General features: G+C 44.2%; 1 protein-coding gene and 1 long non-coding RNA gene across 2 annotated transcripts in view; one reads left to right on the top strand and one right to left on the bottom strand.

The window, feature by feature from the left end:
* BLMH (bleomycin hydrolase) overlaps window positions 1–34,115 on the bottom strand; it is a 512,280-nt gene extending 478,165 nt beyond the window's left edge. The window contains exons 1-4 of the mRNA XM_085649231.1: window positions 33,984–34,115; window positions 27,682–27,879; window positions 11,608–11,717; window positions 11,006–11,147 (exon numbers count right to left, since the gene is read on the bottom strand). Coding sequence (XP_085505357.1) covers window positions 11,006–11,147; window positions 11,608–11,717; window positions 27,682–27,879; window positions 33,984–33,993 — 460 coding nt within the window. The 5' untranslated portion in view covers window positions 33,994–34,115. The remainder of the gene's footprint in view (window positions 1–11,005; window positions 11,148–11,607; window positions 11,718–27,681; window positions 27,880–33,983) is intronic.
* Window positions 34,116–42,327: 8,212 nt separating this feature from the next.
* LOC146858349 (uncharacterized) lies at window positions 42,328–111,220 on the top strand. Its single transcript, XR_014979686.1, has 3 exons — window positions 42,328–42,419; window positions 47,908–47,999; window positions 110,828–111,220. It is a non-coding gene; the product is annotated as an uncharacterized LOC146858349 (long non-coding RNA).
* Window positions 111,221–144,179: the final 32,959 nt, after the last annotated feature.

Genomic DNA, 144,179 nt, shown 5'->3' with positions numbered 1-144,179 from the left:
TAAATTTAAAAGTAAGGGCGCCAGAATACAGTCTTGCCTCAGGCCTCCGTGTTGTGGCCTAATTTACTTACCGCTCTCTTTTCCCTTTCCTCTACATCTCTGCCTTGCCTTTTTTTCTTTTCTATCCCTGTTGTTGGGATGTGTCATTACATGACAACAGAATGTTCTTGTTTCTGGACTTGAGCTCTGGCAGTTGGAGCGGAGCTGCTGTCTGAGCTGGTGATATCTTTATGTACTCCTGAATACATCTGGTTGAGACTTCCAGATCGTGTCTTGGACTCTTTTACACTGGCGACGAGTTATACCTGCGTGGGGGAAGGACTTGATGACCACCAGTTTCCCCATCTAACCCATTTTTGCTACAGCAGTATTATTTCGCCTATAAATTGACACGTCCTTGGACTATGGAGATTCAGGTACCATTTAACCTTGGATGGATTTACTGAATTGAGCCTAGTGTACATTTTCGTTTTCTTTGGAGTCTTTAAACTTTAAACTAAACTTGGTCGTCGCCACCCGTACAAATTAGCCTTGCACTTAAGACTTTATTGTTGGCAAAACTTCTGCACTACCTGTGCAACTGTTCTAACATACAAGGATTTAGTTTTTGGCAAAACCTCCAAGTGGACATTGCATTTTGCACATTTTGTTTTAACTACGCATGGAGACTGTTTATTCTGTCAAGTAGCTCTGAAGTGCGTTTACTTGTTGGTGAAGGTTTGCCCTGCTTTCGTGTGACAGTGAGGAGTGGTTCTCTCGGGCGTGTGCCGCTACCATCTTTTGAGTGATAAACGGCCTGATCCTGAGATTTCCCTCTTCCAACTAACTGTCTTTGTATTTTTCAAATTTCGTTTGCACGCAGGGAAGATTCTTTACCTCCCTGTCTTCGTAGTGGAATAAGGTTCATCGAGGGATCTTCACGTTGCTGACAGCAGATCTCTATGACGTCCTGGTCAGGACCTGCTCATTGACACTCTACCGCACTTACGTGCTGTGAACCACCCGGTGTGACGCACGCAACGTGCTGCCATCTTTTGGCTGCTTATCTTAGTTGTTTTTGCCAACCACGTTTCCATTACGAAGCTCATAGCTCGCCAGTAAGATTTTTCCTTCCTTTGTGCGTCAGTGACACACACACTTTACCTTCACTACGGTTTCCATCTCTCGTTCAACTATATTGAAGTAACGATTTTCTACAGCGTGTCAGTGATGCGCTCACTTTTCTTGTAGTTACATGTATTATCAACAAGTTGGTGCGTGTTCGGTGACGCGCACACCATTTTCACTTCAGTTTATTTTTCTGTTTGTTTCTCCATTGGATTAAGCCTCAGGTACTGTCTTCTCTTTGTTACAGATATTTGCGCAAGTTGAAGTTCTTCATTTCAGACATTCATATTTGGCTTATCATTTTTCCTCCATCGTTAATTTAGAACTGTTTGCGGTAACTCAGTAATTGTGCATTTATATTTCCAACTGTCCTTATTTCTACATGTACACTTATTTGTTGTGTTTTCTCCAACATGGCTTTTTCTAGCATGTCTCAACCTCCACAATTTCTCTCAGATATAGGTGATCCCATCTTGCCCTGGAAGAGATGGAAGCCTTTATTGGATTCATATTTGTTAGCTATTGGGGGAGAAAAAAGTGTCAGCCTTAAGGAAGCAAGCTACATTATTACACAACATGGGGGTTGAAGGTAGACGTGTACAACAGTTTGGATGAGATTGTTCTGGGGCGTGGAGAGGGTGAGTCTGAAAATGTTTACGACATGTCGGTTATAATGCTTGAAAAACATTTTGAGTCTAAAATTAACGTGGTTTTAGAGCATCACAAATTCTTTTCTAGGGTCCATGGTAAGCAAGAGAAGATTGGAAGTTATGCAGCTACCTTGAAGACGTAGGCTCGCACTTGCGAGTTTGAACAACTCACTTATTCTCTTATTAATGACCAGATAGTGAGGTGCACCAATGACACAAAAGTTCAGCAGAAGCTCCTTCCTAAGGACCCAGATCTCAAAGACACTTTGGCTATTGTGGAAAGTATGGAGAATACTAATATGTGGGTGCGAGAGATGAAAGTAGAGAAAAACAGTGATATTTCAGTTGATAAAGCAATTCATGAGATTAAGAAAGATGATCCCAAGAGGGATGATCCCAAAGAGGCATTGAAGGGGACCCATGGTGAGAAGGATAAGAAACTTTCTGATCCAGAACAGGCCTGGTCTTGGAACAGCAGGCCTGGTTTTAAATGTTTCTTGTGTGTGAGTGAGAGGCATTTACCCAACAGCCCCAATTGTTTTGCAAGATCTGTCACTTGCAATAAATGTGGAAAAAAGGGTCATTACGCACGTGTGCACCAGAATAGCAGGAATCAAATGGTGCATTGTATTGAGGAGAAAAAGTTTGTGTGTAGCGTCAGAGGACGGAAATGTGAACGGTGATAAGTTGGACATTCCAGAGTGTGAGGTATTGATTGGTGGCGAACGATTTCCTGTCTTGGCTGATTCGGGTTCACCTTACACTATGGTGGATGATGCTAATTGGGACACTGTTTTTGGTCTTGACAAACTTGAGCTATCTCCTCCAGACATAAACCATGTTGGTTATGGTGGTGTCAGGATTGATGTTTTGGGATATGTAGTCAAAAAAATTCCATTCAAGGACAGAGAGACTGTTGGAAAGGTATATGTGGCAAAGAGGGGAGATAATCTTCTTGGGTGGAGACACCAGAGGGATATGGGGATCACTTTGGATCCTAATTCACCTGAGAAAGTGTTGCTTCTGTCTTCTGGTTCGTTATCTAATGATGTGTGTTCACAATTCTCTGAAGTTTTCAGGGATGGTTTGGGTTTGCTCAAGCATTTTGAGCATAAAATTATTCTGAAACAGGACGCACAACCATTTGTTAGCAAAGTTCCTCATAAGATGATGGGTCATTTAGATCAGGAGCTTATGAGACTGTTGGCTGCAGGTGTCATTGAAGAAATCGAATGTTCCGAGTGGTTGGCCCCCATTGTTTTGGCACCCAAATATGGGGGCACAGGGATTTGCATGTGTGTGGACTTTCGCGGTTTAAACAAACATATTTGGGTTGACAGACAACCTTTGCCAAACATCTCAGACTCTTGCCCTCATCATAGATGCTAAATGTTTCAGTGTTACAGACTTGTCTTCTGCTTACCACCAGGTTCTACTTCATCCGGACTCCAGACATTTGCCATCATTTGTGACACCTCTGGGGGCTTTCAGATTAATTCGTATGCCTTTTGGCCTGGCATTTGCTGCGGCCTGCTTCCAGAGGGTCATGAATAAAGTTCTGGAAGGGTTACCCAAGGTTCTCATTTTCCAGGATGACATTCTTGTTTATGGGAAGGATCAAGAAGAACATGACAGACAGTTGTGGGAGGTTCTACAGCGACTCCAAGATGCAGATCTGGTTATAAAAAAGGAAAAGTGCAAATATCGTGTCTTCTGTAAACTATTTAGGACATACTATCTCTGGTGAAGGGATCAGTCCTAAATCGGACCTTGCCGAAAGCTCCTGTACCTGTTAAAGATCAAGTTCGATCATTTTTACGGTTGGCAGAATTCTGCTCCAAGTTCGTTCTGAATTTTGCTTGCGTTTCTTCTCCCCTCAAGTTGCTGCTCAAGAAACAAGCTCAATTTTCATGGTCTGATGATTGCTCTTCTGCTTTTAACACCATTAAGAATGTAATTGGTCGTATGCCTACGTTAGGGCATTTTGATGCCTGCAAGAAAACTATTTTGTCCACAGATACCAGCATGCTCGGGTTGGGGGCGGTCCTGTCACAGGTTGTGGATGGAGAATCCAGGATTGTGGCCTTTGCTTCTCGCTCACTCAGAGGTGCTGAAGAGCGCTATTCAGTGATTGAGTGTGAGGCGTTGGCAGTTTTCTGGGCTATCCGTCATTTTAAATGTTATCTCTGGGGTTTACCTGTGGTTGTCAGAACTGACCCTCGCCCCCCGTGTCAAATTTTTACTTGCAGGGATGTTGACAATATTTCTCCCAGAATCAAACGTTGGATGGAAGGGTCATCTGAGTTTAATTTTGTGGTTAAGTATGTGCCAGGACCGAAGAATGCCATTGCAGACTGTCTTTCCAGGTTACCCTTGGTTCAATCTGTTGTGGAGGTGGAGAATTCTCTTGTGGCATGGGTGCATAAGTCCGCTGTCAATTCTGATGAGTGGTCTTTTACTTCTCGCGATGACAATGATTTGGAAATGGTCAAAGAATTTTCAGTTAAGGGTTGGCCTGCGGACAAGGATGTACCTGAATCCTTGAAATGCTTCCTTAATGTTAAAGGTTAACTGTGTGTTTGTGATGAGAAATTGTTGAGGGATAATCGGGTAATACCTCCTCGTGATCTTTAGGTCCAAGATTATCAATTTAGCCCATGAGGGACATCTAGGGAGGAATCTGACCAAGCCCAGGGTTCGTGAGTGGTACTGGTGGCTGACCATGGATCGGCAGGTGGAGGAGATTGTCAAAGACTGCTGGGAGTGTGCCAACAGCGACAAGAGCAAAAAGACTCGCACTGCAACTCTCTCGCCTGTGGAAGTTCTTACTGAGCCCTGGTCCAAGTTGGGTTTGGACATTGCTGGGCCTTTTGAGATGTTTGCTCATGACGAGCGCTATGTGCTGTTGTTGGTGGACTACACTTCAAAGTGGGTGGTTACCAAATGTGTGCCTGTCGTCAACTCTAGAACGGTTATTGAATTTCTCTCTGAGGAGTTTTCTAGAGAAGGTATTCCCAAGCACCTCATCACTGATAATGGGGTCCAATTTGTCTCCCATGAGATGAACACTTTCCTGAAAGAATTGTCCATCACTCACTTTAAGACGGCCTTGTACTTGCCGCAAGCTAATGGCCTGGCGGAAAGCATGAATAGGTTGGTCAAGAATTGCGCTCAGAGAGCATTGCAGACTAGATCTTCTCGCAAAAAGATGCTCAGAGAGACATAGTGTGCTTAGCGCAATACTCCCAATTGTTTGACGTCTGTTTCTCCTTTTTCAATTCTGAGAGGTAGGAAACCTCATGACAAGTTGAGTCCTGCTTGGTTGAAATTGGATGTGAATGACGTGGGGATGAATGAGCGAACTGGTTCTAGACGGAGACAATATCAAAAAAGATACAAAAGCTGGTTTGATCAGAAAAATTCCTCTTTGCTCAAACACTGGTGTGTTGGTGATGAAGTGTTTATCAGGAATCCTGTTTTTTTGAGGAAGGGTCGTTCCCGGTTTATGGGGCTCTTTATCATCAAGGAGGTCAGAAAGAGTGTTGTTGTTTTGGATTCTGATGAGGTATGGAGTATGTCTAGGTTAGTTAAATGGCAACCTGGTTCAAATGCTCATGGACGTGGTCGGGGTTTAGGCTCAAGTAGGTCTGAGTGTTCTCGATCTGCTTTTGATGACCCTGTTTCCGATGTTCTTGATTTGGGAAGTTACCGGAGATTGAGATGCAAGCCGACCTGGCACAAAGACTATCTAATGTCTTAGATTTATGTGTTTGCTGTACTGTGTTTTTTATTATGCTCACTTTACAGGTCAATAAGGACATTTTTCCACACATTTTATGACTAATATTGTGCATTTTTGGTTCTCTGAAGTTCAATTTAGTTAATTGTAATTTTGCAATATTTTTATTTTGTTGTATGGGAGGGAGATGTGCTGTGGCCTACTTTACTTACCTCTCTCTTTTCCCTTTCCTCTACATCTCTGCCTTGCCTTTCTTTCTTTTCTATTCCTGTTGTTGGGATGTGTCAATACATGACAACATAACGTTCTTGTTTCTGGACTTCAGCTCTGACAGTTGGAGCTGAGCTGCTGTCTGAGCTGGTGGTTTCTTTATGTACTACTGAATAAATCTAGTTGCGACTTCCAGATCGTATCTTGGACTCTTTTACACTCCGTTTGTGTGGAACTTCGTCAAAGTGGCCCAGTTTCTGCATACTCGCACCTTTACCCATGTGTTTGAGAGAAGCTTATGATGGCTATCAAAAGGCATGTGTGGATGCCCAGGCTACTAATTTTGCCCACAGCTGTCCTCTGTCCACCTTATCAAAGGCGGTTTCAATAAATGAACAAAATAAAGAGCCTGTTGTCTTTTTCGTAGCTCGATCCATTAATGCCCATATGCATAGCAGGTTAACCTCTGTCCCACTTCCCCTTCGAATACCTGTTTGTATAGAGGGGAAGATTTTTTTTGTTGGACGCTAATTCATAAATTTCCTTGTTCAAGCTTTTAGTAAAGCACTTGCCCTCCACAGATTAGGGCAATTAGACGTTAGTTCTAAGGTTTATCCTAAGCATCCTTTTTGTGTATTGGTACTAAAAGAGAGCCCCCTCCAACTCTCTGGGACTGAATTCCTGGTAATGCACTCATTGAAGAGCGGAGAAAGATAGGATGACCACTCTCTTCTTGCTGCCTTAAGAAGACGAGCTGGAAGGCCATTTGAACCTGGTGCACTGCCACTTGCATCTTGACACGTGTAGGCCCTATCACATCTGTAATCAACTCGAGTACAGGGGAGGGGCACCTATATTTTCTGTAGCTTAAATTGACACTAGGTCCACCTGTTGGATTGAAGTATCAACATATAGCATGGCAATATAAGACGTCTACCCTGATTCCGAGATAGTGGTCAGTTCATTTGGCGCATAACAAACAAAAATTTATAAACTATCCACCAAAATGTCTTGTGATTTTTTGAATGAATGGCTTCAAACCCGATAATCCATCGCTCCTCTTTTGTGGGCTGAATCTCTTTGTGGAGTCGATAACAATATCAATCTTTGTACTTTCTTCAATTCTTCTTTCAGAGCAGGGTTAGTTTTTGTCCTTTTTCACTGCCCTTAAAATCTTGTTTAATTGCTTTTTTAGTAATATGAGCTTGTTGTTTTTCACACTCAAACGAGGAAGAGATCGATGTTTCAGCAGCCCTAGTTCAGAGATGGCGAAAGCATTAAGAAGCCCACTGGTTAAGTCTGACCAGCCTTGAATAATAGATTTGACTCCTTTAGGTGGAGGGGACATGCAGGGTTTTCAGTTTTATTAGTTTATTGTTGTTGATCTCACTATCCCAGTGGAGCCTTCTGACCGGTTCAATTTCAGCTTCACAGCCTATTCTAATCTTCTTTTGCAGAGGAACTGCCACCGAAGGAAATGAGCATAATCTGTAATTAGCGTATGCTCAATTTTGAAGTTACAAAACCTCTGAAAATACTGACCTGAAACCCACAGACAGTCGTGCGTGGCCAGCTTCCGATGTGACGTACGTGTGTGTAGGAGGCGTCTTGGTCACGTACTTCTACCGGTCAGTGCTCAAAGTCCTAAATTGCTCATAGTCGGGGTTAGCCAAGAGCAATTCTTTGTACTTTTAGCTAATACAGTTACAGCTATCAATGAGATTCCCCATTGTTAATTCTCCATATCAACTTCATCGTCTGATGGAGCAAGCTTATTAGCTCTTAAAATTCCGCCAAGTTGATTTTATATTGGCGGGTCTTAATAAATACAGGGTATCAGTTAGGTGCCCTATTGCAGCTCTTTATTAATCTGATTTGGATTTATGTATACCTTGCTAACACCAGAGAGCCATTAAAAGATGTTTGATGTGAACCCCAGTTGGTTTTGTACACAGATTGATACACCACCCAGTGGACAACCGTCCCTTTCTGACTTTAGTGCTAGAGATTGATACTCTGTATAATCAGGCCAGGGATTTGAAAGAGTTTGACAAGTTTCCTGTAGGGATACTATATTGAAGATTGTACATATTGTAAATACTCAGATGAGCATGTCAAATTTTTATAACCCCTTATGTTCCAAGAATACATAGTCAACTGAGTAATATCCTGACTTAGGCCTACATCAGGGTTGATGGTGGATAGCATCAGATAGCGAGGCCCAGTTGTTCTCTGAAGTTTTAGGAAAAAATATTCCCTTCTACCCGACGCAAGGTCTTTACACATAGCTATATTGTTCTGTGGGGTTAAAATTGCACTTTCAAACTGACCAATTGTTTCATGAAGGATTTAAAGATCCCAAAGAGGCTGATTTCACACCATGTCTATGCTTTTTTTGGATTAGTGATTTCAAAAATTGACAGGTATTTAACCCTGACTCAATAGACAATTCTTATGCCCCCTTCTTCCAGCCTATATTTTTCTGCCACGATACACTAATTAGTGTTTACCTTCTGCAGCCCGCTTGTATCAATTCCAGTTTACTCTCTGTGGTATCCTGCTGCTCAGGCAGAGTGGTAGCTGTGAGAATGTTGGGATGTGTGATGTAATGTGGAATGTTGGTGTGCCTGAGGCAGTTGGTGTATGGGCTGAGCAGCAGGGAAGCTGCTCCTGGTGGGGTTCGTGTTATATCTACATTTGTTACATCAAATTGGAATAAACCTTCTTGGGAACTACTTGGACTCTGTCATCATTTTCAGTATACTACATTTGGTACCAGGAGTGGGGTAAAAATGAAATCCTCTTGATCTTGAATTTTGATAGTGGGTTATTTTTTCTTCAGCTTCTTTAATTTTCAAACCGAAGATACCCCACTTCTGGTACCAAATGTAGTAAGCAGAATGATGACAAAGTCCATAGTAGTCTCCAAGATGGTTTATTCCAAGTTGATGTTACAAAATGTAGATAAGATACGAACCCCACCAGGAGCAGCTTCCCTGCTGCTCAGCCCATACACCAACTGCCTCAGGCACACCAACATTCCACATTACATCACACATCCCAACATTCTCACAGCCACCACTCTGGCTGAGCAGCAGGATACCACAGAGAGTAAACTGGAATTGATACAAGCGGGCTGCAGAAGGTAAACACTAATTACTGATTGCAGTTAGAAATGGCATGACTGGGAGACAGATCAATCATTGCCAGTTCAAAGAGGTAGGTTGACTGGCCTGATCGAGGCAACAAGTCAACGTGAGACAGAGGGTACCAAACATTCCTGTTCTTCACACAGGAAAGTTACTCAGTTCATGTTTAAAAACTTACTTTTTAATAAATATATTACTAAAACATGTTGTGGTAGCTCACTGTCATTTACAGACAGTACATTTCCCATGGAACTGGCCATAAACGTTTCCATTAACTTGCAGCTTTACTGATAAAACTATATAGTGTATAAACAATAATCTGTGAAAATTGGGTTTCAGCAAACATATGTTTCATTTGCACATCACCAAGTGAAGTGTTCTGAATTGTTTCCATCATATTATAATATTTTTTTATCAGAATTACAAAAAAAGGGCTTTCATAACTAATGAAATATATTTTGAAATATTTGCACAGTTTACTCGCTAGCTATTTAAATGTGTTAGGGAAAAAAAACGACGCCATACATCCGTTCATTTCTCACACTTTGTACAGCATGTCAGACAGTTCACTTTACAAAATCCTGGAACTCTGCAGTCAGAAAAAAAAGTAATTGTAACAAGATATTAACCCCTTCAGTGCCCGCCCATTTCCCCGCCCTGTGCCGGCCGTTGTATTAGCGGGCGGGGTTTATGACGAGCTGGTCTCGTCATGGGCACAGCGCGACCGCGGCCCATGACGAGACCAGCTCGTCACGGGCATTGAAGAGGTTAACTGACTTCTAACCTCGGTCTCTATGTACAAACTAAATGGGACAAGATAAAATATTTTAAATGCATCTTTATTGCGCCTTCACTTTGAGTGAACACAACACCTGTTCTTTGTCAGCACGCTAGAACAGGTGAGTTGGCCCTCAATATAGCTTGCCATGATAAAATCTGACTCGCCATAGCAAGTGGGCGAGTAGATTTCTCAAAGCCTGACTGGCCAGACACAGAAATTAGTTTAAAAACATTTGTGTATCTGTGTAAGGTTTTTACTGGTATTGTCTGTATATGTATCTTAATTAACTACATTATTTGATTGATGTTTTAAAGGTGTAATGCAAGTCCGATTTGTGATATGTTCGATGCTTTTATGGATATATGCACTCTGAATAAAGATTTAGATGATGAGAAGTTCCATTGAAAAAACTGGGAATAAATCAGCTGACTAAATCTCTGATCCACAGGAATATACATTGTGTAGAGAAAAACTGCCTCAAAAAGGGAATTCATGTGAGTAAAATAATGGCGTAAACTAACAAGCTGGATTAAAAAAACAAAAAGAAAGAAAATAATCTTCCATCTTCTCAGGAGCCAGAACGCACACGAAAATAAGGAACCCATCCCACATCTCTGCCACCTTTCATACTTGCCTTTCAATTATTGGCACACAAATTTAACCATTAGGGAGATGCTGCATGACACATCTGCCTACAGTTAAAGTGAAGTCGGGAGGAAGAGGCAGTTTTCAGACTCCAAAGGGCTTTCTTTGGCCTGCCCTAGTTTCTCTCAAACAAGATACTCTAAATTCTATAACTATGATGCCCAAATTCTTTTCATTGTCAGACCTTTGCCCTTCCTACTATCGCCGGAGTTTAGTCTCCTTCACTTATCTGTATCTCCTAGTACCAGTCAGATGCCCAAGAACAAACTGTTCACTGTGTATCAATGCTTTGTTCAGCATGGCTTTAGCATTTTAGGGAAGACACTACATCAGCAAGGGTCCCTCATGTCTATTATCTTGTTCCCACCTTTGCATTTTCCTGGCCTCTTTTCCAAGTCTTCTATTTCACGCCACAGATCTCAACATTTGAGGATATGTTTTGGTGGAGTAAAACACTATAAAAAACACAACATGAAAGACTGCTATAGCACGACAAGCGAAAAAGCATACTGTTCCATGTCATATACCGTGGGACACAAAAAAACAGACACACATTACTCCGTAGACCACCTTACTCATAGAAAGGAATCCAATAGCAAGGCATGCCATATACCATTTTGCCCAAATCAATACTAGAAGCCAAAGATTGGTGAATAAGTCATATCCAAATCATGCATGTTGATCACTAGTCTCACTAAGTGTTTTGGAGCACCACAGCCCTTACCAATAAGGTTCACAAGCATGTCCCACTGTCCTCCGTCGTTACTGGGGTTGGAAAGCAGAAACTGCACCAGCCTCCCATCCACAGGCTCCTTCTGATGAGCAGTCTCAATGAAGGCATTAAGAAAATAGTGACATCGCTCCACCTAGCATATAGACAGCAGAGGGAGGATTAAATGGGGGCAAGGGGATTATATAGGTTATTTCTTCAATGAGACATTCCATACTTCTCTCTGTTCCCACTATAAGCTAAACCTGGGTACACTAGCAAAGATTCTCCTTTAAAGTGAAACAAGCATGGGTTTTTACTTGTTGCTAATACTGCATACTAGGAGGGAAGCATGAAAATAAAATCAAAGTTTGCATGTAATAACATATCAAATTGAGAGACCCTGCGCACAACTGCTTAATTAGGAGAGCCAACAAAAGGAACCCAGAGCAGTCAGCCTCCAACAGGGAAGTTGTCAACTTGAAGCAGTGCCCCTAATCAGGAGATGCACAACAGCATTTTTGACTAGTGATTTCAGGAGAGCTACAGCTTCTAGCAGCTGTAGTCACAGTCTGATACAGCTAGAATTCCAATACCCTTTTCCTGTTCATGCATACCTTGTCCCAGAAAAATAGGTAGGACTGGCTGAACTCAAATTCCTCAATGTTGAATTTCTTCATGAAAGGTAGCCTTATGACATTCAGACAGGAGAATATCCAGCATCTCCCTAGAAAAATAAATTAACATCAATTAGCACAGAGAAGTGGTGACTCCTTTCACAAGAGTCATGTCTAATACATCGCCTAGCATAATGAAATACAAATGAAGTACAGAAGTATACCTTGCAGCAGCTCAACGCTACCACCTTTCATAACTATCAAATAAAAACATTAAATGGCATTAAATAAGTGCTATGTAATAATATATAACAAAACCATAAACATCTATAGCTGTATAAACCCCTCTCAAATTCTACTTTGACACCCACCCCCTTACCTTTTCTCATGCAGTTCTCAGATCCTCAATGACCTGAAGATCCCCGTATAAAAAGCAGGTTTTGGAATATTGGCTTTGCTTCCCGATTACCCAGTAGTACAGGCTTGGAGCACATGAAGCACCCATGTAAGGACACGTTAGACTTTCTGGATAACTTGCATCTAACCCAATTAACCCAGCAGGTGGGGCTTCCTACCCACCTGGCAGGTCACATTTTGGACCCAATCTGCACCAACTTCCCAATCTCGATGAGGGACCCGTGTCAGGTCTCCTGGTCCGATCATTTTCTGATATATTTCTCTTGGGAGGTGCTTAATGCTAAGCCCCCAGTGTGCCCCGTTCGCAAACAGGCTTTTGGCAAAATTGACCCCGGTGCCTTTATGCATACCCTGGTATCATCTAGACCCACTCTCTCGGGTGACCCGGAGAGCCAACTAGATGTTTTCTCCAGATGGGTCTCAAAGGCTGTCAATTCTCTTGCTCCACTGAGTTCAATTAGGCCTGCCAGGAGTTCTCCCTCCAAATCCTGGTATAACCTAGTACTTAAGAGAATTGAAACATGAATGCAAGATTTTGGAGCGAGCATGGCGCCGCAGCGACTACTGTCCGGCTGCCAAGCTGAAGCTCAGAGTCAAGCAAAAAATCTATTATGAGGCCATAGCTCAGGCTAAGAGAGAATTCTTCACCACACGTATTGACTCTGCTAAAAAACAAAGATAATACAGAGCTTTACGTCGCCTCTAGCCCAGGCGAGTGCATCTCCATCTTCAGTCGCCTGGTGCGAGATTCTGTCTACTTTCTTTTTGGACAAAATCCGCTTGATTCAGGCGGCTTTCTTACCTGGTTCTAATGAGTCCGAGGAGATGCACTCTAACTCTTCTGGTGGACACCATACACAGCTTGAATGCCTTTACTCTGGTGAATTTGACAGATTCACTTAAAATCCTCAAGAGTCTAAAATCGGGCTCTCCTTCTGATCCCTACCCGGCCAGGTTGCTAGCAGCAGCCGCCGAGACTATTAATGGTGAGGTAAATAGCATTATCAATCTGTCCCTCCTCACAGCTAGCGTTCCTGCGTCTTGGAAACAGGCCAATATCTTACCACTCCTAAAAAACCATCATTAGACGCTCACAGTTCGGGTAACTACAGGCCTATCTCTCTTTTACCGGGGCTGGCCAAGGTGTGTGAGAAGGTTGTCACCAAGCAACTTACGGAGTTTGTTGAAAGAGAGGGTCTGTTGCATCCCGCTCAGTCAGGGTTCCATGCAGCTCATAGCACGGAATCTGTGCTGGTGGAGGTTGTGGAGGCCACTCAGGAGTATTTGGACGCCGGTGGGAGGGCTGCATTGATTTTGCTTGACCTCTCGGCAGCATTCGATATGGTCCCCCACTCTCTCCTTCTCCCACGTCTGACCAGGATAGGTGTGTTAGGCTCAGCCTGGGACTGGCTCAGGTCCCTTCTCGAGGGTCGGGCCCAGCAGATCTGGCTGCCTCCCTCTGCCTCTTTCCATCAGGCTGTGACAACGGGAGTCCCTCAGGGATCCTCTCTCAGTCCCCTTGTTTTTAATATCTATGTGACCCTCCTGGTCTACCTGGCTAAGAGTTTGGAGGCCAAGTTGATGGCTTACGCCGATGATACGCAGTTGCTCTTCACCTGGGACAGGGATGACAATTCGGTTGCCGTAGTTCATCACGGTCTCTCCTCTATTTTTAGGTGGCTCTCGGGAGCACAACTAAAATGTAACGAGGAGAAATCTGAGATTATGCTGTTTGGAAAGTTCCCCCTTAGGTTTAGGGAGACTCTGTGGCCACCGGACTTTCCCTTGCCATCATCTGATGGGAAGCCGGTGAAGAACTTGGGGGTCTGGTTTGACGAGAGTCTTTCCTTCTTTTATCACATCACGAAGCTTGCCGGTACTAGCTTTGGCCTTCTCAAGACTCTTAGAAAATTCTTTCCTCTCTTGCCTCTGGCAGCCAGAGAAACGGTCACTTGCGCACTCATCTTGTTTCGGCTGGACTATTTGTATACCTGGCTACCTGATTAAACAAGCATTGGCAAAGCCAAAAGGTCTAGGCACTCCGAGAGCACATAGTGTTGTGAATGTAACTGTTTTTTAACCATGTACATGAAAAGGAGGCATTAAACCTAAGCCATGGATGTTCAATAAAGTGAACAAAGGACTAGTGTGAGAAAAACGAAGTGTACATAAGGTGTGTAAGGGCCGCATGTTTTTGTTTTTTCACTTTCCCTTAAATAACAAAGGATGTATTTTGAATTTAGCAGGCGGTAGAGGCATGGAGAGACATCTGCCCAGATATACAAGAATACATTGCTCTTTTTTCCAGATGGGTAACATTTTTAGTTTGTCCTTTGGGAAAGAATACACTTCAATATCAGCCAGAAACATGATGGTAATTCAAGATGCTGGACAAGTTGAAAACCAGCTGACACCGATTCAGAGAAAGAGTTTTAGCTTGTGAAAACTAGATGAATCCACTGTCTGGAATAGAAGGGGTTTGGACGGCGATGCGAGGTTGTGTATTCCATTGTGCAGTTGCTTTGAATAAGGGCAACTAAGGATAAACGCAAGAAAAATCTCATCTTTTGGGAGTTGCGTGGGGCGTTGCAGAGGTGAAACCTTACATTGAGTGACCAGAAGTCCAGGATTTGCCTACAGAGTGCCTGCTTTCCAGTGCCCATCAGAGCAATCTCTTGTCAATGTCACAGATGCCCTGCCCTTTAAAGAGAACTGACTAAACCCAGAAGGGGGCATGTTTGTTTGTGTTCTTGCAGGAATAGATAGCAGTTTGTGTTACCCAGACGATACTGTGTGTAACACTGCAATTAATTTCCCCTCAGTGCCACACTGTTGCGTTTTCTATGCTGTTGAGAACAGTTAAATAGGTAATTTATGTCTCATTGTAGATGCAACATTATGATTGTGACTAAGATGCACAGAGGAACAACATATCCCAAGATACTATGCACGGAGATCAAGCAGGACTTCTGGTAATAAGGCACAAATGTGCAAAGCTTTCTGTGCACTGATCGTCGCAGGCTGGAGGGAGCGCATGACACTGCGCTGGATACTGTTGTTCCTCATTTTAAAGTATTAGCACACCTCTTCACCCCAAAACTTCAGCTACTGTCCTGGCCACTGCAAAAAAAATGTTCTCCTATCAATAAGTTGTGCCGGAGGCAAACAGGCCAGCTGGTGGCCAAAGTGCATGTTTAGCAAGGAGACGAGAAGCCCACATTTTAATCGTCAACAGCATTGCCCAATCACAAAATGCAAACTATTTCTAACCAATAGCATCATTTCATTGTTAGACCAGTCAGAACTTGCAGAGTCAGCATAGGTGGGAGTGGTAGACGTGTCTTATGTGTCCCTGTCCAAACTTGTTGTTATCTCAAGTACGAAGTTTATGTAAATCGCTCGTCCCCAATTTCCAAAGACTGCCTCACCACTGTAGCGCAATATTCAACAAGCATTGGCTGCGTGCGCGCGAGCGGCCGTGAGACGCGATATGTGGTGGGGGAGGAGGAGAAGCGGGAGTTGCGTGTGCGCGCTAAAAGGAGAAAAAAAAAATCGCGAGTGGTGCGCGCGCGATGGTGCCTCCGTTCGTGCATGTGCGCGTAACCGCACGCTCCATGCCAGGAAAAAGCATGTGGTAGGACTTTTCAAAGCCCAATACTAAATGTCTCGAAGCAACGCATGCGCTGGCTCAGGCGAGACCTAAAAACTGAGGGTTGTCCAGAACTCGGCTGCCAGACTTCTGCTGAGCATTTCCTCCAGACATAGCGTGCGGCACCACCTGCGCTCACTCCATTGGCATCCCATAGCTGAACGGGTCAAGTTCAAATCGCTGGTCCTAGCCCATCATGCCCTTCATGGCACTGGCCCATCCTATTTGCAGAAACGTTTCACATTCTACGTGCCCTCAAGATATATATATATATATATATAGTAGTGATGTAACAGGAGTGAATGGGATGAGCGGGTGGGGGCAAAGAGGGGAAAAGCAGCAGACGACAGAGAGCAAAACGAGGGAAGAAGCACACATGAAGAGAAGACAGATCACAGGGGCAAGAACACAGAGCTTAAGTAGCACATAAGAAGGGACATCAACCCAGAGTAGGGAGAAGCACATGAGGGCGAGTACAATGAGGAGTGCAAGTGGGAGAAGTACAAAAGACACAAACATGGATCAAACCTAGTGGGCATTTGGGGAGAGAAGGTGAGCACATCCCCTCTCTGATGAAGTGCTTAATCAAACAATGAAAAAGTTCCCCATATGTTTCCAGAGAAAAGATAGAAGACAGACAAATTACAGAAGTAGTAAAAAAAAAAAAAAGCAAAGCTATGCTCCAGGAGAGGGTCAGAAACCAGATGGGACAAGGGAAGATGTCAACCAATTGTGAGGCATGCTACTCACCCGTGAAGATCTCAAGTCGCTGGGGGGGGGGGTGCAGCTCGAGTCAGTGAAAAGCCAGGTCTTGAGGCTCTGCCTGAAGGCATGCAGAGTAGGGGAGCATCTAATGTTGAGCTGGAGCTCGTTCCGGGCCTTAGCCGCGATGTAAGAGAAGGCTCTTCCACCCGCTCTGTTTCTGCGGAAGCACGGGGTTTCTGCTAGGGCGAGGTGTGCGGAGCGGAGGTTTCTTTTGGGTATGTGGAAGGAGACTCTTTAGTGAAGGTATTTGGGTCCGGTGTGGAGATATTTGTAGGTGTGGGTGAGTAGCTTGAAGGTTACTCTCTTCTCGACGGGGAGCCAGCGGAGGTCTCGCAGGTGTTGGGTGATGTGCTCATGTCGTGGGATGAAGAGGACGAGTCTGGTCACAGTGTTCTGGATGGTCTGGAGTTTGCGTAGCAGGGATTTGTTGATTCCATCGTAGAAGGCATTTCCGTAGTCCAGTCTGCTTGTTATGAGTGCGTGGGTAACAGTCTTTCTGGATTCAGGGGGGGGGGGGATCCATTTGAAGGTCTTGTGAAGGATGCGGTGGGTGTTGAAGCAGGTGGAGGTGACTGCGTTGATCTGGCAGGTCATGGTGAGGGAAGAGTCAAGTATAATGCCGAGGTTCCAGGCGTGGTTTGTGAGGGGTTGCCGAGGGTGGTGGGTCCCCAGGTGTTGTCCCAAGCTGAGGGGGTGTGTCCAAGGACGAAGACTTCTGCCTTCTCCGAGTTGAGCTTCAGACAGCTGCTGCTCATCCACGATGCGAGGTCTTTCATTCCTTCCTGGAAGCTGAGTCTGGTGGCTTTGGGTTCCTGCGTGAGGGAGATGATGAGCTGGGAGTCTTCGGTGTAGGATACTATGCTGATTTCATGCTGTCTGACGATGGCGGCAAGGGGGGCCATGCAGATGTTGAAGAGCGTGGGACTTAGCGATGATCCTTGGGGTACTCCGCAGTTGATCTCTGTGGGTTCAGAGAGAAAAGGCAGGAGTCTGATCCTGTGGGTTCTGCCGGTGAGGAAGGAGCAGAGACAGTGTAGGGGGGAATCCTGAATGCCCACGTCGTGGAGTCTGGCTGTTAGAGTGTGGTGGGAGACAGTGTCGAAGGCTGCGTAGAGATCCAGTAGGATGAGGGCCGCGGTGTGGCCTTGGTCGAGGAGCGTGGGGATGTCGTCAGTGGCAGCGAGGAGGGAGGTTTAGGTGCAGTGGTTGCTGCGGAATCCGGATTGGGAGGAGTCGAGAATGGCGCTCTTGTCAATTAAGTTTGTCAGCTGGGCGTTGACGATCTTCTCTGTGACTTAAGCTGCGAAGCGAAGGAGAGAGATGGGTCAGTAGTTTTTCAGATCCGTCGGGTCTGCAGAGGGTTTCTTGAAGAGGGGCTTTACTTATGCGCATTTCCATTTGTTGGGGAAAGTGCCGGATTCGAAGGTGGCATTGACGGTGCGTCGTAGGTCGGGTGCTATAGTGGCGGCGGCTCTGTGGAAGATGTGCAGCGGGCAGGGTTCCGTGGGGGCTTCTGAGTAACTGCTCTTCATGGTCGTGATGGTATCTTCGGTGGTGACCGGGGTCCAGGCGATGATGGTGGACTGGCTGTTGTCGCTGGAGGAAAGGGTGGTTTCTGGAGTTTGTTCATTGAAGTTGTCATAGAGGGTCTTGATTTTCAGGTGGACGTAGGTGCCGAGCTTGTTGCAGAGGTCCTGGGAGGGTGTGACATCCGTGGCTACGGTGGGGGTTTGGTGAATTGCTGGATGATGCTGAGGAGCTCCTTCGAGTTGTTGGAGTTGGTGAGGATTTTGTTCCGGAGGAAGGTCCTTTTGGTGGATCTGATGAGTTGGTGGTATTCTGTCATGGCGTTCTTGTAGGTGGTCTGGTCTTCAGTGTTTTTGCTGTTCCTCCATTGTCTTTTGAGACGTCTGCAGGTGCGTCTGGATTCTTGGAGGTCGATGGTGAACCAGGTGGCCTTCAGGGTGCTTTGTCTGTCCGGGTTGCGGAGGGGTGCGAGCTTGTCTGCGCAGTTGGTGATCCACCGGTGTAGTTCCTTGGCTGCAGAGTTGGCATCGGTCGAGGCGGGGGCTGAGGGAGGTCGTGGATGAGGGTGGAGTTGAGGTGCTCCTCTGTGATCTGGCTCCAGCTTCTTCGGCGTGGTGTGGGTTTGTGAGCGGTGGCAGCGTTGAACGAGAAGTGTACACAGTGGTGGTCTGTCCAGAGGGCCTGCGTGATGTGGCAAAAGTGGATGTTGTTCCCTCCTGCGAAGATGAGGTCGAGGGCGTGTCCTGCCTTGTGGGTAGGGGAGGTGACGAGCTGTTTCAGTCCGAAGTTGGCTAGGTTGTCCAGGAGGGCGGTGGAGTTGGGGGGGTCGATGAGGCTGTCGAGGTGGAAGTTCAGGTTTCCGATGAGTATGTAGTCCATGGAGGCAATGGCGTGGGGCGCAATGAGGTTGGCGATGGTAGTGGTGAACGAAGTGCAAGGTCTGGGGGGGGGGGGGGGGGGTCTGTAGGTTAGGGTGCCGCGTAGCATTGTTCTGGGGCTGGTTTGAATCTAGAAGTGGAGGTGTTCGGTGGTGGAAGGGGAGTCGCTCGTGCTGGAGGTGGAGGGTCAGATGGAGCTCTTGTGTGCGATGGCGAGTCCTCCTCCTGGGTGGTTGGAGCGGTCCTTCCTTTGGATCTTGTATCTGTCAGAGATGGCGGTAGTGATGTCCAGGGCGGAGGAGGCATTTGTCAGGTTTCCATGAAGAAGGCGATGTCTGGCGAGAGGGTGTCGAGGAGGTCTCAGACCTCTACAGCATGTCTGTGCAGTGAGCGCACGTTGAGGAGGATGCACCTCAGGGCTTCGGTGGTGCTGGCATCTGGCGTGGGTGCGGTGGTCGAGGGGGTGTGGAGGATGGTGAAGGATCGTCGGCAGTGTTGGTAGGAAAACTGGCCGTGGGTGGTGTTCGGCGTAGACAGGTGGCAGTTGTTCCTTCCAGGGTTGAGTACGAGGAGGGCAGCGGAGTCGTAGCGCTGGGAGGTCGGAGAACCAGGGTCCATGGCGCTGGTCGGATCACGGACGGGCGCAGACGGGCTTACCTTTGGCGCGACTGCCATTAAATAGGGAAGGGGGAGAAAAGCGCAGCTGGGAGGCGGGAACCAGCAGGGGGGAGGGGCTGCAGGGGAAGCAGCGGTTGGAAAAGGGCAACAAAAACAGGCGCGGAGGACAAAGGGCACCAGTACAAAGAAAACGGTATAAAAAAAATAGACAGAAAATAACCAATACACAGGCACAATAACAATGACAGAAGGAAAACAGAACAAGCATTTGCAATGCAATAGGTCTCGCAATTGCGAGATTTTGAGTTATTGGCATTGTAAATGACAATGCCCTCTATTTATGTGCTTAAAAAACCAGCAGTAATAAAAGGCATTGTCATTTACAATACCAATAGGTCAAAGTTTCTCAAATGCGAGACCTATTGCATTGCAAATGCTTTTTACAAATGTTGTTAATTACACTTGTTGGCTTTGCAATTTCTGAGAAACATAAAAAAGGAGTAACGCGCACAGAAAGTAATGACAGCAGGGTGATTGGGTGTTCTTTTAAGATGAAAAATATTCCATCATGCATTCCGAAGTAAGCTTTTCCTGGAAGTCGTAATGACTTAATAAACAGGGATCAGTGAGGCCTAGCTATGCAGCCACACCGATAGAAAAAGGCATCCTCGTTCAAAGATACCACAGGGCCTAGCAGAAATGAGACATCTACTGCCGAGAATAAGTCACTGCATCTGCCTCAGGGGGAACGTTTCAGTCAAAAGGAAGCTGAACATTAGCCTGACTGGGTGGGTGGTGGGCACAAGTGTGTCTGGCAGAGAGGATTATCAGGATGGCAAGGGCTTAGCTAAACATGCATGCGTTTTTTTTAGTAATACGCGTACATCCCGTCATTAAGGTGCATCATATCATGTTCAAGCGCCAAATCATGAGCTCTGTATTCGCCTACCCTCCACCCACCACAGCTGCATTGTAGGGGCACCCCTTCACGGGGCCTGCATTCACTCTATTCCCACAGTTGCACTATGCTGTGACCCCTCCACGGGCCCTGCATTCACTCGAACCCTCGCAGCGCTCACACCCCTCTTCAAACCTGCATTCATACTTCACCCAGCTACACATTGCTTTTACTGCATCGATCCCCCACAGCTGCACCCCTTCCCCAGATGATGTATTTACATTATCCTCGGGACAGCACACACTGCTGACACTACTACATGTGCCTTACATCACACTATCACGGTAGTGGCACACTTTTCCTGGGCCCTAAAGGCAGCTGATCAATGAACTTTTGGCCCTCACAGACCGCCCCACGGCCTCTGTCCTCATTTATAAAGGGCTGCAGACGAACACAGGACAAGTAGGTGCAACCCCCACCGAGCCTCACAGTCCCCAGCAGGGACATGTTGTCCTCAATATTATACAGATAAAAAAAACACACCATTCAAGCGCAAAACTCGGGAACTTCGCACTGCCCCCTCGCTGTATCACACACACACACCATACACGGAGAGTAAGCCACCCTGAAACGACACTCCACTCCAACGTTACACGAAATTGACCTGCTACCCAGTTTGTTGTACACAAAGGTGTCCACTCACTGCACGCAATAACGGAAACCGCCATTCGCTGTGCACGATGATTCTTTAACTCAATCATTTGCAATGTAATAGGTCTCGCATTTACGCAAGTTTAAGCTTTTGGAATTCTAAATGACAATGCCAATAGCTTAGACTCACATAAATGTGAGACATATTGCATTGCAAATGCTTGCTTAACTTTAAAACTGATCGCGGCGCCACTTAAAGGACACCGCACTATTTTTTAACTTGAACACTGAGCGCCGTGTCCTTGAAGCAGGCTCTGCGCTTTGTGTTAATGTAAAGAAAAAACAGAAAAAGAAACCGAGCCCGGTGTTCTTGAAGCGGCGCCGTGTTCAGTTTTAAAATTATTTAAAAAGCAATAAGAGCGCGGTGACCCTGAAGCTGGCACTGCGCTCACTATAGAAGTAAAACGAGCATCACTGAGCAGCAACAGGGAGGGTGCTGCTCCGCCATTCACCAAGCTGGCGCCAAGCGAGTATTATTAAAATGAAAGCACATTGCGAATTCCATATACAAGTAGCACCCGCCATTTTCCCGCAAGTGCTGTGTTAGCGCGCTGCAAATTCAGGCGCCAGCAGTGTCCCACATTATTTACTAAAGAAAATAGTGCCCTGTTAGGAGCGAAGTAAAAGATCCAGTCCTGATGGGCAATTCCAAAAGGGGACAGGGCGGTAACAAGGAGGGACTAAGAAGTATCATTATCAATCGGAAGCCAGCATTTACCATGGATGATGACGCCAGCCAATGAAAAATATGGGCGGGGCTTCCACACCACTTCTAAAAAAAATACCGTAATACAGCATGCCTCGCAAAGCAAGCAGCGCATGCGTTGCAACACTAGGCGAGACCTAAAAACGGGCACAAACACAGAGACAGAAAAACAGCGGACCAGCAGAAGAGCAAGGCTCATCCACTGGACCACCAGGGATGAGGCGCAGGCAGGATCCTGCGGGTGGAGGAGGGCCTCAAACACCTACCTACACAAGGGCAGCAGCACAACAGTGGAGCTACTGGGGCAGAGAGCAGGAACTCTGGCCAGGAGATCAGTAGTCCTGTTCAGACACTCGAGCAGCGACCGCCATTAAATCGAAGCAAGCAAATTAGTGACAATAAAGCCAACTAATGGAAAGCAATGGGCACATTTAAGCTCTGCGAAGTTCTTGGTAAGCCCACAATACGTCTTTTACAACCAGATAGCTTGTGCTGCCAAGTAGGCTCGACTAAAAATGACTCACAGGAAAAGTCTCAAAAGTATCCCAAGCCTGTACACAGCCCAATTGACTATAACTGCAGCAGTCTCTCTCATTCACAGTGGCAGGTGCTTTATTTGCAACCCTCACAAAATTACAACTAACAAAGTTAGACTAAACAGCGATCAAGAAGGCACAGAAGTCTAGAATGCAGGCAGCAGAAAATCAGTACAGTATGTTTAAGGCACGCCTCTGAAGCATTTGGGCAGTACAAGGCATTATTTTTTCTCAAATGCAGAATTTCTGCTGCAAATAAAACAAGCAAACGTGATATCCACAGCTGATAACTTTACAGTGTGCAGCTCGTTGGCAGCCATTGAGGTATATGGTTTTCAAGAGTTGCCAGTTAATTGGCACTTCCTGCCCCCAACCACACAGATTCAGCTATGCAGTAATGAAAGATTCATACATATTGTACTTGACTAACACTGAAAAGTGTACAGTGCTGCCAGGCCCCAACTGCTCCTCCATTACAGCAGAGAACTGCTAGGTCTTCAATTAACAGTGCAAATCTTTCATGTATTGGAACTTTTTTCAGCATTAACTTGGACTGGTTCAAATTTTCAACTTTCTTTCGATTCCTGTGAAATGTTCACAGCACTATATTTCTCAACACTGCCACATTTCTTATTACTACTCAAGTGTGTTGCTTATCCATGAGCCAGGAAAATTAAACTTTCCGAAAGACCGGGTTTGATGATCTCATGTAATTCTTTCAAAATATTCATTTCTCTCCATGAGCAGCACATCGTAAACTAGATCTCCTCCCTCATTTAGAACCACCATTTCATGTCCTCGGTTGTACAAACAGACAATTAAGACCCCTTTGCTTCTCAAGATTACTTCCACCGAGTCACGCCAACAGTTTCTCTTCTCAGCTTTCTTTCTCATATCTTACTCCTCTAACTCCTTTCCTTTTATGAAACCTAATTTTATTGGAGCACTATGATTTCGCAGACAGTATCAAACAAACTTATGGCAGCTTCATTTACGAACACGATGCTTGAAAGCTTGCTTTTTTGCAGATTGGGATTAACCACAAATAAATGTTCACTCTGCTATTTAAGTTACAGCATTTGCTTTAATGCCACTGTGTTTTATGCAGTGCCACTGGAATGATGAGACTGTGCGGCCGCGCAGCGTTTTTAGCATAATTATAGATTTGCCACATAATCCATCAGCTGCTGCATAATCACAGATTTTAACAAAAAGAACATTTGTTTCTAGCTCAAACGGTTAAAAAATGCCGTGACGTGTCGCCGCACAATGGCAGGCCCTTTGCAAAGTTTGGCTGGTCACCTTTCTGTTGCTTATTGCTATATTGGTGTGTTAAACTGGTACGAAAGAGGTGCAACCAATGCCCAAGCAGTGTAAAAGTGACAAAATAATGAAGTAATTATATAGCAAAATGTGTTCCATTATGCAGCATAATTTGCCTATTCTTGCAGAATAATTAGTTTACTCAACCCTGCTGCATAACTTGGCTTTCGCCTGCCGCATAATTATACTGCCCCTAATTTATGGAATGCCAATTCAACTGTTTTGTACCTTAAGCATAAAAGCTCACAAAGTTGTCAAGCTTGTCTTTGCAGGTCGGATGTGATGCAGAGCGAAGATGCTGCAATCTTCCTATTTTTTATTTTTTTTGAGAACCAGGATATTTTTGTTTGACCATTTCAGTCAAATCCACTTTATTTGGTTAATAAAAACCATAAAAGTACACATCATATAACATATACAACACCAATTGATAAGAATCATATTAAGGTAATCTTAAGCACCATAAAATTAAATATGATTAATAAAAATCTAAGCTAAAGTGTCTATGAGAATACTCTAAAATAAAAAGAACACACACACACATCAAAGGCAATTCTTCTACACGCATTTCGTAAAAAGGTACACCTGAGTTAAAAGGAAAATCATTTAAATCATGTTTCATCATAATTATAAAAGAGCTGCAACATTACTGGGCATGATGAGTCTTCTTTTCCTTACCCTGTGACCATATCACTTTAATAAGACCAATTGTATTTATCACAACAAAACTACCTATCATCTTTGTGTTCCTCCCAGATCAAACCCTTTTCCCTTTGGGTTCTAAAAAAAAATCATAACGGTCACATAAATCAAACATTTGTATATGGCATCAACGGAAAAAACAAACTTTGTGGGCATTGTGACATATGTACAAGTTTTAGGCTCTGTCTAAACCAGACATTTCACAAATGCCAATCACACCTTAATTTCTGAGGAGAACCAAAACACAATCAAGTTTTTAATTATGTTTGCAGTGTGGCCTATACACAAAGCGTCATCCTTAAGTATTCATTTCTTTTTACCAGAACTGAAAAGATAGCCAATTCGGTCCCCTCTATTATGTATTTGTGAGTTAAAATACAAACTATCGCTCCAGTATAAGACTCACTTACAAAACAATCACTTACTGTTCAAAGAATATCATCATCAGAGCAGACCAAACCACTCTGGAGACAGGTACTCAAACCCACGAAGGTTAGGTGTCTTTGGCAGATGTGATGGAAGATTAGCCTAGGGAAGCATATTTAAAAAACGTAGATAGAGTATTCCTGCGTTTTATTTTTTTTCAAATCTACAAAGGTTAGAAGATGCACATGTATCATCGTACAGCAGATGTGATGGGAGCAGCAAAGCCTTCGTAAAGGTCATTTCAGCGGAATCTCAAAAATTAACTCAGACCTAACGGAATTACGTTAACATGCGTTTCCACCTTCAGGATGCCTTTTATGCTGCTTGGAGTAGTTAATTACTAACTAATCACTACACCAAGTGCAATTTTCCTTGCGCATTTGTTTCACACATTCCTACGAAATTATAAATTATGCAGCATGGAGCACCTACTCTGTAACCAGACTAGGACAAAAAATATTGTCAACCCACAATTTACCAACATGAAAGTGCAATAGCAGCAGTTTAATTATTAATTCAACACAACTATGCAGTTTGGAGTGTTCTTGGACTCTGTTCTTCCAGTTATCTATATACTCAAGGGTGAAGAAAACGTGCTTGCCCATGCTTGATCTATCATTAAGCAATGATGTGGCGTTTGCCATGTGACCCCCTTCAGCATGTACCCTTCATCAAGTCCTGGCAGCTTTATGCCATCTGCACACTAACCCTTTCAAATAAAAAACCTTCCATTTGCTTTAGTGCACTGTTTTTGGCCAATGGAGAGTCCACGCCATCTCTGATATACTCTGTTAGATCACCAATACTGGACTGTCTTAGCACAGTCCTATTGCTGAGTGTCTATGTGAGGTAATTCGACCAGACGAGTTTTTCTTAATAAAAATCACTCAAAGCCAATCAGATCCAGTTACAATAATTCAAAATGTCATCTCCACTGGTCATGTCTCGTTCTGAGACTTAAGTGTTCTTCAGGCATCATGGGTTTACTGTTACCAGTGGAAGCAAAACGGTACCCACGTTGCCTTGAGAAGATATTGCGCCTGTAAAACGAGTTGGCACCTGTTCAGTTTGTCTTCTTTTTACGAAAACGCATGAAAATGTATACGAAACCACATAAAAATGTATTAATAAAATGACGACCTAAAAAATTAACTGCTATTGTTCATTCAGTGGTTTGTGTTCAACCTGCACCATAAGCTGGATCTTTGCCAGTCCTGGAGAGGTGTGGTGCTCAGGACCAAAAGATGAGGAAACACACAATGCTAATTTTAAAGATAAACCAATGTAATATCAGAGGTCCTGCTCATTCAGCCACTTAACGTCATCAATCTCAGATCCTAAATTAAATTTACCTGCTTCCATATGATCTAGAAAAGAAAACTTAGATATTGTTTTCAGAAATGATGACAGTCATAACTCACTAAAGCATTCGAGACACTTTCCTGCATTATTTTAGGATTTCGATACTATATTTAATGAACTGCAAGCACATTTGTGGATTGTGTCGTGCAGCAACACGCACAGAAAGTATGAATACGGACCTGTTCATACCTTGGAAGAAGAATCTGATCCCAGCGAGAGCTCGGCTCTGTATATATTTATGTAATTAAACAATATAATACTCTGAACTCACTCCACTCTTAAAAAAAAAGAACTTTAATATTGAATATAGAAACGATCATGGATCTGTATTGTATTTTTTTTTTTACGGAGTTTTATATAGCGCAAACTTGACCCGAAGGTATGGGGTACCAGCGTGCTTTACACCAGCACCAGTTGCGTTACATGAGGACCAGTTGCGTTACATGAGGACACATTCATTTTTGTCAGGCACAGGGAGATTAAGTGATGTGGCCAGAATCACAGTATGTTGCGTGTCCTTGCCGAGGCTCGACCTCGGTTCCCCAGATTAGAGGTCGACCACCCTAAGCGTTAGGACAACTCCTCTCCCATTTAAATGGACATTTTCGGACCTGTGTAATTCTGTTTTTGAAGAATTGAGGTTTCATACTTTTCTCAATATCTAGTTCTTGATATTCAGATGCTGATAAATCCCATATACTATCTAAGATTTCCAGGATCTGGGTGTTGTCACAGTATGCATATAAGAGGCCAACACATTCATTATTATGACTGTCAGCTGCAGAGAAATGAAAAAGGTCAGGAATAAAGACCAGTGAATTGCATCTCATGACAGACAGAAGCATTCACAGTAGAAACGTGGAAGGAGCACTCACTGCCTGATGTCTTTCTGAGCAAAAGGAACATAGCCAACACAGTAACAGTCCCCTAAAACGAACTGGCTGTAGAGAAGCTAAAAGAAGTCCAGTGTACCTGCTTTGAGCAAACATTACCAGTATGAAATTATCATCGAAAAATACGTTTCTTCATACAGTACCAGAAGTAAAACACCTTCTATAACTATCTAGAGTATTTTAACAAACAGATTCAAAACCAATAACAGTCTTAGAAACCAAGATTTTTTCGGCTACGAATTTGTTCACTTATGTTCGACAGCCCACTCGGCTCTGCTGTAAGTGAATGGCCACGGTGAGATAAGCAGCCGAGGACAAGGCAAATATGTAGAAAGAGCTCTATGGTATGCATTAATAAGCTTTTCCGAGATGTTGTTGGTCTGCAAAGCAAATGTTTTAAGTTTTCGTGGTGCAATAAAGTCTACCCAATGCTAAATCATACAAACAACTTTCTTTGACCAAACTGCTACCAACAGCCATTTTGGTAAGGCCCAGCAAACAACGTAGGCAAGAATTATAAAGAGCTGAAACAAAATACTCTCTGCAAGTTCCAATGCTGTGTGACATTAGCACAATTCAATTACTTTTCTTCATATGGACAACACAGTGGTTATGCAAAGTATTTTAAAAGTATTTACCATTCAGCAGTTGGGGCTTTCTTACCAGAGTTTTTCTGATTGGTGACGGGCTTCCCTTCCGCGGGTATGGCGTGCTGGAACACATGCACTGTATCCTGGATTGTTTGCCTGTGGACACACATCTCGAGGGGATCATTGCTGGAGGCAACATTCTGGGCAAGCACGTACCGAGGTTCTGATTTTAAGTTTTTGGCAAATAAAGCGGTCTTTTCCAACGTTAAACCTGGTGATGAATACACTGTATTAGAAATAAGTTGTTGAAAAATAATCGTCCTCATTTAAGCCATGGAAATGTAACCGCATCTGTTGTCCAAAGCTGCAATGTATTTAAAATCACTGAAAATAAAAGGGGTTAAAAAGAACATGCCAGCAAGTGTTTGCTGGAAGGAATATCAAAAGCCTGTAGACGATGGCAGACATCACTGGGCGTTTTCCCCCCCTCCATCCCCCCCACCCATGAGCCACTACGTAATACATATATTCACTGTCGTTACTGCTATTTTATTTTCAGTTTTTTTATGAACACTGCTTGCGTGCATGTCAGCCCTCTCTGATTCTCCAAATGATAGAAGAAGTCTTGCACCACAACCCATCTGTAGTGTGCTGTTAAGAGCAAGGCGCTCGGAAGGTGGATGCTTGGATTGCACGTGTGAGGGCATACTTAGGGGGTGCACCTTCAGACAAGCACAATCCATATTATTTAGCAGGCATACTTAGAATGGCTCAGGCAGAGTCATACCTCTGCTAAAATGTGCCTACCAGGGTACTAATCAGTGCACCCTTTAGGCCAATGAAACAGGAGGGAGAGGGCTTCCCCTTGTTAATTCTGGCCTTGTGGCATTGTTACTCATCTGCAGCACAGAATTCCTGCCCTGCGGGTTCCTATATTCACGATTAAATTCCTGCCCTGCTGCGGACATGGAGTCACCAATAAAGGAAGCACAGTAAGTAAACAGAAAATCTAGCTTCTCTGTGCATGAGTGTGCATCTACGTGATTGGGAGTGGGTGAGACTGAATGAAGTTGAGAGAATGTATCACTAAGCGACAGAGTGCAAAGTTCTGAGTGAGTTAGAATGAATAAGGCTTGGGTTGGGTGGGTCAGAGACAGGAAGAAGGAGTGTTAATTGTCTTTGCTTATGGGGGCAACCATGCCAACATACTGGCATATTAGAGAACTCTTGGCATCAGAGGGCCCTCTTGGCAAAATGCTGAAAATGATATGTTGGAAGTAATTCTAGTCACATGGGGACACCCAATTCTTGGCCCCAGGAAAAACACCCAAGGTATGTTTGTTTTTTTACATGGGCCATGGCATAGAGGCAGCATCAATGGTATTGGCATACTGTATAAAATTCTCAGTATAAGGAGATAGACATCATAACATCCTGGTAAGGGAACACTTAATTCTTAACATACACAGGGGCGAATGAGAAATCTCTGAAAAACTAATGAGGTCAACTAGTGGTAAACGTCCTCATCCCATTATCAGGAGCATCGAAAGATTGAGATGGATAAACAGCAGTCAGGCAGTGTTCACAAAAACACAGTTTTGACATGAACATGGCTGAATGAAACAAATATCAGGTGTGGGCAGAGGCAATTTGCATTATGCGGCTGTTCACATTAGACAGGGTACCACTCAAGCTCCTCTGTTGATTAGCCACCCAAGCCTTTTTACATCCTATGGTTTTTAGAAAGTTTGTGTTAAAATTGTGCTTCATGATGCACTCGTTCCCCATATTTTTTTCAAAAAGTTTTCCAGTGGAGATCTCCAGAACCATCTTTGCAGAAATTGGGCTTAATTTACTCGCTCCCTGGAACCTGTGGCAAATAAGCTCCACCAACATTCAAAGATCACAAGTTGCCACAAGTCCACCTACAGGTACAGTGTGTAGTGTCGTGCGAGTTAGCAATGACAAAGCTCTTTGGGCTCTTAATGGACTCTGTTGAACTGACATAAGCGTTAAGAGTGTACTGCAGTAAATGCAGGTTCAGAATGTTGAGTTTGCCGTTACACACAGACTAATAAAGACATGCAACACCAAGCTCAGTGTGTGGCATAGTCATTGGCAGGAGCCCAGGCTGGGGAGGACGCTACACAATATATAAGGTATTACATATGCCAAACCTCACAAAAACGTGAGCCGGGTGGGGTGGAGGCACTCGCAAAGTCCCACCGTCCTGTGGCATGTGCCTTCATTAACATCCCCCCCCCCAGTCCATGGGTGGGGAGCCTCATAAATGCCCCTCTCTCAAAGAGAAGGAACACTCACAACCACCTCCCACCCCTCGGTCTAAAGGCGGTGGGCCCTCACAAACCCACCAGTCTAAGTAGTCTCCACCAAACCTCCCAGCTTAGGAGCAAGGGCCCAGTAATCGCATCAGCCTAAAAGGGTGTGCAGAGAACTCACAAGCATCGTCAGCCTAAGGAGGGGATTCTCACAAAAGCCATCAACCTAAAGCAGGATCACCGCTAACCCCATTAACCAATGGACACACTAGGGAATCACCACAAACCTCCTCAACCTAAGAAGGGGGCTGAAAAAGCCCATGCACCTAAATGGAATAATTCACCCACCTGAAACCTGCTCAGTTAGATGGCTAACACTCAAAGTCAAAAGAAATGGTGGGGGCTAACACGCACTTTCGGCCAAATGGGTATGCGAATCAACAAACCCCATTAGACTTATTGGAAACAGCACAATCCCTGAAAACCGTAGGCACGAGTGACATCACAACCCCCTTAAAATAGGGGGTTGGCGGACTTTACATAGTTCCTCAAACTAGGGGGTAAACCTAAGCCTTTTATAACTATGGGGTATCACAACCCTCTTAAAAATGTGGGGCACCACGAGCCCCCTCAAAGCCAGGAGACTACCAGTACCTCTCCAAAAAAATCATAGAGGACCCTCATTCAAAGAAAGCGGAGGGATTCTTTATCAAAAATTGGAACTTCGTCGTCTTCCTCTGCATGGGGAGGAGCACATACATGCTCCAGGATATGAACTTTGGAGTCCCTAGTTAGCCTGTCAGCACTGAAGCAACCATTAATTCCCCTAAGCCTAGCCCTGCCAAGTACCACGCATCAGGTGTTAGACTAATGCATTTTAGTGTGGTGGTCCGGTTCGCCGCACTAAAATGCATGTCACACATTTATAGCGCCTCCTGACACCATTGGCACTGCGTGGCATAAGCCGAGACAGATGTTGGAGCTGTGCTCCATTAAGTAAAGCAGCGCGAGCCTGGTGAGTGCTATGCACACACTGTGTGCTTCCTGCCCGCAGCCTGCTGCATACAGTTTGGGAAGCATTGCAACCAACTACTAAATTAGAGTTGGCACTGCAACGTTGCCCAGGGGCTGGTTGCATTCAATCAGCGAGGCGTACCTCAGCCCGAGCTACAGCGCAAACTCATGTGACGTGGCTGTCTCAGAGGACAACAACAAGTCTATATCCAGCAGTAATTTAATCACCTAGCACTGCGTCTGCACTGAATGATCCATGCCACTCGGGCTGCACTGCAGTCAGTTTCTGTTGGGATAGGATTATGCCCAATCAATATGTAGTGGGCAAATTAAACTTTTCTGTTTGTTCTGGTGCCTGACTGACAAGAGAAAGTGAGGCTGGCGTCCTCTGGTCCACATGGCACCTAACTGGCATGTGCACTCGCTGTGTGCTAAACAAGCGTCAACAGGGTCGTCGGCGCGCATAACTGGAGCCAGACAGAATGATTTTGATTTTACTCCAGCCTGCTTCACTGCCCCCCAGGAAGACATTGCTGCTGCTCACGGCAGCCTACTGCCTGCCAGAAAACAACATTTAGGGGTACTCTAGCCATTGAAAATACCTTAAGCCAGTGCAGGATGCTCCTAAGGAGAGCTGCCTGTGACTCATTGTGTGCTCTGAAACAGCTTTAAACTGCAGCACTAACCTATCGCTCCCTCCCCCAGCTAATGCCTCGAGACACATCGCAGCTGTGTGTAAATCAAGTTAGCTGGCAAAGCAGTCAGCTTTGAGACACACTCCCAGGTGGTGGAATGGCTGGTGTGTCAAGGACTCTGCCTAGTCTTGACAACTTTCCAAGAGAAGTTTACTTGTTCCTTCAAGCGTCTGCATGTGCCTGGACGTGATACTGAATTGAACGGAACACAAAATAGTGAAGGGTAGGGTATTTAGTGAAGTCAGGATAAATGGCGTTCAGACTAATGCGTGTGATGTCTTCTATTGACCTGTGTAGGAACGGTGCTGCCAGGTCGGGGAAATTACCCGATAACCCCCAGAGTTGTATGAATCAAATGATCCACACTGTAAAATGAGCACAGTCCCGGGCACACGTAATGGGGATATCACCAATTACAGTTGTAGTGGTCGACAACAGTATGAGGTTGAAAAGTTATTTAATGAAGCAACGACCGTATTGAAACAAACAACCAGCCGACACGTGTTACGTCACTAGGAAAGGTTCCGTGACTCTTCAGGGCTTTTACGTGTCTGAAGAAATGAGGAGAAACGGGCCCCAAAAAAACGGTGATAATTCCAACCCGGTCTGGGGTGTGTGGTAGAATCTATGGAATTGATGAGAAGACGTGAAGGTGCTCTTGGTCGTAGTACGCAGGGAGTTAGCGCTATGTCATGTAAAAGATGCTAGTGAGTAGTAGAGGCTGCGGTTGCGTCATGGGCCAGTGGCCATAGAAACGTTGAGAAGAGTCGAGGCAGGTGCACTGGACGGCATGTGGATGCGTGTGATCCCAGGAGCTGAGTAAGCGTACTTCCAGTGCCTTACAGTACTTTTTGCCTTGTGGATCACCACAACTATTCTCCTCTCAGGCTCCGCGCCACCCGCCGCCTATTGGCGCCCGAGTACCACCGTCCGCCAGACACTGGAAGTACGCTTACTCAGCTCCTGGGCTCACACACATCCACATGCCATCCGGTGCACCCGCCTCGGCTCTTCTCAACGTTTCTATGGCCACAGGCCCATGACACACCCGCGGCCTCTACTACCCACTAGCATCTTTTATATGAAGCAGCGCTAACTCACTGCATACTGCGACCAAGAGCACCTTCACGTCTTCTCATCAATTCCATAGATTCTACCAAACACCCCAGACTGGGTTGGAATTATCACCGTTTTTTGGGGCCCGTTTCTCCTCATTTCTTCAGACACGTGACAGCCCTGAAGAGTCACGGGACCTTTCCTAGTGACGAAAAACGTGTCGGCTGGTTGTTGGTTTCAATACGGTCATTGCTTCAATAAATAACTTTTCAACCTCATACCGGTGTCGACCACTACAACTGTAATTGAACAAGACTTGCACAACATTGTGATAGCCCCATTGCGTGTGCCCGGGACTGTGCTCGGAACACAAAATAGTATTTATTCACTTATAACATGACATTTCTGTATTAGCTTATTAGTCATGGATCAGCTCTAGAATACATTTAAAACTGCTTTCTATTTGTATTTGTTCTCTGAAGTATGTAAAGATAAAGGGGAAAATTATTTACCAGCCTCAAGTGATTTTGCTTATTTTTGTACACACTGGAACACTATCTGCCCAGTCTTCATTGGATCTGTGTAGCATGTGCTTACCTATTAGGGTGCTGTAAGGTACAATGGCCTGGAAGTGTGAGACGTTTTCTGATGTATTTACTTTTATATCTTCCGGGCACAAAATCATTTTTTATCAGTTTCTTAATCTTCCATTTGAAGGGATTTTTTAGTGCTTCTCGTTGATCAAAAGGGTGTAAGTTCTTATACTTATCTCTTTTCATGCACTTCACCCCTTGGTTTTACTTGCAATAAAATGTCACAGTAAGTGTCACACATTTGGCAGTTGAGTGTCACTCATAAGTGCACTGAAACCATGGAAATGTCACATAATCTGAAAATGTCGCAACTATGTGTATGAAGCTTTTTCACACCCCTTTGCTTCCCTTAAAACCCTGAAGCTGAGGCATGGCTGCAACGACTCACAGCCTCCAGGCAGCACCTCTAAGAGCACTACGTTAGAGGCATTCCATTTCTGGTGCTATGCAGCAGTTTTAAAAGCTGCTTAGAGTTTCTCATTGCTCAAATGGGTGTAATTTCTGATATTTTATATGCTTCCATCGTCTTTATTGCTTGATTTTGCGTGCGAGAAAGTGTCACTCATAATTACACTGAAATTATAAAAATGTCACACATAGGCAATCCGAAACCTTGACAGCTATGTAAACCTAAAACTCACGAACCCCCTACGTCTAAGGCCCCCTACTCGGTCAATCGATTGGTTCAATCTCCACCCCTGCTCCCCCTTTTCATCACTCCCGAACCACCTTCCTCACCGGACTCCATGGCTCTCTTCTCTACTCCTTTCTGTCCACAGCCGGCGATCAGTCTGCACTGGAGAATGATTGACCGGAAAAGGGAAGAAGCCTCTCTTCGCGCGCCGGTTCCGGGTTATGGACAGAAACGAGGGACTTGGGTGAATTGAACATCCTTGAATAAGCCATTGGGGACATTGCCCTCTTGTGGGCAAAGTTGAGCTTGCATACTGAAGTGCACAATCCATGCTCAACACAGATTTGGAACAAGCAGCATAGAGGCAGTTTCAATCTATTGAATAGCGGTGAAATTGTAATCTCAATCCTTGCGAAAATAAATAGGGTGGCTACTTTTCAGTTATCACTCAGAAGGACATTTTGCGCGCGTGGAGAAACTTTCCATGGGTGGCAACAGTAGTCGTTTGCCTGGTTGTGAGTGTTGTGTCGCAGAGCAAATTATTTGGGCTTTATTATCTATATAAATGTAAAGAACTCCCGGACTCGCTGCAACGGGTTGAAGAGTGTTCTTTATTTAAATCGCCAGCACTGGCTCCTACAGAGATCGGAGCGTATGTCAATGCAGTTCGGTGATCAGATGTCAACTGTCAAATATGACAGTTCACAGCTGGTGACCTCACAGGCTGTTTGATGTCCGCACAGGGACAGCAGAAAGCATTAACAAATGGGGCATTATTACATCAGGGTGATATACAGAGGTCGTTTTGTGCTTAAGAATATAATCTTTGAATATTTCAGATGTGAATTGGGCCCCATTGTCACTAACTATCTGTTTAGGAAGACCCTCCCTTGTAAAAGTGTCATCCATGATCTTGACTATACTTAACCCCTTCGGTGCTCATGACGGAATGGTTCCGTCATGACCCACGGTTGAGCTGTGCTCATGACGGAACCATTCCGTCATGAGCACACCCGCGCAAGATTCCGTCAGCACAGCGGCGGAATCTGCGCAGCATCGAAGGGGTTAATGCGTCTGGCTTGTTGACAATTTTCACTTTCGGCCACTTTGTGAAATGATCAATGATGACTATAACGTACCGTTGTTCCTGGCCAACTGATATAGGTCCCATTATGTCAATTCCTATTCTGTCCCACGACATGGATGGGCAGGGAATGGGGTGTAGAGGTGGTCTAAATGTCACCTTTGTTTTGTCTGAGTCCATGCAGAGGGTGCAATTCCTGACCGTTCTCTCTACATCTAAGCTAATGCCTGGCCACCAGTACATGTTTTTAACTCTGTTCTTGGCTTTGGCAACGCCTAAATGTCCTTTGTGACATAACTTAAGTATCTTTGTTCTAGTGTTTTTTGGTGGTACAAATCTTCCACTTCTCAATAGAAATTTGTTTTCGTGTGACAATTTGTTTTTCAGCTCCCAGAAGGGTTTCAGTGGTTCTGCAAGTTTACTTTTTCAAATCCATCCATCAGTCGGCATTTGTATTACTTGACATATGGTATCGTCCTTGTTTTGCTCCATGAGCCACTCTCCTATAGAGATTCCGCTGGATTCTTCAAGTACATATGCTATGCTCGATTCATCTGTTTCAGTGGTGTCATCGTTGCTAGTTGTTCCGACAGGCATTCTGCTTAAAAAATCTGCTACCATGTTCTTCACACCAGAAACATATTGAACGTTGTACATGTAGTCGAATAAACGCACCGATAACCTGGCTAACCTGGGCGAAGCTGTATACAGGCCCTTCGTGGTGAAAACCTTTGTTAAGGGTTTGTGGTCTGTGCACAAAGTGACTCTTCTGCCCCAAACAAATTGTCTGAAGTGTTCTAGAGCCAACTACTAAACGCAATAATTGCCTTGTATAGTGACACCTGAGCAAGAGTGAAATTAGGCGATGGATGCAGTACAACTCCGAGTATTGACACGCACCAAGATTTGAAGCAAGGTTGCGTGTTAACACCAAGCCTATTTAACTTGTTTCTCTCGGATATCAGCAAAAACATGGAAGCAGCCAACTGTCACCCGCCGAAAATGGCCAATAATCTGATCACCATGTTACAATATGCGGACAACATTGTTGTACTAAGTCAAACTCCAATAGGTCTACAAAGAGCGATAAATAATCTAGTATCCTACTTCGACCAGGAAAACTTGGAACTAAACAAAGCAAAAACAAAAGTCGTTCGCCTAGTGGATCCTAAAAAAAACAAATTCAAATGGTCGGTGAAAGGGGCAACGGTCGAAGAGCAAGGGTCATATAAATCTCTCGGTATAACAATAGGGCAGGGCATAACACATAAGGAGCATAAATTGGCTATAAAAGCCAAAGCACAATCACTAATTTTTGCATATAGACTGCTAAAAACAAAATTGGATTGCCTGAATTATACCCACCTTTTAAAAGTGATGGCTGCACAAATCTTGCCTACTTTGTCATACGGGTTAGTCACCTGGTGTGGCAAGGAGGCTGTCCTATTAAATAATCTCCGGATGAAGATTTATAACGCCGTTTTCAACCTGCCAAAGTCTGCCTCTCCGTCGCAAGTTCGGCTTGAATTCGGCCTTCAAAACCAGAAATTTCGGAGCATGAGCGGCTTTGTAAAGCTATGCCAAAAATTCCGTTCTGCAGAACCAGACAATATAGATAGCTTATGCTGGGAAGAAATTAAGTACCAGGTGGACCACGAAATATCGAGTTCATGGGGAAGTTATTTGAAAACATGTTTGGCCGACCTGGAAATACAAACAGGATGGGAAACTAGGGCAGACAAAGCAAGTTTTAGTAAAGCGGTCAACGATGCAGCAAAAAGGAAATCTTTTATGGAAGACAAAAATACAATTTCCAAACGTCGGCACGGGTGGACTGTCATCACTTCTTATAAACTATTAAAACCGCAAGCATATTTATTCTCGCATTTCAGCCGGTACGTAAAAAGGGGCTACACAGACTTTCGGATGGGCCAACACGACTCAAAAGATCTACAGCCATCCTGGAAATATACTAAACAAACTGCGCAGTGTCGACTGTGTGGATACACCAAGGAAATCTTTAACCCACCTATTATGTGTGTGTTCAGCAGTTATGTTCCTGAGAAAACGGTATTTAAAACCAATTTTTAACAAACTGAATATCCGCACGTGCAGGCAAGCCGTGATACGCTGGTTGGATGGTTCCTCCATAATTTTGGCCTGCCGGGGAGTAAAATACCTGGTTGAGGTAAGAAAACTATTACGACAAGCCGATCAGGAGGAAACAGAGAAGAATGACCGACCAGTCTTGAGCCCCACGGCGCCAACTGTGTATACGGATTGAATGTAAAGAAAGATTAAGAGTTTATTTAGTAAGTAGGGGCATAGAAGCTGGATAAGATTTAAATGTTACTACTGTATTTATAACACGTATGTGCTGGTTAAACACACGCTTTTAAACTATATGACCAATGAGATATTATAAAAGTTGATTTTAATGCCTGGTTTTAATTGCGATTGTAATTACATTAATTTTACTACCTTTTTGGAATAATTGTAAAGATTTTAATTAATCATACAATACATTTTTTTGAACTTTGAACTAGGGCCCACACACATGCTAGTGCCTCAAGTTCAATTACAAAGAAGTTTTCTTCTGCTGGAGTCAACGAACTTGAAGCAAAGGCTATGGTGTATTCCATACCTTTGGTATCTTTCTGGGTGGGTACTGCGTCCAACCTTTTATTGCTTGTGTCTACGGTTACAAAGTTTTGCAGTGAAGGGTCGAATGCTTGCAGGGGTAATGCGGTGCACATGTCCGTTTTTTAGGTTCTTGAAGGTGTGTTTACACTCCTCCATCCATTTGAATTTGTTCTTAAGTTTTAGCTGTTGCCTCAAAACATATGTTTTATGTGAGAAGTTGTTAATGAATTTGGCGTAGAACTCCACCAAACCCAGGAAGGATCGTAGTTCATCCCTGTTGTTGAGTACCGGTGAGTCCTTTATGGCCTGGATGAGTTCCTTTTTTGGGCTGATTCCATCGCCGGTTATTTGGTGGCCAAGATAGTTTACTGAGTTGCTTGCAAATTCACATTTGAGCTGCTCAGCAGTCAAACCTTTCTTGTCCAGAATTTCCAATACTTGTTTGACTTTGTTGTCATGCTCTTCCTTAGTTTTTCCCATCACCAGGATGTCGTCCTGGAAGAGTAGAATGCCTGCAACCCCTTCAAAGATGTTGTGCATAAGTCTTTGAAACATTGCGGCCGCCGAGCCCAAACCGAAAGGTACACGTGTGAACCTAAAACAACCGAATGGTGTGATAAAAGCTTCTTGCTATCACGATGTAGAGGCACCTGGTGATAGGCCAATTTTAAGTCAATGGTGGAGAACCACTTAATTCCCTTGGTGGTGGCTAGCATTTCATTTATCTTAGGGAGGGGATATTGCTCCACCACAATGTTCTGGTTGAGGTCTCGTAGGTCAACACAAAGTCTCAATTTGCCATTATGTCGTTTCGTGACGACAAGGGGGGCGACCCATTCCGATGCTTCCACTTTTTCTATAATTCCCTTATCAAGCAGTTTCTCCAACTGAGTCTTTACTTCGTCCCTTATGGCGAACGGCATGTTTCTTGCTTTATGTACCATAGGTGTGTTGATGGGCTTTAGTTTGATTCTGTGTTGGTATCCTTTTAGAACCCCTACGGCCCCACTGAATACTTTGGGGTATTTGTTGAGTAGTGACTGTGAATAGTCCATGTTATCAGATACACACAACACAGGGTCTTCTTTGCTAGGGTCTAGGATTATACCCAGACTTCCCTGGTCCATCCATCCTAGTACCGATGGTCCAACTCTGGACACGTAGAGTTTACCTGCAGACTCACTCCCTTTGTATACAAAGTTTAGTTTTCTGTAGCCGCATACATCAATGGGCTCTCCTGTGAATGATTTAATTTTTATGTCTGCTTTTTCAAGTTGTTCGCTGATGTTCGGTTTAAATTTTTCCTCCCAGACTTTCTTGTTGACTATCGTATGCGGCGATCCAGAGTCTGCAACGATGCTGATATCCACACCCCCTATTGTCATGTTGCATAAGGGTTTCCTTGTCTTTGTTGTGCTAGTATCATTGATTTCGTCGACTTGTTCATCATCAATGTTCAGCACGAACATATTAATGTCCTCTTCATCTGAAGTGTGTTGGTTGCATTCTTCAGTTTCATCAACCATTTTTACATGTAGTGGCTTTCTCTTATTGCAGGCTTTGAGGAAATGTCCCTTGACACCGCAATGTGAACACTTTACTTCACGTGCAGGACATTTCAAGTCATTTGTCATGTGTGATGTGCTTAAACACCTGTAACAACGCCCCCAGTTCTTTGTTTCGTATTTCTTTTACGCCAATCTAGAATTCTTTCTGTTCCAGCTCTGCTTGGGGGTGTGCTTCTAATCAGTTACTTTGCATATAGTGTCTCCCTCTTTCTTCTCCTTACTTTCTGATAGAACTGCTTTGGCACAACGCCCTGTGAGCTCAGCTTTACTCGCAATGTCGATTATATTTTGCAGTGGGTATTCGCCCTTGGCCCACAAATTGTCTCGGATGCTCGAGTTAGATCCTTGCATCACTATTTGGTCCCTTATAAATTCGACGTGGAGCCCACCAAAGCGACAATTGATTGCAAGATTTTTGAGTGCAGACACATAGTCATCAATAGATTCTTCTTTTCCTTGCTTCCTATGGAAGAATTTGTATCCATCTACTCCTACGCAAACCGTAGGTTTGTAATATGAGTTGAGGTCATCTATTGCGTTCGTAAAAACATCTCCCTCATTTTCTGCTCTAATTTTTTTGTTAATAGCATTGTATACTTTTATTCCTCCAGCGCCTAAGCAATGCATGAGCATTTTATATTTCTTCTCTGCTTTTACTTCTTCATCTTCTTCTAAAGTTGAAATGTAATTGAGAAAGTACTCCCTCCATTCCTCCCATTTGAGTGTGGGTTCACCACCAGCGCATAGGAACGCCTCAGGTGGGGAAAGGTTCCATATGTAGCCAGAAGCCATGTCAAGGGTGGTATATCTTATACTATTAAGAATTAAAGTTCTTTGTATTTGACAGTTAATGACTGATGGGGTGCTACAATTGGTTTATGGGTGTATTATTATTTTTCTTTGGCTCTAAAAGGCTAAAGGCATGGAGCGTTTTTAAGATCAGAAATAGAAGGTATGGATCCTGCAGTTTTCCTCCCTGCTTTGTCCTGTATGCACTTTGAAGATGTTTTTGTATTAATAAAATAGCCCTAATAGCTTTTATTTTAATCGTTTGCTAGTAACTTACTGTCTTGTCTCTTGAAGTCTTCTATGTGTGAGTGTCCGTCGCTTAAGCCAGTGCATAACGTTGCTATCGCTGCATTCTTGTTTGTAAACACTTGTCCTCAAGATGGCGTCGACGTACGTCGTTACGTAAACTAGACCGCTGATCAATATTCCTTCAAGATGGCCGCTATACGCTGACGTGTTGCTTGGACGTTCCTGACGTGGATGCGCATTAGGTAGTGACCAGGATGTCAGGTGTTGTTTGCGGCTTGTCATAGAAGTTCAGTTGACAGTTGGACCGTCATGGTTGGAATTCCGTTGAAAACAACAGTTGAATGTACTTAACTTTGTGAGGTGAAAAGTCCATTCTTTTTAGAATGTGCGTGTTCTTTCCTTTTTGCCGGAAATTTCTCGATGTGCATAACTTTCGTTTTCTCCACAAGACGATTAGGTTCTATTCATCAGGAGACCTCACATTAACTCAACGTAGACGCCAAACAGATTCTTTAAAAGCTGTGTTCCAATAACACCAACGCAGTTCTGTTTATTTTTTTTTTAAAATCAATCTCAGTACGCTTCAGTACCCACTTTATATTTTTCTTTGTAGGTTCAATTTATATGCGTAGTTCTGGATTCTGACTGACCTTGTTTATAATTTTCTTTAGTTCACTCAAATTCGTTTCCTAGGCTAACAGATCGTACTTCTCTTCTTTTCTTGCTTGAGCTAGTTTCTTGCCTTTCCCAAGGCAATTCATCAGGACCTACAAAGGAGAAATGAGACTTGACGGAGTGAGTAGGGCCATCCTGCCCATAATCAAGACATAAGCCGAACTTTCTGTAACAATTTTACCTGCTCACTCATTTTGTCGTTTTCCCTACTTTCAAAACGTATGCAACGTTTGACTACAGGCGTCCCTCCTTAATCTCCCGGATGGACTCAGGGGTCCCAATGATGGTCGCTTTCTAAGTATGTAACTACCTTACACGTTTTTATACGGGTGAAACTGTTTACAAAACCAGTGCCCCACATATTCGTAGGTAGCAACATGTCCTTGTCCGTAGAGGACAAGGATGGGCCCAATGATGAAGCATGCCACCCAGGGGAAACCCGGGTGGGTGAGGGTTTTATGAAAAGAAAAATCTTTTTCTTTTCTATTTTCTAAATTCCTGCAAATATAAGATATTTCCCTGTGTTGAGGGTACCTCTTTTGATTGCTTACTAAGTGCCGTGGAGGATAGGTCCCCTACTTGCAGACCTCTACACTCCCCCTTTTGGTTTTGACTGTTGACCACCTTAGAAATAAAAAAAATGCAGTCAACTGTTTGCAACTGTTTCCTAAAGTTTTCAGTAACTTTAGATAAGAATGCTGTTATGTTACCTTGAAAATGAGAGTGCCAATGGAAATGGTCACACGGGCTGTGCCAATGTTTTTGAGAACATCTTTGAAAAACAGGCATTGGCAAAGGCAATAGGCCTGGTGTTGTACAGTGTCTTTATGTTCTATTATGTTCTTCCGCTATCTGGCGCGAGAACAGAATTCCAAATATTGCTCCTTCTTATGCTTCGAACATGTGTGTGTGCGCAGATGCACCTCATCTGCGCGCAGATGCTTGTTTGCCTTTGAAACGTTTAAGTCGTAATATATGTCAGTCTGCCTGGCAGTTTGGTCAATTGAACTTTCTGCCGTGTGGGGTGTGCCACATTGTTGTGTAATCCGTTTCTTGAGTATGTAATTTCTAATAAAATACATACCAACATTACTTATCTCAAGTGATTTATTTGAGTATATGGATATGCAAATTGCTGTGAAATCACCCACCACATTTTGGTGACAATTGGAGATTTCGGGATCCTGCACAACAGAGTTCACAGCCTGATTTCAGTTTCCACGGATTTTCGTGTAGGAGGAGGAGTGGCTTCCGCAAGTTCCCTGCCTTGCTCTACACTTATTGGTCAGGCTGGTTTGGTGAAGTACAGCGTAGCGCATTGGTTGTTCTGACAGGATCTTTCTCACTGGCTACTCACTCTCGGGCAGCCTATCAGAGCATTTCGTTGCTGGTTTGCTATTAAACTGTGTTCTTCCGGTTTCCTGGGTAGCTTTTCCGACAGCTATTCATTGGAAGCACTGTTTGTTTTCTCTGCTTATCCCCAAAACAGCAATATTCTTCTTGGTCTACAATATTTGAAGATCTCATCGAAGGTGACAGGCACACATTTGGCTGTTTGCACAGCTTGTCAGTTGCTTTTCTGCACACATTATATGTGTTTTTTTTTTTAAAGTAAACGATGACAGGCGCACCTGGTTCATTGAAGGTACTATGTAACTTGAACAAATACTTTAATTATTATCTTCAGAAATGTAACATTATTTTTAATTTGTTTCGTTTTATGTTCTTTTCTTTTTTTTTTTACTTTATGGTGCAATCTTTAATCTAACATTTTAAATTTCATCTCTCTGGTTCCCCTTTTTTTGAAAAACTTTCTTTATTGGCATTTATAGATAGTGAAACACGCAGGCACATGCGATATCGCCATTATCACATAGATTTACATTTCAAGTGCGCCCAGTCACAGTTCTTATGATCTAGCAGCCTCTCGGCCCTTCAGGCCGTTCTTCGCTGTCCTGAGTGGGGCTGCAGATGTGTGCCCGGGTCCAGCCTCTGGGTGTGCCCTACTGGAGTGCGCCATGATCGCCTCGCCGCAGGGGTGCCGTGCAATGTGACTGAACCCCCTGTGAGGGGCGTCGCAGAGGCTATAGAAGTGCGGCCATTGAGTAACCACGAACTAACTGGGGTAGAAAACCAGGGAAAGGGGGGTGCACTGTGTCGCCCATCGGGAGTACTGGTAGTTTATGTTCTTTTCTTAATATGGATTGTTCTTCTTCAAACGCTTTGGCTCATTTAAGTTTATTTTTAGAGCGTCCAGGAAAACCACCTATTTAATGGGCAATCTGGGTTAGATCCTTTGAAAATTATTTGGTGGCTGTTGATGCAGATGAATACATTATCAAACGTAAAGCAGCCATTCTGTTTAGTCATCTAGGGCAAGAAGGGCAACACGTTTTTGATAACTTACCCAGAATACCAGCACCCACAGATGAGGAAAGTGACTGGGATGCATTACTTAAAGCCAAAGAACATTCTCAAAAAAAATCTATCTTTTGGAGATGTTCAATTTTGTGAAGAGGAAAAAAGCTGTAGACGAATCCATGGAAGAACATCTGTCAGCCCTTAGGTTTTTGGCAACCAATTGCAATTTTGGTGCTTCTTTAGACATTTATTTACGTGACCAGTTTGTTTATGGTTGTTGCTCCTGGAAAATTCAAGAGAAACTTTTATGCTACAGAGATCCTTCTTTAAATGAAGGGTTAATGGTTGCTAAAATCATTGAACGTTCTATGGAATCTTCCCTTGTCTTGGTCCAAGAAGTAGCTTCTTCTTCTGCTCCTCTGGCAGTGCATGCTGTAGAATATTCCATGCACATTAATGTTGTTAAAACTAAGGATAAGTTTGGTAAGGGTGTAGTGAAGTCTAATGTTTTTTGTAACAGATGTGGCTTAAAGTCACGCCTGTGAATTTTTCCTCAATATCTTGCAATTGGCAAACGGTGTGTCAAATGCAAAAAAGTGGCCATTTTCATAGTGTTTGTAAAATGGGGAAAAGTAATTCCAGGGTTAATAGCATTGAAGTTCCTTCCGATGTTGAAACTTTGGAATTGTCAAATCTACTTCTCAATCTTGATGTGTCCTAGGTATCTGAGGATACAATTAAGGATCCCATTTGTCAAGTTATTCTGGGAAGAAAACACACGTTAGACTTGATGTGTGACTCGGGGGCTCCTATCACTATTATATCTGATATATTGTTCAATTCAAACTGGAAAAGTGGCGCACAATTGCAACCTCCTGAGGTCCGGCCAAAAGCATATGGTGATCAAGACATTGACATGTGGGGATTTTTCAGTGATTGTGTTACTTGCTTAGGAAGATATATTGTGACAAAAATGTATGTCGCTAGAAAGGGCAGATCTATTGTGGGTTGGAAGGATTTAGCCAAGCTGGGTATAATGTTAGTACCTGGTGCTGATCCACCAGTCAGAATCGCTGATGTGCCTGTGACATGTGTTCAGTCTGTCAAACAAGAAAGTACGGCATTGTGGAGTATGACGTTTCCTGAAGTTTTCAGTAATTCTGTGGGTTGTGTGAAAAATTACTTTCATTCCATTGTTTTAAAGACTTCATACCTCTGTGTCACAAAGCCCATCCTGTTCCCCTGAACATCAGAGATGAACTTAAAGCTTTGCTTGATCAAATGAACTCTGAGGGCATAATTGAGAAAGCTGAATCATCTGAATGGGTTAGTCCCATTGTGATAGTGCGTAAAAAGGACAAAAGTATCTGGCTCTGTGCTGACTTGCGCAGCTTAAACAACTGTATTGTTGAAATTCATTGTTTATCTAAAATACGTGAATGATTAGCCAATATTGGGGATGCGTCTCTCTTTTTTCTACTTGATTTGAAGTGGGCGTATCACAAAATTCCTTTAGACTCTGATTCCCAATTACTTACCACATTTGTAACTCCCGTTGGAGCATTCAAGTTTGTAAGGTTACCTTTTGGGCTAGCGTCTGTGACCAGTGTTTTTCAAAGGTTGAAGGACAACATTCTGGAAGGTATTAGTGGTGTTCAGGCTTTCCAAGATGATATTCTGATCTTTGCTAGAACACTGGCAGAGCATGATGTGATTGTGGAGGAAGTTTTGCACAAATGTAGATATTATGGTATCACATTAAGATCTGATAAGTGTAAATTCAATGCTAAGAAATCTGACTACTTAGGTCATACTATTGGCCCAGAAGGTATTTCTCCTAAGCTATCCCTTCAGGATGCTCAGGTTCCAAGAGACAAAGATTCACTCAGATCATTTCTTGGTCTTAGTGAGTACTATTCAAGATTTGTGGATGGGTACGCTTATCTGGTACAACCTCTGAGGGATCTTCTTAAGAAAGGGGTAAAGTATATATTGAGCGATGATGTTCGATCTGCATTTGAATCTGTTAAAAACTTATTATTTTGGCACCAGCTGTTGCTGCTTTTCAAGCGGATAAAGAGTGTGTGGTAACAGTGTGGGTGCTGTGCTGGCTCAAATTATTCATGGCAAGGAGCGTACTGTGGCTTTTGCTTCACATGCTATTTCGTTAGCTGAAGCTCGGTATAGCACCATTGAACATGAGGCATTAGCATGTTCTTGGGCAGCGGAAACATTCAAAGCAATTTTGTGGGGCGCACGGTTTACAATACTCACTGATCACAAGCCTTTGATCATTTGCTGAATGGTAATGGCACTGGTAAAGCTTCATCACGTTTAGTGAGGCTGTTATCTAAGTTACAGGAATACAACTTTGTTTTAAAGTACATTCCAGGTGGTACGAACACCAGAGTGCACTGTTTATCAAGGCTTCCTATTCAATAAGATTCCAGTGAGAACTCAAGTAGAAATGAGTGTGTTATTGCTTTAGTGGATGATGCTGTTTCGAGTACTGGGCCTATTTCACATGAAGAGTGGTTACAAGCGAGTTCTACAGATCAGGTTTTGTAGAAAGTGTCAAGTTTTATGGAGAAGGGATGACCCAAGGAGAGGTTTGTTGAAGTTTCCCTGCATCCTTTCATTCAGATTTCTGATGAGTTAATGATGGTTGAAAGAGTTGTAGAGAGGGGTGACCGTTGTGGGCCTCCTTCATCCCTTCGGTCCCAACTTATTAGGGAGCATATGGAGGGCATTTGGGAATGACAAGTAAATGCAAAGCTCTAAAACAATTTTATTTGAGGCCGTCGTTGGAAGCTCAAGTTGAAAAGTTTGTTGAAGAGTGTTCTGCTTGTTTAGTTTCTCAGCATTGGTAAAAGCAGGAGACGCCTCTTATTCTGGTGTCATTGCCTGAGGAGGCCTGGTGTTAAGTACGTTTTGATTTTGCCTGGCCTTTTGAATTACAACATTTGGGGCAATGGTATTTCATGTTGTTGGCCAATTATTTCAGTAAATGGGTGTATTTTGAATTCATGTCACATTCTGACACTGAATCTGTGATTGCCTTTCTTAGAAGTATTTTTCTGGTTGAAGGTGCTCCAAAAGAGTTGGTTTCTGACAATGGAACTCATTTTGTCTCAAAAGGATGTGTGCGTTTTTGGAAGAACAACAAGGCAAACACATTACCGTAGCATTTTATTCTCCGTCTGTTAATGGTTTAGTGGAGCGCATGAATCGCTTTCTTAAAGAGGGTATTCAAACTTCTATAGCAATGGGGTATAATGCTACGGAGTTTTTGCTAAAAAAGGTCTGGTCATATCTCCTTACACCTCATAGCACCACAGGAGTGTCTCCCTTTCTTTTGATGAGAAAGAGATTGTCCTGATTGGGTCAGGAGGGTTACCAAGGAAAGATCATATATCTTGTTGGATGATGTTGGGGACTGGGTTGCTGCGAAGCAGTTGCATACCAAGCAGTTGTTTGATTTGAAGCATAAAGCTCGCCCATGAGAACTGTCTGTAGGTGATTGGGTTTTGGTAAGGATTCAAACGAGGGTAAAGAAGGGTGAATCTAGATGGGCTGTTCCTGTGTGTGTTTAGAAGGTGTCTAAAGGTTTGTCATTCTTAAAAGCAAAGAGTTGGTGGAGCAAAATGGATTTGGTACAGTTATCCAAAGAACAAGCAGAAAAAACTGCACGCATTAGTGTGTCGGTGGACTCTGATTCCTATGATGTGTCAGAGGGTAATATGTGTCCTTCAGGTTTCATTGTCACCTCAAAGATTCATGGGTACGCTGCTGAGGTTGAAAATGCTGTTCCCTCTGTTCCTACTGTTAGCAGCAATAGTACTTTCATGTGTTCCCAACCTCAACAAAGAGAAAATCATAATGTGCAAATGCCACCTAGGTAGAAAGACTTTTCTATGACCTGGCAACCTAATAGTTATATGTACTCATTAGTATTGCATCTTTCTTCTTTGTTTTGTTTTATAACAGGGAAGGTGTTGCACTGTGTCTTTATGTTCTATTATTTTCTTCCGCTCCCGTGCCTCAGAAGCTATCTGGCGCGAGCGCGGCATTCCAAATATTGCTCCTTGTTATGCTCCGAACATGTGTGCGCGCGCAGGTGGACCTCAACTGCGCACAGATGCATGTCTGCCTTTGAAACGTTTCGGTGGTATTATATGTCAGTCTGCATGGCAGTTTGGTCAGTTGATCTTTCTGCCGTGTGGTGTGTGCCACGCTGTCATGGACTCCGTTTCCTGAGCATGTAATTTCAAATAAAATAAATACCAATGTTACTGCTCTCAAGTGATTTATTCGAGTATATGGATATGCAAAATGCTGTGAAAACATCCACCATACCTCGCTTGCATCAAGACCTGACAAACCATTTAAAAACGCCTGCAGCAAGGCAATAACAAAATAAAAGTGATTATTTTCTTTATACAATGCATTTATGAAATAACAATTTTAATGTGTGAAGATTCAATGTACTTTTGAGATGTAAAATAACCCCTCTTGTATGGCAATGCAAGCACTCCATAGGAGTCAGAATTATTTACAAACTGCTAGTAATATGTGGTGAGAGAGTAATAATCCTCTGGGAGAACCCAAAGCTGACTCTATGTATATTTTAAATAATTGGTAATTGTTTTTTTCCAACAGTTTGCCTGCCAGCCCAAAAAAGAGAGTATGTTGTTTTCTCTAAACACCAGAGCATATTTTTCTTGAGTCATTCAAGTTCTTTGGCTATGACGGTAAGAAAGTGCCTAATAAATAACAAGTAACATATTTGAAAGTACAATATGATTTCATTTGAAAATAGCAATGATCAATATCAGTGGACAATAATATGAATAGATTTTTTTTAACAGTGGTCAAAAAGATCTCAAATATCCCTGATACATGCGTAAGTAGATCATCAGCCCAGATTCTTCCTTTGCTTTCTGGTATATAAATTGCTGATTTTATAAAGGACTATGTATGGGTACAAATGCCAGAATGCAAAAAAAGAAATCTGGACTGAATGAGCTATTCACGTATGCCCAGGACACTTGAAAACAGTGGCTATAATACATTAACACAGTGCTTCAAAACCACAACCCACATTTTGAACGACAAACTTTCACGACCCACCTAGTTTTAATGGACATGAGGCAGGCAATTTTTAAATATAGCTTAAGCATCGTATGGTAGCGCTCTGCCAATTACAGACAGCTCATTTTCAATTGAAATAAGTATAAATGTTGCACAGACTTACAGTTTAACTGATACAACTATATAACACACAAATGAAAATGTGTGGAAATTGGGTTTTAGTGAATAATTATTCTTTGTTCACCACCATGTAAAGTGTCTTGATTTGTTCTGATGCTATTAAAATCTTTGTTTGCATCACACTTCAGAATTGCAAAAAATGTGATTCATTTTTGCTTTCCTAACTGCTAAATGTGTACAGTTAATTTATAGGTATTTACATTTAGTTGTATGTTATGAAAAAATGACACCCTACATCTTTTCATTTCACACTCCATGTACTCCCTCAATATTGTCACATAATTTTTTTTTCTCTGACTGCAAAGTGAGAGGAGTTTGTAAACACTAGTCCCTAAGTTTATTCAACCAAGTGAAATGCTGAGTACACCTAATCAGTATTTTTTCTTTGGCACATACTCTTAGCTGATTAGAGCACACATGATGTGCTGGAAAATATTGCTCTTTGGTGTTAGGTTTTGGAATAATTAGAATATTTCACAAGTCTTTCTCACAGTCACTTATGGCTCTTTAGCCAGTATGTTTGGAATGTTGATCCAATTTATTGGCAAATTGTCGGGGGTGAAAAAAACCTCACCCCCAACCTTTTTCTTAGTTTGGCAGGTCTGATGTTTTATTTCATGTATTTATGGAATTTACACATCAGTCATTCAGTCGTCTCCTGACAAATGTCATCAACTTTGTGAGTAGAAGGCGAGGGACATAAAAGGACATGGTAGCTCTTGTGGCAAATATTTAGGGCATAATTACGAGCTTGGCTGTGTGCGAGCTGGGCTACTGCACAGCCAGATTATGACATTTTCAGTCACTGATGGGCAGTTCTCTGACGTTCCCTTGGCAGTGCCAGAGCGTCAAAGGCAGTACCTGAACTCATGGACTGGTGCAGTCTATAACGTGCAGGCACTGGGGTGCATGCACACAGGGGGGACAACATGTGCCCCCCTGCATGCATCGCATGGCCCAGAGGCACCAGGGAGCCATGTAGGCCCCCTTTTGTTTCCTCTATGCCACGGTTTTCATGGAGTAGGAACCAGCATGAAAACTGTGGCGGTCCCGCCAAGCATATTGCGGACCCAAGATATATGATACCTAGCGGTTGCAGCTGTGCAATGGTGGTCTGATCACCCTAGTTGTAATAGGGCAGTCGGAAGACTGCCACCGCTCCACCCCTGCAAGTATGGTAGTTTGAAATCGGGCCCTTAATATTTTCAAATGGTGAGCAAGGGCTACAGATAGACTGGGTCCTCATGCAATAAGAGATGGGTTGTAAGATGTGAATAATAGTACCTAATATATGCTTTATGTTTGATTCACTCCTAATATGATTTTTATTCTGGGTTATATGAAAGAACTCTTGATGGCAGCCTTGAAGACAGCACAACCACCATGATTATAGAGAGAAATAAATGGTGGTGGTGTAAAGGGAGAAAAGAAAGAGGACCCATTTCTGAGCTTTGTGAGACACTGGTAGGCAGGCATGTCAGAGTGGAGATCAAGGAATTCAGTGAAACTGAAAAGGAGCGATCAGAGAGGTAGAAATAGAGCCAGTGTGTGTTCACTAATGTGAAGGGTGGTAAGGGTCAATAGTGTAGTGGAGTGAAAAATTAAATGCTGTGAAGAAGCACCTGCTAAAAGGATGGCTACCAGGTCATTGCGAAGGGCAGAGGTAAAGAACTCTGCGCCCACTCAACACTGGTGCAAACAACTCACAGCTTTCAACTGCATCCCTCATATTGTTGACTCTGCGAGATGTTTAGGCATAGCTGTGGACAAATACCTGAATATGCAAGATCACATCAGTGCAACTACAAGGGGAGCCAATCATCAGCTCAGCATATTAAGAAAAATCAAGCAAATCTTGCCTTCTGAGGACATGCAGTCTGCAGTCCAATCCCTAGTTCTCTCACACTTGGAGTATGGAATGGTGACCCTGGCTGGGTTACCTAAAACTAGTTTGGCACCTCTGAGAGCCACTCTGAACTCTGAGGTCAGACTCATCACTGGGTCCAGAAAATATGACCATATCACACCTGCCCTAATTCAGCTACACAGGCTGTCTATCGAAGCAAGGATCCATTTCAAGATTGCGTGCCTGACACACAAAGCAATTCACTACAACACCCCCATCTACCTGGCTAAAACACTTGAACTATCAAGTTAGAATCAGACCCTAAGAAGCTCTAACTCCCTACTGTTGAAACCCACCAAATTCAAAATGAAAAGAACCTACAATCGTGCATTCTCTGGTCTTGCACCAAGAATATGGAATGCTTTTCCTCCCGAGATCAAATCAAACCCCTCTACCTCCTCATTCAAGAAACAAGTCAAATGGTTATTCATGAATGACCATCTACATCAATAGGCCTGAAGCTATCTTCACTAACTTTTATTTCCTGTTAACTCTCTTTTAAACCTCTGTTTATAAGTTTTAATTTTTGTCTCTACATGTGCCCTTTAAGACTTGCTGCTCTGCTGGTTCTTTACATGTCCCACAAGATGGGTTGTTACCTTTATTCAATGTTGTAATTTGTCTTCCAAGTGCCCCATAAGACCTGTTGGTTCTCCTCGTACCTCACATGTCCAACGAGATGGGTTGTTGCTTGTTCTTGTTTTAAGTTCCTTGGTGTTGTACTCATGTTTTTACCTCCCTTCACTTCTGTTCCTTTGTACAGTGCTCTGATACCCATACGGGTCATGTTCTCGCTTTATAAAACGTTTTTAAATAAATAAATAAAATAAAGAAATAAAGAACATATACATGGATGACAGGGCAGTTTCTGTGGAGTAAACAGCTAGTACTCCACACCAAGCGTATCGTCAATCAGACCCATTCTGTGCATATAGATAGGGAAGAGCGCACGCAACTGGGTGCAACAGTACCACCATTGATCATCAATGAGGGGAAGTGTTAGGTCTGAATTTCATGCGCTCGGGCTGGTAGGGATAGGGATGCCCACCGATGCGGTCTATTGCATTTCGGCATATAGCTGCATGATCAAATTGCGAGGGGAGGGAAGAGTGAGAGTTGCTTCAAGGACTTGAAAAATGGATGAGGTCTCCAGGAATTAGTTGTGGGTCGCATGGACAGAGGTTCGTAATTGATAATATGTGAAAGTGTCTAGGAGAGTGATGTCGGGACCATGCAGCGCCTGTTGCGGTGATATAAAGTTACCGTATGAGTATGTCGACCCCATGGATGTCAGCCACAGGTTATGTAATCTAGTACGAGGCCAGTGTTGAGGGTAATGGAAAACAAGAGGTACCCTGTAAGGGGCACCAATATAAGGGGCACCGATGGGGCAAATAGATGTTCCAGACAGGACCTTTGCTGGAGCTCCTTCCACGCCCATACTGTGCATTCCACTGTGTCTATTTGAGCCCTTGGGTGCTTGAGGGCCAGAAGGAGTGCCATCTGTAGGTGGCACGGCACAGCCTGATCGTGTTCAGGACCCGTGTGGGCCTGAAATTGTGTAGGGAAGAGCCAATGGTGTGCAAACTGCACCTGAGCACTATAATGGTATAGGTCCATATCTGGAGCTCCCAGTCCCCCCTGTTCGAAAGGAAGTGTCAGTATTTCCCAAGCAATCTGGAGGTGGCCACCGGACACCGAGCAGGAACAGAACTGTCGACGGAAGTAAAGCGGCAAGGGAAGAGGCAGGCTAATAAACTGGTATTGGAATTTTAGAAAGATCACCATTTCTGCAATGGCCAGTCTTCCTGTTAGAGACAGTGGGAGCCTCTGAAAGCTCTCCACATGCTCATACGTCCACGTCAACAAACGCCCTTAGTTACCCCTCCAGAGATTATCGATAGCTCTACTAAACCATATCCCTAGGTATTTTACAGGTCAGTCCGGCCATTCGAGTGGGTATTCGAGGGAAAACTTTGCCATCACGTCCGTCAAGGGTAATAGGATAGACTTCACCCAGTTGATGGTGACCCCTGAAAGACCTCGAAATCTGGTAAATTCCCTAATTAATGGGTCCAAATTTGTCTGTTGGTCTCTGACATAATGGGTGACATTCTGCATACATTTACACTACAGTCCTACAGGGTGTGAATGCTAGGCCTCGGTGTGCATGGTGTTGCCACAGCCAGGCTGCAAGCGGCTTCATAGCTATTGCAAATAATATAGGGGACAGAGGGAAGCCCTTCTGAGTCCCTCTTGTCACCGTAAAGGAGGGGTGATCCTCCCATTGACCCGCAGCCTGGTCACAGGTTGACCGTAGAGAAGCCCAATCAACCGTATAAACCGGGAACTCATTCTAGGGCGAGATAGCAGTGCAAAGAGATACACCAGCTCAAGCGAATCTAAAACCCCAGAGGAAAACACGTCACTGCGTTCAGGGTCGAGTCGATTGATTGGAGAAGGCGAAGAAGGTGCAAAGATTGTTTGATGTTGATCTGCCTGGAACAAAAGCTGACTAATTTGGATGCACTTCAGTCGTGAAGCGAACAGTTTAGCCAGGATTTTATTGTCCATGTTAATCATGGATGGGGGCGGTATGACTCCCATCGCTGGGTATTCTTACCAGGTTTAAGGATCATCACAATCAACTCCTATTATAAGGATAAAGGCAGAGAGCTGGCAGACAGCGATTCCCTATTAATGGCAAGGCATTAGGGGGCCAGTAAATGGGCTGATTCTTTATAAAATACAGCCGTGAGGCCATCCAGACCGGGTGCTTTGTCAGCTGGCATAGCATTAATAAGCTGTACAACCTCCTCAACTGAAAAGGGTTCATCTAGATATCTCCTGTGACCATCCTCTAGCCACAACAGCTGTACAGAGTCAAAATAGGTGGTAAGGTCTAGGTAGGGAGGAGTAGTCTACTTTGTTTTATATAGTGAGGAAAATAAGGCAATCATCGCCCCCTGGACAGCCTCAGTGCCAATGTGCTCATTGGAATATTCATCGAGTAATTCTACTATGTAGTTGCCCTCCCAGGGTTTGCGAGCATGTGGCTCAAGGTCTTGCCTGCTCTGTCCCCCTCCCCATATCTCCAGGTGCGGACCTCCATGTTAAGATAATGAGTCTCACTCTGCGCAGCCTCCTCATATTCCTCCAGTTTGTCCTGGGTGGATGTTAGAGTGGCAGCGCTACATTCTGCAAAATAATAGCTCAGTGATCTCCTCTGACTGCGCAAGCTGGCCGTGCAGCACTCGCAACACCCCAGCCTGCTGCGCGATGCATGTGCCTCCTAATCCAAACGTAAAAGCCTCCCAGAGGGATTTCAGATTTATCATTATGTTCAAAGTATTCCGCTATATCAGATCCAATTGCGGATCAAATTTCCTTTCTTGTTCAAGCAGAACTGAACCTTGGTTGGACTTTGTCCTAGGCAAGTAGGAAACTCATGTGGTCCATGCGTTGCTATCACATGACACCAGCCAATAATCGATGCCCGACTACATAGTGTGCACCGCCGCTATGCATGTACCTTCAGTGTCATTTTAGTGTTGGAAGCGCCATAAATCAACTAAGTCAAAGTCATCCATAAGCAGAGGCAGCTGAGCTACTCACCTTGGGTGCTGGCGTCAAGAATCTCTTGATCTGTCCGCCTCTGGGTCTCAAACAGCATTAAAATCTCTGCCCCACAGAATCGCGCTAGGGCCTACTGTGCTCGCCATTTGCCACACCTCCGCAAAGAGCTTGGGGTCATCAACATTGGTCCCATACACTGCGATAAGCTTGTTCTGGTGGCCCTTCAATATTCCAAAAAGCAAAACATAGTATCCGTGCGGGTCGGGCACCACATGGTGAATGCACCACGGCAGGCGCTTACGAAAAATTCTAGCCATGCCGCCGGCATTGTTTGAGTAGTATGCCTCGTGTCCCTCTCCTACCTAGCCCACCCACAGCCGCACCTGGGTACTCTCCATAAGCTGTAGCTCCTGCATGAAGCAAACATCCATAAAGTCTCTCTGCAGGTAAACAAGGACATGTCACGCCTTGCACTAATCATTTAGACCCCAAACATTCCAGGTTAAAACCTTAACTGACCGCATTGATAGCAAGGGAATGGTGGAGGGGGTTCCAGTTGCCTAATGACCAAACACCAGCCATGTAAGCATGCATCTGCGCACTGAGTGGTTCTAAGGAAAAGGACAGGAAAAACATTAGGCAGCCAAGGGGCTGCAAGCTACAGCATCAAACATACATTCACTTCACCTCCCACTTTAGCCCCCCTCAATTTGGCCACCATCCTTGTGAAAGCCAACAACAGACTAGGAGAACTCTCCAGGGCCTCAGCCCTTGAGGGCAATTTAAAGGTCTGACTCACTCCCAGCCAGTTCGTAGCCGGGTGGCGGGAGAGTACCATGTCATGGAGCCGGGCTCACCGGGCAGCTTCAACCGGACTGTCAAATGTCTATCACCACTAGCAACCCAGCCATCACAGTTTGGGACATAGTTGACAGAGCTCCCTCTTACTGGAATCAACAGGACAGTGCATGTGGTTCATCACTGTGTCCATCCAAGTTAGATCAGCCTGTGGTCAATAGCCCTGACATTATGGGGAGATACCATATCGGGAGAAAAGCTGTACTCCCACATGACCAGTAAGCAGCTGCACACAGAGTCTTAGGGCTAATCATTGTCGTTGAGGTGCTCCAAGCCCATCCTATGGGACATGGCAAACTTGGCTGCAGTCTTGGGGTCAGCATAGTAGTGAGTCTTCCCTAAGTGTAGTATCCACAGCATAGCGGGATAGAGCAGGGAGTACTTGGCGTTCATGCATTGGAGGATGCGTTTGACTGGCAGAAAATCTCTCTTGGTGGCTTGCACTGCCACTGTGAATTCTGGGAAGCTGGACACCTCTTTCCCCTGGTAATGAAGTGGATGTCTCTCACTCACCAGGTGCAAAGCCACATTGCGGTCTCCATAGTTCGGTGGGCGAGCTTTTATGGGCCGGGTTGGGGGATCACGGTGGGGGCCACTGCCCAAGGGACCTGTGGGCTCACTTCACTGAAAACAGAGCAGAGAGTGCCTCTCCAAAGAGCGCCTCTCCAAAGAGCACTCAAAGCATCTCTTCTACATTGTCCTCCATTCTGCCCATTGCTGTCGACTCAGGTACCCCAAGGATTCAAAGATTGTTCCACCTCGAGCGGGCCTCCAGGCCCTCATTTTTTGTGCAAATAACTTTTAGCACCTTCTCCATGCTCAGGAGCTTCTCTATGTCTGCGGAGTGCCCATCTTTGACATCCGACGTATGGCGTTCAAGCTGCTCTATACAGTGATCGTGTTTGTCCACTTTTTCAAGGAGGTCCATTTTAGTATCTACAGCAGTTTGGCTCTGATTTAAGCCTAGGAACATAGAGCAGTCGGTATATTGTTTGCATGTTTGTTTTGCATGTTCTACACTCTGTTGTGCAATCTTATGTGATTGAGACAATTCTTCATGTACGTCTTCAATAGCTGGGACTTTATTCAAAAGAGATTGAATTTCTCAATCTGTCATACAAGTGTGGAAACCATTTAAAAAGAAAAATAGTGAAAAACCAGTGGAAGAATGTGGTGCATTAAATGCAAATTCAGCCATCCAAATAAAATGCATCCAATTAATATTTCTACATTACATTGTTAAGTATTGCTCCAGACTTTGATTTACTCTCTCTGTGTGCTGTTCCTTTGAGGATGCGGACTGGATGAAAAACGTTCCTCAATCTTTAAAAAATGACAAAGAGATTTCCAAAAGTGAAAATAAATCAGGAACCTCAATCAGTTGTCAACACAGGGATTTCATGTACCACATATGGTGAAATTATAACAGCTAAGGTTTTAGCAAAAGATAACACGTTAATGGAAAGGAAATGTGCAATTCTAGTCAACCACCACTCGGATAGTATTATATTGCAATTGTTCTTCTTGCAATTCCACAATAAAACCAAGAGAAAGTGTATAGCAGGGCCATAGTGGCACAGGAACTGATTATAACAATGCTGAAGGAGCTAAAGGAGAATGTTTAGCCTGAATACGAACCCCACAAGCTGCTACAAATTATTTTAGATCTTGAGCAGTTGTTGGACAACCCAAAAATGTTGTTGCTCCAGGAGTTGATTTGTTTGGGAACCTAGATGACCATATAATGGTGAAGAGTGGCATCAGTCAATTGTCTGTTTTTAAAGATTGTTAGACCTGGCTCCATTTTTTGCTGTTGCCTGTTATGTTTTTGCTGGTTATAGATGCTTTGGGCACTGTGCCACTGCTATTCAGTGCCACAGTGCAAGTGCTCCCTATGGTAAATTGATGTATGGATTAGTGACTCCATGATTGGCTGGTTTGGTTTACATGTCAGACCCTAGTACAGTGCACTGAGTGTGTCCAGGGCTGGTGAATCAAATGCTGCCGGTGGGCCTGCAGCACTGGTTGAGCCACCCACAGAAGCATCCTGTAAATTGTGTCTCAGGCCTGCCACTGCAGAGCCTGTGTGCAGTCTGGTACTGCCATGTTGACTGGGCAAGTGCACCCACTTGCCAGTCCCTGAACCTTCCCTTTTCTGCATATTAGTCACCCCTATGGTAGGCCCAAGGGCAGGGTGCATTTTAGGTAAAATGTAGGACGTGCCCTGATATGTGTGGCATGTCGTGATAGTGAATAAGAGCCATTTTCGTTTTTCACTATTGCAAGGCTACCTGTTCCCCATAGGCCAGAATAGGTAGTTTGATTCTAACATCTTATAATCCTAACTGACTCAGGGAACTAGGTAGAAATTAGAGTTTAGTATGCCTGAACTCAGAATGATAAAATACATCTATCAGTGAAGTTGGTTTTAACATTCTGTGTTTGAAAATACCACTTTTAGAAAGTAGGTATTTTTTTGTCTAACCATCCAAGCCTGCCTCTGCTAGGTTGTGTATTCCTTGTCTGGAATTTTAGAGACGGGGCTGGGGGATTCCAGGAGACAGGGTGAGTCAGCACAGGGCTGAATAGAGAGATCTGCATGTAGATGGGTGGGAGGAGTTGCCCCTGGAACCTGAATAGGACTGTGCCTTCCCTCCACAATGCTGGCTCCACCTCCTGTGGTGTGACTGATGTCCCTGGCCTACACTGTGAAAGGAAAGAAGGAGTCTTGTCAACAAAGTGCTCCAGGACTGACCAGAACTGGTTTGGACTAGGCAAAGGCCTCTCTGCCTTCAGAGAACAAAGAGAAAATGAGTATAAAAGGGGGGACCCAGACCCCAGAACTTTAGATCACTTTTGGGAAACAAGAAGAACCTGTGCTGAGGAGAGGAACCAGAGAAACTGAGGAAGAGATTATCCCTAAGCTGAGTGCTGTTTGGGGGATTGACCTGCAGTGGTTGCCTGACTGCCAAAGAAAGGAGAAAAGGAACTTCGTGCTACTTTCATCAACTTGTAAAGGATCTCCAAGGGCTTGAGATAGAGCTTGCCTCCTGCCGAAGTCTCAGGGACAACAGTCTTCACCAACCAGCTCCCCTGCATTCCCTTGCTGGGAATTGAAGTGCCTGCTGTTGAGCTGGGCCTTCTAAGAGACCGCATGCCGCTGGGAGCTGGAAGCGCGACTCAAGACGAAGAAGCGTGTCACCGCCACAGCAGTTGTCCTCGCATCGCCGAGAAAGCGTGCCGCCGCTGCCACTGTCGCCATCGTATCGCCGAAGCGCCTCGCATCACTGGAGAAGAGTGTTGCAGCAGACTCCGTCCCATCACCGGAGAAGCGTGTCGCTGCCGCAGCAGCTGTCGTCACATCGCTGAGGAAGCGTGCCGCCGCTGTCGCATCGCATCACCGAAGCGCCCTGCATCACCGGAGAAGAGTGTCGCCGTTGCAGCAGACGCCGTCGCATCACCGGAGAAGCGTGTCGCAGGGCCTGTCACGCCTCAGAAGATTAGTTGAGGCACTGCACGGCCGTCAGGCATGCACGCATCGTTGTCGCATCAAGAAGAAGACGACATTTTGTTTCATTGCACCGGATCTTCATCGCATCACGGCGCTGCTGGTCGTATCACCACGGAAGCGCAGTAAGAAACCAACGCATCGCCTCCCCACGCCGAGAAGAACCGACGCATCATCGTCCCCTACGCAGCAGTAGGGAACCGACGCATCACTGTTCTTGCGTGTAAGGAACCTACTCATCACCTTCCCTGCAACACTTTTGTTGTATAGTGTTACGCATCCAAAGGTACATTGAACTTAAAGTGTTGCATTCACCATCTTAAGAGAACTAAGCTATTTCTACCATTTTTAAAATACAGTATTGTGGATTTTTGTCATTTGTGGTCTTGTGTTAAGTCTATGTAAAAATACTTATTTTTATACTACAACTTGTGTGGTGTCCATCTGTAGTGTTGTCACTGGGTTACTGTATGTGTTCACAAATGCTTTACACACTGCCTCTGAGATAAGCCTGTCTGCTTGTGCCAAGCTACCAAGGGGGTGAGCAGGGGTTATTTTAGGAGTGTACCCCCTTACCCTGACTAGAAGCAAAGGTCCCTATTTGGTTAAAGGTACCTACCTCTGCCAACTAGAGACCCCCAGTTCTAACAAAGATCTAATGTGGGAAGATAAAATTTCTCTGGCACATAGCATAACCCTTATATTAATGCACCTTCTTTGCTAATTGCTTATTGTTAAACTTTAGAATTCAAATTGATTTTACAAATCGCTCTGAAAAAACTAGCCGGCACAATGCCAAGAGGCCTCAGCTTGAGGTCATTGTGAATCCTTGAGCCTAAAAAGAGCTGAGCCTTTACAGGAAGTGATGTGGACTAGAGGCGAAAGCTGCGGACCATCTGCCAACAAGGAACCAGGCCTGAATCCCGGCATCAGCTTGGCATTCAGTGATTCCAGGCAAATTCCCCCTGTGTGGAAGACAAAAAAAATATCACATAGTCTGTGTCTCTTGAAAAGCACTGGTATGTCCTTGGTCAAGGTTAATTTATGTAAGCCTGACAAAAATAAAATGAGGATTATGCATGTCTCTCTCACTCTAACCTCCTCCTCTAAGAATAAAAGTCAAACTATTAATCTTTGATGTTAGAAAGGGTCCTTTTTTGTTCGTTTTCACATATGAGAGCACCTTTAAATAAATAAGTGGGTTACAGATGTGCACTGTACAGTAACCTCTCTTGTGTTTGATTTAATAGACTATAATAATTCTCCATCCTTTATAAGAATCTAGGTCACATATAGGATACCCAATGCAACTGACTTGCCTCTTAGTTCACTGTCATCAGGGCAGAGGTAGGCATATTTTCTCAGTTCATGTGTAAAACTCCCACCTTCAATAAATACTTATCAATGAAGAGATATAATCAGATGTACCTAGGTGAAACTTTTCATATGTTTAAGAAATACACTTTTTTGAAATTTGAAGACAGCTTATCATATTCTAAAATGAGGCCTATTGCATGATATGCATGCCAAATAATTTCAGCGCGCGGCTCGTCGATGAGCTCTGATTGATTATACTTCGGAATATCAACAATTATAAATTACGTGAGTATGCACCAAAAGCAAAATTCTACTTACATAAATTACACTCATTAGTACATTGGCTCTGAAGTAGGAGAGGCGGATTGTGATGATGAATGAAAATGCACATGTATGCCTCAATAAGTTTACCAGGAACAATACAAAATTAGCACATAATATTTCAATGAAAATGATGTGTTTATTATGGGAAAAGTCACATGATAAAATGTCGAAATACTGGATTCGAGGCTATACAAACGTGTTAGCTGCAATAAACACAGGTGTTATTAAATTCCTGGAATGCCGCCACATCTTTCTATAACTCCGAAAGGAGCTTAAGTGTGAGTCACGTTAAAAAAACTCATAAATTCACCGAAAAACCAAAGGTTAAAGTGGTGTTATGGTTAGGTGTAAATGTCAGTAAATACATTACATTTTAAGCCTTGCACAGTGATGCAATCAATAATTTTAATTTCTGAAGTGATAAGCGATGTTATCAGTGATGTTATAGAAAACTTTATGAGTGATGTGATATGTGAGGTCATAAGCAATGCATTGTAAGGGAGTGAGTTATAGTTACTTCAGTTAACTATAACTGGTGAATTTATGTTTAGGGAATATCTGAAACATCATCTGATATATCAAAATGACAAAAACATTCTACAACCGACAGCAAGTATTAAACAAAAGGAAATATAAGAGATGAAGACATATTTGTCATTAATTAGATTTTAAAACTTTTCAATTGTTGTTATATTTCAAGAAACCTAAATCATATTCTAACTAGCCCTTGTCCAAATTATATAAGTTAGTAATATTATCAATCTAAGGCAGAAAGTATTAAGAGACACATACATACACACAACTTTGGTCTTTCTTTACAGGTCCTTCTCATCTCATAAGAATGGCAGAAATACTCTACTGAGAGGTGCTACTAAGGGCTCAGCATCCAGGAACACTGACATCTGTTTGCTCTTTTGGCTTCTTTCAATCCTCAGCTTCATATCTCTCTCCTTGGCCTCTAAAAGCTTTATTGTAGACTTAACAATTTCTCTTAATTAGGATATATCATGGTTGTATCCAATTTCAATGATCTCACCTTATGATCTGAACAAATTAGAAATTATGTGAAGCCACCTCTGTCATGTACGTTGGTCTTTAAATGTATCTTTTCGTCTTGACTGATAGAGACCTCTCTAGTTCAAACTAAGGACATAGTCCAGTTCAAACCACAAAACATAACCAATGATTACCTTCTCTATTTTTATGGTTTGAACTATAATTGCACCTCACTACTGCATTATATCAACACTTGGAATATATCCCAGATTAATAAGATGTTCTTGATACTAAAGAATGCATTTTGCACATTCTCTTTAAATATTCTCAGTGTGCTCTTCTTTGAAAACATTAGCTGAAGTCCAATGACCTCCATGGTTCCAATAACCTGGGATAAAGGCCATGGCCTTCTAGTTCAAACGGATTCTGTAAGCACAGAATAAGTGAACTTACGCATTACTTTCCATTCTTATTTTGTGAAATGTATAATATTTTATCATATCTAACCACACCTTATTTGGTTAATGTACAAGCCCAAATTGACAAGTGGTAATAATAGAAAGTTGTTAGATGTTCATAATTTGCACTGTAATACCGTCACCATGCGGTTATGGTGAGCATTTCATCACAGTGGAGCCATTGGCACATGCATAAGAGGTGGCCTCCCTGCTACTATTCCAGTACAGGAGAGTGGCTTAGTCCCCGAAGCTTCTGAACTTGCTTTGGTGGCGGTGTCTATGACTCTCGATGTCTTTCTTTTGACGTCTGTAATGCTAGTGGGTCGAGTTAGCAGGAAAACCATTCCCTGCTGTTCTCTATCCATTTCCACATGAACTTTTGATGCCACTTGGACCATTGTCTGTAAGGGTTGCTCAGATAGGTCTTTATCTTTTGGACCTGGCGAACAGTCATGTTTTAGTAGTCGTCTGCCACCCTAAAATCCATATGTGGGCGGAAGGGGAACGCTGGACACCTACAATAAAAACTAGGGTAGTAAACTCTGAACTGGAGTACGCTGTGCACTGGAATGAAGAAGTCTTTTTTTGCCCGAACTCAGCAACAAGTCCGGGACTCAGCAACAACTTCTTACCTTATACTCCAACTCACTATAAGGTAGGAAGAAAACATTAATACCAATATAACATTATTTAGACTTCAAGTTAGGCAGACATATGTGTAGACCTTGGCTTGACAGTCTCTTGGAGCAGCCACAGATAGACTAGGAATTCAGTGTAAAGCCCCAGAAAACCAAGTTGAAAATTAAATACAGCAATAATTAGGAGTAAACAATCTCAGCAGTTAAAGGATAGGTAAAGTCCTAAGTGTGGGATAACTGGAAAGGGGAAACAAAAGAAAGGGGAAGGACTGCAAAGAAGGGTGTGAACTAAAGTGTAGTTGAAAGCCAAAACAACTTGTGGCACCTGCTACATGGCATGTTGGTACTTAAGTATTGTTCTTATTAAGTTACCCTAGAAGTGATCCCACAAACCCCAAAGTCAATGTTTATGATGAGTCTGTTATGCGGTCAAGTATTTTGTGGGTCGATAGTCTCCACTGTTTTGTCTTTCACCCTTTCCACTCCCTTCCACACTTGTGAAGAATCATATATGATCTACTTAATTTCCCTTCCACGAAGAATGTGAGTGCGATCTTACTTTAACTTGTGTGCCCCATCATTACAGAGATTTGGGAGATAAGCTAAAAAGTGTTGGTGGGTAGGTAGTAGATGAAGATGAAGTGTACGAGAGAAGTGGCTCCCTGCAACGTGACAAAGGTAATTCAATTGTATGATTTTTTTTCACTGAAAAAAGGAAATGTTACAGGGATGTTATAGTTTGGCTCACATTTCACTCATACCAGACCAGTGAAATTCAGCAGCTTTTGTTACCTGAGCTAACTATAACTTACGCCCCCGCAATGCACTGCTTATGACTTCACATATCACATCACTCCTGACATTGTCAGTGACATCACTGAGGACATCACAGATGACATCTCAAATGATATCACTGTCTGATTTCGGCCTCAGGGACCCCATTAATTGGGGCCCAGCAAAAATACAACGGAGGAGGTGGACTGCGGCCCCCTCCCTGGGCCGATTTCATCCCTGGGGACCCCATCCCCCGGCCATAATTGAATAGGGGAGGGGGCAGCGCAACCCCCTGGCAGATTTCTACCTCGGGTACTCCATCCCCTGGGTCTGGCTATTAATAAATTGGGGAGGAGGGTCAGCATGGACCCCCTCCCAGGGCCGAATTCAGCCCCGGGGACCCCTTCCCCAGGTCCCGGCCGTAATATATATATATATTAAAAAAAAGGGTGAAGGGCTGTTCAACCCCACCTCCTGGGCCGATTTCGGCCCTGGGGTCTCCATCCCCTGGTGCCCAGCCACAATACAGTGATAGGGGGCCTGTGTGCCCCCCCTCTCAGAGCCGAATTCAGCCCCAGAGATCCCAACCCCCGGGGCCGGCCTTGTAATGCTATGTGCCCTGGAACTCACCCAGGGCACCCAGTCACCAGCGTTAGAGACAGCAGGGGGAGCCTGAATGCTTTCCGCGGTGCCTGCCAGCTCCTTGCCTCCTGTGGGAGCCGGCATTGCTGCTGCATAGAGGAAGCTGCTGGAAAGGTGGTTAGAGCACTTTGACAGCTCCCACCCTGGAGCCGGAGTGTTTGTTTTTGCTGATGACAGCTGTAAAAGCTTCCGCTAGGCAAAAGCAAAAAGATATGTCCTGTGGGTGGGCACCCAGGGATATAGCAGGAGCCGGCCCTGGGGGTTGGTGGTCCCCAGGGCCATGCACGGCTCCAAGGGGTGGAGAGTCTGTGCCCTCCTAAAAAAAAAAAAGAAAGCCCTAGGGAAGTGGTGGTCCACATGGTGTGGGGGGTCCGCGTGCCCCCCACTTCATATTAAAGTTATCCCCAGGAGGTGGTGGTCCCCCGGGCTTCCTATTCAATGTATTTATAGCCCCGGGGAGGAGGTGGTCCCTGGGGGCCTGGGGTGTCCACGCGCCCCCCCATATATAAGTTTTAATTTGTAGCCCAGTGGAGGCGTGGTCTCTGGGACCTTTAGGAGTTAAGGAGGTCCGCGCTTACTATTAAATTTAACCCCGGGGAGGTAGTGGTGCCCTGGACATTTTTACGCCCTTGGTGGGGGGACCCATGCACTCTCTGGTCCTGATTCAGATTATGTGATTTAGAATTCTTCCTACACAACATTACAATATTTTTTACTAAGTAAATCACTGAACACATTGATGTTTTCTTTGTCACTCTGGGGAAGACACTTAGATGATGGTTTCAAATGTGTTTCAACAGATAGATCAGTTCTGATCCCAAAATCCTCCAGAGGACTCTCCATTACATTAGGAACAAATGGATCAAAAGGAGAATCTCTGTTTGTTATATCATCATTGTTCAAAGTTAAATCAATATCATGTAGGATATGTAGTGCCTAAATGTCATCAATAGTTAGATTGGTTTATATTGCATCTGAGGCAGAGTATATGGTTTTAGGATTGTCTTCCTTAATAAGGTGATATTTATGAAGTTTCAATTTTCGAACAAACCTGAACAGATCTATTCGTAGTTGTGCAAAGTTACCAGGCAAAAAGATAAACCGAAATTTAAAACATCATTCTCAGTAGATGTGAGTTCTCGTTTTGAAAGCTTAATTAATTACAGTCAGTTGTTGGTCTGAAGTGATCGCATCCATTATGTTTTCTTCTGTACTCACCCCATGTTCCCATGCTTTTTGCTTCTCTGCCTTTGTTTTTTGGTTTATTTGTTTTTCCTTTTCCTCTTTGCGTATTCCGGAAAGATTGTTCATGAGTCTGCTGTAAGAGGTGAAATTCCTTGGAAAAAGACATTTTACTATTGGGAGACAAAACATTTTAGGAAAAATACTGATGGGAATTAAATTTTACATGCAGATAGCTGTCACCCACCCAGCTTTTGCTGGAGTATAGTTTACAGTGAATTTCTTAGAGCCAAAAGAAACGGTAGTACAGACGACAGCTATAAGAAAACCAAGCAGGAAATGATCGTCTGAGTGTCAGAAAATATCCCTGTTGCGAGATAAACCCCCAAAACAGAATGATTCAGAGAAGGCACCTATAAGATTCATTACGAAATTCAATAGCCATGCAATCAACTTACGTAGAATCCTAAAGAGTAGATGAACATTTTTAACACAAGATACCGTGTTGAAGACTTAAATAGGGGACACACCCAACATCACCTATCAAAGAAATCTATCCTTAAGGGATATGTTGGTACATAGCCATCTGAATACTAATAATTTGACATGGCTCCAACAAAGTCGAGGATTTTAGAGATGTGGGCATTGCAAAACCTGTAAATATAGCATGAATGTACAGGAGATCAGCCTAGAGAGAGTGAGGAAAAGACATTGCATCACAAAACTGACCACTTTCAAGACTGACTACGTCGTCTATGTAAACGTCTGTAAGTGTAAATTTTAAAAATAGTGCTATAACATGGATAATGCTGGCTATGTCATACAGCTTTTTTACATTACTTTCAACCATTTGCAACATAGCTAAAAAAACATTAGCTGAGTGATATATTTCAAATAGGCAAGACCTATTGACTTTACCAATGCTTGTTAGTGTTGTTTTTAGTATAGTTATAAGAAATATTGATGTATTAAATATCATTGCATGTAATATCATTTGTAAGTGTTAATTAGTATGTCATTTATTGTACTGTGTCTTATTGTATTTTTTATACTTGTGTTTATAGAAGGGTTTTTTTTAGTTATGAAATTGTTGAAAGTTTTATATTTAGTTGTTTTTATATATACAAATAATTGTTTAATAATTGTTTTGTCGAAGGAAATTGTGTTTTTATGGGATAAGGGTGGTGGGATTCTTAAACACTGTATATTTGAAATTTACGTTTACATTATTCATTTTTAAGCTATGTAAATTAATAATTTAGATTTCTTATATTTCGTAATTTTAATATTTTTTTATAAATTGCAATTTTCATTTTAATTAATATATATATTAAGGTTAAAACAATATTTTTTTAAACCACAAAATTCAAAGTATATAGCAAACGTTTTATTAAAATTAAATATTTAGAATTTTTGGGAAATTCTTTAGTTATGCAGATTTTAGGGAACCTAAATTGTAGAAATGTGTTTTTTATTCATAATTGAATTCAAAAATTATATTTTATATTTATAAAATTATAAAATTGATTTAAATGTTTTCTTATTTTATGATTTTTTTAATTTAGAATAATAGTTTATTATTTTATTGTTTTAAATGTAGGAATGTTAGTAAAAAATTTAGATTTTTATTTAACAATAAATAGTAATAAACATATATTTTCTTATTCTAATATTTAAATGTATATATATAAGTTTGTAGTTTAGGGTATTTTTTTTACATTATTTTTTTATTTATTTTACAGTAAAGGAAATGTCTATGAATATGTTTGTGTAGTTGTCTTCTTCCCTATGTATTACCTTGTTTAAAATTATTCATATTGAAAAGCCTATTGTACAATTCACCTCTTTGGCGTCCAACACCTTTTTCAAACAGCCTTAGATTGGAATTGGATTATTAAATGTCACCCTTTTAGTATCCAATACCGTCCCGAAATAGGTATAGATTTAAGTGGGAATAGTACATTTCCCCCTTTTTGTGTCCAACACTTTCCCCATATAGGATTGTATTGGAGTGGGAATAGTAAATGTCGTCACTTTAGTGTCCAATACCTTCCCTAAATTGGTATAGACTGCAGCTCAAATAGTAAATGTAACCTCTTTAGTGTCAAATGCCTTACCCAAATTGGTGGGATTGAAGTGGGAATAGTAGATATCACCTCTTTAGTGTCTATTAATTTTTTTCACTTTAGTTTGTACTCTGTAGAAATAGTTTGTTATATTATTACTATTGTTGGTTATTGGCGATATAATAAAAAAAAAAGTTATATGTGTGTGTACAGTAATATTATTAATTACCTTGTTTTATTTAAGAAGGACATGTTCCACTTTTTTATCTTTTATTTTTTTCAAACTCGATTAATTCTATATTTTGACATTTTTTATGATATTCCTGGCATGTCAAAAACAAACATTTCTATTAAGTTAATTAAATAAAACACTTTTTATTAATAAAAAATATGTAAATTATGTGTGCATTCTATTGTATATTGTACATTTTAAAATTTTATTTTACATGGTTTAACAGTTTATTAACATTTCTTAACTTCTTAACTTTTTTAATATACATCTTTTCAATATTATTTCATCATAATTTTTAAGTATACATTACATATTGGTATATATTTTATACTAGTATTTAATTTTATAATAACATATTTTGACATGTTTTATATGTTTCAATTTTACATTTTTGAATGCATTTTTTCAACAGTTTTGCAATATTTCCTATTCATTTCTGTGGGCAGATAGATTTTTGGGGAGATGGGTTTTTATTTTGTTTTATAGCTGCCATTTTTACTGCTAACTTCTATTTTGTAATCTATTTGTGTTATTTTTAGTCTAATTTTCCAGAACCAGGCCACGGTAAGGGGCTACTGTTCGTCGGAACAGGTAGGTCTTTTTTTAAAGATTGTTTAAGGGCTTCGAAGGTAAGGGGGAGTTAGGGGTGGTCTAGAAGGTAGTTATAGGAGCTACTTAGGCCCTTGTACTCTGGTGGCTGTCTGACAACCGCCATACTGCGGGCCCGCCAGAAGTATTAGGAGTGTGGTGGTCGAACCACCACTGGACAGCTGTGTCAGCGGGGGATCCAGGATCCCGCGGCCGTCGCACTGCGGTCAGGAGCAGGAACATGCTGGTGGTGCCGAGCATATTCTGAGTTCCCTGGCTACCACCCTTTTTAAGGTGGTGAGCCTGTCATGAAAAGGGTGGCGGTGAGGCAACAGGACTCTCAGCCGCCCTTAGGCCCGGGGGTGCATGTCGGGGGACATGTGTTATTCCCCCTTGGAATTACACCCCTGTTCTCACACAGTGTGGCATGCAGTGCCATACCATGCAGGAACGCACTTTAGACACTCTTTGGGAGGCGGTCTGCATGTTAGGCTCTCCTATTAGCCTAACAGAGCACCGCCGTGAGACCGCCCAGCACTGCCCGCCCGACCAGGAATACACTCGTAATCCAGCAGGCAGGCTCACCACGGCTCTGGCGATCCCCCAGCGGATGGCGTGGTGGCGGCAACGCTGGAGGACCACCAAAGTAGTAATAAGGCCCATAGAGTTGTTTCTGGGTTTGTTGTATATTTAGATATATTACTGTTATTGTTTTTCAGTAGTTTGTAGGCTTGCATTTTTGTATACCATTTTGGTAATGTTTTGTTAAATTAAGTTATGTTAGTTATGTTTTGATGATTAATTGTTATCTACATGTGTTTTTGGTAGAGTAATGTGTTTTTGTAAGTGGGTTGTTACTTTACAGACTTTTTGTCTACAAATGTGTGCTGTGGCCATTGGGAGTTTACATTATTTTAAAGGAAATCCTCTTTGATTTCTAGTAAACCAGTGCTTTTTAATTCGATTTCTTTTTTTCGGTTTTACTAGAGAGTTAATTTCTTTAAGACACTTTTTCGCATTTTTATGGTTCTTAAATACTTGGGATTGCTTTGACTGAATTTTATTGGATTTGTTTCATTTTTGCATTTGTGTTGGGCCTTTTGGACAATATCTTTCCTTTTTTCGTGGTTTACTTTGTTTTCTTACTTGGATACCGAAGGATTGGCAGCTACAGAACAGTAACTATTATTTATTTATTTCATTTTAGGTAGGAGATGTAATTTTAAAATGTTTGTATTAATATTATGTAATTGTGGAATTGTTAGGTTTATGTTGTAATTATTTTATATGATCGATTGAATTTATTAGTTGGTGATTCATAGATTTTATTTGAAATAATTGATATATAGTTTATCTCAGTCTTTATTAGTATTGCTATTTTAAGTGTTTACTGCTATAATAGAATATTATATTTATTATTTAAAATAAAAATACACTTGGTTTGTTGGTGTATAATTTATCATAGTTTTTTAGGATTTTGGTAGGTTACTATTTATTTTATAATATGCCTTTAGCAATCAATTCTGAGTCATCTACTCCTTTGTTATTCATGAAGAGTTTGACTCTAAATTGTGTAGCATATCGTACATTCTTTTGATTTGTCTGCTAAATGTAGGGGCAATTTGTCGTACTTTAAAACTTGGGATCGCGTAGGAGGCAGGGCCCTACCCCTGTCCATCCCGGTAGTAGTGAACCGCGAATGGTTAATGCGGTATGTACAAGTGCTTTGTGTAACGTTTTAGCTATGAATGCACTGTGTATACGTTATTATACATCACTACGTGGGTTCCATCTTAGAGCAGTGGCCATCTTATGGTTGCCCTCACATAGGCTACATAACATGAAGCAAATACGGGCCTTTTAGAGCACATGTGCCTTCCTTTGACTTCTCTGTGACCCGGGCAGTTTGGCTCCGCTGCCCCAGGTCAGTCCGGTCCTTCGGCCACCTGTGATTAGCATCAGGGTTTGACACACCATAAAGCCTTTTCATCCTACACAAGCCTCCAGCTAATCTCTTTCACACCTGACTGTTCCTGCTTTATGGCTTGTTTTCCAAACAGGAGATGCTCATGTTTATTGGGGCCTATCGATATCTGATGTGGGATCTGAGCCTTGCTGGGTAAATAATTGCGGGCTGGCTTAACTGGAATGTGGGATGGTCATCATGACTCTGCTTTTTCGTTTGTAATGTATACCTTTATATGGCCATATCGTAAACCAAGGAATGTGTGCCTGAAGCATGATATTTTGTATTTAAGGAGAAGCCCGTTTCTGTAATTTTTAGCAGTCTCCTGAGAACATACACGCTGTTGTACTTCTAGGATACCTGTAATTGGTCTGCAGCCAATAAACTGATCTTTGACTTCACCCAGAAGACTCTGTGTTTCTGTAGGTCTGAAACAGGAAGAACCCGAAGTCATGGGGTGTGTTCCCCTGCACCGCTGGGCTTAAAATTCCCAGTACTTCAGTTGGCGCCCAACTCGGGGCGATTTCAGCGGTACCGGTCCAAGCCAGAGGTTCGTGAGGAGCTTCGTGTGGAAATTCTGGAGGAAGGCCGCCACTTCATCGACCCCTGCATGTCGACGTGGTCCGAAAGTCTTTTCTGCGAGGTTCTCCACGTCCCGACGGCTACGAAGGACTGCTGCCCTGATTAATTGCCCTGTTTTGGACCCTTGACGATTTTGGTAGAGCGAAACAATCGAGAGAGTCTTCTGGTGACGCCATTGATCATCGATATTCAGTTAAGTATAAGTGGAGCGTCTCCCAGTTTGAATTTGGTATCCTTCGGGATTATTTTGATTTGGAGTTTGCAAACCCCAAAGCCAGAGGACTCGTGTATTCACGAGACTATCGTAATCGATAATCCTTTGAAGTTTGGAACTAGACTAGTGAGCGAAGATGCCTGGTGCTAGTGTATTTGGAAGATTGTTTTGTTTGAGTTGTGGAAGGGATTTCCAGTTAGTGGATTCATGTCCGGTTCCTCCAATTGGAACTCCAACTTATGAACTTTATGTAAAACATGGCGTGGGTCCCATTGCATATAATGAAGTATGGATCCGATACACCAGAAAGGACGGTGTTTTAAAATGGCCCCAAAATGGTAGTTTCGATACAGATATCTTAGATAATTTGGAAGTGAAATTGTTTAAAAAGAAAGCCCGGCCGGCGATGTTTGATTCTTTCCGCCTATGGCGAAAGGAAGCCAAACAGAAGGAAATCAAGCTAGCGAAAAGGAATAAGAGAGAAAGAGGTATGTCAGTCATGCAAGCAGCTGTGCAATTTAAAGATAATGAGGAGGAACAAATGAATGAGCAATTGCACAGACAGCGCAAACTAGGGATCGATAAATGTTACCCTGTTTTGTCACCCCTTGTGCAAGATGAGACAAAAGAGAAAGAGAAAGATTCCCTAATGTCCCATTTGCTAAGTTCGCCACCCCCGTATGTGCAAAATGCCACCGCGCCTCCACAGCTTGTAAATGTGCAGCCCCCAGTGAATATGCCGCAAGCCTTCCCACAGCCGCCAGCTCCTCCTCAGCTGGCTCCTATCCCTGCAGTGCAGCCCTCTCAAGGGTCGCTAGTTTTGTTACCTGTTGCCCCCGCGCTTCCTGCGACCTTGCCTAGCACATCAGCTGCCTCCCCTGGCGCTCTTTCTTGCACTACCCCGGTACCTGTATCTGACTCCGTTTTTCTTCCCTCTGTCTATCCCCCTGTTTTCGCCTCAACTTCTCCTTCAGCACGACAACGACTAGCTAATGTAGTTACTAGTTTGATGTCGCCTCTCTTTGGGTCATCGAGTGCGACTCCTGGCTTACAGCGTAAGCAATTGCGTAGTCAGCTGCCTGGTCCCGACGAGAAAGAGGTGTTGGATCATCTGGCGCGTAGGTGGATTGGTTTCCCTTTACTCTATAATGTGGAATCAGTTGTTACCGTTTTTCACCAATGGGATGCCCCAACACAGAGGTATGTCTTTGACAAAATGTGTGAATTCCTCTGTGAGGAATTGGAGGATAATGGTTCAAACCCCAACCCGCAGGAATTGTGTCGAGTGCGGTTTGATTTTGAAGCAGGTACAATTGTGGGTCCCAATGTAGATAAAGCAGTCGCGACTTTACTGTCCTTCAGGAATTGCGATTGTCAGCAATCATTGTTCGAACAGGAACTCCCTGTGGGGAAGAAGGTAAAAGCGCGCCAATATCCGGTGCGTGATGTTCCCCCAGTGTGGAGACCTGCTGATCTAAATGCTAATCCAGCTGTCCCAGCTCATTTTCAGCGTGTTTGGGTACATGTCCCATGGAAGCGTTCTGAGTTGTTAGCGCTTAAGCAGACATTGCCTGACCCCCGTAAAAACCCTACAGGTTATTATTAGGAGTTATCACAAATTGCAGAATTGTGTGTAATGAATCTGGCTGATATAGATATGCTGTTTGTTAATGTGGTTCCACAGCCTTTATGGGGATCCATTTGTAATGTAGATCACGCTGCAGAATTGGGTAACACATGGGCTAATATCATTGCTGCAGATGCTGGCCAAGTTGGTGGCGCGAAACCTGATCCTTTGGTAGCAGAACTCCCTGGTCGAATTATTATCTACATGAAAACTATAATGCCTGTGATGCGCGTAAATTGGGATAAACTATCCGCATGTAAGCAGAAGAAAGATGAGACAGTGTCCGATTTCTTCACCAGGTTTGAAGAAACGTTTATCGACCACAGTGGTCAAGACATGAGCACTGAAGGTGGCCAACGGTTATTTGTTGATAAATTTGTACAGAATCTACTTCCCGAGTTGTGTAAAAAATTTAAAGACTCCGAAAGTTCCTGGGCTGTTTCCTCTTCAGCGCAAATACTGGCTACTGCACAGTATTATGAAAATAGAGATAAAGATGAGAAGGATAGAACAGATAAGAAAACGAAAGAACTGAAAACAAAGGTCCTCTTGCAGCAGGCTTATCCACCACGTGGAGGACAGAATAATTATAGGCAAACACAAGGTATCCCCAACAGTTTCAGAGTAATCAGCAAATGAATGGGTATTATCAACCACGATTCCCTGTAGGTCCCAACCAATGTTCATATTGCAAAGAGGAAGGTCATTTTAAATATAGTTGCCCTAAATTAATGCAGCGTAACAGTAATGCGTATGGCGCAAGAGGTTGAGGTGGTCAGCAAGCTCCTAGAGGCAGAGGGCGTGGAAATGCTCCCCAGAACGTGCGTCCTCTTCCGCCTCAAAATACCATAAATAGCTTTGATCAGCAAGCCAACGCGACTGGTAATACAGCTCAGTACTACAATAATGATTATTATGCAGAAGATGACAATGTAGAAGATAATGATTACTAGGACAGCCGTAGACAGAGAGAGGGAGTTGTTTCAGTGCCAGTGGATCAGAGCGGACCTTATGTTAAAGTAACTACAGCAAATGTAACGGAGCCCTTTCTGCTGGATACTGGTGCTGCAAAGAGTTCAATCATGCATTCAAAACTTCCTGGCGCGCCTTTGTCTGGCGAAATTGTGGAAATGTGGATTTTCCTGATCAGTTATGTCCCCTATCTTGGACCCCAACGGTTCTATGTGCATGTCACAAGTACATGTATGTTTCCCTCCAGTTCCAGTTTCTAAGACGCAAACATATGTGTGTCTACCGTCGACATGTTCTCTGTCAGATCCGCCATCAATGGGCTGGATATTCGATTCCTAAGTATGAAAGGCCACCGACTTTATATGGCTAAGTTACTCCATTTTTACAGTTCAGGCAAGTAGGCCCGATTCTGTCCTCAAAGCCTTTCCCTGCTCTCTGTCTCTGACAGCTTCAGCTTGAGATCGCATCTGTATCCATGAACTTTGTCCTACTCCCTGTGCAGCTAACGGTGCCTGCCTCGGCCAGTTTTCGCCTGCCTGCCAAGAAGCTGTATTTCACCTTCGAATTATCTATTTTGCTCTTCAGCCGATGCATTCCTGTCTAGTAGTTTAAGTAAACATTCCTCCAGCTACCAAGCAAAGGACTCAGCCTTTCCGTCCTCCTGCAAGTGATTCATAGCCCTGCTGCCATGGAAAGTTTTCTGCCCCTCGCATCTCATATAGACACTTAGACGTTTGTGCACGCACACAGCCAGTATAGACTAGATTCTGTCCGAGAGTCCTTCCTTGTGGATAACATAGTTCTTTAAACATAGGATGTTAGATATGATTTGGGATTAGGTTGACTTGACCCCCCCAGACTTCTCGTCTCCACATGTAGAGCTAAATGTCAAGTCCCCTTCACCCCCTAGTTGCACGTCACTCACACGTCATGCTGCTGCGCGCGCATCTATGCCAAGTATTATCTTATAGATCCACCTATGTCTGATAATCCTAACCAATCATGTTTCTTTTATTCCTTATTACGCCTAGTTTCGATTACGCACCTGTTATGTCACTTTTCTTATCAAATGTTACGCCTTCTACATTCGTTTCATTGTAATGTACTTATTATAAAAATGCATGTCTGTCAATAAAGTATTGTACTTCACTTCCTGAACCCTCGTGGTGACGGAACCTGAAGGCCGCGACTCGAGTCGGCCATTTTGAATGGAATAAAGCCCATTTAGAAAACCTCTTATACCACGGATTCTGCCTCTTGTTATTTTGAGCTATTTTACTTTATTTTAAGATCCTGTATGAAATTCAGTCCGGTAAAGAAGATTTTATTTACCACATAATGGCGCCCGAACAGGGACACTTTCTCATCTCACGCGCCGGCGGTGCGTTGCAGGCCCGGTCTCCTGCCACAGCTGGACGGACCATAAACGCGTACCAGCAGGATTTCCTGTAAGCTCCCTCCGGTCAAGCGGGGGCGACTGAGACTGCGATCAACCCAGACGAGGCGGTGAGAAGTGCGAAGTATCCCGACCAGAGCCTAGCTGAGAGAGCAAGATCCGAGGTATACAGAGGCCCACAAGGTTTCTCGAAATCCCGATGTCCAGAGGGTCCGCTGTCCGCAGTCATCGAGTCCTGTCCATTCTCTGAGGCCTTCCGTTTCAAGGAGCTACTCGGTGAGTACCATCGCCGGGGAGGCGTGTTGACGCGCACATAGGTTGTGCCGGTCAAGACGGATTTGGGTACACAAATCCGGTCTGCACTGTTTAGCAGTGTATATGTACTGTTTAGCAGTATATCAAGTATTCCGAAGTATGCAGTTATTGTCAAGAATTCAGCGTGGTGATTAGTTAGGCAGACTGTCATCATTGTCGGTCATTGTTAAAATATTTAATGTTCAATATTTAAAGTGTTTAAATGTCTTGCATATTGTGGTATGAATGATTGTTCATTGTTCACTGTTCATTATTGTGTTTTTCGTATTAAGTAAATTCAAGAGTAAGTATCAGATCAGTTGTCAATATGCCGCTTTTCTCGAAGTTAAGACAGATTACTACCAGAAAAGGGGTGCTTGAAGAAGCGGTTCCTATTCCTCCTAGGGACACTCCAGGGCATTTCATGTACCATAAGCATGGCTTAGATGCCATATTGTTTCTTGATCTATGGGTAGATTATACCAAGGGATTGCCGGAAAGTCAAAGGTGGCCCGCAGCGGGAACCTGGGATGCAGAGTGCATCATGAAAGTAGAGGAAGAGTTATGGAAAAGAAAGGTCAGACAGTCACAGAAAGACGCTGTTGAGTTATGGCGTAAAGAATCTCATAGACGAACAGAAAAAGCACGTAGACAAGAAGAGAGGAGTAAAGAAAGTTCAAATAAAGTTCAAGAAAATCTATTAATTAAGGAAGGTATCCGAGTGAAATCAGAACAAGTAAATAGACAAAGAAATGCTCTTATGAATGGTATGTATCCCCTTCTAGCCGAAGGACTACCTAAGGCTGCTCCAGAGATGCCAAAAGACTTGCCACCCCCATTATTTCCAATTAAGGTACATCCAAAAGGGCATCCCAGAACCGCAGAAGATGTTTTTCTTTCCTCATATCTAGACGACGCAGCTCCCGAGTATGCTAACGCCGCACCACATAGACCGTCTGGTGTAGGGGTTCAACGTCAGGATCAGGTATCTGTCCCCGTGCAACAGCAAGTCCCGACACAAGCTTCGGCAAGCACATCTGTTTCCGCATCTGTCTCCGCAGTCGACTCTACAGAGGTATCGACACCCATAGTTGCTGTGTCACGTTCAACGAACCCATTCACACCCGACGCCCCAGATGGGGCCACGGGAGGTGCTAGCAGTACCTTTACACCACCTAGAATAAATAAACTTGTCTTTCAAGAGTCAGCACATTCACGTACACCTAAATTCGTAAGTGAACGTACGCTTAAAGAACTCCTTGTAAATTGTAGATATGACCCGGTGGTTGGTAAAGAGGATGAAATGGTCCTGGCATCATTACGTATCAGGCGAGCCGCAGAGTATTTAGCAAGGTTACCAGGAATGACTACGCATCTAGATAACATATATCATTTTGTTCAAACAGGACGAGATCCAGGATGTATTAACAGAGCTATGGAATTCCAGAAAGTAGAAATACAGGGGGAACTGTTACGTTTCCTCATAAATTGTGTGATCAGAAATCAAGACCGTCCGGGGGTAGACCCGAATGCAATGCTTATTCTTACAAGATGGAGTCAGAATATATCAGAAGGGAGACACGATAAGCAAAATTGTATAATAGCCATGTGCCGAAAAATCCGTAAAGAAATAGAGCGTACTCATGAAGAGAGATTGGGAACAGACGAGTTTGAGCAAGATGAAGTGTCCGAATCAGGGAATTCCGCAAGACAGTCAGAGACCATAGCCTATGTAGGCAGAGGAGGATCCTGTGAAAATACTAGATGTTTTTCTGATCCCATACACTCAGTATGCCCGAATAATAGCAGAACGTATCCGACGCCTATAATAAATCTGAAGTCTCCTGAACATTCGTTTCAAGCCGCAGATAAAATACTACGAGAACGAAGGGGTTACCACCTCCTCGATTCCATGGATGAGCAAGAATTAGCCAGATCAGCCGTTCACTGGATTGACAGTCCTGAAAAATACGGTGATGAGACCGTAGCACACACGTTTTTTAATCTCAGTACAGATGAACAACGTTTAGCTGGAATCTATATGATTCAGCAACTCCTCATATTATATAAGAGCCAACATGCTGACCCTGGTCCTTTACCTGATATATTAACGGAACTACTCACGAACAGATGGAGAGGTTCTAGTAACAAGCTAATTAAAGAGATATTAGTGTCACGTAAGCAGTATGTCCTTTTTGTAAGTCCGGATTCTCTCTCGCTGCCCCGCAGAGAAAGAGCGCCGTACTATGTGGATAGACAAAATCCCCTACGAGAAGTGCACCCAATAAAAGGCGAAGACAATGAGTTTCACCGTGTATTTGTTTACACACCCATATCAAAAATGGAATTATTAGAAATGAAAAAAGTAGTACCTAGTCATGACAAAGACCCAGCGGGTTTCCACCGAGAAATTAAAGACATGTTACTGATGGGAGAGTACACCTTTCCTGATATTATGACGATATTAAAGGTGCTTTTGCCTGCTGGCATTTATGAAAAACTGAAAGAAAAAGAGTGGGAAGTGGGTGACCAAAAGATAGACTGGACAGCATTAGCAGAGGAAGAAAGGGGCCGAACTGCAGGTTCAGGGCTCGGGGATAAAGTTAAACTGTTACCAGGTTTACTAGTACAGGTACTGCCACGTTTATTAACTACAAAAAAGGAAGATTGGGGTGCAATCACAGCCTGCAAACAAAAGCAAGATGAAGACACAAGCGATTATTATGCTCGATTTGAAAAATGTTTTGGTATAAATAGTGGTATAAAAGCAAGTAGTGACTCATATCCACATTTATTCGTGACAAAATTAGTGGAAAATGCATTGCCTCCAGTAAAGAATAGAATATTGAAATTTGAGAGTACCTGGCAAAGTAACACTCCGTCGCAAATGCTACAAATGTTACAGTATCATCACAATAGAATTAGGGATGAACAAGAACACGAGCATAGACGCATGAAGGATACAAAAATGAAAATGCTAGTTTCTCAGACAGTACCAGCAGATGGTCACAAAAAGGGTGTGACACATTCTGGTGATTCTGCAGTTCCTGTAAAAGGAACCTGCAATTACTGTAAACAACTAGGCCATTATGTACACGATTGTCCAGTCCTGAAACGTAATATAGCTACAGGTATTGCAAAGGAGAGACCACGATTAGTTAGACAAGATCAGAATGAACAAGGAGCTATGCAGCATGGACAGTCCATGCCAGTTCAGCAACAGTCCATGCCAGCCTCACAGCAACCCATACAGTTTGTGCCAGCTGCACCACCGTTGCCTGCTACTGCCACACAAACCACAACACGACAAATGTATCAGACTGCACAGTATGAATATCCTGAGTATCAGCGTTACGCATGAACCAGCCTAGAGAGGGAAGTTGACTTACCGCTTATCGAGATTCCTGTAGATCAAGAAGGACCGTATGTACATAGTGAATTATTAGGTCAAGATAGAAAATTCTTACTCGATACAGGGGCAAGTCGAACAACCATAAAACGTAGTGAAGTTCCAGGGGCACCCCTCTCAGGCTCTCAAAACGTTTCCCTTGGTTTCTCAGGAAAACCTATTGTTAATGAAGTATCACAGCCTCTACCACTTACGATAGGACCTTTGACACGAACTACAGATTTATTGCTTACTAAGTCATGCCCAGAAAATCTGTTAGGAATTAAAACTCTGAAAGCACTAGGAGCCATAATATGTTGTTCTCCGGAAGGAGTAAGGTTGTTTTTACGTGATTTTAAAGGTCACTATGTGTCTAGAGACATGGATCCCCGACTACAGACTTTACCAGTACATCTATGGGCACAAGGCCCTACGGATGTTGGCTGCATGAACATTACACCCTATCGAGTCACACTGAAAGCAGGAGTGGTACTACCACGAATGCGACAATACAAGTTACCGCATGATGCTGTAGTGGCTTTGCTGAAAATCATTGATGAGCTGATTGTCCAGGGAGTAGTTGTAGAAACAGACTCCAATGTATGTAATTCACCGATAATTCCGATTCTTAAACGAACTGATCCTACTACCCCACCAGTGTACCGATTGGTTATTGATTTGCGTGAACTAAACAAGTGTATTGTACCACAATTCCCTGTGGTCCCTGATATATCATCATTGTTGACAGCAATTGATTCCGAAGCAACATTCTTTACTGTAATCGATCTCAAGAATGCCTTTTTCAGCGTCCCAATAGATCCGGAAAGCCAATACTTGTTCGGATTCAGTTTAAATGGGCGCAGCTTTAAATTCTCACGCGCTCCCCAAGGATTCACAGAAAGCCCCAGCATTTACAGCCAAGCACTGAAACGAGAACTTGACAGTATCCACATGCCAGTCAATACTGCACTGCTTCAATATGTCGATGATCTGCTGATCACAGCGAGAAGCGAGCCAGAATGTGAAAAAGCTTCTCTGACAGTTTTACATTTTCTAGCCGACAAGGGGCACAAGGTGTCTCCTTCTAAGCTGCAATTCTGTGTCCAGCGAGTTATTTATCTTGGTCACTCGCTGTCCAAGGAGGGAAGGCAGCTTACACCAGATCGCATCCAGTTAATTGCTAACATGTCAATACCCCAGACACAAAAGGAGGTGCGGGCTTTCATAGGCCTCACTTCATATTGTAGGCAGTGGATCCCTCAGTACGCATTTCTAGCAAAACCACTCATTCAGTTAACCACACAGGAGGCAGCCACATCGACTGTTCTCCCTTGGACTCAGGAACATACACAAGCTTTTGAAAGCTTAAAGAAAGCTTTATGTCAAGCACCTGTTTTAGCAACACCATGTTATAGCTAACATTTTACACTCTTTGTTACAGAACGCGAAGGTACTGCCTTGTCAGTACTCACTCAGGATCAAGCAGGATCACGCAAGCCATGTGCTTATTTTTCCAGTACATTAGATCCCGTAGCTCAGGCTTTGCCTGCATGCCTGAAATCAGTGGCAGCGACAGCTTTAGCAATCAGACAAAGCGATGCCATAGTGTTAGGACATCCATTGACAGTACAAGTACCACATGCAGTAGAGGTTCTTGTGAACCGAACACAAACACAACACTTGACCATAGCAAGACTTACCGGTTATGAACTGACATTGTTTCAACCACACATAGAGATCCGACGGTGTAATACATTGAATCCTGCTACACTATTACCTGTAATTGGAACAGACCCACTAGCTCATGATTGTGTTGAAATCATTGAAATAAAGACGAAACCTAGACAAGACTTGACAGACGTTCCATTGTTAGATCCAGACCTGACGTTGTATGTAGACGGATCGTGCATGAGAACAAGTACAGGAGATTTAGTGGCCGCGTATGCAGTCACAACAGACACTAAAGTTATTGAGACAAATTGTATAGATACTTTGTCAGCCCAAGCAGCAGAACTTATTGCTCTAACGCAAGCCTGTATTCAAGCCACAAATAAGAAAGTTAATGTATACACTGACTCACGTTATGCATTCGGAGTTGTACACGACTTCGGCGTGCTGTGGCGAGAGAGAGGTTATTTAACCTCCCATGGTGCCCACATTCAGCACGGACCTCTCATTCATGCTTTGTTAGACGCAATACATCTACCCACTGCTATATCGATTATGAAATGTAAAGCACACACGAAGGTTACTGATATCATTTCTCAAGGCAATGATTTAGCTGACAGAACAGCTAAACAGACTGCTCAGAATCGCATATTAGACATGACAAAGCCAATAGTTCAGACACCAACACAGTGTATGACAATTAAGGATCCCGCACTTGACGTAATTGACATACAGACACATGCCACAGCAGAAGAAATAAAGAAGTGGACTGAACTAGGAGGGATCCAGACAGATCAAGGATGGATGACGAAGGAGAAATCTGTATGGTTTCTCCCTGATTCCATGGTTCAAGCCATTATAGCTACAGTTCACAGTCCAGCACATTTAGGAGAGAAGGCTATGCTAGACAGCATTCAGCACATTTGGTTCAACAAACATTTACGAGCAGCAGCTAAACAAAAAGTTCGTACCTGTATGATATGTTGTCAGTTTAATCCAGGAAAGAGTGTTCCCGTAGAGCAGGGTGGATTTCAGCCTCCTGACCATCCTTTTGAAGTCCTCCAGATGGATTATATTCAGATGGAACGTTGTCGAGGATTCAAATATGTTCTCGTAGTTGTCTGCGCTCTCTCCCGTTGGACAGAGGCGTATCCCGTATCAGATTACACTGCCCCGACTACTGCCAAGCAGCTAGTTCGAGAATTCTTCCCACGGTACGGTTTACCACGTGTTGTATATTCAGATAACGGCCAGCCTTTCTCATCCGAATTAATGAAACATGTCTCACTTTTGTTGGGATATCAGTGGAAATTCCACTGTGTCCGACACCCCGAGGCAGCAGGTCTCGTGGAACGACATAATCAACTTTTAAAAATCAGACTGTCTAAAATATGTCAGGAAAAAGGTGTGGACTGGATAGTAGCTTTGCCAGTTGCGCTATTTTACATGAGAATGGTAGCACACTCCCGAACAGGGCTATCCCCTTATGAGGTGATCTTTGGTAGACCACCGAATATGTGTGGGACGCCTATACCGCGTAAAATAACTGATGTTGACTGTAATATGCTGACAGATTACCTGGCTTCCTTGATGTCTGCACTACAATCTTGTCGTTCACAGGTAGTCGCAGCTTTTCCCGACAACACCGAGGTGAAACCTCATGATGTAATTCCCGGCGATTATGTTCTCGTCAGGAATTTCGATCGGAAAACCCAACTGGAGCCAAGGTGGAGGCTTCCTAAGTTGGTCCTGCTGACGACCAGAACAGCTGTGAAGATCGAAGGAAGAAAAGGCTGGGTGCATTCCAGCCATATAAAGAAATTTCATGGACTTCCTCCTGACACAAACAGTACTCCCCGTGTGTCTTCCCCCATTGACTCAAAGCTACCTTTGGCTGAGGCCAGTAGCACCGAACTCTATAAGCAGAAACTCAGGTTCAGATCCAAACTGTCGGACGATTTGATTGTTTAAGTCCTCTCCAAGGTGAAGCGGTTGAATCTGTCCCGACATGTATCCCTTAGGTCTGAATGATGTAGAGTCCAGAATCATAATGAAACGACATGCTTATTGTAAATTACTGCGTAGCCACTGTATTGTGACTTTATTAATTTTGTTTTCTTTGAGTTTTTTAATAGTTACTGCAAGTATATTGTTGCATATGTATTATCCTGTTTCTAAACGTGCTTTCGATATAACTGATGAACATTCTTTTAGTGAATTACCCCCACATGAGTTGTCCTATAGACTTGCGCTGCGCAATAACACATTCATTAGTATGTTACATCACTCCCATCAGACTAGTAATGCCACCAATTGTTGGGTGTGTGGCCGACTCCCTCCCTATCAGAATAACAAAGGAGTTATGCCTTTCTTTCCACATCCGTTCACACACAATGGCTCCTGTGGAGCATGGTTTAGTTTATTAAATTCCATAGACCCAGACACAGCAGTTTATCAACAACATTGGATATGGGGAAATCTGAATCTAGTTTTATTCAAAGTCTGTCACCCTAATAAGGAGGGTCACCCCAGTAGAACAGGAACTGATTTAGAAAATGAAGTGTATAAATTAGGTAATTTTACGCCTAATCTTATGATTTTGAATGTCAAATCCGAAGTTGAACTAATTCTGCCCACTATGTCTGTATTTCCAGTTAAGGGTGAATTATGTGTGAGAAAAGTTGGTTCCATACATATGGGCCATAGCCAATGCGTTACTACAGTAGAATATAGTGATCAAGGTAAATCTTCATTTAGAGCTTCTCGCCATTCTTACTTTATATGTGGTCAGACGGCATATATGCGTCTGCCTTTAGATTGGGATGGTACCTGTTACATAGCATTCCTTCTGCCACCTGTTTTCTTAGCTCCCCCTGATTATTATCGAAATGTTCATTTAGTACACAAAAGAGAGCGTAGAGATCTCCCAGTTGTCGATTATACTGAGACGGCATGGGACAAGTATGTAGATTTCAATAAAGGTATCTTTCCCTATATAGGTACAATATCAAATAGTAAGCTGATACGCAGACTAACCAAGACTCTTGAAGCTGTAGTAAACGAGACTATAGCCGCCCTAGGCAATCTGACAGAGGAACAATCAGTGATGAGAATTGTTGTTCTCCAGAATCGTCTTGTCCTTGACGTCATCCTGGCCGATAGGGGCGGAGCTTGCAGGGTCATCGGATCCAGCTGCTGCATATTCATACCAGAAAATTCGCCATCTGTATATAAAGCCATAACTCGCCTTCATAAGATTGTAAGCCAGATACACCAGAATCCAGGCACCTGGACTTGGTCCGGTTGGTTTTGGAGTGTATTATCTACCTTTGGATGGAGGGTCCTATCCTTCCTAGGTATTGGCCTTCTCATACTATTCAGTTGCTGTCTATGTCTACAATGTGGACCAGCGATCTGTGGTCTGTGTGCCACATCGTGTATTCCACCACCAAGATTTCATTCAAGATCACGGAAGAAGAAAGAAGAACAAATGATGCTATATGAACAGATCAATGGATTGATGAAGATTGATATCTCTTGAAGGGCAAGTAGGGGACAAGGAGGGAATGTGGAAATGTGGATTTTCCTGATCAGTTATGTCCCCTATCTTGGACCCCAACGGTTCTATGTGCATGTCACAAGTACATGTATGTTTCCCTCCAGTTCCAGTTTCTAAGACGCAAACATATGTGTGTCTACCGTCGACATGTTCTCTGTCAGATCCGCCATCAATGGGCTGGATATTCGATTCCTAAGTATGAAAGGCCACCGACTTTATATGGCTAAGTTACTCCATTTTTACAGTTCAGGCAAGTAGGCCCGATTCTGTCCTCAAAGCCTTTCCCTGCTCTCTGTCTCTGACAGCTTCAGCTTGAGATCGCATCTGTATCCATGAACTTTGTCCTACTCCCTGTGCAGCTAACGGTGCCTGCCTCGGCCAGTTTTCGCCTGCCTGCCAAGAAGCTGTATTTCACCTTCGAATTATCTATTTTGCTCTTCAGCCGATGCATTCCTGTCTAGTAGTTTAAGTAAACATTCCTCCAGCTACCAAGCAAAGGACTCAGCCTTTCCGTCCTCCTGCAAGTGATTCATAGCCCTGCTGCCATGGAAAGTTTTCTGCCCCTCGCATCTCATATAGACACTTAGACGTTTGTGCACGCACACAGCCAGTATAGACTAGATTCTGTCCGAGAGTCCTTCCTTGTGGATAACATAGTTCTTTAAACATAGGATGTTAGATATGATTTGGGATTAGGTTGACTTGACCCCCCCAGACTTCTCGTCTCCACATGTAGAGCTAAATGTCAAGTCCCCTTCACCCCCTAGTTGCACGTCACTCACACGTCATGCTGCTGCGCGCGCATCTATGCCAAGTATTATCTTATAGATCCACCTATGTCTGATAATCCTAACCAATCATGTTTCTTTTATTCCTTATTACGCCTAGTTTCGATTACGCACCTGTTATGTCACTTTTCTTATCAAATGTTACGCCTTCTACATTCGTTTCATTGTAATGTACTTATTATAAAAATGCATGTCTGTCAATAAAGTATTGTACTTCACTTCCTGAACCCTCGTGGTGACGGAACCTGAAGGCCGCGACTCGAGTCGGCCATTTTGAATGGAATAAAGCCCATTTAGAAAACCTCTTATACCACGGATTCTGCCTCTTGTTATTTTGAGCTATTTTACTTTATTTTAAGATCCTGTATGAAATTCAGTCCGGTAAAGAAGATTTTATTTACCACAAAATGAATGTCTCAGTAGGTTTTTCTGGCGCCCCAGTTAGGAACCCGATTTCTAGTCCTATGTCACCTTCTGTTGGACCTTGTGAGCTAAAAGCACCCCTCATCCTAACGACAGGTTGTGGTGAAAATCTGTTAGGATTAGATTTGCTAAAAAGATTGCATGCAACGCTATATTGTTCTCCCTCAGGGGTACAACTTACATTAGGCAAGAAAGTGATTTCCCCGATGTATTTGTCTAAAAATGCAATGCCACCTGAATTGTCATCCCTTCCGGATGTCCTTTGGGCTTCTGGTCCAAATGATGTGGGTCTTTTGGAAATACCGCCATATGTGGTCACTTTAAAAGCCAATGTCAGACTGCCACGTATTCCCCAGTACAAGATCTCCAATGAAGGTCAGAAAGCATTGTTAGCAATTGTCAGTGATTTGATTAAAAAGGATGTAATTGAAGAGACAAAAGGCAACGTTTGCAATAGTCCTGCTTTACCTGTCTTAAAACGAACAGACCCTTCACAGCCACCTGTTTACAGATTTGTGATTGATCTTAGAGAGGTTAATAAGATTGTTGTACCACAGTTTCCAGTTGTCCCTGATATAACTGCCTTGTTAACCATGATTCCAGCCTCTGCTGCATGGTTCTCAGTGATCGATCTGAAGAATGCCTTCTTTAGCATCCCAATTGCAGAAGAGAGCAGAGACATTTTTGGCTTTAGTTTAGGAGGTCGAAGCTTCCGCTTTAAACGCGCTCCCCAGGGCTACTGTGAAAGTCCATCAATATACAGTCAGGCTTTAAAGGCGCAGCTTGATGCACTGGTTTTACCCAGTGGCGCTATCCTTATTCAGTATGTTGACGATTTACTAATCGCCGCGGATACTGAACAGATTTGCAAAAACGCTACCTTGTCATTGTTGCGTTATTTGTCTGCCTTTCATCACAAAGTGTCTCTCTCAAAGCTCCAATATTGTCGACAAGAAGTGACCTACTTAGGTCATCTCTTATCAAAGGAGGGAAGGAAACTGACCCCAGAACGAATTCAAGCCATTACACAGTTGAGTGTGCCTAGAACACAGAGAGAAGTGCGTGCTTTCTTGGGCATTACTTCATACTGTAGGCATTGGATTCCCAATTTTTCCTTGTTGGCAAAACCTTTGTTAGCATTAACATGCAAAGACACACCGAATCCTATTCCATGGTCTGAAGAGTGTCAGAAAAGTTTTTTGGAATTGCGTAATGCATTATGTTCAGCGCCTGTGTTGGGTACCCCTGACTACAGCAAGCCTTTTACATTGTATGTTCATGAGAAAGATGGTTGCGCATTATCAGTGTTAACACAGCCTTTTGGCGATAGACCGCGTCCATGCGCATATTTTTCGTCAACCTTGGACCCGGTAGCGAGGGCATTGCCAAGTTGTCTGAGAGCCACAGCCGCCGCAGCTATGTCTATTCGACAGTCTGCTGGCCTAGTAATGGATCATACATTGATTGTTATGGTTCCACATGCTGTGGATACATTGTTAAACAGGACCAAGACACAACACTTAACTAGTGCGCGATTATCTGGTTATGAGCTGACACTGTTAGCAAATCATATACACATAAAGAGATGCAACACATTGAATCCAGCTACACTATTACCAATTCCAGCAGACCTAGATGAGATTGAGCAACATGATTGTCTGTTCAGAACAGAAGAAGAGACGAAAGGGAGAGTAGATCTTAAAGATACTCCCCTGACTGAGTGTGATGGTACTTTATGGGTGGATGGTTCGTGTTTCAAGCTTCCGAATGGTGATACAACTGCTGCATATGTCAATCATTAAGTGGGTCGCACACCGCTCGTCATACTAGCAAGTTGCCCCATAGGATTCTGGACAATGAAGTAGCAGCGGCGAGTACACCTATGCTACAAGTGTTGAAAATAAATGCCATCCCTGGACACGTGTTTCGAGGTAGTTGCCTCTCGTCAGCAGGGAGCAGGTCTGTATGTGGGGTGCCGGTAGACTGCCAAAAGTACAAGGTTAAATACCTTTCAACTGCTGCATATGCTATCACGACTTTGCACACGATTGTGGAAACTGCACGTGTGCCACAAAATTCGGCTCAAGCAGCAGAATTGATTGCCCTTACGAGAGCATGCGTGTTGTCTGAAGGAATGAAAGTGAACATATATACGGATAGCCAGTACGCCTTTGGCGTGGCGCACAGTTTTGGGCGATTGTGGAAAGAACGTGGGTTCCTGACTTCGCATGGAGCTAAGATTCAGAATGGCAAGTTGGTGAATGATCTCCTTGAGTCACTGACCCTACCGTTGCAAGTTGCGATTAGGAAATGCAGTGCGCACAAGAAAATCACTGATGATGTTGGTCGTGGTAATGCGTTTGCTGATGAAGTCGCGAAAGAAACAGCAAAAGATGTGAAGACTCGAATGTATGTTGCAGGCCCTGCCAGATGGGTTGTTGATGTTGGAATGTGTGAAAACACAATAGAAAGTGTAAAGTCCCTTCAAGCTGAAGCCACAGAGAAAGAGTTGAGCAAGTGGAGAGAAAGTATGGGTAAGTTGGATGAGAATGGTTGTTGGATTGATTTGTCAGAACATAGGCGATGGTTGTTACCTGATGCATATGTGCTTCCAGTGGTTACTATGGCACATGGAATGGCACATATCAGTACTAAAGGAATTTGTAAGTTGTTGGCTCCAGTATGGCAGAATGCTGGAATTCCCAAGTGTGCAGAGAATGTGGTCAAGAATTGTATGGTATGCTTGAAGTACAACCCTGGTAGGGGAACCCCAACTCCAGCTGGTCATTTTGCACCTCCGTCATATCCATTTGAAGTTTTGCAGCTAGATTTTATCCACATGGAAAGGTGCAACAACCTGAAATATGTATTGGTGGTTGTTTGCGCTTTCTCAAAATGGATAGAGGCCTATCCCCTAAAGGACAACACTGCTCTGTCCACAGCCAAAGCCCTTGTGAAGGAATTCTTCCCTAGGTTTGGAATGCCAAGAATGGTGTGGAGTGATAATGGGAGTGAATTTGTGGGTCAAGTGATGAAGAATGTGTGTGAGGGATTAGGGGTTAAGCAGAAATTCCACGCTGCAAATCACCCCCAATCAGCTGGATTAGTAGAGCGCTACAATGGCGCTCTAAAACTCAAGCTGGCCAAAATCCAAGCGAGCTCAGGTCTTAAATGGCCTGACGCTCTGCCTCTAGCACTCCTGTCCACCAGAATGACCGTACACTCACGAGTGGGACTTAGCCCATATGAGGTTATTTTTGGCCGCCCGGGCAATGTATGGGGTGTGCCAAGACCGGCGAAATTCAGTGAAATCGAACATCCAGTACTGCTTGATTACTTGTACGAATTGACGGCTAAATTGCGTGTTTTACACCAACAGGTGCACGATACTCTTCCCCAGGCCTCTGAGGCTCCAGGACACCTTATCGACCCTGGCACGTGGGTTCTGGTAAAAAATTTCCAGCGCAAAAGCAACGATGAGCCTCGTTGGATCGGCCCTCATCTCGTACTTCTGTCTACAAGATCAGCTGTTCGAGTAAAGGGGAAGAAGAACTGGATCCACGGCGCCCATGTTAAAAGGATACCTTTGCCTCTGCCCTATGACCAGTGGGTCCAGGAGGGTATCGCTGACTCTGAAACAGACACTGTACCTCGTTTTGTGCCGTTCAGTGATGCACGCATAAAGGGCACAACTTCAGCACAACAGAGTGACGATATTTTGCAAGAAGCTGTGCCACCGTCAATTCGATTGGACACCACAGAGCCTGAACTCTTGTTCCAAGATCAGACAGTACCTGGCCGTCTCCACTATAATCTAAGACCAAGGCCCATGGACAAATAAATATTCTTTTTCTTTTTTTTTCTTTTTTTTTTCTTTTTTGATAACCAGAGCTCTCCCATCTGAAGGACTTTCTTGATTTTTGTTTTTCGAACCACCATCCGGGTTCAGCCGCAGGGTCGCGGTGCCAAGACTTTGGGGTACAGGCCGATGACGTTAGGTCAATGGTTCTGGTTGGTCTAGGGCGTTCCCTGGACTGACAGGCGTACTCCTTAGCAGAAGATACTCACCCGCCGCGAGCGGCACGATTAGAGGATGGAGTTTTTCAAGATGGAGAGACTCGCTGAGGAAATGAACTTTAAAGCAAGAATGTGTAAAATAATGAAGAGCAAACGTTTTGTATTTTTATGCCTGTTTGTATTATGTAGTATGGTAGTGTTTACTGTAGGATTTGTATTCTTCTCCTCTCAAGAGCCCATTCCACCCACTGTACAGCCTATACCTCCTCCTACTATCTCCTCACACTCTTTTCACCCTCTGCCTGAACACGAACAAGCTAGACTATCAGAATTTGTAAATAACTCGTTTATTCAGCTCCTGCACCAGCACCAACTAGTCATGAATACAACCAATTGCTGGGTGTGTGGTTTAATGCCACATACCATTAACAAGGGTATTCCTTATCTAGTGCTGCCGTTTAGTTACAATGGATCGTCATGGGCATTCCAGACCATGTTTCTCTTTGCTCTAGATGCGTACTCCCCGCGACAACCGCGTTCCATCAGACCTAGCACCAATAATAAAGCTTTAATGAAAGGAGTTGCCGATATGAGCAGAGATATCGACGCATACTCATCTATTCCTAAGGAGGAATTGAGAGCTTATGTAGGGTGGAACGCGACTGGGTACAGTATTAGTCTGGGTGAAAGACAGCGAAAAATCTCATCCCCAATCTCGGTTGTACCCCACATAGGTCGGTTCTGTTTGCAAGGTAATGGTCAGAATCCTAGAGCTCAACTGGGGAGAAGTGACTGTACTGAAACGTACACTTTTCCATCACAGTTTTCCCCAGCGTTTTTGGCTGCCAAGGGTACATATTTTATCTGCAATGACCGAGCATATACATGGTTGCCCCCTGACTTCTCGGGCACATGTTATATTGCAAATTTGCTACCGCCAACATTCACTGCTGCCTCCGACTATCACAAGACCAGAGTTGTGAGAGGCGTGATTAGTAAGGAGGATACTGCCGGTCAGGAAGCGGGAGATTTCTTTTTGGGTTTCCTGCCGTTTTGGGGACCTATGGTTAATGAACCTGAGACAACTGACTTGTGTGGTTGAATCCACTGTTAATGTTACGGCTGGTGCCCTTGGTAATTTGACAGCTGAGCTCCAAGCGGATCGCCTCATGACTTTGCAGAACCGCATGGTTCTAGACGTCATACTTGCAGACCGCGGTGGGGTATGTAAGGTTATCCAATCTAGTTGTTGCATTTTCATACCAGACAACGCTCCAACAGTTTATCAAGCCATCTCCAAACTGCATAAAATATCTGAGTCCATACACGTGGATAAAGAAGATTGGTCACTGGTGGGGTGGTTCTGGGAACTGATATCTGCCTAGGGTTGGAAAGTTCTGATGGTCATTGGAATGATCTTAGCCATCCTCTTCCTGTTCTGTCTGTGCATACAGTGTGCTCCTGCGATATGTGGCCTCTGTGCTACATTATGTGTAAGGAAACCTGTATCGAGGGACGAGCTAAGTAATAGGATGATGCGACAGCAACATCTCCATGACTTCGTGAATATTGACCTAGACTCGGATTGAAATGAGTATAGTTATTGCCTATGTAAGGGCAAAAGGAGGGTCTGTCGTACTTTAAAATTTGGGACCGCGTAGGAGGCAGGGCCCTACCCCTGTCCATCCCAGTATTAGTGAACCGCGAATGGTTAATGCGGTATGTACAAGTGCTTTGTGTAACGTTTTAGCTATGAATGCACTGTGTATACGTTATTATACATCACTACGTGGGTTCCATCTTAGAGCAGTGGCCATCTTATGGTTGCCCTCACATAGGCTACATAACATGAAGCAAATACGGGCCTTTTAGAGCACATGTGCCTTCCTTTGACTTCTCTGTCACCCGGGCAGCTTGGCTCCGCTGCCCCAGGTCAGTCCGGTCCCACGAGCTCCCCGTCCTTCGGCCACCTGTGATTAGCATCAGGGCTTGACACACCGTAAAGCCTTTTCATCCTACACAAGCCTCCAGCTAATCTCTTTCACACCTGACTGTTCCTGCTTTATGGCTTGTTTTCCAAACAGGAGATGCTCATGTTTATTGGGGCCTATCGATATCTGATGTGGGATCTGAGCCTTGCTGGGTAAATAATTGCGGGCTGGCTTAACTGGAATGTGGGATGGTCATCATGACTCTGCTTTTTCGTTTGTAATGTATCCCTTTATATGGCCATATCGTAAACCAAGGAATGTGTGCCTGAAGCATGATATTTTGTATTTAAGGAGAAGCCCGTTTCTGTAATTTTTAGCAGTCTCCTGAGAACATACACGCTGTTGTACTTCTAGGATACCTGTAATTGGTCTGCAGCCAATAAACTGATCTTTGACTTCACCCAGAAGACTCTGTGTTTCTGTAGGTCTGAAACAGGAAGAACCCGAAGTCATAGGGTGTGTTCCCCTGCACCGCTGGTCTTAAAATTCCCAGTACTTCAAATTTCGGTAACAGATTTTTCCATTCTTAGTTGTTGGTTGCTTTGCTCTTTCTGTAATGCTTCTATAAATTTGTGAAGTGTAGGTTCGGTTCCGCCTAATATGGATTGGAAGGCATTGTGCCATCCTTGTACTATGTTGCTTGTTTTGGTTTCCTGTGCCAAGGTGCTGTCATAAGCATTCCACCATGGTCTTTGGAATTTGGGTTGGCATCTGTGTCCGGAGCGTTGCAGTCTGCCAACCCAAGTGTCTTAAAAGTAGTCCATTGGAAGGCTAAGGGGCTGATTACGAGTTTGGCGGTCTTACTGCCATACCTTGGCGGACCCAAGAAGACTATGGAGTCGGCGGTCTTCCCCCTGTCCTATTATGATGCATGCAGCCTGAACCACAGACCACGTTGATGGCGTGTATCCTGCCTGCGACGCAGCGGACTGCAGTCACGGAGATGAGTAGTCCGTCGCCGTCAGGGCTACTGGTTCCCACCGAGCTGATTACGAAAACACAGTTTAATGGCGGTCACCTTGCGGCAGTTCCCCAATGGGTGTAGTCCATCGAGGTATGCTCTCAGCAAAGTACCATAATAGTGGCCATTAGATGGATACTAATACGACACACCTGATGTCCATTGGCCAACTGGATACACTTTGCAAATCACACAATAAAACACACCCCATTTCAGATCATGATCCTTTGCCACTCCACTGCAGCACAGCAAGTCAGAGCCCAGTTTTTGGTGAGATAAGGCAGCCCTTATTTCCCCATCCCTTTTGCTAATCTCCACACACTTTTGTTGCACATTTTCCTTATATCCCTGGGTGTATTTCTTTTTTCATTGTCACTGACTTTATTTTGGGGAAATGTCACAGCCAAAAAAAACGCAGATTCTGAGTTGTCAGTCATGGTGGATGAAATCATATGAGTAGAGCCACAATTGTTTGGAGCCTCAGTCCAACATATTGCTCTCAGTAAAAAACAAGCATTTGCAATACAATAGGTCTCGCATTTACGTGAGTTTAAGCTATTGGCATTCTAAATGACAATGCCTTTTATTCATGTAAATCCATCCCTACTCCTGTTTCCCTCATAAATTGGAACACTAAAACAGTCCCGGATGAGGGCAATCCTGCAAGTCCCAATAAGAGCTGCAGTTCCCGTCATTGTTTCCTGCCCATCGCCTGTGAAATCTGTCAGAGTCCAGTCACAACAAAGTAAGTTCATAAAAAAAGGCAACACTGCACGATCAGCTGGCTCAACGCACAAGTCCGGGCAGGGGGCGGGGGTGAGCTGGCATTGACGTCAGCCTTCCCCTCTTATTATTTTAGGATCATTGTTCATTTTTGCCCGCATATTTTTTCTCTCCCTCTTTCTATAGAGTGGAAAGCTGTCTCGGTTTGTTGGAAGTGTTACTGTTGTGTTTCTGCAGTTGGGGATCCCAGACATCAGTTGTGTGCTGAAGCGGTGGTGGGTTCTGCAGTGTTTGTTTGAGCCAAAACGGGACAGCAGTGATTTAACCCGAAGATATGTGTCTTTATTGGGTGCAGCCAGGGCTGCTAATTTTGTGATAAAACTTTTAAAGAAATAGTTACCCATCTCCGTGACAGAGTGGCGCGATTCATAAATATTAGCACAGAAGGGAGTAGTCAGAAAAAATAAAATAACCTTCAGCCTCAGCAGTAACAAAACATCAGCGCGCGCCTTGCGCTGAAAGTAAAAAGCAGCAGGGGGAGGGGATAGAGGTGGGAGCCTGGGCCTGTTTCCCTGCGGAAGCGAGTGAGTTAATTACAAACATATGGTTTGAAAGCTCGCTCCCGCAAGGGAATCACCATACGTGCACGCGTTGCCATTCAAAGCAATGCAACGCGTGCATGTTTTTGCCCGCAAAGCTGTGCCGATTACTAAAGGTCTTTTTCCTATGCAGCCCATGCACACTGCGTCGGCGAGACCTTAAAAACTCTGTAAAACAGGGAAATGAGGTCCAGAATAGTCAACATAGTGAATGCTGCAGGTACCACCCAGTGAACACAGGAGGAAATTTAGGGAGAGGTGCAACGACCTGAGGGGGGAGGTGTGTTCCCTGGACCCAAAGCACCACCTGTAGGGTCTGAGGACTGGTGGTGGTCCTCCCATTGCCCCAATACAAATGTTCCCCTTTGAGGAGAAGGTCTTGCAGATCCTACATTCTCACCAACTGTCACAAAACTTCAATGTCCTGTTTGCTCTCGTCTCAGCTTTTGCCATTGTGTTGTGCATCTACTTTCCTAAAATGCAATACTCACGGTACTGGAGGTGTTGGATTGTCTGTGTTAACATGTATTGTTGAATATAAGATTACATGTATCAATCTCCATTCCAGGCCACATGTTTTAATAGTGTCTGTAAGTGTATTTCAATAAAAATATAATTCCAGGACCCATGATATGTAAATGTATGGTCCATCCCAACTGCATTTTGAGAACAGGTGTGTTACACTAAGTTGGCAAGTATAGATTGAAATGACTACAGCTACCATGAGGCCCTGTTTCTGTACCTCAAAATAAGATGAAATTGTGATTTTGCCCATTCTCACTTGTTAGACATGTCACAACTGATGTTCAGTTCTCAAGGCTTGAGCAATATACTTACAATTCATAACTCAGAGACATTTCTGCCTTCTTAGCTTTATGTTGTCCTGGTCTCTATTAATGGCATGAGTCACTCTGTACCAAGTGTGTAGGTCAAATATTTGTAAGGCATGAAGGTAACTCAGCTGATTAGACGTGACAGGTGGCCCATTGAGTCTGCACTGCTCTCATGATGACGAATGCTAAATATACAACCAAATTGTGTGATTGCCAGTTTTATACACAACTACATCTTGGAATGGTCAAATACATATGTTACCTCTCCAGTGTGTTGGCTTAAGTATTTGGCAGATGTCATGTTTATTCCTCAATCCAAAATGGAACATCTTAAAAAGATATCTAATGAGCAGCTTAATTGAAGTACATGTATTTAATGTCCTCAAATGTCTTGTTAACAAGTTCAAAACCACTGAAATATATCACTATAATAATCTTTACCTATTTTGTTTGTCCAAGGTTTCTACCTACTGTGTCACAAAACATTTGGATGTAGATACCACACTTCCACCAATAACAATGGGCCTGATTATAATGGTGGTCGCACAAGCGTCTTACTGCCATCCTGTCGGGAACAGGACCGCCCGACTAGCTGTCAGCGGTCCTGTCATCGGGATCCCGCCATCGGGATTAGAATCTGTATATTTTGTATTACGGCATGTGCTGCGTGCTGCAGCACGCGCCGCAGTCCAAAATAAACACATTGCACATATCCCTGAACTGTGTGGCAGGCACTATGCGTTGCCTGCCACGTGGGCCCATATCGGAGGGCCAGTGGGGAGGGGAGCCCACTACAGGCCCCCAAGTCCCTTTCCGTCTGTCTTTTCATGGCGGGTTAACCATCATGAAACAGTCGGCGGAAAGGGACATTGTAATACCTACGGTGGTGCCTGAGCAGGCACTGCCACTGTTCTAGGGATTGAAGATCCTCCAATGCACTGACAGGCTCAAGGATGCGTGGCGGGCAGTCTCTCCACCCGCCCTCCATCCGTCCGCCATCATAATGTGGCAGGTGGTCATGCAGGTTACGATGGTGGTGGGATCGCCACTGACGACCTGACAGTGGTGGTCTCATTGCCATCGTAATGAGGCTCAATGTTCTCTATTTCACAACAGGTCTATCTGGCATAGCAGTTGCCCAGAGTTTGGCCACAGAAGAGACACCCACTTCACCCCATGATCAAACCCGCAGTGATGACAACACTGGATGTGGATGACTGTGCTGGTCCATCTAGTTAGCCTGGGCAGACAGCATCAGTGAGTCTCACTGGGCCCACAACAACACCTCCCAACCTGTTGTGTAGTTCCTACTGATCCGTAGGATCTGCGCAATATTTGGACAACATAAACTGGGGGCTTGGTGCCATGACTGATTCCGGACACCCCCTTAGGATATATTGGCCCACAGACCAGCTAGCTCACCGTGCCACTGTAAGCCCCCTAACCTATTAGAGAGCAAATGGTTTCTGGCAACCACTGAACATGTCAACCCTGACCCCTCAGGGATTGTGGAAACAGTACAGAAACCTTTGCTCAGTCACTCGTGCTCACTTATTCTCAGAGGGACGATCCAACCCCATTACCTGATGGGATAGAGTGAAGGACTGCATCTTGCTCACGAACTGGACACCCCTCACAAGATGTCAGACCGCTGCGTGGTGATTTCTGAGCATGCAAGGACCTTCGGTGTCAGCGCAAGTGCCTCCTCTTTTAATCTATCAGGATGCTCATCTTTTATAATAGAAAGCAGCCTTGTGATGTGCGTATAGATTAGTGATGTTATGGATATGTAGATAGCCCTGTCGCCCGATGGAAGAAGATAGTGTTGATATTTGTACATAGTGCAAAATGAGACCTTGTACATGATGTTCAGGGCATTGTGATATTGTTGTGCAAAGCTAGATGTGTAACTAAGTTCAGTTTCAAGGAAACAAATCCAATTGCCTTGCATGCAAATATGTGCAAAAGGTCACAGCTGAAAATGGTTTTGTGAGGACAATGTAAGTAATAAGCTGCTTTGCTACATGGGTCTAACCTGGGAATATAACAACCCCAGCTATACCACTTTAGCCAGCCTCAGTCCCCACAACCTGTGTAACTAGCACAGTTTCAACCAGCATGTGCCTCCCAGTCGTGGATCCTTATGTAACATTCACCACCCCGCTAGAGAGGAGCCAGGACCAAGTGGGAGATGGCATCCTGAGCCAAGGGCAGAGGCTCGCAGGGGTAGGGGTCATGGGAAGGTAACTGTGGACCGGCAGAGTGAGGCCACTGAGGCCACTCCAACCCAGGCCACCATCGACCAAGTCTTGGGAGCCTAGCAGGACTCCCAAGGCGTAATGGGCCAGGTACTCACTGAAATCCGGGAGATGAAGCAGCTTCGGGGGGACATGCGCCATGAGATGCAGACCCATAACACCAACATGGGCTGCCAAAGTGGGGTGCTGCAGGACATTCACACACACCTGTGCCAGGCTTTTCCAGAACCACATACCTCTTTCAGTGGTCCAACAACATCAGGCCCACCAACATCTGTGGTAGCCAAAGGAAGGGAGGCCCTGCCAGAGGATGACACACCTGCAGACACCCCTGCCCCCACAGCTTTGGACTCCCCCGCACTAGCAAGCGGGGACGTCCACCTAATTTCCTCCAGTGTGGGTAACACATTCGCTCTGTGCACTCTTTGTGGACACATTTACCTTTCTGATTGGAGTAGGATTTTGGACATTGTACTTTAAACTATTTGGCATCTATAACTATGGTTTCTTTCACCATGACTGACTTCTTCACTTTTCTGTTCTGTTTGGTTTTGCACAATGTTTATTTTCTCCTTGTTGACTTAAATAAATCAACTAGTCTGAAACTCATTGCCGGGTGTAGTATATCTCACATCTAGCAATGTATATATATACTCACATCTGAACTTTACAATGCCAAAAATATCAATTGTGTGAGCATGGATATGTTGCATATACACAATGTTTAGCTCAGGGTCACAACCATGTCTCACCAACACATACATACAATTGTATCCTCATATACCATCTTTATTCCTCTGTACCAACGGTAGCTGGCATTATGTCAGAAACATAGCAAATCATACGTGACTCAGATATTCTGTGCCAGTGATTTCAGTTGCAGACCTTAACAACATGGAAGGAGGGGATACAACAGACAATTTCCTATTGAATAGGCAAAATAAAATTGGTTGATGTCACATGACAAGGAACAACTCTAATGGATTCCTCATCACTTCCATCGTATCACTGTGCAAGCAGTCTGGGTACAGGATTTGTACACCGAACGTCTGTGACAGTCATTCCCAGGAACAACCCATGTCCCTATTGTACTTCAAAACAGAACCGTATACCCGCAAATGTCACAACTCTGAAATTCCAAATCAAGATGCCATGGTGAAGGTACCTAAAACAGACCAAAACAAAGAAATTAGCTATCAAACTATACAAATTAAACAATTCACATAGTCAACTTTTGGAGAACACAGTCCATTACAATAATCAAAGCAAGACAAAGCGACACAAACAAAATGAGAATGTGTCTAAACCTTACCCAACAAACACCTTTCACCTGGATTTTCCAGAGATTGACCTTCCTAATATTTTACCCTAACATTCACCTATCATCATTACCACATGAGATGCTGTACCAGTCAAACTCATGAGATTTCACAAAATACATACACTCAAGAGAAATTATTGATGAGATCTTGACACAAGCCAGCTCTTTCCTACTCACCACTATCATCATCATTTGGCATTTCAGGATACTCACATGGTGACACTTCATGGTCTCCATCCTCCGCGATATAAGGAATGTTCTGTCGCAGAGCAATGCTGTGGAGCATGCAGCAGGCCACGGTGATTTGACACACCTTCATGGTTGAGTAGTGGAGGGCTCCCCCAGTCTTATCCAAACATCTAAATCTGGCCTCAGGAGCCCAAAAGCCTACTCCCCTGGCCGCTGTGTGGAGCAGGCCTGCTCCATGGGCCTCATTAAAGTGGACTTCCCTTGGTGTTGTTGGATTTCTCAGCGGTGCCCACAACAATGGACAGTTGGGATATGCTGAGTCTCCTAGATGGAAGACTTTCTGATTCTACCACCTGACATTACCCACACAAAGTTAGGACAGATCATACTTACCAACACGCAGGTCCTCTCCGGTAGTAGTTGTAACATCAGCTGGGGTATGGTGCTGTTCCACAGTATGAAGGAATAATGGGCTGTTTGAGACATACACATCTGGTAAGCAGACAACTTGCATGTTGATAGAATGGAAGTGCTTCTTGCTACGATAAACTTGTTCCCTGACTTGTGGTGGTACTAAGGCAGTATGGTTGCCATCAATGGCTCCAACCACATGTGGGAGGTGACCAAATCCATAGAAGTCAACCTTCATATCGGCTAAATACTCACGTCTGCAGAACTGGATGTAGCTGTCCATGTGTCTCATTATTGCTGAAAGCATGATTTGTAGTACACCACTGAACATTGGTTATGACATACCACCAAATATTGCCACAGTGTATTGAAAGGAGCCTGTCACCAGAAAATGCACTACTGACATAAATTTCAAACTTGGTGGGATACATGTGGGGTTAGTGTTTTGAGGAAGGAGATCATGCTCCAAATGATGACATAAATACAGTATAGTTTGCCTCTTCTAATGAAACTTCTTGATGATATCCCTTTCCCATGGTCTGAAGGTCTGGAAATGGGAGGTACAAAGAAGACTGTTGTCTCCTCCCTCTCCCTGAGTATCTATGTGTGAATTGAAAATATTTTTTGAACGTTGGTCACAATGTCCACAGGAACATATGTGAAGAGTAAGCCAAAACTAATGTGACAGTACGTGAATTTTTCAGATTGCATATACACATATTACTTTCAAGTAGTATATTGTGCAACATCCATCACAAATCCCCATAGTGGCCTTGACATGTGTTTGACCATTAATGTGTAAATAATATAATTTTATGGCAATGTATTTGTACATATTTAAACTTGCAACTCCTAATTTGCAGAGGTGGGGATGCAGTTAACAGTCACCAATACAGTACTTACAACAGCTCAAATGACGGCTGTCTGACCTTGCATCTTAGACATTGTGCTTCTGACACCGCTGGCGTAAGTCAACCGTGAAGTGGGTGGTTGACTCTACAATGGACACAGCTATAGGCTAACGTTGGTGACTGTGACGGTAAAGGGCCAATGGTTGCGTCTGTATATGTCGATGACTGCATACTTCGCCTACATGTATGCGGTGATTAAAAATACCTCACTTGCCTCTTGACACTGCTGCTATCAAGACCTCCTCAACTTTAGCTGCTGTTTGCCACTTCTGGGAGCAATCATACCAGGCCAAGCAGGTGCTGGAGCTGCTTGCTGAAGAGGTCCTTTCCCTGTATGGCCAGCTCTATGGTTTACCAGAGGAACAGGTAACTATCATACATACGTGGGTTACTCTGTTTAACTCCATTATTTCCATTCTCTCAGGCTGAAGTGTGCCTCTGAGTTCCAGAGTGAAGTCATATGACTGCTGTAACATTTTGTAGTCCCTACATAGGACAATCATGTCAGAGATTGTTGACCACTGTACATTGAGTGCTTAAGATCACCATTGGGATGTGTGATATGTGGTAGGACGTAGATTCTACTTGTGGTGCATGCACATATCTATGCATGTATACACATTCATGGTGCCTGTTAGGCTTGGCATCTTTTGGCGTGTTTCCCCTAAGTTTTTGCTTTCTGACCTCCTGGTTTTTGCTGGCGTAGTGTTTCTGCGCACTTTCCTCACTGCTGACCAGTGGTAAAGTGCAAGTGTTCCTGTGGTAAAATGTATTATAGATTGGTGTTTCCTTGATTGGCCTGTTTGTCTTATGTGTCAGTCCCTAGTAAAGTGCACTGCGTGTGCCAAGGGCTGTAGCACTGGATTGTGCCACCCACACAAACAGCCCGTAAAATGTAACTCTGGCCTGCCATTGCAGAGCCTGTGTGCAGTCTGGTACTGCCATGTCTACTTGGAAAGTTTACCCACTTGCAAGGCCCAAACCTTCCCTTTTCTTACATGTCAGTCACCCTTGAGGTAGGCCCAAGGTACCCCTGTGGGCAGGGTGCAGTGTATGTGAAAGGTAGGACATGCCCTGGTGTGCGTGGCATGTCCTGATAGTGAATTAATGCCAATTTTGTTTTTCACTATTGCAAGGCCACCTTTTCCGCATAGGACAGAATGGGGAGTTTGTTTATAACATTTTATTAAAATAACCGACGCTGGGAACTAGGTAGGAAAATAAAGCTTAGTATGCCTGAACTCAGAATCTAAAGATGCATCTTTAAGGGAAGGTGATTTTTACATTCTGTGTTTGAAAATCTCACTTTTAGAAAGTAGGTATTTTCTTGCCTAACCATCCAGTGTGCCTCTGCTGGGTTTGTGGATTGACTGTCTGGGTTTTGGATGACAGGGGCTGGGGAGCAGGAGTGGCTCTGAATAGTCTAGGTTGGTCAGGAAAGGGCTGAATAGACCAGGGCTGCATTTAGAGTAGGGGGAGGAGATTTCCTTGCACCTGAACGGGCCTGGTCTACCTCTGACAATGCAGTCTCCACCTCCAGCCAGGAAGCCACCCCAGAGAGGGCAGAACTGGTTCTGGCCAGGCACAGACACTCTCTGCCTGAGAGGACAAAGGATTTTGTGGTATAAATATTGGGGCCCAAACCCCTGAACTTTAGAACTCTTTTGGACCAAGAAGACTGCCAAGAAGAAGAGCTGAAGAAGCTGTGAGGAGGAACTACCCCTTTGCTGAGTGCTTTACTGTGGTGGGCTGCAGTGGCTGCTTCTGTCTTGGGCAGTGAAAGGACTGGACTGAACTTTCTGCAATCTACTTTTGTGAGTTTCTCCAAGGGCTTGAGGTAGAGCTTGCTCCCTGTTCAAGAAGTCTCAGGAACAGCAAAGACTTCTTCTGCCCTCAGCACTGGGAACTGCGTGTTTTGTGTTGCAACAGAAGAAAAGGCAACCCAATGGCGTCTACGATGCCGCTGCCGACTCTGTGTCCTGAAGGCACCGCAGAGGGCATCGCCGCAACGCCGCACCACAACCCTGGTCTCACCAACGATGCCTGCTGACGACGCCACCGAGCTGCTGCTTGCACGGCGACCAGTGGGCACCAAACTCCGCATCGCCTCGCTTCACGACGCTGCCTTGATATCCCCGACGACGCTGCCCCATGCCGAAATCGACACCGCTGCTTGCACCGTGGTTTGGGGGCAACACTCGTAAATCTACACGATACACCACCCTCATCCCGCACCGCAGCCTTGGCCTACCGACACTGGTGCCATCGACTCCAGTTCGTTAGCCGATGACAGCGCTTCAGCAACAACGACGCTGCTGCTTGCACCGTGACCTGCCAGCAAAGCGACGAGCACCCCATCACTTCGCACCGCGACCCTGGTCTCACCGACGATGCCATCTGATGCCGCCACCGAACCGCAGCTCGCACCGCGACCTGAGGGCATTGCACGCCGCACCGCTGCACTTTGCACCACAGCCCCCAACGCCTGCCGACGCCAGCACTCCTGACTTCAACCACGAGGAGTTCGATCTGCAACATGTGTGACTTTAAGGGCCCAACGACTCCTGCACCGACCTCCGGAACCGACGTCTGCGGACACCGTGCTTTCGGAAGCTCAACGAGAGGTCGCCGACGCCCTGCATTTCTAAAGGTACTGTTTTGCGGGTCTTCCCGACACCGTAGCTGGCCCACGACGCCGCGGTCAGCCAGAACTGTTTGGATTTGTTTGTTCATGACGCCATGATAGCCCCAGAGGGAGCTATCGACTTCAAGAAACTGTTTTTCAAGGTTATTTTGATAACTGAAGATTTCTAAGTACTGTATTGTGGGTCTTATCGTTTTTGGTCTTGTCTTAAGTATATAAAAATATTGGATATTTTTCTATACTGGTGTGGTGTCCCTTGTAGTTCTTACACTGTATTACTGTTGGTCATGTGCAAATGTTTTACACACTGCCTCTAAGATAAGACTGACTGCTCGTGCCAAGCTACGAAGGGGGTGAGCAGGGGTTATTTTAGGAGTGAAACTCCCTTATCCTGACTAGGAAGAAGGGTCCCTACTTGGACAAGGTGCAAACCTTGCCAACTAGAGACCCCCATTTCTAACAGTACCTATGAGATATTTACTAATCAGATCATGCTAAATGTGCAAATGAATGTATAACCTTTACAGCATGGGTTGTGTATGTATTCTGTAAAAAGCAGCTGAGGATGATGTTAGCTACGTGTACAGTTTCTCATATCACTCATTCTAGATCAGGGCTTGCCAAACTGTTGTGAGGAACTAGTAATACCTCACAGACCTCTTCATATTGCCACAAATACTAGATGTCACATTTTGGATGGCCACAAGGTGTAATTTTATATATTGCATGGTGGAAATGTGATGTTTATGTGGGACCAGTATGCTTAGCCTTTAGAAAGCAAAGCCTGACAATGAGTGGTGCCCAGTCTGGACCATGGACTAGGCTGGGGCAGAGTTACTGTGGCAATACAACTGATGCACAGAGTAGTATCCCTGCAAACCTGCAGATCATTGGATGATACCAAAAGGAGTTTTCAGAAGCAATAGTAGCTTTGATTGCTTTTACATGGAGTACATTTGGAATAGTGACTGTGGTAACCCCCTGATATTACATTCCATTGACCTACATTGTGAATGTGTGTCATTTACTCATGACAGGACCCTTACTCCCACAGGTCTGTTTTCTCTTTTCCATATCATGCTTGCACTGTACAGGCCTGTTTCACACGTGACACATTAACAGTGCAGATAGTTGTGAATCACCAGCTTTTTTACATTCAACCAATCAAACAAGAAATACAATGGTATGATTGCGAAGTAAAGTCACATAGAAAAGTTTATTTTAAAAATAAAATAAAATGTTTTTTGCAAAGGGCTGTTATGAAAGGTGCACAACCAACAACCTCATCGACAAAGAACCTTTACTGGAAATGAATTCACCTCAGGTTCCCAAATGCAAAACTCTGCGACCATCAAGGTAGAGTTGTATTCAAATCAGCGTCTAACATAGCACTAATCACCATAGAGATCAACAGAAGACTACCCGTCCGGGGTTCCAAATGGGCCACCTGTCTGTAAGATAACCATAACTGGAAAATGGACTAAATTATATGCAATTAAATTCAATATGTATCAAGACTCCTCAGGTTTGTAAGTAATTTCTAAGGTAAGGTATTTGTGACCGCAGCACGATGCGCATTTGTGGAAACCCAGACACTTTCATCTCTAACAGGGAAATAAACCCAACGTGTGTTGCGATGTGAGTAGTGCTTGATCCCTGAGATGTAAATCAGATTTCAAAAATAATATATAGACATGTCCTGTATAGAAACTCACTCATGCTGTTAATTAAGTACTGTGGTGGTGTTACCATGTATTTAGAGTGATATGGTTTACAAATGTTGCTTGGATATGAATTTACTTTAAATAAATGAAAAGACATGAGGTGTTTGGCAAATGGGAACAAGGTAGTTTAATTAAACGCTGCGGCCCGGCGAGACTGGTCAGAGTGCGTCTGCTCAAAATCTTTTGATGTACAAGGTTTTGGTTGGCAATTTATACAGGTCATGAAGTACAATAAAATGATCTCTACATTCCTAAAGAGCATTTTAGTCATAAATCAATCAAATATGTGCATCTCACAGGTGGCTCTCGACCTCAGGGAGAGTTAATGTGGGCCAATGTATATGTGTCCAGATGTCCGGCATGAGGAGTGTGTGATCACTACATGTGGTGTGCAGGTCGTGTCCTGATTGGTTGAGTGTACCTATCTACATGTGGTATCTAGCTTTGTGGTATTTCTGGGGAATGCAAGCCTTTGGCCAAATGTGTTTTATTGGGGCCAATAACCTTGGACTTGTTTGTGGTGCAACTATCTATCTGTGGAATCGACCAAGGTTTTCCATGGGTGTGTGTTTGCCCTTAGTTTATGGGGGACCCCACCTGTGACCTGTTACTCGGTAGGCATGGGTCGCAGGACCTGCCTGAGCACGCATCTCTGACTCAGGGTTGATGGGGAGGTCACCTTCGGTGAATCCAACAGCAATGATATGAGTTCATTGGAACTCCTAAGAATAATATGGTAGCCACTGGTATCATTTTATCGACATTATCAACAATGCACCTACAGTTGTCATCTTGTACATTGACATTGTTTTTACTGGTATTGACAAAGTTATATTTGCTTTGTTCTGAACGTACATTGACATTGTTCTTATTGACAAGAACAATATTAACATACGAGTATGGATTATGACAAACATCGGTATCATTATTGCTGATGTTGGCACTGCTTTGCAGGTACAAGTTAAGGTATACATTGACATTGCAATGATGGGCTTTGACGTGGTTATGTGGTCACAGGCTATGGCATACATTCACATTGCATTTACTGATATTGATGTTGTTGCACATATCATGACAGTCATTGACATTGTATTCACCCATTCCAATACATGCATAGTGTTGCATGAAATGCAGATCGAAATGGAATAGATAGTATTTAGTATTCCAGTCAAAACATAAAGCATAAAATGTTTGCATTTGTATTACATTAGGCTTGTCATCAAGGATAAAGTTTAGAGGCCCTTAGTCGGAACACATATCCAATTTGGGTATACAGAAAAATACAATCACCTTGAGTAGCTTCGTAGGTGCAAACATATAATCATTAAAATAAATGTAATAAGGAGTTACCAAGAGGTTAATCAGTAAAAAGTTTATGCAAAACTGTAGAACTACATTCCTCCATTGTGTTGAGTGCTTTATTGATGCTATCACATTTTAATTGTTTTGCATCTTCTGTATGTCACACACACCCCCAAGTGGTTTTCGTACCTGTTAAATGATTTGCCACCTGATGTCATTTGCCGAGTTATTTCAAACCAAAAAATGGGATACCAGGGTTGCATCAAGAGTCTTGCAGCGTATGAGACTCTTGTGCTGTGACAAACGTGACTTGACTTTTTGAGTTGTCTGCCCCACATAGATTAGCTTGCAGGGGCACGATACAGAGTAGACAACATTCTGGAAGTTGCAATTAGTGTGATCCCTTCGATTGTGAACTATGTTTGCATGTAAAAACTGTTTAGTATTAGTGGTAGAATCACAATTAATAAAATGTCCACATTTTAAGTGACCAGCAATCTTATTAAGGCCCTATGAGGAGGCCAAATCAGGAGAATTCATATTAGGTAGAGAGGCACGCACTGGATGATCTTAAATAATGTGACCCCTTTTGAATGAGAACAGTGGCAAATCATCCGTGATACCGATTGATTGGACCACAGGCCAGTGCCTTTTTACAATCTTTGTCAAACCACTACTTTGTGTGCAAAAGGTGGTCACTCATACAACCCTCTCCAATGTTTTTGAGGGGCAAGGGATCAACACAAATTCACGATGATTATACAACGCCCTTTTCAATGATCGTTTGATTAATTGTGGTGGATATCCACTAGTCTCCAATTTTTGGGCTAAGATGTTTACTTCATGGAAATAGTCGCTCCTGAACTTACAATTTCTTCTGATTTAAAGAAACTGTCTAAATGGGAGTCCATCCTTCATGCCCTTTCGGTGGTGGCTCCTATATTGGAGTAAGGTGTTACGGTCCGTTGGTTCAGTGTAAAGCATGGTTGCTAGCTTACCATCATGGGGCATAATAGTGAAATCCAGAAAATCAATCAGTTAATTGCTTGAAAGGGAAGTAAAGTTCAGGTGAACAAGTGTTCCTCATGTCTGCCGTGCTCCTGGTTGCGGAAGTGGCAGAGGCAGAGCACTTCCAGCATAAAGCCGTCCTCCCTAGGCTGAAGATTGCTTTGTGTTCTAGTTGTCGCGTCTGCAATTTTCTGCCGTAGGGTCACTTACCATCAGCTTTTGGGGCTCATCCACATCACGTCTGATGCCTCCAGCTGGGTTACTGCTTGTCGCTTACTCTTTGGTTTGCTCTCTGTCCTCCTCTGCCTGCGACCTGCTCCAGCTCCATTTCAAAAGGATCCCTGCAAATAGAATGACAAGGAAAAACATTTAAAGGATCAAAAGGCTACAAAGAACAATGGTGGTAAAGCGCTCTGCACTCATGCAATGATTTCAACAATACTTGTGCATATACTTATCTTACATGCTCTTTTTGTTACAAAGATTCTGCTTTTGCCACAGTGATACCCATACTGAAAGACACGATGAAAGAAAGAAATGTCTGTTCAATGTTTCTTCAATGCAAAGAAACATGTACTAGATTTGCAAAAAGGTTGTACACGTTTGTGTTATTTTTTTAGTTTTGACTATTTTTACTAGAATTGGACATTGTATAAATATATTTTCTGTAGACTTTGGATATCCTGCATTTGCTTTAGTTCAAGGCTGCAATTAGGCCTTAATTGTCAGTTGCTACGGGAAAGCTTTTAGGTATGCATATAACCACATGCTTGTACATAATGGTCCTATAGATATCCTGTCTTCCTCCTCAACCTATACTCTCCCTTTCTTTATCATATACCACTCCTGTGTAAGAGGGGATTTATATAGGTAGTTATATATAGTTATATATATAGGTGCAGATTCATGATAGAACAGTTGTATGGTATATGTAGGGATTGACACAGACACTGATTCCACTGTTCTCTTCTTCATATACAGGAGACATTCAGAGAATATCTTGGCACCTTGTACCATCCTGCTCTGACTCTGTGGGACCTGTGTGTTTTTTATCTTCCCATCCCCTCTTCCCCCATTCCACCTCGAATAGCTTTGACTTATATTGGGCGGTCTTGGTGGTTGGTGAAAGTTGGGACCTTACTTAACTCCCTTCCTATCGCTCCTGCGGAAATACAGGTGAGGTTTGACAGTGTTCAACCATTCAAGTAAAGTGGCTAAGGATGAATTATTAAACAGAAGGGGGGACTAAGGGCTTTGTCGAGGTCCAGCATACACGCTCAATCGAAGTCAAAACAGAAGAGGGCATGCAGTTCCTAACAGGGCAGGGAGAGCGCGGTCAGCCAAGAAGGGAATATTATCCCTTAATGGTGGAGGAAAAGGGGTATTCCTCCTTATGGAATTAGGGTCCTCACTCACTCAGCCAGCTGGGTGTCATGCTTCATCATGGGGCTTGCTCCTCGTCAGGTCGGCACTGCAATACCTGACGGGCTCCCTATGAGGGGCTGTTTGGCAGACATCTTTTATTCCTTGCCATTTGGTGCCATTGGTGTGAGGGACCTAAAGGTGTAGATATGCTAAGTGAGGGTCAATGGACTGTGCAAAGGTTAAAACAGGAAATGGAAGTCCAAACAGAATAATTTTAATAAATAGGGCTTCCAACCTGGCTAAAAAGTAAAAGTGGCACACTCCTGATATAATGCGTAAGGATCTCGCGCTCGACTTAATGTGGTCGACATGTTTTTTGCCTATGTGTCAGGATGATCTAGCGGCAATTCATCAGGACCTAAAAGAACAGTTCTATCTACCCTACTGGTGGTGTTCTGGTTAATTGACCGTGATAGACCACAAAAAGCACCTCAAATGTGGTACCTGTAAATGCGGTGGCCAACCTAATGGGATAAAAGCAAGATGATTAAACAATAGTAGCAGTTAATCACAGTTCATCCTTCAACATATGCATCCCCTACAAGAGTCACCATGCATGTTGCACACGGTGAAGGTACCATGTAGGTAGTTGAATCATGGTGCCCCAAAACATGCGTCACACAATTCTGACATGCTTGGGACACAGAAGAATCAAACGATGGATAAAAACACACAGGCGTAATATACTGTACTTTCATGGTAGCGGAGAACGGTGGACTCACCCAAAATCTATTGGTGACTCGCACCATCAACTCCCGGCAGGTAAAGACACCTGGAATTTCAGTGTCCTAAAAAGGGGAGGGGGGTTAAATGGTGCAAACATTGTAAAATAAAATATACACCTGATGGTGAGGTGTATAGATCACAAAGCTCAGCAAGGATTCATACACTCGTAAGATGGTAATGAGCAGGTTGAAAACGGGCCCAGTCCAGAGAACAATATGTTCCCCCAGGGGCTCCATCTTACCGGCCGGTGCTGACACTGGTTGCTCACTCACAGGTTCCCGAAGTTACCTTGCTCAGGAATCAGCACCTGGTATCTTTGACAAGCGGGACCGAGGAAACCTTGTCCGTTGAGTGCCCAGGGTACTAGCGGTAAATGAGCCCCTGGCGAGTTCAAGGCAGGGTCTGCTGCCTCGTTAGATAACAGGTGCAAACTCACCTTGTTTAATAGGGTAGGAGAATCAACCCTTGAAAGCTCAGAGTCAAACACGAGGTCATAAGTGCACCTACCCATATGCTGCCGGGGCCGGGAGGTACTGGCCATCTTCCTCGTGGCCAAGATGTAGCCCCGGTCGCCGGCAGCCAGTGGGAGGGGTAACCAATTAGCAAGCCTTGGTGCCCTGGAGCGCCAACACCCCATTAGAGGATGCTAGCATGGCGGCCATGTTGGACAAATGCGTGCTTGGTCAAATTAAAAGAGTATTGTGGCAGCCATCTTGGAATGTGTAATATATAATATACACTGATCACGGGGGTAATGGAACCTCTTACTGCAATGGGTACTGTGTATAGAGGTGCCGTGGTAGGGTTAAATATCCCCACGGATCGGGGGCCCTTGCAAGGAAGTAAAACCGTGGTCCCCATGTATGAATGGTTGTGTTAATGGCAAATTAGCAGGACTAGTGATAGGGTTCTCGTAGTAGACCCAAAGTTAGCTGGCACAATGGTATAGGTATACTGCCCCTGTCCTGTTAGGAACTGCATACCCTCTACTGTTCTGTTTTGTTCTGTTTTAAGGATGAATTATCCCCTATCCAAATGAAAAACATATTGTCAATGTAACGCCTCCAATGGTGCACATTGCTAAAAAATGGATTGATAGTGCTGTCATTTATGTACTTCCTTTCAAAATTGTCCACAAACAATATAGCTAAGTTGGGGCATTATAAGCCCCTATTGATGTCCCCTTGATTTGTAAATAATATTGGCCATCATACTCGAAATAGTTACGAGTTAGTGAAATTGTAAGGAGGTCAATGATAAATTTAGTTGGGACAACAACTGGTCCAGGACTCGTATTTACAGCATCCTTTACCACCTCATTTACCTCCAGATGGGGAATGTTGGTTTACAAAGACTCGATGTCCAAGCACACCATTAACTTCCCAGCTGAATCACAGTCTGTATCCTCAATTTGTCTAATCATGTTGCTACTATAGCAAACATAACTTCTAGGGTCCATAGCCAGATCCTTAAGAAAGACATCAATATATTTGCACAACGGCTCAAGAACCCAGCTACACCTGGATACGATGGGTCTACCTGGGGGAGCATGATAGGTATTTGTGCATTTTTGGCAAAGTGTAGCAGTTGGGAGTCCTTGGAGATTTGGAATTTCATATACTCATATTCATTTGGACTTAAAAAGACAGTTTTTGGCCTTTGAGGTACTGTCAAGGGTCAGCTCTTGGACCTGAAATAGAGGATTGGATATCAACAAAGTATAGTGATTATTATTAGGCCTGGGCAGAGTTCGCAGTGTTCTGCTATGGCTGGATGAAAGACTGGATGAGAAAAGTAAAGCTTTATCATGGTGGCTTTGTGTGAATTACAATGAAAGGATGAATGAATATTTGGATTGTTTGGATAAATAAGCAAGGCAGCTCTTCTCATGAGGAGCATGCTGCTCACCTACATTGTTTACTTTATTTTTATAGGGTTTTCAAAGCTATGGTTCAAAGTGGGTGGTATTTTTAAATTTTTTGTTCTACTCGCTTGACTCGCTGCATTTGTAAAGTGAGCCAGATGTATCACACCCATCATTCACCACCCCCCTTCCCGGCCATAGCATTTTGCTACCTATAAACGAAATGCAGTATGGTTCAATTTGTGACTGCAGTGTTGGCTGTGCAAAGTGTGTCTACTTCAGTTAATGCGGCATTTATAAAGTTTTCAATACATTACAAACCTAACCTGCAAGGTGTTTTTTTACCTTCGCCCACCTTTTAGTACTTTTCTTCTTTATTTTTTCCTACATTCTTCCACCCCATTCAACAAAAAAATTGAAAAATCCTTTCATGGCATTTGCCACATTTGATTTTATAACCATGTGAAGTGAAGTGATTCTAGAATATATTTTATGGTTTCCCATAAAAGATTTATTTTACACCTGTTCATATTTTTCCCTTTCGACTTCCGTCAACTAGTACAGTGAATGAATAAGCCAAAGATGACAAATCAATGATCAGTGTAGTGGCCAACTATTCTATATCAAAAAGCTCTACCTTACCCACCTAGTCCCTTTACCCTACTCTGCAGCAGAGTAAGTCAAGTTTCCTTTCCTTTCTTACTGCCCAGCGAATTAATTTGTTTCACATAATATGTAGTGGTGGTCAAGGCCAGTGAGTAAAGTGGGAGTAAGTGCATGATTTAATGTACAGTTTGGTGTTTGGGAGACACTATGACGAATGTACCAAATATAATCTATTTAGCCCGTTCCTTTCCCTGTACTACAGTCCATCATTTTCCCCTATGTCTACTTATAGCAGACCGGATAATATCCGTGATATAGTATCTTATTTGTTATTCGTCTGCCTCTTTGGAGTCATGGTAGAAAGAGAAATGTATTTGGAGAAGAGCAGGGCCATTGGAATAAAAAATAGAAAATTGTCAACTACAGCTGCCCCAGCTGCAGACAGTAGCAAAATACCCAACACACTGGCCAGCAATGAGCATAGCTCCATTATTTTAGCACAACTTTTACTCCATAGTACATAATGCCATACTCATTAATGAGAGGTATTTTTTTTCCTATTAAAGTGTATGTTTATAGTTACTTGGAAAGCTGTTAGAAGAAAAGAAAATCAAATCCCAATTTTTTAATCCGCTGTTATTCTGCCTTAATATTTTTCTGTCAGTGCGCTTTATGAAAGACATGTGTGGGTAAAACAAAATTGGCCTTGTGACTCTCCTAATCATCATCACATCAAATTCCAATGACCATAGGGGACGAGCAATGTGCTGCTTCTGTGCCACCCACAAATTTAAAACAATTGTTTGCACAGAGCATTATTTACAATTTGTCTTTTTTCTTTTTCTCAATATAGCCATTCCTGCTGGTCCACTAGTAGGACCCAACAGGCAGGAGATAGCAGCCCATCTGCGACAGCAGAGGCTGGAGCGTATCCACCAGGAATGCCAGTGGCTGATGGTCCTGGAAGAGGAGGAGGAAGAGGAAATAAATGCCTCTCAGGTGGGCCCCAATGCAGCCAGTCCCCCTCAGCCTCCAGCCTTCTGGCCATCCCATCACGGCGCAGCCGCCAGCTGACATCAACTGCTGCCACCTTCTCCCACACTGACAACACAGGCCATTGCAGCACCACATCCTGCAGCGGAGGGACACCTCTGAGAGCCAGCTCCTCATGATGGAACGGAGCCTGGTCAGCTCAGGACCGACATCCAGAATACCAACTTTTAGCCCTTTAAAAAAAATGTTTTGGTGGGAGGGACTTGTTGTGGCTAGGTGGAGAGGGTGGGAAGGGAATTGGGGCCACGGTTCTTTGGACATTTCAGATTTTGGGACTTTGGGGCTTGGGCCACTTTGTTTGGGGAGAGGGGTAGACATGCTGTGTGGGTGGAGAGGGTGGGTTTCTTTGTAAAAAATAAAGTGGAAACTATATTTTATCAAAATATATGCCTGAAGTAGTTTGTTTTACTTTTACTTTGCACTGCTGTCTTCAGATTTTCACAGCCTGTTTATGTACTTGTAAAAGAGAGTGTATCGCTTAGTTATGGAGTTATACCTCTAACTATCTTGACCATTAGAGGGGATGCTACCATGACCTATATTGTCTATAACAATCTATTTAAAAGATAGTAGCAGTTAGTTACTTACTTACTAAGTTAACTAGTTCACTTCACTCCATAGTTGTCCTACCTGAATACAAATGAAGGAATAACAGGGAAGACATCACAACTTCACAAGTAAGGTCCCACTTCCACCCACGTGGGCTCCAACTGTAGGATTAATCACAATGATTATCCATCATAGGCAACTAAATGGAAATAACAAAGCAAAGTTAGTGGGCTATATCAAAGCTTTACAAAGAATTTACACCAAAGTACTACATGATGGCACAACAAGAATTTCTGATATTGATAAAATAACAGAATATAGCAATATATGTAATTTGGCTAGTGAGGGAGATACTAGTAACTTACAAAATCCTTGAGTCATAAAAAATACACTCAAAGTTTGGAGTGGACAAACTTAGGTTTGGCGTTTACGGTTATGCAACACAAGGCCTGAATTATGATGCTGACGACTGATGTTCTTCATTCTATATCTCAAATATAGATCACTTTTTATGCACAGGTGGGTAAATGGGTCCAGTGTGGAATATTGCTTAGAAGATCCTGTAGTAATTTGGTGTGGCTTACACCACATCTACCCCACCAAGTGTATGATCCATTTATTTTTTATTCAGTGTTTTATATAGCATAAAATTGACCCTTTAGTGTATCAGAGTGCTTTACAGTAAAAACTTATTTTGTTAGCACAGTTCGATAGTAAGCATTATACACACTGGGAGGCATAAAAATTACTTCTTATAGCAGCAAAGATGTTTGAAAATTCACAAAATAATAATCTAAAGGATCCATATTGTAAAATTGTACAATTGAAAAAAAAATATGCGAGAATCTACATTTTACAGATATATAGGGACTGGTGTCTCGCTGGTTACGAGGATAGATTCTCAGAGTTAACATGAAAGGGTTACAACTGCTTCGTCTTGGGGTGCCCCTGGTGTGTGCAAGTGATACTCGTGGTGAGATAAGCGAAAGTCTTTAGGCAAATCTTTACATGATTGTTTGGTAATGGTTAAGGTAGGAATTTTTTCCTTAGAAAGATCCTAGCTTCTTTCTTGAAACTTGAGGAGTTCGAAATCCTTCTGATGCATGAAGGCAGCGAATTCCAGATTCTCGGAGCAGCTCCCGAGAACGCTTTGTCATAGGTTTTTTCTTCTGGAAGATCAGTGGCATCAGCACTAGATCTCTGGTGCTCCTAGAATATTTGCTTCCACTGGAAATCTCCAATTTCTGAGCTAGATACAACAGTGTTTTGAAGTGTATCGCTTTGTGTGTACTACATGCCATTTTGAGTTGAATTCTGGCTTCGTATGGTAGCCAATTCAGCATCTTCAGGTGAGGAGAGATGTGGTCAAATTGTTTTGAGCTTGTTATAAGTGTAGCCCCTGCGTTGAAGTAGGCTTTTAGAGGAGCTGTTGAGACCTTTGATAGACCTGATAATGTTGTACATCCGTATTCAATCCTCGAGATGACTAATGCCTTGACTGCCAATTTGAGGTCTGCTGTTTCGATGAATGGTTTCAGTTTTCTAATATAGCTCAAGTGAAAACGGGCATTTCTAGCCAACAAGTTGATATGGGTTTGCATGTTCAGGCTCTTATCTAGCATCATCCCTAGTGATTTGTTTGAGTCCACTATGCTCGGGGTGCAGTTTAGTGTGGTGATCATCTTGGTCCATTCCTTTATAACGGGCCAGGTTTTAGTGGGGGATATTTGAAGGAATTCTGTTTTTTGCATGTTTAGTTTAAGCGGATTGCGTGTTAACCATTGCACCATCGCCATTAATGCCTCGTTCATTGCTTTCATCTCCTCCAATGACAAAATTGTAATGTAAATCTGTGCGACATCGGCATACATATGGAAAGAGATGTTGCCAAGGTGGAGTTTTTCTGGTAGAGGTTCCATATACAGGTTGAATAGTGAGGGGGAAAGGATTGAGCCTTGAGGTACTTCGATAGGATTTAGGGAAGGTGCCGACAGTTTTTGATTCACCAGAAATGTTTGTGTTCTGTTCCTCAAGAAGGACTGAAACCATTCTAGAACTGTCCCGGAAAAACCCATCCTATTTTCTAGGCGTTCTAGCAACTTATCGTGGTTAACTGTGTCGTCACATGCTGACGATGAGTCTAGAAGAAATAAAAGACAGGTTTTGTCCTGGTCCAGTGCGAGTAGGGCGTAGTCCACCATGTGGAGCATTGCCGTTTCTGTACTATGATCTGGTCTGAACCTCGATTGGCAATCGTCTAATAGTTTAAATTTAGAGATGTTTTGGCTCAGTTGTTGATGCACACACTTTTCTAGAACTTTAGCTAATAGGGGAAATTGTTTAAGTTGGCGGGGTTCTCTGTCGTTTTTTTTATGATAGGTATGACTTAACCCGTTTTTAGGCAGTCTGGTAAGGATACTTAAGACAGGGAAGCATAGACTATCAATGTTCAAATGGGGATGATAATCTGGTTGATTGTCGTCACAAATTTTGTGGGGAGTGGATCATTGTAGTGGTTGTTTGGTTTTATGGTCGATAAAGTTTTGGAGATATTGTCGTAGTCTTATAACTTGAAGGTTGACCAGTGAGCTTCATCTTTGGGTACTGCCTGATGGAGTTGTGTTGATTAGACGATTTGTGAAGCCATCCAAGTGAAGGGGGTAACAGCGGCTGTCCTGAGCTCAATTTCCAAAGAATTGGCTTTTGCTGTAAAGAAGGATGAGAATACTTCACAGCTAATTTGAGATGTTGATGTTTCCAGCGTGGAATTGGCCATTTTGTTCGTTTGTTGTTTTACAATTTCAAAGAGTTTACATAGTCTGTTTTTAGCGTTCTCCAGTTCTGTCCTGAAGAATAATTTTTTTTGATTTGAGAATATTTTTGTTGTAGACACTTCTGGTCAATCTAAGTAGTTTAAGCTGGGGGGATGGCGGGTATTGTCTTGATTTCCGTTCGGCTAGTGTTAAATGAAGCCTTTCTTCATTTAGTGCTCCATTCATTTATGGTGTAAATTAAGCCACACCCCAATAAATCACACAGCCTGGGGGAAGACGGTTAGGGTTTTGATGAATGGATGGAAAAGGGGATTTGGGGAAAGGTTTCACAAAAACAAACACTACACAAGGACAACATCCATCTGGGCAATGAGCAGCAAATCATTCGTCATCCATCAGTTGTGGAAGGAAACAAAGGCATGAGTATGACAGAGTACAGCTAAATGCATTGCAAACAGTCCTTCATCACCCTAGACCCAAGTCATCAGATATCTAAATGTTCTGTCTCCTAGATTGGGAGTGAACCACCTTCCTGGTTCTCCAAAAATATGATTGTTAGAAAAAAAATGATACATTATTGCAATATTAGGTGGTGCAAGTGCATTCTTCTCAGGAAAAGCCATCACTCTTGGGTGCCTGTCTGGACTGGTCCGGTAGGTAAGTAGGAATGTTGAGCTCATCTATCGCCTTTCGTTCGTGCAGGAGACTAGAAAGCCTGCGGATTGTAAAACAGAAACTTTATTTTAGGGTCAAGGATAAGGACAGAAGGAAGGTAAGCTTCATGAGCAGTCTATCAAGAAGACTCGGAGGCAGAGCAAAATAAACAAGAGGTGGACTCAGAGTTTCACTTATGCTACAAGTGCAACACACACATACGCACAGCAGCATATCACAAATAAACACACCTCTCTCCATTCCACATAGCTAAGTGCTAGGCGTCAGACTCTTGGTTTATCTTTGAACTGAAGTCGACAGCTTCTTGCTTTTAGCTGTAGCTGAGGTAGTCCTGCAGCTCCCACTCTGAGTTCTTCCATCCTCCTCCTGACCCCAAGTAACTTCAGCCCAGACCAGTCACCATGACCCTAGTGCACTGCTGTTAAAGAACAAGTTGAGAAACAGAATTGCAGTATTTTGCAAAGAATTTTGTTTGTTAACTAAATTGACTGTTCTGGTCTCAGAAATAAGGAGAGGACCCTGCGAGTAAATCTGGCTAAGTGTGAAAGGGCTAATCAATATCAGGGGAAAAATGATAGCCCATCACTCAGGCCCCAAACATCGCAAATCAATCATATCAATCAATTCCTGCATTACAGTTCAACACTTTCCCTCACTGTCTGCCACCACATGAATCATCAATCATCACTCATAATCACTCGATAATCAGATCACTCATTGGTGCAATGGTTACCTGTTCCAATCCAAGGACGGTGGTAGGTACAATATATCCTCTTTGATGCAAGCATCAGAATGGAATTTGGCAGTCTTGTAAATCAAACGATTACCTGGGGTAGTCATCCTAAATGATGTGAAATACTGAAGGATCATAGGAGTGGACTGCAGAGGTTAATACAGTTTTGCTAAGTAAGTTGTAAAGGCCAATGACCTCCAAGGACATAATTATCGCCCATCACTCAGGCGCCAAACATTGCAAATCAATCATCTCAAGCAAGTCCCCACATTACAGTTCAACACATCCCCTCACTGTCTGCCATCACACGATAAATCAGCAATCATCATCACTCACTCACCATTGCAATAGTTGTAGTTACCTCTTCTAATCCAAGCATGGGTAGGTTAGGTATTAGGAATTAATCTTTGACGCAGTCAACACATTGTAATTTGGTATTGGCACTCTTGTAAATCAACAATCTTCTGGAGATGACCTGCTAGTGCTAAGGGATGCAAAAAGGGATATACAATAGGAGTGGGGGTGGGGGGGCAAGCGTTGTCTCCAATGTCATGAAGAAATTGGGGAGGTTTCTTCAATGCCCACTGGTCCAACTGCAATCTGGCGATATATGTGACTAAACAATGGAGGGGCAGCATAAATCTGACACAAAAATTATAATGTTCCACTAGCTACTTATGGGCAAAGATAGAAGTTCTATGAGAAATAATTAAAACGTTCTATAGAAGCACTGGCATACTTAGTTTGGGAAGTAGAATTTGTCCTACAACTCAGGTGGTTTACCCAGAAGTTAAACAGCTAACACACTTGATTCTGACCAATCATCCTCCTCCTGTGCTGTTTCAGGAATGGTGTAATTATTTGGCAAGAAATGGTTAATTTTGATCATAGTCCATCTCTTCATATTTTGAGGCAAGAGACTGGTAAGGGTGTGCGGCAAACTCTACTCCGCTGGCGAAGTTTGTGGAGTTTTGCTACTCCGCATTTCAAGCGGAATGCTAAGTTTGGCAAAATCTCCACCAACCGATGCGAAGCAGAGTTTTCCACCCACTCTTACATTTCTCGTGCACTCCGCTAGTGAAGCAGTTTTGTTGTCCTATGGGAACCCTGCTGTGCCGAACTTCTATCTGGCGCAGTGATAAAGGATCCTGTTGTTGCTGCTCTTCTGTCTGGTGCAGTGATAAAGGAAACTGTTGGGGTTAGAGCTGACCCCATGTAAGTAGACCTGGTCGAGAGGAGTGCAGACATCTAACCTAGGTAAGAAAGTATGCCACTGATGGTCAGAGACAAAGGTCGTGAACTGCGACTACTCCGGAAGTGTATATAGTTAGTGCTAATATATACTTCTGTGATCTGAAGGCTTCTTTTGCAGGCACTGCAATTGGCAGCAAATTTAATTGCTATTCAGCAAAAATTATATATTGAAACTGAGTGTCTGCTTTAAATGCTGTATTAAATTAATCGGGTGATATTAAATGTATGAAACAGCTGCTGCATTTTGACTGATATGTTTGCTTAAAGGAGTTTAACACAGTGTCTAAATTTGGAAGGGCTGGTGCGAAGGGTCCAGAATAGTGTCGAGGAGAGCAGTGCTTCTCAGATGTTTCTGCCACTGCCTGCTGAAGTGTTCACTGTTCTCTCAAGGTGTTACTATTAACTCTGCCAACTCGCGGAACTCTGCGGAATCTCGTGGACATCTTCGAAACTCCACGAGCTCCGCCCAGGCCTAGCTCTTTCTCACTGTAACAACCACACCAGCTGCACTGAACACATGCTCAGCAGACACAATGCCTACAGGACAAGTCAAATACTTTATTGCCAGCCTGCTGAGCTCTGGCCATTGGTGCATCTTCCCATAACAATATCTCAATAGATTTTGATCCACATAGACCTAGTTTGGATTCTCCAGATACTCCTGGCACATTCTGTGGATGGTCATTGGTGCTGCTCAACCTGTTTTGCCATCTCCTCTGCACTGGGCTTAAGCCCTGCTGATTGAAATCAATACAATGCAGAGATTGTGTCCGGTCCTTCTGTTGCTTTTGTTGCTGGTGTTCTGGTTGATGGTAATGTTGGCTGCTGTGAGACAAGACTGCCCTCTCTGGAAGTTGAAGGCGGCACCCCAGAACTGTGTGGTGGGACTCTAAGTTCCTGACGTTCTTCTTCCAGGTCTCCAACTTGCTCTACAATCCACCCCTTGCATTTTGAAACATCCCCTTCAGAAACAGGAATGAAAGTGGGTGGAATTCTTTGTACCGTGGATCTGTTTGTACTGCTCAAACAGACATTGCAACAAGTAATAGGTTCAGTTTCAACATATTGCCACCTCATGTATCAGGGCTTTAACTGGTACTCTAATAGTATGCTGAATAATCAGCAGATTCTTCTGAAGGTGGTCAGTATGTTGCTGACTATGTCTTCTTTTTTTAGAAAGTCTTGCACCACCAGGTTGATGCCATGGGCCAAACACAGTACCCTGAAATAGCCTTCGTATGACTATGTTATTGCCATTGTCTGTGGCAACAATTCCAATTCCGAGAGCTGTGGGTTGAAGCCATTCATACACCTTGCTGTTGAATTCATCAAAGATGCGTACAGCGGTATGTGATTTACCTATGGCAAACATGCCCACTTTTGCATGCCACCGAACGCTCCTAAAAGTTTCTTCAGGGCCAAGACCTGCAGATAGCTTTTGCATTAGCCCCGCAAAAGAGATCTAGTGTGCAGTAATGCACATAATATCAGTTACTTTACAACTGGTCCACATGTCTGTGTGTCGTCAGGTGGATAGTGTGAACAACACTTTGCTGCAAAGCTTGTCCAACCAACTGCAGCACATCGTGATACAGCCCTGGAACAGTAACTCCTGCAAATTAGGTCCAACTTGGTACCTTCCATTTCGGACAGATGGCTGCTACAAATTCTAAGAATCCCACTCCTTCCACAAAAGAAAAAGGGAGGAGGTCCAGCACTAATATTTTGTCTGCTTGCCAATGTGCAATTGGGTGGTTCTGCTTGTAGGGCCCCTCCTGCCTAAACGTGCCCGTGATAGTAGCCTGGATTTTCTCCTTTTCTGGGGCCACTGACACAGGTGTCTTTTGAGAAGTAGATGGTGGTGGTACACTCAATGTGCATCGAGGTGGTGCAGTCACTGTATGCCGTTGTGTCTCCATCTCACTCAGAGTCTTGTGCCATTGTGAAGTCTCAGAGGTAGGTGATTCTGCTGGTGCACTGCTGGGGACAGGGCTGCCTACGTAAAGATGTCAAACTCTTCTTCCTCATCATCACCTCCCACAATGATAGGACTTGTAGCTGATGTTTCCCAGCTCGCATCACCACCATGACAATGTTCAAATTTTTTTTAAGGTGCTCCTCCCACTTGATTGTGTGGTGTTTTTTCATAGGGGTCATATGGCCTCCAGTACCATAATGTGTACCAGGATTACCTTGACGAACATTCCTGTGACAAATGCTGCATATTGCAATGTGCTCCCCCTCTTTGTTTCCAAACTGCGGAGAAGTACTTTTTTACTCTGCCGCTGCCAATGTCTGAAGAAGAATTGTTGGTAGGTGGGCATGTCAATGATTGCATCTCTGCTTCTCCCGAGGTAGGAATTGGTGCAGGTCTCAGCTGAGGCTTTGCAAATATGGGAGCTGACCCTGTTACCTGTGCCACATATAACACACATTATACAGAATGAGAGAGCTCTTTCCTTTATGTTCCTGTATTCTAAAGGAGACACCTGTGGCACTCAGGGAACTAAATGGGTAAATGGAATAGGAATCTTTTAAAAAATGAATGATGCTAGATTCTAAAGTGCACCACAGCCAGGCTTTCCACCAGAAGGAAATTGAATTATATACCTAAAAACTGAATGCTGTAGCGCAGCTGTGCACCTGTGGTGGGTGGATGGATGGATAATGGCTTGACTGATGCACAACTGGAAAAAATTATTTACAATGAGAAAAAATGAGAAAACATTTAAAGTAAAAAAATCAAAATAAATGTAAAAACATTTAAATAAAAAAAAATCATTAAATAAATTAAAACACGGGGAGGAGCCTAGCGCTTGACCAAGATGGCCGCGTGAGCCCTGAGCTCCCGCTACCCTCGCGCCCTCCGGCACTTATCCAGTCCTAAATCCTGATTTTTATGCACGGAATCTTGCAGATGAGTCACAACTGGGGCGACTGACGCTGTCCGGGCGAGGATCGCCCACCGGGGACCGAAGTTGTGCATGGCGGAAAACTGCGGCCTACCTCCGAAGGATGCCAGAGGCTTGCGTTGGCAGGATGCCCGGCCACTAATTGAACAACAGCGGCCCTAGGAGGTGTGAACTGACGGACGGATGCCGCTGCACTTTCGCTTTCGCTTTCTCGCCCTTTGTTTGCTCTGGCTTGGGAGCGCTTCACGCACATCCTCCTCTGTCTGGAGGACTTCCACTCGGTCCTGATTGACTGTTGTAGTCCTATTTGACCCTGTTTCCTCTAGCTGCGTGAGGGACGGCCTTTGGAACTTGATAGTCCTGCTGTTCGGGATGTCGACCAAATCGGAGGCGGACAGGTCGAAGTCTAAGACTACCCGGCGGGGAGGCTATATCCAATCCAACAATATGGATCGTTATGCCCAGCAGAAGGGGTCGCCCGGTGGATCGGGACAGTCGCTGGAAGCGCAGAAGGCCGATTCATCCCCTGCCTCGGAGCTATCGCTGCAGGATATCAAACGGGCGATAGATGGGATGCAATCCTCGATTGGGCGACAGTTTGAGACCCTGGCGCACAAGGGGGACATGATTCTGGTTGATGTCAACTTGATTCGCGCGGACCTGGGCAAAACCAACGAGCGGGTCAAATCCCTGGACCTCAAGACCACTGGTCTAGCGGACGATGTCTCGGAACTTCAGGCTGAGGTTCGTAAGTTACGAACCGCGAGCGACCTCTCCGCCCGCCGGCTCGAGGACTTCGAAGGTCGGGCCCGGCGCAATAATGTGCGCCTTATTGGGGTCCCGGAAACCTCAGAGGATCTCTCTGTGGATTTACTCGTCGAGGATTTGGTGGTGAATCATCTCGCGCCTAAGGGCCTCAGCAAGTTCTTTGCGGTGGAGCGGGCTCACCGAGTGCCTGGAGGACGGCCTAAGGTGGGAGCCCCCCCGAGACCGATTGTAGCCCGGATCTTTAATTTTCGGGATCGAGACGCTATCCTGCAAGCATCGAGGGTGACAGGCCCGGTCCCTTTTCAGAACGCCTCTGTGAGTTTTTATCCTGACTTCACCCAGATGGTGCAGAAACAGAGGCAGAGTTTCCTGGGGGTGAAGCGGCGGCTCAGGGATATGGACCTGAAGTATGCCATGCTTTTCCCCGCCAGGTTACGTGTGGTGTATGAGGACCGGACTTTCTTCTTCGAATCACCGGACATGGCAGGGGACTGGTTGGATGCGCTCCCTCGGCGGCAGCCCGGCCGGGACAGCGTGGACGGAGCGGAAGGCGATCGTGATGGACAGAAGTGATACCTCCGGTGTTGGCACGTATTGACTCAGCCCCGGACAGTGACTCGCACCTTCCTGCAGTAATGGGAGGGCGGCGGGGGGAAGATAGGAGCTCTTTCCTCCCTTGGGGTACTTTTTGTAGATTTGTTTTTGATAGGGCGACAGGCACACTGCAAGTTGGGGGGGTTTTGTAAGCTGACGCAGGGGTGCAGGGAGGGGGGGGATTTGGGATGTTGGGGTTGTTGTTGGGGGGTGTGTTTCTTTTCTTGCAAGGCGTAGCAATTGTTGTCAGCATTGTCCGATCATGGTTCTCCGGGGGGGTGGAGGTCTCTTTGTGTTTTGGGATGGGGGATAGGGGCTTAAGCATAATCAGCTGGAATGTTAATGGCTTAGGGGACCGTATTAAACGGGGGATTGTCCTGCAATTCTTGAAACGGACCTCGCCAGATGTGGTCCTCCTGCAGGAGACCCATCTTATAGGGAATACGTGTTATGCACTCAACAGAAAGGGCTATAAATTCATTGCTCACTCGGGGTTCTCCTCGGGCTCCAGGGGTGCGGGCATACTTGTTAGAGCTTCCTTACCATTCGAGGTTGATTCCACCATTGCTGATGACAGGGGGCGCTTTGTGGCTGTGGCGGGGAGATGGGAGGGCAGAACGTTGGTATTGGTTTCTGTTAATGTCCCTCCTGCCCTGCAGGCCTCCACGTTTGCTGATCTGGGCAAGGCCTTGTTGGAACTCCCCGAAGGGATGCTGGTGGTGGGAGGAGACTTCAATGCGGTTGGTTCTGGAATGCTTGATAGGTGTCCGCCCAGGGACACCGGGGGTGCTCAGAAGTGGCTTCCCGATTTTATAGACACTTTTGGTCTGGTAGACTGTTGGAGGCTACGGCACCCCACTCAGAGACAATATACCTTCCATTCCGGGGCCCACGGGAGTCTCTCCCGGATTGATTACTTGCTCACTCTGGCTGCGCACGCCTCTTTGGTATCTGAGGCTAGGCACCTGGCACGGGGCATTTCTGATCATTCACCGGTGTGGGCCCGCTTGAATATTGGCCGGGTGGCGGGGGGCAGGGTGGCTCCCATTAACCCCTGGTATTTTCGTGACCCCAAGCTGCGCAGTGCGTTGCTGAAGTCAGTTGACCGTTATTTTCAAGAGAATCAGGGTTCAGTCGAATCTGCGGTGTCCTTGTGGGAAGCTTTTAAGACTGTGTTGAGAGGGGAGGCCCTGTCCCTGGTAGTGGCCGCCAAGCGGCGGAGAGATGCCGAGGTGACGCAAGTAGAGGACGAGATAGCGGCTTTGGAAGTGGCCTTGGAAGAGGATGTTACACCGGCCACACTGCATAATTTGAGTTTGAAGCAACTGGAATATAGGGATCTGGTGACGAACGCTGCTCAGACCCTTCATAGGGAGCAGCAGGGTCGACTGTATGATGTCGGCGATAAGGCCGGGAAATTGCTGGCGTGGCTGGACAAAAAAGAGCGTGTCAATCGAGTGGTGCCGGAGTTGTCTACGGATGGGGGAGAGGTTGTTACTGACCCTGACGGTATAGTTTAGTGTTTCTCGGACCATTTTCGCACGGTATACACCTCGGTCTCGGATAGGCCGACTGAGGATTCGTGTGACCTGGTGCGGGATATCGCTCTGCCCTGCCTTTCTGCCATTGATAGGGATGACCTCGATGGTGATATAACTGTCGACGAAGTGGCGGGTGCCATCCGCGCGTTGCGCTCCGGTAAGGCCTCGGGCCCAAATGGTTTGCCGGTTGAGCTGTATAAGCTTCATCCGGATAAGTTGGCTCCTCACCTGCGCGCCATGTTCGTGGAGGCGCGAGTGAATGGGTTTCTTCCGCTCGACCAGCGGCTGGCGACGATCGTGGTAATACATAAAGATGGTAGGCCCCGTGACAAGTGTGGCTCCTATCGGCCGATATCACTTTTCAATGCCGAGCCGAAAATCCTTGCTAAGCTCATTGCAAACCGCCTGGTCCGGGTGCTTGGCGACTTGATCCACCCGGATCAGTCGGGCTTTATCCCGCACCGTAACACTGCACTGAATCTTAGACGCCTTCATGGTGTGATTGCCAGGACGGGCACGATGCGGGAGCCGGCTGTGGTGGCGTCCCTCGATGCCACGATGGCCTTTGATACGGTGGAGTGGGCGTACCTGTGGGCTGTACTAGCCAAGTTCGGCTTTGGGCCTGGATTTGTGGGCTGGGTGAGGTTGCTCTATGAGGGACCTCTCACCAGCGTCGTGGTGAACGGGCGGGCGTCGGCACCGTTTGAGCTCAGGAGAGGCACCCGGCAGGGTTGTCCCCTTTCGCCGTTATTGTTCGCTCTTGCTCTTGAGCCACTGGCGGCGTGGATACGATGGCACCCGGACATACGTGGGATTCGCTGGTCGCCTGACCACGAAGACCGTATTTCACTTCACGCCGACGACATTCTGCTATACCTCGCCTCGCCTAAGAAATCTCTGGTAGTGGTTTGTGACGTCTTGACTTCTTTTGGTAGAAACTCTGGTCTTGTCATTACTTGTATGTCCTGTGTGGTGATGTCCCGCCTGTCCCGCGCAACTGCCCGCTCCAGATAGCCCAGCAGGGCTTTTTGTATTTGGGGATCTATATTTCCATCGATCCCATTTTGCGATACGAGAAGAACTTGCTCCCTCCCTTGGCGCGTCTGCGGCGGGACGTGGCGGGCTGGCGGCGGTTGCCGCTTTCCCTCCTTGGCCGTGCCGCTCTGTTCAAGATGATGTCCCTTCCCCGTTTCCTCTATGCCCTGCAGAATACTCTTGACTGGGTCCCGGCCAGTTACTTCCGTGAGGTTGAAAGCCACCAGCGCGCGCTATTGTGGGAAGGGCGTCCGCGTATAGCGATTGCTAAGTTGGCGCTTCCGTGGTACGACGGGGGTATTGCGCTTCCGGACATCCGACGTTATTATTGGGCCACCCAGTTGAGTGCGATTAACCATGGTGTATATGGTCCGGCGCTGAGCCCTGGTTTCGCCATGGACCGATGGTTGCTACGTGGGGGTAACTACTCCAGAGCGCTGTATTCGAAGTCGTCAGACTTAACCCTAACGGGGCCCACCAGGGTGGCTGTGCATGTATGGAAGGTTGCGACAGATTCACTGGGCTGGAAGGGTAAGCTTACCCTCGCCACCCCTCTATTTGACTCTGATATTCTGGGTAAGCTTTGGCATACAAAAGGGTTTGAGAAATGGGACCTGATCGGCCTATCCAGGGTTGGAGACCTCTTGGTTAAGGGTAGGATAAAATCATTCGAGGAGCTGCAGAAGGAGTATGAGCTGGGGAGCACGGAGTTCTTCCGATACGCTCAAGTGTTCCACGCCTTGCGGTCAGTTCTTGTAGACGGGGAGAAGGTGCCCGAGTCCTCTCCGTTGGAGGACCGGATCCTGGATGGCCATATGCCAGAGAGTACGATCTCGCTCATTTATAAGAAACTTATTAATGTTCGGGCAGATCTTCTTCTAGGGTTACGTGCTCAATGGACCAGGGATGGCCTTGAACTAGATGACGAGGACTGGCAGTACGCAGTTTCCTCTCCCAAAGAGGTCGCGATCCCCGCGCGCCTGCGGTTGGTGCAGCTTAAAATACTCCATAGGGTCTACGTGACGGGGCCCAGGCGGGTCCATATGGGTTTTTCCGAGGAGGGCTTATGTAAGAGAGGCTGTGGTATGGTGGGCACCTTCCTACATATTATTTGGGAATGCGGTGCGATTATGGAGTTTTGGAGGCGCATCCACGAGGTGATGGGGGAGGTGACGGGCATCGTCATGCAGCCTGAGGCGCGGTGTTGTCTTCTGAATGTTTGGGGTCCTACTGACCACGACGCGGCACAGACTCAGTGGGTGACCCTGGGTAACATGATTGCCAAGCGCGACATTGCTCGTCTGTGGGGCTCTAATGGGCCTCCTACATTGACAGCATGGATGGAAAACATGGATTGGAGCATGTTTAGGGAGAAGACAGTGTATTGTGCTCGAGGGCGCCCTCGGAAATGGCATTCTGTATGGGGGCGCTGGAACCAGTACAGAGGGGGCATATGCCTGCCCCCGGATCCGCCCGAGGAGCAGCTTTCCCCTTAGCTTTCTTTCCGGCTTTGAACTTCTTGCTGATATGTGTATGTTTTCTTGAGTCTCTGACTTCCCCTCCCTTCCCTTACTACAGACCTGTGCCTGTTAGACGAAATGGGGCTCGCCTCCCCTGATGAGAACCCCTTCTGGTGCTTACGGTACTCATCGCCTTGCTTGTGTTTAGGTTTGGATTTGTGTTTATTTAAAACAGAACCTTCGATTCTTCTGTCATTGGAATGTTGACGCTAGCATGTGTTGTGTTTTTAAAGCTGCCGTACCTCCGGGTTGTCAGCTGAATAGCTGTGTCAATGATTTTACAGAATAAAGGTTTTAAAAAAAAAAAATTAAAAAAAAATTAAAACACAAAAATGTAAATTAACAAATAAAAAATATGAATAACAATAAATGAAATTATCTCAACGGAATTATTAAACTGATATCTCATCCTTCCATGCAAGCCTATGGCAAATGCAAACTGGCTGGATGCACAAACTGTCTGCCAGCCAGCCAGTTGCAAAAACAACAGTTGATGGACAGAATGCCGAACAATGTCATACATTCACCCCAGTACAGGGATCTGGATGAAGAGGGGTGAAACCCCGAAACCGGTCCTGGGATGCTTGTTTCCGGTCCAGGGAGGGCCTGGCTTGGCACAGGGTCAAGACTGAACAAAGAACACATGCAGGCCTATGACAAAAGCATTGACAGCCTACTTTAAATGGCCACCAGCCACATGGGAGCAACAACAAGCAGGAGGTCCGCAAAACAAAGAACACATGCAGGTCTTTCGCAAAAGCACACTGGCTGCCTACACAAAAGGGCAACCAGTACATGGTCAAACAATAACAAGCAGGAGGCTTGGAAAACAAAGAACACATACAGGCCTAAGGACACTGACTATGCAAAAAAAAATCCCCTGGCCACATGGCATCGGGAACAAATGGTGGCCTATAGCAAACACACTCATACACTGGCCAGACAAAGGAGGCATGGTAACAGAAAAAACAGCATTAATCCAGCAATGCCAAAAATAGAAATTAACTGGGCTAAGAAATTTGGGGGTATGGCCAAAATGGGAGTCGAGACGGACGCATCCTAAAGAGCTCCGCAATAGGCCCCACATAATCCTACAATATCCTACATCCCGCACCAGTAAATCACTAAATGCTGATGGACGTGGATTGTGAGATGTGGCCCCGACTCAAGGACACCAAGTCTGCACAAAAGACATTCTATAAGTGACTTTCTATAACTGATATATTGTTCTAGCATCTTAGTGCAAACAGTCGACCACCCGTTTGTGTTCCGGCTAGGGAGTTGGCATTTAGGGCTATTACCTTCAATGTTTTGTATTGTTAAATTGGTCATTAGCGGAAGACTCGGGGAAGAAGCGATGCTGTGGGGTTTTACCCAAAGGGCATTGGAGAGGAGGTGGGAGATGCAAAAAGCCAATTTACAGAACCTACATCAACAAATATTAACATGCAACCACAGGCAAACACATTACACACTGAAATAGTGTTGTTGACCTGGAATGTGCGTGGACTGGCTGGGTACACCAAATTCTATTGAATATACCAATACCTCCATGGACATAAGATTAATATAGCTCTCCTTCAGGAGACATATCTCATAGCACATTCATTATCAAACATGCATAGACACTGGAATGGGACCCTAATAGGTACTATATAATCTAGCTATGCCATTGGAGATTCAATACACACAAATCGATCCAGAGGGTCGCTATGTGGCATAGGGAGGATGACTAGATGGACACCCCAAGTCACTGGAATCATTATATGCACCCAACTCCAACCAAACTGCGTTTCTACAAACCCTAACAACTGCATTACTCCACAATACTTTAGCACCAGTGTACTAGGGAAGGAGACTTCGATTGTACATATGACCTTGACTTCCCGGTGGGCTATCAATAGTACAGACTCAGGGCTTAAGGCAGTGGGCTCATAACCTACAGATATGGGAGGGTTGGAGGGGACTACATCCAGAGGTTAGGGAATACTCGTACTATTCAGGACTACATGATTTACACACTCGAATTGATATGATAGTCGGCTCTCATGAGACCCTCGCCAGGATGACCCGGTAGGAGTACCTGAGCCTCACGTTCTCAGACCACTGCCCCCTGTAGCAGTCTTTGACATGGGGAAGACCAGGTCAAGTATCCCAACGTGGCGAATCTTTATGGAAGCGTGGAAAGACACACCATTATGTACCTCACTATCTGAGATTATTATCTCTTTTTTTCAGGATAATGTAGGAACTGCCTCAACCTTAGGAATTAAATGGGACGCATTTAAAGTAGTGTTGAGGGGGCATATGATCAAGGCGGTATACGACACAAAAATGTCACTCCACAAGGAATTAGCACAACAAGAATTAGAGATCAGACGCCGGGAATGGGGAACCCCTGTCACCCCACAATTAGCACCAACCCTGCTGAAAATTAAATTGAGTCATAAAGAAACCATACACTGGTTAGGAACTATAGATTACAGAGAATATATCACCAGGCAACGCACAGGGGGAATAAGTCTGGCAGAGTGCTGGCATGGTTATTACACACAGACACACCCAGAAACTCAATATTTGCTATCAAAGACTGCACTGGACAAATACTTAACACACAACTTGAGATAAATAATGCCTTTTATATGTATTACTCCAAACTCTACAGACCACATCAGGGGAAAATAAACTCGAACCTGCAATCCTTTATGGATGGCATCACACTACCACAGGTCCCACAAGCTATGCTAACCTAGCTAAAATCTCCCATCACAACCTCGGAGATAGAAGACACCATACAACAAATGGCAAAAGGTAAAACTCCAGGAGCAGATGGCTGGCCAATAGAGTTCTATGCAACCTTCTGCTCTCAACTAGCACCCCATCTACACAAAATGTTGATGAATGCATATAATATAAGCGCTGTAGGAAAGTAGCATATGCTTTTATGGTTACCCCCACTTTTTGCCTGGTGTTATGCTGTTTCTGACTAGTCTGACTGGGATCCTGCAAATCAGGATCCCAGTCTCTGTGCTTTCTCCCCTAAATTGGTAATGGTGGAAGACCAGGTCAAGTATCCCAACGTGGCGAATCTTTATGGAAGTGTTGAAAGACACACCATTATGTACCTCACTATCTGAGATTATTATCTCTTATTGTCAGGATAATGCAGGAACTGCCTCAACCTTAGGAATTGAATGGGACGCATTTAAAGTAGTGTTGAGGGGGCATATGATCAAGGCGGTATACGATACAAAAATGTCACTTCACAAGGAAATTGCACAACAAGAATTAGAGATCAGACGCAGCGAATGGGGAACCCCTGTCACCCCACAATTAGCACCAGCCCTACTGAAAATTAAATGGAGTCATAAAGAAGCCATACACTGGTTAGCGACTATAGATTACAGAGAATATATCACCAGGCAACATGCAGGGGGAATAAGTTTGGCAGAGTGCTGGCATGGTTATTACGCACAGACACACACAGAAACCAAATATTGGCCATCAAAGACTGCACTGGACAAATACTTAACATACAACTTGAGATAAATAATGCCTTTTATATGTATTACTCCAAACTCTACAGACCACATCAGGGGAAAATGAACTCGAACCTGCAATCCTTTATGGATGGCATCACACTGCCACAGGTCCCACAAGCTATGCTAACCTAGATAAAATCTCCCATCACAACCTCGGAGATAGAAGACACCATACAACTGTTGCAGGGATTCTGCTTATGCACAGAACTATGCACAGGAAACCAGGACCTCAGTGAATTGTGGTGTACCAAAAACCCACCTCAGAAACCAGAACCCCTTATCCGACCACCATCAGTGTCCCATTCGTTATCCGAGTTTTATCTCGGCGGTCCCAATGTATAGACAACCCAGAACAAGCGACTTAGGGTATTCTCAGGAATGGTGGGAATCAGAAATACCTGTTCGTAATTATTCTCAGATCAGTCCACAACAGAATAAACAGAGACACAGTAAAGTTTAAAGAGTTTATTTTATAAACCTCGTGTCCTAAGATGCAGTACTTAGGCTAACATAAGCAGACAAATGATTAAGATCAAAACCATCAGCATAGTTACAATACCATAGAAAATGAAAGGAGTAATCATAATAAAATGACAGGGGATGACAGCCACCTTCCTTTCGCTAGTAAACTAATAGTATTTTTATTAGACTAATAAAAGGTCTCTAGGCTTGAATGGGAAACCCCATACCGTAAAGATCAGCTTAGTGGAATCACATCACAGGATCAGCTAGACTCTGCTCCTTGGAAAGCTCTTCTTCCGAATGTGTCTAAAGCATGCAGCCTGCAATATTAAAAGCACTCGACTTTCAGGTATTTGCAGCTGCGTGCGTGTTATGGCTAAATAGTGGGCCGATCAACCTGAACCCAACAACATGCACCGTCTAGCGACCCAGACTGTTTCTTTACACAATGTTCAGACCAAGGTCGCTGCTCACTGTTAGGGATGTGAACAACAGACAGTTCTCATGTGAAGCAAAGGCGAGCAAGAATTTCTCAATTAATAACATGTAACTACAGTGTCGTGTGCAAAAGCAGCAAAAGTGGCAAGATGACTTTCTAACATCTAACGCGGTTGTGCTAACTTAGCATTGTACGTATATAAATAGCAGTCTTCACTACACCCCCCCTTGATCGGACCACTAACCAGTAGGGGCAAAATTTCAAGAACGCAGAGTCCAAGTTCGATATAACGGAAGCAAGAGCACAAATTGCGAGTCCAAATAAGGTAAGTGACAAGTTTGAAGGAGAAAAAAGGGAGAAAAAAAACATTTAAAGGGGAAAAAAATATGTCATCGATTGAAGTTCAACTAAATGAAGGGGGAGAAGAAAAAAACCAAAAAGGCATTCCACAGGAATTCTGGTTGACCTCCAAGTTAATCCATTAAGGTATAGGCACAATAAGTTGCAACAGCTTCCAAGAGGAAATCATTGGAACGTTCTGCAAAATTATCTGCCATCCAATTCAGCAAGGGGAAGGAACACACATGTTCCTCGACAACCGGAGCCTCTAGTACCATCAGAGGACAACTGGCGTGTTCTTCAAGATAACTTCTCGCCAAGAATTCAGCTGCAGCCGTTCCGATGTCCCAATTCCCTAGGATTCCATGTGCTGCTCCACAGGCCATAATCCTGACGCCAGAACAGTTCAACTCACGAGCCACTAAGGGGCTCATTAGCCGATCATAATCCGGGGTAGGAGACACCGAGTTCGACAAGCACAAATCTAGAGCCCATTGGAACGGACACTCTAGGCAATGAAAGACAGGCTGCATGCAAGTAAAGTAGGGAAACCGGAAGGACAAACCATAGGCTATGCTTAGAGTTGCCAGTGGTAATGTTCCATAGTATTCAAGCATCCGGGTACACCAAATTCTATTGAATATACCAATACCTCCATGGACATAAGATTAATATAGCTCTCCTTCAGGAGACATATCTCATAGCACATTCATTATCAAACATGCATAGACACTGGAATGGGACCCTAATAGGTACTATATAATCTAGCTATGCCATTGGAGATTCAATACACACAAATCGATCCAGAGGGTCGCTATGTGGCATAGGGAGGATGACTAGATGGACACCCCAAGTCACTGGAATCATTATATGCACCCAACTCCAACCAAACTGCGTTTCTACAAACCCTAACAACTGCATTACTCCACAATACTTTAGCACCAGTGTACTAGGGAAGGAGACTTCGATTGTACATATGACCTTGACTTCCCGGTGGGCTATCAATAGTACAGACTCAGGGCTTAAGGCAGTGGGCTCATAACCTACAGATATGGGAGGGTTGGAGGGGACTACATCCAGAGGTTAGGGAATACTCGTACTATTCAGGACTACATGATTTACACACTCGAATTGATATGATAGTCGGCTCTCATGAGACCCCCGCCAGGATGACCCGGTAGGAGTACCTGAGCCTCACGTTCTCAGACCACTGCCCCCTGTAGCAGTCTTTGACATGGGGAAGACCAGGTCAAGTATCCCAACGTGGCGAATCTTTATGGAAGCGTGGAAAGACACACCATTATGTACCTCACTATCTGAGATTATTATCTCTTTTTTTCAGGATAATGTAGGAACTGCCTCAACCTTAGGAATTAAATGGGACGCATTTAAAGTAGTGTTGAGGGGGCATATGATCAAGGCGGTATACGACACAAAAATGTCACTCCACAAGGAATTAGCACAACAAGAATTAGAGATCAGACGCCGGGAATGGGGAACCCCTGTCACCCCACAATTAGCACCAACCCTGCTGAAAATTAAATTGAGTCATAAAGAAACCATACACTGGTTAGGAACTATAGATTACAGAGAATATATCACCAGGCAACGCACAGGGGGAATAAGTCTGGCAGAGTGCTGGCATGGTTATTACACACAGACACACCCAGAAACTCAATATTTGCTATCAAAGACTGCACTGGACAAATACTTAACACACAACTTGAGATAAATAATGCCTTTTATATGTATTACTCCAAACTCTACAGACCACATCAGGGGAAAATAAACTCGAACCTGCAATCCTTTATGGATGGCATCACACTACCACAGGTCCCACAAGCTATGCTAACCTAGCTAAAATCTCCCATCACAACCTCGGAGATAGAAGACACCATACAACAAATGGCAAAAGGTAAAACTCCAGGAGCAGATGGCTGGCCAATAGAGTTCTATGCAACCTTCTGCTCTCAACTAGCACCCCATCTACACAAAATGTTGATGAATGCATATAATATAAGCGCTGTAGGAAAGTAGCATATGCTTTTATGGTTACCCCCACTTTTTGCCTGGTGTTATGCTGTTTCTGACTAGTCTGACTGGGATCCTGCAAATCAGGATCCCAGTCTCTGTGCTTTCTCCCCTAAATTGGTAATGGTGGAAGACCAGGTCAAGTATCCCAACGTGGCGAATCTTTATGGAAGTGTTGAAAGACACACCATTATGTACCTCACTATCTGAGATTATTATCTCTTATTGTCAGGATAATGCAGGAACTGCCTCAACCTTAGGAATTGAATGGGACGCATTTAAAGTAGTGTTGAGGGGGTATATGATCAAGGCGGTATACGATACAAAAATGTCACTTCACAAGGAAATTGCACAACAAGAATTAGAGATCAGACGCAGCGAATGGGGAACCCCTGTCACCCCACAATTAGCACCAGCCCTACTGAAAATTAAATGGAGTCATAAAGAAGCCATACACTGGTTAGCGACTATAGATTACAGAGAATATATCACCAGGCAACATGCAGGGGGAATAAGTTTGGCAGAGTGCTGGCATGGTTATTACGCACAGACACACCCAGAAACCAAATATTGGCCATCAAAGACTGCACTGGACAAATACTTAACATACAACTTGAGATAAATAATGCCTTTTATATGTATTACTCCAAACTCTACAGACCACATCAGGGGAAAATGAACTCGAACCTGCAATCCTTTATGGATGGCATCACACTGCCACAGGTCCCACAAGCTATGCTAACCTAGATAAAATCTCCCATCACAACCTCGGAGATAGAAGACACCATACAACTGTTGCAGGGATTCTGCTTATGCACAGAACTATGCACAGGAAACCAGGACCTCAGTGAATTGTGGTGTACCAAAAACTCACCTCAGAAACCAGAACCCCTTATCCGACCACCATCAGTGTCCCATTCGTTATCCGAGTTTTATCTCGGCGGTCCCAATGTATAGACAACCCAGAACAAGCAACTTAGGGTATTCTCAGGAATGGTGGGAATCAGAAATACCTGTTCGTAATTATTCTCAGATCAGTCCACAACAGAATAAACAGAGACACAGTAAAGTTTAAAGAGTTTATTTTATAAACCTCGTGTCCTAAGATGCAGTACTTAGGCTAACATAAGCAGACAAATGATTAAGATCAAAACCATCAGCATAGTTACAATACCATAGAAAATGAAAGGAGTAATCATAATAAAATGACAGGGGATGACAGCCACCTTCCTTTCGCTAGTAAACTAATAGTATTTTTATTAGACTAATAAAAGGTCTCTAGGCTTGAATGGGAAACCCCATACCGTAAAGATCAGCTTAGTGGAATCACATCACAGGATCAGCTAGACTCTGCTCCTTGGAAAGCTCTTCTTCCGAATGTGTCTAAAGCATGCAGCCTGCAATATTAAAAGCACTCGACTTTCAGGTATTTGCAGCTGCGTGCGTGTTATGGCTAAATAGTGGGCCGATCAACCTGAACCCAACAACATGCACCGTCTAGCGACCCAGACTGTTTCTTTACACAATGTTCAGACCAAGGTCGCTGCTCACTGTTAGGGATGTGAACAACAGACAGTTCTCATGTGAAGCAAAGGCGAGCAAGAATTTCTCAATTAATAACATGTAACTACAGTGTCGTGTGCAAAAGCAGCAAAAGTGGCAAGATGGCTTTCTAACATCTAACGCGGTTGGGCTAACTTAGCATTGTACGTATTTAAATAGCAGTCTTCACTACACCCCCCCTTGATCGGACCACTAACCAGTAGGGGCAAAATTTCAAGAACGCAGAGTCCAAGTTCGATATAACGGAAGCAAGAGCACAAATTGCGAGTCCAAATAAGGTAAGTGACAAGTTTGAAGGAGAAAAAAGGGAGAAAAAAAACATTTAAAGGGGAAAAAAATATGTCATCGATTGAAGTTCAACTAAATGAAGGGGGAGAAGAAAAAAACCAAAAAGGCATTCCACAGGAATTCTGGTTGACCTCCAAGTTAATCCATTAAGGTATAGGCACAATAAGTTGCAACAGCTTCCAAGAGGAAATCATTGGAACGTTCTGCAAAATTATCTGCCATCCAATTCAGCAAGGGGAAGGAACACACATGTTCCTCGACAACCGGAGCCTCTAGTACCATCAGAGGACAACTGGCGTGTTCTTCAAGATAACTTCTCGCCAAGAATTCAGCTGCAGCCGTTCCGATGTCCCAATTCCCTAGGACTCCATGTGCTGCTCCACAGGCCATAATCCTGACGCCAGAACAGTTCAACTCACGAGCCACTAAGGGGCTCATTAGCCGATCATAATCCGGGGTAGGAGACACCGAGTTCGACAAGCACAAATCTAGAGCCCATTGGAACGGACACTCTAGGCAATGAAAGACAGGCTGCATGCAAGTAAAGTAGGGAAACCGGAAGGACAAACCATAGGCTATGCTTAGAGTTGCCAGTGGTAATGTTCCATAGTATTCAAGCATCCGGTTACAAAAATGGGGCAGCCGGGACATGCTGTCGTGTGACGCAAGTTGTGCATCCATAGCGTAGTACGCATATCAACAAAAGTACCCCAGCTACGAGGGCGAGAAGCAAAGGGAGACCTCCAAAGACGCTGGAAAAAATAGAATGAAAAAATGCCGGGATCACACCAAAAATAGTTTGAAAGGAGATCACGAGGCCGGAGCCCAAAATTTTGAAAAAATGTGCCAGGCCACTTGTTGAGGAGGCATTAAAGATAGTCTGAATCAGGGCCCCAAAATGAAGTGGGAGATCAGTATTCAAAAGCGCTTGCACCTCTGTGCGCGTGTTTGCTACGTGAAGGACAAATGTTTCCCGGGATGAAGTCAACGCGACTTCTTTTTGAGACAATAGAGCCCTTATTCTGCTCATCTTGTTGAACTCTGCTTTCAAGGTTGGAATGGAAGGCCAGATGGATACATCGAGCCGTCCATGCGGGGGTGGGAAAAGGACGTTATTACAGCAGACTACTCTCTGTGATACAGTCACAATGTAGGGAATTCCCACTAACATCCCACAGCAAGCTTCATTATTTATTAGCAAATAACTACCGTTAGCAAGCAGCGTAAAAGACGGTGTTATAACTGGCACCGGGATCCCTTTCAGGACGCAAGCTAAATTAGGAGCGTGCACATTACATGCACCATGCAATTGAACGTGCCTACACACCACAGAGTGATCTGGAGTGGAAGTGCACTCTTCACCTTTTAAGTAAACCTCTTTTCCGTCCCTCACGCATCTGTCCGTGAATGGGAGTGACCAAACTTCGTGCAGGAAGGCAGTACCCATTTTTTCATATCTGCCAAGGGCATAATGTTTCATGCACGAACTGAACTTAAACAGGGGGAATGGTTAGGTGACCAACCCGTGGATAAGCCACACAGCGGAGTTTAATCCGGCAACAGAGAAAGGTAAAGGTTCTAACTTTTCAATGTGCAGCAATGAGTATGTTGCACCTTTCATGGACATGAACTGTTGTTTCGCAGTTAAATTAAAAGGGAGGAACAAAGATGAAGTATTCATGTAATCCCAAGGGACTTTCCCAGCCTTTAACGTCTGCAACGTCCATGCAAACTGCATAATGGAACGCAATTGATTTTGACCATGATACAAAACAGACAAATCATCCTGCACAATGTCTACCACAGATGAAACTATATTATCTAAGGTATAAATTCTGGAAGACAGGGTGTTAATGCTATTATCTATTACAGCCAATACTTTCACCATATTGGCTTGATCAATAGCTCGTAATCTGGATGCAGCTTCAATCTGTGATAGCTTCCAAACTTCGTTGTAAACAGCATATACCCATCTTTTGGGCCTGCCAACCGCAGGACCCTTAACAAAATCATTCAAATCTATTTTGTCGTTCAATTGTGATAAATGAAGTTTAACAGATGCTAAGGTGGAATGTTGCAGCCAAGATTGGCATAACTTCCCTACTGAGTAGGTAGTTACAGTGTGAGAAGATTCAAAACAGGGGTCTACACAAACTTGTGTATACCCTGGTGCCAAATCCAGAAACCGATGTTAACAGGAATCGGAGCTCGTCTGCCATACTAACCACCCTTCCGGATCCAATTCAGAAATATTGAAGGAGGTGTTGGAAATGTATGACTGCAACGTAGCAAGGGACAGATCCGTATGATTATCCCAATTAGGATAAGCACCCAGACCCGGAGTGGAAGGAGAATTTAATTTTTTAGAAGTAGCCAATCCAAAACAGGTGGTCTGAAAAATTGACGAATTCAAAAATAACATGTGGTTCGGGATGAGGCAGGCACGATGCAAAGCTTCTGTTCCCTGTACCTGCCACGGTTTAGAACCCCAAACCGATTTAAGATCGATAGTAGCTTTCAACAGATCAAAGCCTCCGATTGCCAACTCGTCCATAAAGGACATGGAATACAACAATTTGGTGTGTGTCAGTCTAACTTTAGAAGCAGACTCAGCCGCAACCTTAAAATAAAAGGAGGCCGGATTCGACACACTGAAATCAGAAAAATATGTGAATGTGTCCACTAACGTGGTGGAGCTGCCCAGCCTAGGGGCTGGACAGTGTTCCCATTGTGTATAATTTACAAAATTTCTAAACGTATTTGCTTTGTGTAGGAAATGCGTGCCATAATGTTGATAGCAGAATTGCTCATCATAATTAGCAGTATCTAAACACAAATCCTCAGCATCAAATGCAGCATAATATTTCAAATCAGAAAACAGTGCTTCTATTGCTTGTACATCCCAATCATCCGAGTGGATGTTTTGCTTAACTACATCACCCATAGAAACACGAAATACATTTGGCACATTGATTACTTCAGTGGGACCATGAATTTGAAATTTTACAGCATCCCAAGCGATCCCATCCAGTACAGGCCAGGCAGAAATGTTCACAAAAGTCTGGTCCCTTTTCATAATATGTGATGAGGAGTGGGGGGCCAAAGTTCCATCAATTAGTCTAATTGTAGATCTTTCTTTCAGGTAGTGTCCATTTATAAGTCTAAAAAACACTACCACAAAGCCAATGGACATAAACAAAAAAGATACATATGAGCACCAGCCAAATGTAAGTCCACGGGGGAATTAAAAAATGTCTTTTGAACCAGGCAACAAAAATCGAAACTTTTGATGGGGCATTGGAAGTCATTGAATTAGTGTCAAAGGAGTAACGCGACTGGGTAACTGTGGTGGATTGTAAAACAGGCAACGGGACATCCGCACGATAAGCATACTCAATATCTTCAGGTAGACCACCAGGTGTCGGTGGCAATAAAGGACCAGTAACTGTATGCATCTCGACGGCAACATCAGGCAAGGTGGTAGAAGCTGGGGCCACAACAGAATTTCTCAGCATCGCAGGGCAAGAAACCGCTGGAGTCATACTAAGAAGAATCGGCCACTCGCTGTAGCTTGACATTGTCAATAGAGATGTACCTGTTATCCTTGCGACCAGAAAGTGGAGGCAAAATGACTGTACGTGTACCCTGTACTCCAAGCACCGGAACTGGTGCACGATAAGAGGGGCTGAACTCCTTCTTGTTCTCCACCTTCTCACGGACCAGATCACCAACTCGAGGTAGCCAGCCGACTACCGGAATCTGAAGCGCAGCATCAGATGTGGAGGCACGTGTTCCTTTGCTAGACTGTCTCTGGCTTCTTGTAGATTCTGCAATATAGCACAGTGATCACCTACGTCAAAGGGTGCGGCTGACGCCGCCATGTCTAGACCATCAAGGTCCGGGACAAACATTCCTATGCCAAAGAGCATCATGTATGGGGTCCGCCCACCCAGAGACCTTCTAGGGAGATTATTAAGTGCACGTTGTACGTCATACAAGTGGGCTAGCCAGTTCCGGCCAGTACCTAAAACCCTAGCTGTCAAAGATTGCTTTAAGTCACGGTTCATTCGCTCCACCACACTATTACCCTCAGGTCGGTATGGAGGCGAAAATTTGACTTGGATCCCCAAATTTCTCATGGCTTCTTTGTACGCCTTAGAGGCGAACGCAGGGCCCTGATCAGAATGAAAGGTACCACATGCAAAACTTCCAACAAACACACGCAAATCCTTGATGACAGTACGGGCATCAGCACTCCTTTGTGGCCAAACCCACAGAAAACATGTGTACGAATCCACTGTAACCAAGATGTATTTGTACGCAGTATCAGAGGTGAATGGACCGCAATGATCTAAATAAACACAACCCAGTGGTTTATTAGATATGTACAACTGAGTTTGTGGTGGGCGTGCCGCAGTTGAAGGTTTTATCTGCTGGCAAATGTCACAATTAAGAACATAAGCGCGAGCTTGTTTATATAAACCGCATCACCAGTAACGTTGTTGTAACAGAGATACAGTAGCTGCAACGCCGGCATGCGCAGACGCCATGCCCTCGTGAGCCGCTAATATTAAAGATGGTCTGCAGTCCGCGTTGGGAATCAATCTGTCACCAACGTCGTTAATCCTCACTAATGGGACGTTATCAGGTCTTAAGCGATAATGGTAACGAGAAGGGAAACCTCTAGGATATTTTGTTCCCTTCTCTGTAGCAGCAATAGCTGCCAAGATGTCATCATCGATCTTACTTTGTGATCTTGTAACTGCTGCTACTAAGTATGTGGCCACTGCTGTTTTTGCTGCCTCGTCAGCTAGGCTGTTGCCGACAGCATGGACACCAACTCGTTGGTGACCAAGAGTGTGAATAACATTCACGAGAGGCAGATGTTCTTTAAGTTCTGCCACTCGAACCCAAAGCGTTTTATGCTTAATTGTGCTACCTTTGGAATCACGGTAGTCATTTTGAGACCAAAAATGTAGATTGTTGTTGTAAGATTGTACACAATAAAACGAGTCACTCACTATAAGAGTAGTGACTCGAGGATCAGCAAACTCCAGTGCAAGCACCAGAGCACGAAGCTCCGCCAACTGTGCGGTACAATCACCCAATGACTGCGTATGCACGACATCGGATTGGAATTCACCATTCACGAAAGTACCGACCACAATTGCGCAGGCCGCTGAATAGGCATGCTTCGATCCAGTAGCCGGTTGCGCAGAACCGTCAGTGTAAATCACACAATGGTAATCCTCTAGCGGGCGCAAGGACAGAGGAGCTGGATGAACGAATTCATACTGTAAAAACTCCTGAGTCTGTAGAGCCACGTCAAAGATATATGTGACGTCGGGCGATGTCAAGGAAGTGGCCCATTGTATCCACCGTGGATGCAAAGCCTTAGAATTTGGTACACTCGCTTTCGTCACCGCCTCAAGGGCAGGATATGGTGTTACCACCAACATGCGTTTTCCTTGCGATAGCGCTCGTTCTTTCAGAATCGCCATCTGCACTGCCGTCAGAACTTTCTCGACAGCGGAAAATCGCAATTCAGCCGAAGTGTACAGGTGTGAATTGTAGGCAATGGGGACGGTGTCGCCCTCATTGAACGTTAAGTACGTGACACCCACTGCGCCTGGCACAATTCTTATGACCAGGTTAGTGTGGTTATCACGCGTCAGTAAGTATTTTGAAGCAAGAAGGTCAGCTTGCAACAATTGCAATGTAGCTGAATGCTCTGGCAACCAGCATGATTTGGAAAAAGTAGGTTGTACCAAGGCATAAAGCGACTTGATACGCTGGGCATAATCAGGAATGTACGTTCGACCGAAATTCAGAAAGCCCAGTAAAGATTGTAATTTCTTCAGCGTAGGCATGCACATTTCTCTAGGAAGTGTGGAGCCAATCCTCGACCTTCATTGTTGAGTTCGTATCCCAAAAACAACACTGTATATTCCGCAATGTGAGACTTCCCAAAGTTGAATTTGTAACCGAAGTCTGCAAACAAAACAATAATGCGATCGGCGCGACAGAGATGCGGACAGAACTCGTCATCTGTGAGATAAATATCATCCACATACGAGTACGCATCAGGGTCTATGCTCTCTAACAGAGAGACAACACGAGCGGCAAAGACACCAGGGCTGTTCTTACAGCCCATCGGTAATCTTTTGAAATGTTTTTGTTTGCCGCCCGAGGTAAATGCTGTCCATTCACTACTAAGAGAGGACAGGTTATGGCTGTAAAAGCCATTGGATATGTCAAGTGTAGTTTTAAACCGTTTTGTCACGAGACTATCGACGAGAGCCGAACATGCGGGTATTCTCTATTGCGCATGTCCGGCAATGAGAGTTTAAATGCCGGTAATCCAAAACCAGGCGGTACGACCCATCAGGCTTCGTCACAGTGAATAAAGGATTATTCATTGGTGACACACATGTTTCAATTACACCTTGATATTCCAATTGTTCAAGGATAGCCGCGATGTGAGGTCTTGCTTCACGACGCATGGGATATTGGGGTTGTGGCTGGGGCGTGGATCGCAACGGAATCTCATGGCTGGGGGACAATTATCCCAGCCTACCTGATTACGATACAAAGCAGGTGCAAGCACCAGAGTCCACTCCTCAGCGAACTTCTTAACTTGGTCCTTTGGCACTGTGTGCGCAAAGGACGGGAGGATCATCTCCTCCCCTCTAGGAGCATCTAAAATGAAATCCGGGGGCCAGTCTGCCTCTGCCAATAGAATATCATACGAAGAGGTCAGATTATCCCAAAATATCCCTTGAATCGTGCGTTGTATGTCACCTTCAATTAAGAGGACTATATTATACAATCTGTCAGGGGGAGCCACTTTAGTGTCAGCAGTTTCTACAGTTATGAACGTATCAGTTGCTGTTGCCACCAGATATGGACGCAGTGCTTGTCGCACTACTGTAACTTCCGCCGCACTGTCGAGCAGCGTTAGTGCCCATGTCAGGTTCTGAAGCTGCGTCCGCACTATCTGTGGCATACCTCGCTGTTAGCGCAGCAACTTTCTTCTTCTGAAACGGGGGTCGTTGACGTGCAGACTCGTCCTGCTTGCCTTTGCCGTCAGTCTGACGGGGTTGCTCATGACTTTGGACACCCCCTCCTTTCCCACGGTCTCCGCCACTGGATTGTGAAGCCGATGTTTCCTGTGAAGAACGAGGAGAGCGTTGTTCAGAAACCTGAAACCTATCAGGTGACTTAATACTAGATCGATTGCGCAGATCATTTGTGCGTTCACTAGACGACTGTACGGGTGAGGCAGGACGAGAACCCTGTTTCTGTTGCTGCTTCCCCTGTTTCTTTGCTCGCCAATTTTGTTTAGGAAAATTAGGGCGTTCGTCTTTAGTAGACGAGCTCACCTTAGTTTGCTGTACTATATCAGGAATTATCACAGTAGGTTTAACACCTAAGGCACTGCGGCCTATGGTCCTATAGGCTTCCACAATTATTTTAGCGAACTCCTTAGGCCTGTCGAGTTCGTCCACGCGGTCCAGCTTATTAGCTACTTGGAACTGCATGGCATCACCTTTGAGGTTGCCCATTACCATGGAAGCAACCACATCGAACACTCCGACAAGCCTCATTCCCAATTCAAAAGCAGCCTCCGCCCCGTGATTCTCTGGAACACGTTTAATGACGGAGGGTAGTACAGACGGAGTGACGAAGCACTTTGAGTAGGTCGCGGCAAAGACCTTGCCCCAGTTTGCGCAATCGGCCATATCTGGGACCAAGTCTTTCGGCAAACTAATGGTGAGAATCCTGTGTTTCTCCACAGGAGAGGTGTGCGGAAAAACCGCCTCCAGTTGGTCAAATTTCTCAGCAAGCCAATAAGGTAAATCATCCTTAATTTGGGGGCGCTTGCCCATTACCGAATTAACCATAACAGGACTAATAACCACCGCGTGGTGGTCCGTTGGTTGTCCCGCAACAGTAGGTACCCCCACCTGCACGTTGCGTGACACGTACTGCACTAAAGCCCTATGAACTGTAATCAGGGCTGTGTGTAGTACCCGCAACTCAGCCACCGCCACTGTGAGATAGCAGGGATGAGGCGTAAATCCGGCTAGCACCAGCCATGTGGCCCCTGCAATAGACAATGGGCCCATTCTAGCCGGTGCTACCGCATGGGGAAGGGCGCCATTAAACCAAATTGTATGCTGCCAGGCTGAAATAAGAATTTCTTGTGTCCTATACGGCGTATAGATCGCAGGTAGCTGCGTGGGAGTATAGGAATGAAACGTATCATCGTCTGCATCCACCGCCGGAAAAGTCACCCAAGAGTAAAACAACTCATATGGGTATGACGCATCAGCGCTCACCACAAAAATAACAGCCATCCCATCATCCGGCACCCCATACGTCGTCAAATGACGGTGCAGAGGTGCACGACTATGTGCGGCTATATCAACTGCCATAAGGACACACTAAAGAGTATCAACGATATCAACAGTAGCACTGAGGTTCAGTAAAAATAACCTTTTTAATGATCAAGCTTGAAAGAACCTATTAGTCGAAACACAGGTAGGTTAAACCCGTCACTCCCGTTAACCGGAAACAAGAGTGAGGGTGTTGTGGACTAATATAAGCACTACTAAGGCGTTTCAAATCAATCGACCAAACGTTAGGTGCGCCAGGTTGCAGGGATTCTGCTTATGCACAGAACTATGCACAGGAAACCAGGACCCCAGTGAATTGTGGTGTACCAAAAACTCACCTCAGAACCCAGAACCCCTTATCTGACCAGCATCAGTGTCCCATTCGTTATCCGAGTTTTATCTCGGCGGTCCCAATGTATAGACAACCCAGAACAAGCGACTTAGGGTATTCTCAGGAATGGTGGGAATCAGAAATACCTGTTCGTAATTATTCTCATATCAGTCCACAACAGAATAAACAGAGACACGGTAAAGTTTAAAGAGTTTATTTTATAAACCTTGTGTCCTAAGATGCAGTACTTTGGCTAACATAAGCAGACAAATGATTAAGATCAAAACCATCAGCATAGTTACAATACCATAGAAAATGAAAGGAGTAATCATAATAAAATGACAGGGGTCCCGAGTAGCGTTGTGGACTGCTCCTTTGTGGCATTTCTAATCTCTTTGGCCACCGGGTCTCTTCCTTGTTGCTGCTCTCTCGTCCCCCGCCGCCGCTACCACCACCTGCGGCCGCGGAGCGGGGATGAAACTACAACCCCCACAATCCCCAGCGGCTGAGGACACGCCGACGCCGGTTTGGCGCCAGGGAGGCGCATAAAGGATCGCCGGGATACCGACGGAGCGGGTCCCGAGTAGCGTTGTGGACTGCTCCTTTGTGGCATTTCTAATCTCTTTGGCCAGCGGGTCTCTTCCTTGTTGCTGCTCTCTCGTCCCCCGCCGCCGCTACCACCACCTGCGGCCGCGGAGCGGGGACGAAACTACAACCCCCACAATCCCCAGCGGCTGAGGACACGCCGACGCCGGTTTGGCGCCAGGGAGGCGCATAAAGGATCGCCGGGATACCCGCGTCGCGGGACCGCGCGCGGGCAGCGCCGGGAGAAGGGCGGGACCGTCTGTGGCCGTCCGGGGCCAGAAGGGGCCGGGCCGGGCCACACCCTTTGACTCCTGCTAATAAGACTTACCGTAAGACTTGTATTGCATTGTGTGGTTAATACCATTTAAACTTATTAGCTCTGTGGTTATAGTACTTGCATACTAGTGCCGTGCCCATAAACAAAACATGTCCGTAACATCGCCTGCTCAACCAACCAAAGGCAAGAACCCATTAAGGGGAGGTTCACGTAAAGGGACACTAGATCATTTTTTGGCTAAAGCTGTCTCAAAGTTAGACCACGAAATAGCGGACACTGAACGCCGTCTGTCTTCCGGCCTACCCCCTAATAAACGCTCCTCTTTGGGCATTATTCAAACGATCCCCTCACCTACAACACATCATATGGTTAATGTCTCCGCTTCAATCAACGACCCGGGTATTCCCCTACTTTTACAAGACCAGTCGCTGATAGCAGACACCCCGAGGGAACTTGCTATTATAAATTCTAATGCGAACCCTACCTTACATTCCACCTTGGAAGGGGTTTCACCAAGTATGTCCCCGAAATTACAATCAAG

This window comes from Triturus cristatus, chromosome 3_2 (assembly GCF_964204655.1).
Source record: "Triturus cristatus chromosome 3_2, aTriCri1.1, whole genome shotgun sequence".
Taxonomy (NCBI): Eukaryota; Metazoa; Chordata; class Amphibia; order Caudata; family Salamandridae; genus Triturus; species Triturus cristatus.
The sequence above is the reverse complement of the archived record's forward strand: the minus strand, read 5'-3'. Positions and strand labels throughout refer to the sequence as shown.